This window comes from Brachypodium distachyon, chromosome 1, assembly GCF_000005505.3.
Source record: "Brachypodium distachyon strain Bd21 chromosome 1, Brachypodium_distachyon_v3.0, whole genome shotgun sequence".
Lineage (NCBI taxonomy): Eukaryota > Viridiplantae > Streptophyta > Magnoliopsida > Poales > Poaceae > Brachypodium > Brachypodium distachyon.
The window spans coordinates 34,518,613-34,659,111 of NC_016131.3; the positions used below are offsets into that span (position 1 = coordinate 34,518,613).

A 140,499-nucleotide genomic window follows, 5' to 3' on the forward strand; every position below is an offset into this window, starting at 1 on the left:
CTCTGCGCTCATTCTAACCGTGCTCGACTGCTCGTTTCAGCCCCAGAGTCCACAGAGCATCAGTGAGGAAAGTCAAACTATGTTCTGAGTTAGCGCATCCAACATTCCAACCAAAGGTGTGCGCCTGAGTCGATACAAGGATGCCTTCTTGTTCTAGTATACAGTACGGAGTATATCACCTCTCCACAAATTTGATCTCGCTTCACATATGGACACGTGACATTCCGGTGGGGTGAGCGTTTCGACTTTAGAGGGCCAATGGCTCGATGAATTTGACCAGAAGCTTGCCAACGACCCATGTGTACACCGGGTTTCGTTTCAGTCGTAGGAAGTAGAATGATGGAATTCTTGACCAAGGCGTTGACCGGTTCACCGGCACAAAGAGATGATCTAGCCTTCGTATTCCTCGCGTCGATGAGATCCGACCAGCTTGTAGAAATAAGGCTTCTTGGCGTGACGTTTTGTGATCCATTGAAATGTATTGACTTTTACCTTGCTCATTAACTTGCATGGTGTCCCTCCGCAGAAACATCTTTAATCAGTCTTATTTTCGAATTAACGTAGATACGTGGATCTTTTTCTGGAACGATGCCTTTCTACAGCTTGCGTAAGGGTAGTTCGTGTCATCGGCCCTTTTAGATTTTTTTTATAACCAAATGCTAAGCAGGGAATGCCCGTAACAGCCCATGACCCCCTTCTTCTGGCTTCCAGGCCAGTTTCTAGGTTACAGGCAGCTGAAGGCTAAAAGAAGAAAAATTTTCCCACGAGCTGACAGGAGAAGCACAATTCAAATCATGTGCAAAAAGAGATGCTACGAGAAACTGGTACGGGGCTTCTCAGCACGCTATCTATGAAGCTACCCCTGCGACGAACCAAAATTACGGGCAAAATGCCACCGTGTCCCCTTCGCAGGAAAAAACCCCCAAACCCGGTCCCGAGGGCCCCGACCTCCCCACACTCATCCCCTTCACCCGGAGCGCTAGGGTTCTTCGCGAGCTGCGACCCATCCTGCCATCCCCCGCCCCATCCCGTCGGTCTTCCCTCCATCCCGACCACCGGCCAACCCTCCCCCATCAGCCCTTGTCGCGCCGCCCTCCCCATCTCCTCCCTAACCGCCGCCGCCTCTCCAACTCATACCAGGAGCTCGGCGGCGGCGCTCTGCCTCCCAACGTCTAGGATCCGTCGTCGCGGCCTCACACCGTCCCAGATCCACCGCCCCCCACCCCCCAAGCCTTGGATCTGACGAGGCTTTCCCATCTTCCCCGCCCTAGAGCTCGTCCCCGGCAGCTGTCCGGCCATGAGGTCGTCGCCGCCCTCCACGTCTCCCCCGGACGCAGCTGCAAAGAGATGCATCTGCTAATGCCATTCCCTTCCCGTGACAATTCATTTTCTTTTCTCAATCCATATGCTCTCCGAGGTTGATTAATATTGTTGTATAGAGTGAAATATTCAGAATATTGTTGATTAATATTGTTGTATAGATTGGGTATAGAAGAATTTTTCAGAATAGTTGCATAGATACATTTTGTATATGTTATATGCCTTTTTTTTTAAAGGGGGAATTGCACCGGCCTCTGCATCAACCGATGCACACAACCAACATGTTATATGCCAAACAGAAGGAATGCAGTGAACTATTGTACTATGCTATGTGCAATTTTTTTGTTAGACTTGTGCAGAGTAAACAATGAGATCGTGTTTTTATTTCTATCTAGCACTTTATTTTTCTTAGAGTTCATCTTATCGACCAATTATGTGGTTAAATAGTGAAAATAATGATATTATGGAGTAAACATGAAATAATTGTAATCCAAGGGCATTATAGAGAGAAACACCTCTCGGCGTGCTGGTGGAGTTGTGGGTGCATAGCTCTACCCACCAGGATTCAAATACTGGTGCTCAAGATTATACTTTAGGGATTTCCCATACAGCCTTTCCCTAAAAAAAAGGGATTTCCCATCCAGTCTTTCCCTAAATATTTTTTTATCCATATTCTCCTCAGAAATTCGCAAATTTAGAAGCCAAAAACAAGGATTCAGTATTGTGGCAGCAACTTCCTCAGAATTCAGCTGAAGTTGCAACCGAAAAGAAGGGGGCCCATATCCTTTGTAGTCCAAACTTTCAAGCTTGTGTCGCAAGGTAGAAAGGACCAGATTAAACAACTTGCCGCGCCGCAGCACAAAATGTAATTGACGAAGGTTTATGGATGGCGATAGGTATCCGAGTCATATTTCACCTGATTAATGTGCGGGTATGGTAAAATTAAAATACACGTAAGTCCGTAATGGTAATGGTAATGGTTAATCTTCATACCCTCTAGCCAACAGGGCACGGGTTTGTTAATATGAAACCCAAACTGAAAACCCACGTCTCCTGACATGTCGGCTGAAATTGTCACTTTTTTTTAGCAGAACACCACAACTTTATTAGCTTAAGACATGAGTTTGGATACAAGTGATGTTTGGGTGTTAAGAAGCCACATACGACGCCCCAAAACTAAGGAAGACGCTACTTTTGACGGGTTGTGAGCATCCGAGTTGGATTCTCTCTTTTTATGACAAAGAATAACTTAGTCAAAAGCAGTTTTCGGCTTGGCGAACTCACAGGCAATGGCATTATAGTTGCACAAATTCACTTCAGAGATGTTCTTCACCGCGCCGAGACAGTCCAATGCAACATGGACGGCCCTCAGGTTCAGGTCACTTGCTAGGGAGAGGGCTTCACAGCAGGCGACAGCTTCGAGGGCCTTTGGCAACACAAGCCCATGAATTGTGACAGAAGAAGCTCCTAGATATACTCCTTTCTCATCTCTACAAATAGCTGCCACCGCTCCAGTCCTACCGGACCTTGACAATCCAGCATCAACATTTATCTTCGCCATGCCAGGAGTAGGTGGTATCCAACAAGCAGAATTGAAGAGCGACCAACAGTAGTATTAGAGCCTGGCTTCTTTCCCGGTGGTAACCGAAGATCGTCAAGGAAACACCTAATAAAGCCAATGGTGGAGAGCGGACTCTGAGATTCATCATCGTGAATGGCGCGCCATCTCGCCCACCAAATTGCCCAGAACGTGACCAAAACCTTTGTCAATTCATTGCTATTGGAGCTCTCAAATAAAGTTGCTAGCCAGAGATGAGCATCATGGGAAACACTAGCTATAACATGCTCAACAACATCATCATCTACCAGGGCCCAAACGCACATGGCCATTAATTGGGCAATGGATCAAGGCATGACGCCAATCATCTTCTGCTGCTTTGCAAATAGGGCACACCATGTTATCAGCCATGTCTCTTCTTCCTCACCTCCCTAGTAGCAATAGAGTTTCTCGCCATAGCCGTTGTGGATGAGCTTTCCACAACGCGGTGCGTTTTCTCCACCTCCGAGCTTGCTGGAACTTTATCCAATGAATCTTCCCTGCGTTTCTTCGTTTCCACGAGCACGCGATAGCAGGACCGTATGGAGAAGCAGCCATTATTGTCAAAATGCCATGCCCAATGATCCTGCTGGCGCATAGTGCCGAGAGGAATACTCCTTATAAGTTCAATGTGCATATAAAAAAAGTATTCGCTCAACACATCAAGGTTCCACGAGCAAGAATCGCTAACACTCAGGACGGACAAGATGATCATGAGGCAGCCAATTATCATGCCATATGCGAGTCTCATGACCTGTGCCAATTCTTCTAATGGCCCCCTTCTAGACAGCTTGTGCAAGTGCTTTTGGCCCCAGGAAGCTGTAAGCTGTTTAGAAGGGAAAGCTTCCGGCCGGCTTAATTCCAAAGCCCCATGGTTCTCCGGTTGGTACCAGGAAGCACCAAAATAGGTGCTTCCCGAGCTTCTCCGTAGTTCTCGTACCGATTCGACTAGTTCTATCCCGAAATTACGATGAAATTGCCCCTTTGGATTCCCGACCCCCAGCCTGTTCACTCGTCTCCACCGCGAAACACTCCCCTGCACCACGCCCCTCCCCTTCTTCCTCTAGATCCATGCCTCCAGCCCTCCAGGCCAATGTGTGCCCGCCAGCAAGCATCTTCGGTGAAGGTCCCGCCGGCCACCGCCCCGATCCCCTCCCTCCGGCCACCACCCATCCCGTCGCCTCTCTCCCCAAGGACCCCAAAGACTAGGTCGTCCCCATCACGGCGTGGAGCTGCTCATCCTCCTGCTCCGCATGCCCCCTCCGCCTACCGTCCAGCTTGCCGCCCCACTTCCCCGAAGATCCAGCGCGTGAAGCTCCTCCTCCTGTCCCAGATCTGTTGACAAGAAGCCCATCTTTGCCGCCGCCGGTGACTCCCACCTCCCTGTAGTCTGTAGATGAGCAGATTCTCTTTTGTCTTGAGAAATGGATGAACACTCTTCAGATGGTCACTTTGTTTTTGTTTTTCAGAGATGGGTTTGAGTAAAAGATTTGTATATGTTGACTATGAGTTTTCTGATGTGCAGCTGTACATGCAGCTTGTATCATAAAACACTTGCATTTTGTATTCCAAAAAGTTGTTGTTCAAGTTAAAGTGGAATATATTTTGTACCAGTGTGACGGTAAAGTAAAATATGCTTGAATTATTTGTTAAACAGGCTGCAAACTAGTCCAAGGGTATGATTGACTTTGCACCATTCAAAAAGAAAATAAGCTCAAGTATTGTAAGCTGTTTAGAACAGGAAACAAATTTTTTCAGAGCTTCTCCACACCAAAGCTGTTGTGAGCAGCTAAGCTTGAATCGGGTTATGCACAAGCCAAAGCTATCTAGAAGGGGGCCAATAAGTCCCTTCCTAACCACATTCTTCCCTTCAAAGATTGCCCACCATACTTGTGATGGGTTAATTTCTAGATCTGCATCGAGGAGGCGGCCTTCCGGAAAGTGCTTCGCTTTGAGCACCCGCGCACTCAAAGAGACATGATATTGCAGAAGCGAGCAACGAAAAAAAAAGCTCAAAGTCTCTGAAGCCAATCTTTGACAAATCCAAAACATTATGGCGACGCAGGCTGGGAGGGCAACGACGAAGGCCACGTCGATGGCACTCTGCCGCTTGAGGGAAATTACGGCTGTTGCCACCGCCCGTTTCTGTTTGAGTCCATGTCGATGGCACTATGCAGATGGAGGGAATTTACGGCCGTTGCCACCGCCCGTTACTGTTTGCTATTGTACTGCCCTTGTACTGCCGCCGTTTCGCCCTTCTTTTGTTCTTATCTCTTGCTTTCGTCTGCTTCTGGACACTGTGCGCATTCACCTCCTCTGCTTTCCAGTTTTCCCTCTTCGTTAGAGCATCCACAATTTTTAGCTTTTCTACCTCTATAGATGCATCTAACCATTAGAGGCAACCTCTAAGCATTGCAATCTCCTACCTCTAAGAATCTAAGATAGAAATGTCTTTTTTTTTGGAGGCAGCCTCTATGCTATAGAAGTCCAATAGAATAAGCAAGAAAAAAGATCATGTGAGAACATCATAGTACTTTGTACTGATACGTGAGGTCCATCTTAGATATGAAATTGCTTCTAAAGACTGCAGCATTTGGTGATAAAGTTAGAGACCAGAGATGGATCCCAGCTTAGAGGTACTGTTACCTCTAAAGACTGTGGATGCCCTTAGCTTCGCCTCCTCTGCTTTCCAGTTCTGTTCTTGGTGCTGGCTGGTTCATCAGGTGGAATCGGAGGATGGCAGGCATAGGATAGTTAGAACAAGTCCTTATGGAGTTTCGGCCTGGCCCAACATCAATCAAACCCTAGACTGGCCTAGACACTCCCCAGTGGCCCAGTCCCCACCCTCTGTTCACGTAAACCTCCCGAAAACCCCACCCACGATCCGCCCGCCGCCGCCCCAAACCCCCCTTCTCCCCGATTCGTGCACTCGGCCCTCCCCTAGCAGCGCTCCGCCGGAAGCAGCTCGCCGTCGCCTCGCCGCTGCCTGCGTCGGCACCACGCCTCGCAGCCTCCGTCGGCGCCGCGCCGCGCCGCCGCCTGCGTCTATGGTTGCGCCGCACAGCTGTACACCAGCCAGAGTAATAACTCATCACCCCTTCCCCTAAACCTCAGCTGAAACCTAAACCCTCCCCCATACGTCGGCGCCGCCGCTCACACCAACCTCAGAGCCGTCTTCTCCTCCACGGATCCACCTGGTCCGCCTCATACGGTTGGATTCTCGATACAACCGTTCTCCCATCTCTCCCTGCGCTCGCGGCGCTGCCATGGCACCGCACGGTGATAGGAAGAAGGGTAAGGCCCCGGCCCGCCCGAGCAAGCCGGAACTGCGGCCTAACCGCAAGGAATTCAAAAACCACCGAAATGAGGAGGTTGAGAAAGGGGGTGGTGGAAAGCAGCAGGAGCAGGAGCCGGAGCCGCATTCTGCAGCGCTCTTCACCGCCGACGACGACGGTGCCTTCCCGAGAGGTGAGTAACGGACGCGCGGTTTGGCCTGCTCTCCGTATGCCGGTTTCGTACTGACGTGGGTTTGGGACTTTCGGTGCGCAGGAGGACGCAGCCTCCTGAGCAGGGATGAGATGGCAGAGGCGCGCACGGAGGCAGATGCAGAGTTCGAGAAGGAGGAGAGAAGGGGGGCGAAGAAGAGGAAATCCAACATCTCTATAGGAATTGACGCTGATGATGATTTGGGGACCCTTTTCGGTGGTGCTACCACTGGGAAGCTCCCACGCTTTGCCAATCGCATTACCTTGAAGGTTTGACTTTTCGATACTGTTGCCCGTGACCGTCAGGTTGAAGAAATACCCTTTTTTATGATCACATGACAACATTGCTAATTAAATGTTGGGACATATAACCTGTCCAACTAGTTCATTTCTCTAACATTATTGGAGATATATGTGATCCAGTTTTGAGTTCCACACATGCCTTAACAGCTTTGAGCCTTTGGCATCATATGCTGAGTTCCACATTTTTTTTTGAGCGAATGCTGAGTTCCACATATTCCTTGCATCTTTGATTCTTTGACACCACATGCCGCTGCCTGCAGTGCGCTCCCAAATTATGTCGTGTAAATTTAAATGGCTGTTTCCAGAGATGAGTGTAAATTATAACTTGCATTTTGAAATGTCAAAGGCGCCTCACAATCATGAACTTCATTAATTCGATTCTTACTTGGCTGACGGCTGGTGCCTGTTAGATGCAACATCAAGTTGATTCAGAGCCAGATTTCCCTTTGTGTTTAATCTTCTAATCTTCTCCACAACTCAATTATCAAATGCAAGAGGATTCTTTAGCATATGGTCTCTTTAAGTGGTCAGCTTTGTTTTCTATCTGATCTGCATCAACAGAAGTAACTGGTTATGGGGTATTTATTCTCGGAACGATATTCTTGGATGGAGTGCTGCTGTTTTTGTGTAACGGCCATGTCAATCATTTTCCTTTGTTTTCTCAGAATATTTCACCAAATATGAAGCTTTGGGGTGTTGTAATTGAAGTTAACCAAAAAGATGTTATAGTAAGTCTACCTGGTGGAATGAGAGGGTTTGTTCGCAAAGACGAAGTGTCTGACCTTGCTCTGCACGGAAATCACAAGGTATTGGATATTTTGATTTTTTCCCTTTCAAGTTTGTGTAATTAGTATTCTGCCAATTATAATAATTCAATATTGTTTTTTGTCCAATATTGTCCAATTATAATAATTCAAACTGATGCTGATGTTGGTTTTAGCTATGCTATTTCACTGTAAACAAGTTCCTTCTTCTTGCAGGATAGTGAGAGCAGTATATGTGCTGAAGTTGTCCATGTTGGTCAGCTCGTACCTTGTGTAGTTCTACGAGTTGATGATGATAAGAAAGAAGGAAAAGTAAACAAACGGGTCTGGTTATCATTGAGGTTGACACTCATTTACAAGGGTCTTTCTCTTGATGGTATCCAGGATGGAATGGTATTTATATTCACCCTGGTTCTGTATACGCATGATATGATCTTAACTCTTAGCATGGAACCGCATGAATTACCTTGTCCGTTTTTGTTCTTGATATGTACAAGGTCATAACACACAACCATACTAGTCTTTAATTGGTGTACAACTCTAGCATAATGCAAAATTGATCAAAGTTTTGTACGTGTGCAATTGTTTTTATTTTATGTAAAATTCACACACATAAAACAACTTGTACCCAACACAGCTGAAAGCTTGTACCTGATCATGCAGATACATGTCAGAGCTTAGACCCACAGAGTCAAAATGGAAGGGAAAAGGGAAACATCCATTAAGAATACTGATAACATAAAAGAAAACTTACTGCCCTTCCATGTTTCCATTTTCTAGACGTAGTCAACATTTAAACAATCGCAAATTAATGCCACACCTCACCACCTACTCATACCCATCACCGTTACTCTTTCAGCGAGGAGAATTTGGTAAGCTTGTTTATGGTTTTTGTATCTATAAATGAAAGGGGCTGTTTCGCTGATAGCCAAAATTGGCACTGCAACTATGTAAATTTTAGTCAAGACATGAGATTTTGACTGGTCAGTCACATGGGTGTGAAAGCCAAACACTGGCAATGAACCGACAACATGTACAAAGAGTTGAACATTCTCTTGAGGTTTGAGCCTCCCTCCCTAAATTGGGCAATGTTGAAACCTGGCACCAATCTAAGCATCCCTGCAGCTGCATATAAAACTATGAGAAGTTTAATGGAACTATGGTTGGTAATCATCATTAAATCTTTCAGCTCACTGAGTCACCTTTACTCGATTTAGAGTCTGCTTAATTGGTACTACATCCGTTCCATAATTCTTGTCGAAATCTTACATGTATCTAGACACTTTCTAGAAATAGATACATCCATTTTTAAGCAAATTTGAGACAAGAATTATGGAACGGAGGGAGTAGTCGTTTATCTTGCCTACCCAGATTAAGGTGCTACTCACAGTAACTTTAACAGTATACATAATCTGCTCAATTGACTGTCCATTACCCACCCACCCTTTTTATAGTTCTTGCATACTTGATGATGGGTTAGATTCTGAATTAACTCTCGCATGTATGTTTCGCAGGTACTCACTGCCCAAGTGAAAAGCGTTGAGGACCATGGTTACATTCTTTATTTCGGAGTATCCACCTTTAGTGGATTTATGCCAAAATGTGACAAAGGTAGACATTGGCAATATCTTAATCAGAGTACAGTTCCAATTATATTTGTTCATAGATTTCACATGTCTAGGTAACTGCACACATTATGCCAGTTATTGTTCTATATTAGCAGTTTCACAGGTAACTTCTATTCCTTGGAGCAACTTAGTAGCTTACATAAATATAGTTTCGTAGTGCTTATAATGTCCATAGTCCAGTTTGCAAGACTCATTCTGTGGAAAAACACTGAGATATTGTTTTCTTTCCTCTTGTTATTTGGTGCACTTATCGGTAAACTTTTTATTGTGGGAAGTAGCCAAGAGTTAACCAACTGGCATTCTTTTGTAGAAACTGTGAAGATTGAGAGCGGACAACTCGTGCAATGTGTTGTGAAGGCAATCGATAAAGCTCGAGCTATTATTCACTTGAGTTGTGATGAAGACTTGCTCTCCAAATCCATCGTATGGTTAACTACTATTAGTCAAGGGCTCTTGACTTTATTCTGTTCTATGTCTGTGATGCAGTTAGTGATGATTTATAATGCTGCTTCTATGTAGATTAAAGATCTGAAAGGCCTTTCTATTGATCATCTAATTCCTGGCATGATGATGAATGCACGTGTTCATACAGTTCTTGAAAATGGAGTTATGCTGTCATTTCTTACTTATTTCACTGGAACCGTAAGTTCTTAGCACTTCAGCATTTGAACTTTGGCATGGTTTGGATTTTACTCAGATATTTCACATTGTTATCTTTTCCTTGTTATAGGCTGATATTTTTAATTTGTCAAACTCATTTCCCTCTGGTAATTGGAAAGATGATTACAGTAAGAATAAGAAGGTAATCATTTGTTCTTTCCTCTGCATTTGATAATTGTTATGACCATGGATCAATTCTGTTTAGCATGAGTGAGAGCAATGTTTGTACTGTTCAGGTTTATTTACTTATGCTGAGTTTGGCATCGAGGTTGATTATTATAATCCAGCTATTTTGACCAGCTTTTGCCAATTTTTTTTTGTTTGGCTAACAAACTTTTGCCTGCCTTCATGTTTATTTTCCCACACCAAATTATAGAATAAGTCCAGCACAGCACGGTTCAGTACCGAAAACTGAGCCTTAATATTAACTTGTTATGAATTCTCTTGTTACCACCTTTTTTGTCAGAGTTTTTGAAACCTGAACCGGACCCAAACTGTTTGCTAGTCAGTCCGTTATGATTTCTCTTAAAAGTTGCCAGACATTTGTTTCCTCAGATACTTAGTGTGGGATGTACCCACCTGTGCCCGGTTCTTTGTATAGGAAAGAAAGCCCCATGGATATCTCTCCTCTTTGTGTATCTTTTCTCGAGTGTTTAACTAAAGCAAATTACTCTTTAATGCTACAATAGTCAGGCAGCTCTCGGAGTACCATTTGTGTCGTGGCCTGTGCCTCACTTTTCTAATTCACACATTGATTCCACTATCATTTCTTTGATCTTATAAGTGAATTTTTCATTCTCTTTATGCTACAATTTACAGGTAAATGCCCGAATCTTATTCGTTGATCCGTCGACAAGAGCAGTTGGGCTTACATTGAACCAGCACTTACTTCGTTTTGAAGTACCCCCTGTTGTAAGTTTTCTGGTTTGATCTGACCATTTTCTTTTCGTACCTTTTTTGAATGTTTCCATTTATCCCATTCTTTTGTGATTGATGATACTTCCCCACGCAGAATGTTAAAGTTGGAGAAATCTATGAGAGATCTCGGGTTCTGAGGATGGATAAAAGGGCCGGTCTTTTTCTTGAAATACCTTCTCCAACTCCATCACCTGGATTTGTTAGTGTATGTGTTCTTTTCTTTTGGATATTTTTTGCCTGTTAGCATTAGAGAGCCCATCCATCTTTTGTTGCTTACAATCACTAATATTTTCATATTAAATTTCTCTAGATACATGATGTATCAGACAAGGATGTGAAGAAAGTTGAGAAGAAATTTAAGGAAGGCAGCATCACACGTGTCCGTGTACTTGGAGTGCGACATCTTGAAGGAGTTGCGCTAGGCACCCTAAAAGTAATTACATTTGGTTACTTGTTTTTTATTCTGTGTCTTGATTTACTTTTGATATCTAAATTCTTCACTTTTTGATGCGTAGCAATCCTTAGTATTTGACACTCCCTGGTCCATGTTACATCCTACTTTTGTTCTACACCTGATAGACTTTTGAACTTTTCTTACATCCTATACAGTTGTTGTCTAGCAACTGTGTTCCATAAAGGTCGATTGAGTTGTGAATGAGAGTTCATATGGTTAGAAAGATAATGTTAGTGTGTGGCGTCGCGTAAATGGACATGGCATGGACAGTCTACTCCTAAGTTGACTGAGATTTTCTTATGTCTAAGTCGATGATGCTAGCCGTCTGATCTAATTTTGATTCTCTCAAACCCTGTGCAAATCTCAACACGGAGACATTGGACGTGTCAGTGTGTCGACTTGGACATAAGAAAATCTATTTCCTGGCGACTTGGATTTAGCAAGACCATTACACCTGATTTATGGAATAAGATGGTAAAGTAGCTGGCATTAGTGGTAGCTGGTTTATACTTCTATAAAGGTAGCTTTGTTAGTAAACAAAGGTGTTGGATGAAGCGTGGAGGGTGTGATTTGATTGAATTGGTCTGTTTGTTACTTAGTTTCCATGACACTGTTTAGTATTTCTATTTCTGGTCATGAGTTACAGGTTGCTTCTTTTCTTAGTCTTAATTATTTTTTCATTGAACCCTTCTCAAATTGTTTGTGCTTTTGTTAGATTTGTAATTAACTAGTGGATACCCCGCGCGTTGCAGCGGGCCTCAAAAGCAATGCACTTGCCTTACGTGAAAGAAAAATGGATTGTAACAAAGCAAAATAAACAATATAGGAGGATTAAAACTCATGATATCATTGACTTAAGAGATAACTTAAATGTGTTTGTACGGCATACAAATTTGTTTATCTTCGGGACTAATTTCCCATGTAACTGAAAAGACAAAAATATTTAGGTTGAACTACATGTTGTTGCTCTGAGTTTCATAAGAATAACTTGGAGATGTGGCATCTAATTTTTCATATAACCTATGTTGACAAATGGGTGATCACACGGTATTTGGTTTGAGGTGCGAGCATGAGAAGACATGGTTTTAAAAGCACCAATGATGGTTTAGTATCCCTCATCTTTTGAATTACATCGGTACATTTATTATTAGCTTCTCATGCCGGAATGATGAGACATGAGAGTAGAGCAGACATGGTTGGTGAGTTTGGTAACGTCAGGGGTAAAATGTTATGATGAGAGTGCCTTGAGATAAAAAAAATTTATGTTTTTCTCGCACACAGAAGACATGCATGTTGAGCTTGCAAACATCAAAACGGATCTTAGTGAGACAATGATGACGTGGAAACTCTGTATGTTGAGTTTAGTGGGATCAACTTAATGATGTGGACACTTTGCATGTTGAGCTTGCAAACATTATTAAATGAATCTTAGTGGAAATCAACTTGATGACATAGCACTTTGCATGTTGAGCTTAGTGGGAATAAACTTGATGATTTGGACACTTTGCATGGAGCTTGCAAACATTAAATGACTCTTAGTGGGTATCAACTTTATAGATATTATAGATATGATGGCAATGTACGCTCATTCTTATTCTTCTTTACTTTACCGGGATTCTCATTCTTTTAGCATTTGAACTATTCTAGCTAAATTATTTGAAAGACATGCCAGTTGGTTCATCTTGTTTAATTTTGGCATGCAACTGACAAATTATTTCCTTGCTGGTATATACATGTACTTAATATCAAAGCATGCCAGCTAACCTGTCAAGCTGTCCTGTAAAATATATTTATTACCTTTTCTTCAACTAGCAAAAGATATTGTATCTGAGGATATCTGTGTTGTATTTTTTTGCAGGACAGTGCTTTTGAAGGTTCTGTTTTCACCCATGCTGATGTCAAACCAGGAATGGTAGTGAGAGCTAAGGTTGTTACTGTTGGGCCTTTGGAAGCAATCGTGCAGTTTGCAGGTGGTGTGAAAGCACTTTGCCCGCTTCGTCACATGTCTGAGTTAGATAATGTTGTAAAGCCACCGAAGAAATTTAAGGTGTTGTGTTTTTCTCCCTCTTAATTTCCGTTGTATCTATCATGAAGCTGCTATATGATTAAGCTGCATAACTTGTCCATGGCTACTTTTTTTTGTTGCTCTTCTGTAGGTTGGAGCTGAATTACTTTTCCGTGTTTTGGGTTGCAAATCCAAGAGAATAACAGTGACATACAAGAAATCGCTGGTACCTTAATTGTACTCTTACCCTTCAAAATCTAACATCCTGTGAATTATTGTACATTGAATAGAGCATGATGAAATATTGTCTTTCACATTTTTCCTCATTCTTGTATAAGCTAGAAGATTCCAAGATAGAAATCTTATAGTATGTTCTTTAGCAATACTTTAGTTGCCTCATCAGGAGCAGGGAGTCAAATAATAAAGTTATGGAGTACTTTCAGGTCAAATCAAAACTTGAAGTGTTGGCCTCATATGCTGATGCCAAGATTGGTTTAGTGACTCATGGATGGATTACTAAAATAGAAAAGCACGGTTGCTTTGTGAGATTTTACAACGGAGTTAAGGGTTTTGTGAGCAGGTTGGTCTCTGTTTTGTCTACACTCCTTACATGTGATGATTTTCATGGTGAAAGCATGCTCATTTCTTTGAAGTCTATATCTGTGTTGGGTTTAATAAAAAATCAGATTTAATCTCATTGGAGATTTCAGTGTCGTTTTTCTATGGATATATCATATATGGATCCGTAGGCACTATAGTTTTATTGAATATATGTATCTAACATATTTCCTAATTTTTACTAGATCTGAGCTTGGACTAGAGCCAGGTACTGAAGCTGGGAGTGTTTATCATGTTGGGCAAGTTGTCAAATGTAGAATTGTCAGTGTTGTCCCTGCTTCAATGAAACTAAATGTTAGTTTTGCAACATCTTCTAATAGGTGAGTGCTCCTTCTTGTTCTTTGTTCTTTGTGTGCTCTCTGACTCATGTCCCATAACTGGATAATTGGATTTGTCTTAGATAATGTTGATTTGTCTTGCAGTTCTTTAGGAATATGTAATTGTTGGTATTTTTGCCAGTATATTGTGATTAAAAATACTAGTCAAGGTCTTGCGATTGGATGGATTGAGTAACAAATAACTTTTCTTGGACTTGATATATGGTTGTTTAGTTTTCAATAACCTGGCAGGGCGACTGCTTTTCATTAAGAAATTTGAATTTGTAATTACGTACACATCGTCTGTAGATGTATTTATGAGCAGAACAAGTCCAAAAACACATCAGTCGAGCGAGAGATGTCACCCAATGAAGCACCGTTACGACTGGGTCAGCTGTGTCCACGTGCTGATACGACAGAATACAGGGATACCACGGGATACAGCGGGATGTGTATCCAAGTATACCCCTTTTCCAATTTAAACCAAATAAAAGAAATCAGGATACGGGCATACGGCAGGGATACTGGGTAGATATGGTTGGGATACAGGCAGGGAAGAAGATGAGAAAGGCGGCCACAGGCAAGGAAGAAATTCATGGTGGGAGGATAAGGAGCACGGCTGCTGGCGAGGAAGAACATCTGGGCAGGAGGAAGATAAGGGCTGTGGCCGGCGGCAATATAGAAGATCCGGGTGGGAAGGAAGACGTGGATGGCAGGCCAGTGGCCGACAACGAGCATGAAGATCCGGGCAGCTGTGCGGTTGTGGCTGTCATCTCGTCTCATGTTCTGCAGCTAGCTAGTGGAGCAAAGGGTGGCAGAGGGTGAATCAGGAAGCTTACTTGGTTTAGGGTTTTGTTTCGCCTTATAACTGAAGTCCATACTTTTTTGTGAGCATGTTTAATTCACTAAAGAGCACTGCTACGCGTACGATACAAAATTGCACGATTTGCTTACACTGCCTAGCAAAATTCCACCGTTGCACTTGGGCCTGGGCCTATGGGCTAAGCAGATTCAATAGATCACCTAGGCATCTTATGGAAATCGTACGACTATCATACACAGAGTAGTCCCGTTCACTCAATAATAGTCCCAGGTGTTGTATAAATACGCTTTCTTTGTTCTGAAGGGCATGTGTATTCTTAAATGATCTGCAACTGTTACAGCTCTTAGACCTTTGTTACATGAGTCAAAACATGATCATTTTGTGTTTACTGCATCTTCCTTTTTCTTCGTTTATCTTTAGCTAAGATCATTTCCAATACTTCCAGTCTCTTGTTGGCGACCACTGACACCTAGTAGCCGCTTTTTAACCGGAAAATGTCTTGGGCAGTTCCATGCCTGGTTTGTGAACCAGTACCTGTGTTTTTCTCAGGCAATTTTCCTATTGCTTTGTGTAGCTTAACAACTAAAGTTTCACTATTCTGCGTTTCATTTTTCTCATGCAGGATTATTCAAGCCGATACTGCGAAGGTGGGTACTATTGTCTCTGCTGTTGTGGAGCGGCTTACTCCTGCAGCTGTTGTTGTCAGTGTAAATGGCTTCTCCAAGGGATCTATACTTGACGAGCATTTGGCCGATCATCATGGTAAGTCCTCATTCGGAATACTCCATCCCCTTATGCTGCATGCAAAACAGACACAAGGTGTGGCCCACACGTCCACATGTCTTTTTTTGTTCATCTGTACATGTGCTGTTCAGTATGCCATTTACCTTTTTTCTTCTTAATTAGGCCAAGCTGCTCAGTTGAAGAATTTATTGAAGCCTGGCCATGAGTTCAACCAGCTTCTAGTTCTTGGTAAAGTCATTAAAATTCTAGCCTCTTATTAAATTCATATCGATCAATGGACAATTTTCCATCGTCCGTTCAGTTTGTGAGTACAGTGTACTAGTAATATGTATACTTGTATCTGAAGATTCTGAACCATGTTTTACTGTGGCACATGGCAGTAAACTATGCTGTTGTGCATAGTATGGCTTAGTCTGTGTATAATGTGTTTTTCATGCAACCGATTTGTCGTTTACTGATCCAGCATGTGCACTCTTGTTTTTTTTTGGTTGAATATTTCTTCAATTGAGTGATTATTGCCTTTCCCTTTTTGAATATCATGTTGTGCAGATACCGAAGGGCAAAATTTAATTCTTTCTGCTAAACAGTCACTTATCAACAGTGCAAATGACATTCCATCAGAGATATCGCAGATGCAAGCGGGAGCTGTAGTTCATGTACAATTCTTTATTTGTTTCAGTTAGATTTTTGATGAGCAAGTTTGTTGACATCTCTTTTACCTTAGGGTTATATTTGCAACATCATAGAAGCTGGTTGTTTTGTTCGCTTTCTTGGACATCTGACTGGTTTCTCTCCCAAGGATAAAGTAAGTATATTTTGGTTCAGTCGTTCACTTAATCTTAAAAGAAAGCTTAACCTTGCATGTCTTCATTCTGCCGTTCTCTCTCTTTATCTGAAAAGAGAAGCCTAATCATGTTTCCTAAAGGCAGTTGATATACCAATGGAAAAGCTTTCTGCTGCGTTCTTTGTTGGCCAATCAGTTCGAAGTCACATCCTCAACGTACGTATGATATACTGCTGTTGGTACTTGCATGTTTGAATACTGCGTGTTTGGATTGCTCTGAATTGTACATCATTTATTATAGGTAAATGCAGAATCTGCCCGATTGAAGCTTTCACTGCAACAGTCTGTGTGCTCTTCACCAGATTGTTCCTTTATGCAAGGATACTTTCTTCTGGATCAGAAGGTCATCATTTAAATATGTTTACTTTTTTGCTCCAAGTTAAACTGTTGAAGGGAACTTTTATCTTGTGGCTGGTAACACTGTGGTATATTGGGGGGCATTGATAATGGAAGCTTGATAAGACAGCAGTGTTGGTGAGGTCTGGGTGGAACTTGCAAGGTTACAAGGGTGTGTTTGTTGTAGCTCTGGCATAATCTGGACATTCAGCACTGTTGATTATGGAAATGTGGCCAATCGCTGATGGGGAACTGTAGACCGTTTGGATGCCCTAGAATTATCCCAGTCCCTGGTCCCCGCCCACCCCCCTGACTCCGGTCTCGGCCCCCATGAAAAATTCTGTAGCAGACGACAGCGGGCGATGTTTCTCCTCCTGGAGGCTAGAGGCAAATGATGACAGCCAGAATGCAGGTACTGGAGCTTGCAGGCAGACTATGGCAAGCCGCGTGCTGGTTGCTGGAGGTCACAGGGTTGCTGTGTTGGACAAGGAATGGTCCAATGGTTGATGGAAGCAACAGCAGCAGGAAGTTCAGGAGCAGGAGAGTAAAAGCAGATGAAGGATTGGGGTTTTGACATATTGTGGGCAGCGGCATCTGGAACCAGGCTTTGTTAGGGTTTTGGCCCAGTATATCCTATATACTGGTATATCTGGCCTACATGTCATATGCTTCGCTGGGCTTCATGGGTGGCGGGTATGTGGAATTATCGAGCAGGGACGGCCACGCAAGACCTGATGGGGATGACTTCTTTAACACGAGCATGTGGGGGATTAAATTTGTACCATTCCTATCCCCCACTAGAGGAAATCCCCGTCAGAAACCGGGGATTAGGGTCTGTCGTCATCCATCGTGATTCTCTAAATTTAGGCTTTTTTAGATGGAAATAACATCACAGCGATTCTATTCAAAATATCAAATATCTGAAAGTTTCTGATTTGTTCACTTTGTTTACTAGTTTTCACCTTTATGTTTCTGAGATATGGATTAGTCTCATTTCATAATATGTTTTAGTGTGTACTCTTATAATTGGTGTTACCTTGTTGATCTAGATTGCGGAAATGAAGTATTCAGGTAGCAGTACTTCTCATGATTGGAAGAAATCTCTTGGCATTGGCAGCTTGGTTAAGGGGGAGGTGGGAGCAGTAGAAGAATATGGTGTTATCCTTAACTTCAAAGACCATCCTGATGTTGTTGGCCTGATTGAACATCATCAACGTAAGTAACTCATTTTCTTCCTTTATGCCTTTAATTGGCGCATCATTGTTACTCGTTTCAAAAGTTCCATTCTCTTCTTCTGCAGTTGGTGGCAGTACTGTAAAAGTGGGTTCTTCTGTGAAGGGTCTTATTGTGGATTTATCTGATGGAGTTGTAAATTTATCCCTTAAGCCGGAACTAATTGGCAGTGTCAGCATGGATGGAAAAAAGAAGGTAATAGCAGCACCTTCTTCTAGATTTACGTGCCTCCTATATTTCCTGCCATCCTGCCCTCCCTATCTGTGGTGCTTGCTAGAGACTGCTCTAATGGCCTTTAGCATTGAGACTCTCGAAATTGCTGCCACCATTTGTTTCTGAACCTCAGTTTGTATGTTGTTTGATTTTACTTCACCAAATAAAATATCTGCATGGTTCTCAATTTGCCAGTCTTCAGTCTACCAATTTAATTTTTTTTACACCAACATTTTGTATCTTGGACTGGTTCTTTGGTTGCACTCCAGAAACGTCACAGAGCTGCGGTTTTGGACTTGGAGCTTCATGAAGAAGTGAATGCAGTTGTGGAGATAGTCAAAGAGAGCTATGTGGTGTGCAAATTACTCATTATATGACCAATTTCTTAATTGAATAAAAGGGTTACAAATTCTTATTGTTTATGTTTGATTCTATCCAGGTTCTTTCTGTCCCCGAGTATAATCATGCAATAGGTTTTGCACCATTGATGGATTACAACTCTCAGCTGCTTCCTCACCACCATTATGATAATGGGCAGCGGTAATCATGTGAATTTATTTGAGTTGTGTTGTGCTGTGTTGATTAATCAAAGCACTATACTTTGATATACCACAACAATATTCATAGCAGTATACCCTAATACAATACAGTATACTCCACCCCTACTATTTACATGATTTCCTAATACGATACAATTGCCTAAAGGACTCTGGATTTTAACATTTTTGGACTCCCTGCTCCACAACAGTAGGTTGACAATGCAACATAACATTGATAAGACAAGTCTGAGCCTCTCTTGAATTAAGCTTAGTTGAACTGTTCACACTATGTACTAAATATGTATTCCTCCGATCCTAAATTCTTGTCGTTGTTTTATTACAAATTTGAACTAAAACAACGGCAACAATTAGGATCTGAGGGAGTATATTAATATTCAATCCTATCAAGCTCAAGCTTGTCTCAGTAAGGTCCTAAAGCTCAAGTGTTGCATTGTTCCAAGCTCTAGCTGCTTGTTGAACCACAAGCTTCTTTTACACCGTGTTTTTATAATGTTGTGGTATTGTATCTGCATTGTTGTCATCATTGTTGATCTTTTATATGTTGATCCTTCTTTTGAATGAAAATCCCGTAGAAAGTTCTATAAATGCTTGGGCAGTCTGGGGTTCGTGATATAGTTTGGTAGTGTCGTGCTTGGAGTTTCATATTTTATATTGTCACAGTAGGAAATGCATCCAGTCTGATATAGATATATAGGAACATCTGCCATGTTTGCAGCTGAACAAGGCAGTTTCTTAGTGTATTACCGTAAATGATTTAGAGTTCAGTGCAAAGCAGCACAGTATGTTACACCAAACACAGACAGACTGTCAAGGCTATATCATTTTCTTAAGTAATATGATTGCCAATAGTTTTTGGAAAGTGGCCCTGTTATGTTGGAACTCATGCAGTTACAATTCCCAAATTCTGAGTAATATTCTTATTTTTCCTTTTGTGTTTTGTTGAAGCATTACTGTCGTTGTTGGAAGTATCCCAAGTTCTGACCCTTCTGGAAGACTTATCCTACTCCCGAAAACATCAGGGCAGGGTTCTGGTCTCTCTAGTTCTAGAAAAGCGAAGAAATTGTCCGACAAAGTTGGGTCACTTGTTGAAGCAGAGGTGCGACTAGCATTTTTTATGATTGGCCAGTCTTTGCTCTTTATTTGCAAACTTTGCTTATGCCTGTTGATCCTGTTTGGTCACAGGTTATCGATATCAAGCCACTTGAGCTTATTGTGAAATTTGGTGTCAATCATCATGGGAGGATTCATATTACCGAGGTATATACCGAACTTTTTATTTAGAGTGATTTCCATAAGTAAATTTTGGATCTGAGATTGGTTATATATTTCTTTCAGGTCCTTGAAGATGATTGCAGTGAGCATCCTTTTAGTAAACTCAGAATTGGGCAAAAGATCCATGCAAGAGTTGTTGCCCAAGCTGAACATTCAGCAAATAGCGGCAGAAAACTAAAATGGGAACTGTCTATTAGACCATCTGTGCTTCAAGGTATGCTGTACACAAAATCTTCGTTTGTGTATTCCATAATATATATCCATCTCTTATAGTTAACTGCTTCCGTTTAGTTTAACCATCATTATTTGTACTTTTGGTGCTTATGATTTGATATGACTTGTTTTCCTGATTTCTGTTTTTCTTCTTCTGCCTGACCATCTAACAGGAGAGTCCAAACAATTAAATGCCCTTGAAAACAAATCAAACCATTCAGTGAATGGAATTGTGCGTGCTTATGTCGTCAAGGTGGACAGGGAGTGGGTCTGGTTAACTGTATCAAGAAATGTTACGGCGCATTTATTTATTCTCGATAGTTCCGTTGAGCCCATTGAACTAAAAGAGTTCCAACAGCGGTACCGTGTCGGCCAAGCAGTGAAAGGATATATTATTGGGGTGAATAGAGAGAAAAAGTTGTTGAGGCTGAAAGCACTTGATAACCAAGCCATGCTCAAGAATATAGATGACACCCAAAAACCAATCTCTTCTATTGCTGAACATACAAAGGAAGGCGATATAATTGGTGGACGCATTCAAAAGATTCTACCTGGTGTTGGTGGGCTACTCATCCAGATTGGACCTCATCTTCATGGAAGGGTTCATTATACTGAAATTGTTGATTCGTGGGTACCAGAACCCCTTTCTGGATTCCATGAAGGTCAGTTCGTGAAGTGCAAGGTCCTGGCTGTAAGCCGCCCATCTGAAGGATCTGTCCGAGTAGAACTGTCACTTCGTTCATCTATCCTATGCACAAGTCATGACCCATCAAGAAAACTAGTTGATGATTCGTAAGTCATATCACTTGCAAAAGTATTGTTGATTCCGAAGAAACTATGGACAGTGATGTTTTAACTGTGGTAAATATGTTTATTTTTGTCGAAATTTATTGCTACACTGTATTTCAAACAGACCTTAAGTACAAATTAAATCTGGACAGCTACAACTGCCTTTCTGGCTGTGTTGGGGATTGCAAAATACTGACATCCGCAAAATCCGAAAAAAACACTGACCCAATCCCTCACATGAAATAGGCCTGTTAGAATTTTGAATGTTGTACACAAAGTATCATTATTTTAGTTGTCCTAAAAAATATTATGTCTACCACTTAATGCATGACATTTATTTTGTAGGGCAACTTGCACTACCCGGTTTGAGAACGTCAATGATCTGTCCCCTGGATCAGAGGTTAAGGTATTTTCTTCTCATTTTATGAGTGTTTACTTTCTGCCTGAAAATTTTGACTTGATGCAGTCTACTAGTAGGAGCCACAGCTCACCATTTTTGCAGTTTCTAAAAGAAACTTGTTTTGGTGTGAATGTTAGTGAATGTTAATGTTGTTACCTTCATACAACATTTCTATTATAAACTTTGGGCCTGGGGTGGTGTGTGTGTGTGCTATAAGATGTTATGTTATACCAGAGCTGAAATAATATTTTATGTTCTATCCAAGATACCTACCACCTTTTATGGTTTTAGAATTAAGGAAAATTACACGCCATGTTGTTGGCAGCAAGCATCGAGCACCGAAATGAGTAGAACTTGTTTCTACTGCAGTGTAGAAATGAAGTTAGTTTCTTGATTGCCTTGGCTGTTTTATATTTAGCCTTTTACCAATTTCTATAAATTTATTTTCTATGCGATGGAGTAACATGAGGTTTTATCCAATTACATATTTTCCCGTTGGAGCCTTTCCTACATTTATTTCTTTGAAGAAAAGAGTAACATGATGTCCTTTGTAGGGTTATGTGAAGAACGTGAATGCCAAAGGTTGTTTCATTATGCTTTCTCGAATGATCGAGGCTAGGATTATTTTGTCAAATTTGTCAGATGAGTATGTCGAAAATCCTCAGAAGGATTTCTCGGTTGGAATGCTTGTACACGGAAGGTTAGATCTTGCAATTCATAAATGGACATCAACTACAAACATTTTCTCTCATGTAATGGAAAATTCCTGCAGGGTCTTGTCTGCAGAACCACTATCAGGGAAAGTTGAAGTATCACTTAGGAAGGGCACAGGTAGCAAATCACAGAAGTCGGATGGCATTAGTTACAGTGATCTGCATGTTGGGGACATCATTGATGGTCAAGTTAAACGGGTTGAATCCTATGGATTATTTGTGACAATCCAGAGCAGTGAACTGGTATCCTTTTGTCCTCTTTAGATTCTGCAAGTGTTTTCATTAACTGGTATGTCATGTAGATCATCCCTTTGTAGGTGGGCTTGTGTCATGTATCAGAACTTTCTGATGAGCCAGTTCTTGATATTAACTCTTGCTACAAAGCTGGTGATATGGTTAAAGCCAAGATTTTGAAGGCAAGTTTTATTTATGGTCAGATTGGTCTTTTGCCACTTTATGTGTGTTAAAATTCCACTTCCTCTTCTCTACATTCAGATTGACGAGGAACGGCGCCGAGTGTCCCTTGGCATGAAGAAATCTTATTTTGTCTCTGGTCTGACTGATGGTATAAATGACGACGACGATGATGATGAAAGGGTTCCTATGGACATCAATCATGTCCCTGAGATGTCTAGTGATTTGAACAGCGCCTTAGTTGTTCCAGAGCCAGAACCCAGGGCTTCTGTGTTGCCACTTCAAGTCTCCTTGGATGAATATGAAGGTTCTGACCAAGATAGTGATGATAAAGGTCCTAAAATTGCTAATGGAACTGGATCAATTGTTCAAAAGAGCGATAAACGGTTGAAGGAGAAGGCGAGGAAACAAAGGTTTTCACACATTTTATTCTCCTTGTACCTTCAACAGTGGCATTAGACTCTTTACATCGTGTATATTTTTCAGGGAACTAGATATCAGTGCCTTGGAGGAAAGGGCTTTACAGAAAGATATACCAAAAACTCCAGATGAATTTGAGAAGTTGGTCCGGAGCTCTCCAAACAGTAGCTTTGTCTGGATAAACTATATGGCATTTTTGTTAGACCTTGCAGATGTTGAGAAAGCACGTTCAGTAGCTGAAAGGTACATCTGCTGTATATGGATCCTTGTTTTCTGCTAATTTTTTTAACTGGTGGTAGGAAGCTGTCACTTCAAAAGTTTCCATGAGAATTTCCATTCATATTAATCTCTTTAGCAAAGAGATCTGGATATTTTATATTGTCAAGTTCAAGCCTGTCGCACACAATCTTATCGTAATACAGTTGTCCCTTGTGTTTATTAGGGCTTTGAGAACAATAAACATGCGAGAAGAGGAGGAGAAACTCAATGTATGGGTAGCATACTTTAATCTTGAAAATGAATATGGTTGTCCACGGGAGGTGAGTTTAGATGACAGTATTAGGCTTCTCTCTGTTGTCCCGGTCAAGGATACTGATTTGTTGTATGTATACTAGGATGCTGTCAAGAAAATATTCCAGAGAGCCATGCAGTATTGTGATCCCAAAAAGGTGCACTTGGCTCTTCTTGGAATGTATGAGAGAACTGACCAGCACGAACTGGCAGATGAACTTTTCGATAGAATGACCAAAAGATTCAAGACTTCATGCAAGGTTAGTAGCTCAGTCTCCTGCTTATTTTAGGATCAAATTTCTGACTTACACTATGCAATTGTAGATCTGGTTGCGCCGCATTCAATTTTCTCTCAAGCAAGGCAGGGATGTTGAATACATCAAATCCATCATAAACCGTGCGCTTCTAAGTCTGCCACAGAGCAAGCGTATTAAATTTCTCTCACAGACTGCTATCCTGGAGTTCAAGTGTGGGGTGCCTGAGGAAGGGAGATCCAGATTTGAGCTTATCTTAAGGGAGTATCCAAAAAGAACAGATCTTTGGAGTGTTTACCTTGACCAAGTATGCAATTGTAAATTGTCACCCTTTTTCTGTTTATCGGTCACCTGATATAGTTTTATTGACAACAAGCATTATCTTTTGTAGGAAATTCGCCTTGGTGACACGGACGTTATACGGGCATTATTTGATAGAGTGACATGCCTTAGTCTTCCTCCAAAAAAGATGAAGGTTTGGCCCATTTGCCGTGTATTCTTACTACTACCTCCGATCCTAAATTGTTGTTGAAATATTACATGTATCTATACGCTTTTTAATAATAGATACATCCATATTTGGACATATTTGAGACAATAATTTAGGATCGGAGGGAGTAGTATATTAACAACAAATGCATGCATAAAATTCAGTCAGAGATATTGTTGTCACGTACACTCAGTCTCTGAGTGTACTTGATTCCAAAGTAGTAAACTCCATACTTCACCCATTTAATTGTTATTTATTTCTTTGTAGCTGAAATCGTATGGCTAACATGGCAGGGTTAGCTTGGTTAGTTGGGGTTGAGCTCAAACTTGTACCCTTACTCTTTATCTGTCCTCTTTCCCAGCATATCTCTGGCCTGTTCTCTTTTCCTGTGGGATATCCAGAATTAATGTTTAAACAGATCGTTACATTTTTACTGAGGATACCTGATATTTGCGATTCAGTATTACATGCCACCATTTTCAACAAGGGCTTTATTAGCGTTCCTTGTATTAATGCTGGTTTCTCTGTTCGATGCTCATCGTTTGCAGTTCTTGTTCAAGAAATACCTGGCATACGAGAAGTCTCAGGGCGACAGAGAAAGAATGGAGCTTGTGATGCAGAAGGCAACGGAGTATGCTAAGATTTCACAAGCCTAATGTACGATCTATGCACAAGTGTCTGCTGCTTCGCGATCACGGATGGTGATTCTGTGACTAGGTCTCTGGTCGAACTCACCTGAATTGCTGCTTGATGAGAGGACCACAATTTTGTTCGGTGTTAGTGTTAGCGGGGAAGAAACTTTGTAGAATACTCGTAAACTTTAGCTTGTATGCCTTGCGGCATGTCTTTGCCAATTTTTAGTGTTGTGTAAACCTGAGTCAGAAAGAACGTTTCTTGTTCTAGTGGAAATTTGCAAAGATGGTTCACTTTCCTTAGTTTTTTTTTTTCGAACTTATATCTACTAGTTATCTACTACCATGTGTCGAAAAACTGAGAACGGAGATCAGTGTGAGAAAACATGCAACTTAGTATTTTCACAGGGGCATAGCCCAAGTATATATACTACATGTGTGACAAATAAGCAGAAATTCAGTGTGAGAAAATGTGCAACTTGTTTCTCCACAGGGGCATAGACCAAATATATATTCTACCTGTGTGACAAATATGCAGAAATTATGTCTGTACATTTTTCCGTTCGGAAATAAGTGACGTGATCCAAAAGTCAGGACGGAAGTACATCTTTAGCACCTTTCTAAGCTTACGGTGGATCCACAACACCGAGTCAGGAGAGGCAGAAGCTGTGTTGGGCTTATTGACGAAATTTGCTAACTGAGCCTCGGAAGGCTCATATTGAGTACAAAGCACTTGATTCTGCACTGCACAGTATTTGTTTACTGAGTTCATGTTTCATAGGGCCCTAGGAACGTGAATTTTCAGCTCCTGCGACCCTTGGTGCACTAAATCTGGTTTGTCAGGAAAGGCCTGATCTTCACTTATAAGAGAGCGTTTTTGGCCCAGTATTGTGTAGCAAACAGTGACATACTGGGCCATTTTCTTGTACGGATATGTTCCGGGCAGATAAATTTCACGGGTTGGGTCAGCACCCCAGGCCCAATAGAAGCAAGCCCTACGGCCAATCCAGCAGCAATAACAGAAGCAGCATCAATTAATGGGTTCATGGTGAGTTCCTCGTGTCAAAAAAGAGAAATGGTTAAGGATACAATCAACCAAGAAATTCTTACTTCTAAGCTCTATTGGGGAGAAGTAACTAAAAAGTAGTTTCATACATTGGAGGTCCAATTGACGAAGGCCACTGATACTATTCTATGCGTTTTCTGGAGAGCAACAACGGAAATAAAATAGGTGAACCTGGATACATGATATGGGAGGGAAAGGATAGCTTTTCTTAACGGGGGTTAGTAAGAACTCTCTTATCCCACTTGGAAGGATACCATCCTTGTAACATAACTATCCATGACTGTTTTTGTCTCTAGCATGACCACTTGATAAAATGTGGAGGCAAGTAGGGAAAATGGCCGATACTACTGGAAGAATTCCTCTTTGGCTGATAGGTACGGTAACTGGTATTCCTGTGATTGGTTTAGTAGGTGTTTTCTTTTATGTAGTTCTTTCTACCACACTTTAGAGTCTTTTCTTTCTATTATATTAGCTTTGAATCTATATAGAATAGATTAGTGCATTGAAATAGTAGTCTAATTCAATTTCTTTTTTCATTGCATCCACTTAATTTCAATTAAGTCAAAATAAAAAAATCGAAGACAATTCTTGACCAAAGAATCCATGGAGGGAGAAAATAATAATATTAAGAATAGACTATATATAGTAAAAATGTATATAGTAAAATATAGTAAATGACAAAAGGCGAGACTCTACTAGTCTTCACTCTTGTGGTTTCCTCGGTTTCTGTTTTCTTATTCGGGATCTTGCTTTTCATGATTCTCATCTCTGCAACTCACGATTTCAGCGAGAGAACCAAATCCAAGTTGGCGAAGATCATGGAATTCATATTAATCATTGAAGAAATGAAAAAGGGATTAAATAAATAAAATCCAAGTCTTAAATGAAAGGATCCGGTTGGAATCTTGAAGTATGGTAGAAAGAACTACATATAGTTTTTTCTACAACACTTTAGAGTCTTTTCTTTCTATTATATTAGCTGTGAATCTATATAGAATAGATTGTCGAAGATAGAAGAGCCCAGATTCCAAATGAAGAAACGAATATATTTAACATTTCCATACGATTCGTGCTAATATTGGCATTCTCGGGTCCATGGAATGGAAGAGATAATGAAATTAACAAGGCCTTGAGCTTCTACTTTCGTTTAGAATTTAGGCATTATTTTCATGAAAAAGGCGTAGAAGTAGTTAGGGTTCTTCTTCTTCAATTTATCCCTGCGATTTATCCTCAATTTCATCACGTAGACCAAATCGATCCCCAAATTCCCCATTGGATCTCCACGGTCTTTACATTGGTATCAGAGCAGTCGATCTGCTGGTGGCGAATCGAATTGTGGAGGCTGGGAGGTTGGGATCTCTCGTAAAATCCCACCTTCTCACGGCGGCGGAGTTGTTCATCGTTCGGTGGCGGCGGCACTGTTCGCGTGCAGTTCTGTGACAGGTGATAGGTGCCGAATCCTCACAGATCTCAGTGGCAAACCCCTATTTCCTAACAGGATCCGTGCATATTGATGGTGATTCGGGCTACATCGAGGGCCTTGGGTTGGCGCTGCTGTAAAGTCCCCGAGTACTTTGAGTAGTCTATGTTAGCTTCTTTAGAATCATCTAGGTGTAGAACTACATGGTAGTGGTCTTTTCTGTGAATGGGATTTTGTTCGGGTACGGGGATTGAGAGAGAGAGAGAGAAGGAGGAGGAGGAGGAGGAGTACCTTCTCCTTGCGACGACGAACTTGAGGGTGCGGCCATGTCGACGGCGGCGAGCGACGGTGTGGGAGAGTTGGTGACGGCGGGGTCGGCGGTAGCTTCCCGTTACTCCTGCGCAAACCCTAGATCGGTAGGGGTGTTCGGTGGGGTGTGCGGCACTGCGACCAACCTTGTGTTGCGTGCCGCCGGCCCCCACCTCTTAATATAGCATAGTGTAACAGGGGCCCGCCAACCATATTGGGTTGGGCGCCCCCGATCAGGGCGCATTAGATCTAAGGGCCCGATGGGCGGTTGGGCCCACGCGGGTGGAGATGAGATCATCCTAACAGTCTACGGTGTTGAGTGCAGAATCGAGCTAAGGGGACGAGCAATTGGGCAATTGCTTGGACATCCTTGGTTTTGATGATGACGGGTCCTGATACCCGCACGAAGGCCCAGGTGGCGGTAGAAAAATCGGAAGCAAAGATGATGGATATTCGTTCTGATAGCCTGGACCTGAAGAGTTTGAAATTATAGGTGAATGCTATCCATTTAGAAATGTCGTCTTTACATCCATCTGAGGTAGTTCTAAATCAAAATGCACCACTAGTGCCATTATGATCCTGAAGGAATTCTTGCATGAGACTGGTGAAAATGTCTCATTGTAATATATTTCTTCTCTTTGTGTAAATCCTTTTGCTACGAGTCGTGCTTTGTATTTTTCTATATTCACTCTACAGTCATATATGGTTTTGTAGACCCATTTACAGTCTACCGTTTTGGCTCCTTTAGGAATTTCCTCTAAGTTCCAAACTTCGTTGGAACTCATCGATTTCATCTCATCTTCCATGGCCTCCAGCCACTTCGATGAGTGAGGGCTACTCATGGCTTGTTCATATGAAGTGGGATCATTCTCCATATGAACTCTTTCTGTATTATAAACTTTATAATCTTTAGGAATAGCTGATCTTTTAACTCTTTGAGACCTTCTAGAGGCCTCAATTTCTGGCACGTTCCGTGTCTCTACATGTGGCGCATCTTCAGGAGGTGGCTGCTGCAGTTCCCTTTCATGTGCAACAATGGGTTGAGTCGGCTCCTGACGGACAGGTTCCGGACTTTCACTCATTGTTGCCATGTGTGGAGTTGCAACAGGTGTGGCCACCACAATCTCAGGGATTGTTGGTGCGGCAACAACAGGTAGTGAAAAGAATGGCTCCTGAGTCATCGAATTAGGTGCATGCACCCTCTTCTCCTCAAGAACAACTTTTTGAGCTACCGTGCTCTCCCTCATCATTTCGTCCTCTAAGAAGACGGCATGTCTTGTTTCTACAAACTTTGTATATCTGTTTGGACAGTAGAAACGAAAACCTTTTGATCTTTCCGGATAGCCAGTGAAATTGCAACTTACTGTCTTGGTATCCAATTTGCAATATTTGGGTTAAACACTTTGGCCTCAGCAGAGCTCCCCCACACCCGCAGGTGTTGTAGAGAGGGCACTCTACCTGTCCATAGCTCGTACGGTGTTTTGGGCACCGACTTGCTTGTCACTCTATTGAGAATGTGAATGGCGGTTTTTAATGCCTCCATCCACAATTCCAATGGTAAGGTGGAATAACTCATTATACTGCGCACCATGTCCATAAGAGTACGGTTACGCCTTTCACCTACTCCATTTTGCTGAGGCTCGCCCGGCATTGAATATTGGGCAACTATTCCAGTCTCCTGTAGGAACCTTGCAAAAGGTCCAGGGACTTGGCCGTATGGGGTGTTCCGACCGTAGTACTCCCGCCCCCACGGTCGGATCTTACTATCTTTATCTTTTTATGATGCTAATTTTCAATTTCAGCCTTGAATATTTTAAATTTATCCAACGCTTCTGATCTTCTTTTTATTGGATAAATATAACCATAATGGGAGTAGTCGTCTGTGAATGTTATGAACGAATCATAACCATCCATGCTTTTCACAGGAAATGGTCCACAACGTTAGTGTGAATAATTTCTAGTGTGCTGGTGCTTCGTGTTGCACCCTTTTTGATTTCCTTTACATACTTTCCTTTAACGCAATCTATGCATTGCTCTATGTCTGAGAACTCTAATGGAGGAAGAATTTCGGTTTTAACAAGTCTTTCTATCCGCCCCTCGAAATATGGCCTAAACGACAGTGCCTTGATTGAAGTTCTTTTTCTTGTTATCCTTCACATAGTTCAGTGAACCACCATATGAGGATTTAATTCTGTCCTGTTCTTGCACACACATGGCTATTGTTTTTTCAATATCCCACCGCTCTGGCTGCATGTTGTAGTTGACAACAAATGTGTCAAACTCTTTTGGCAGCGAAGCCATAACCAGATGAACAAGCATTGCAGGCTTGATCTCTAGATCAGCATCCATGGGTTTCAGCTTAGCTGCCATGTTGCTCATCCCGAGGATATGCTCTATTATGCCATGTCCTCCTCCAGTGTACTTTTCTTTCACCAGTTGCTTTTGCAGCTGGGTAGCATATATGTTTGAAGAGCCAGTGAACTGGCTCTTTATCTTTTCAAGATATTCCCCTACGGAAGCACACTCTGCAATTGAGCCCACAATAGCGTGCTCAATTGTGTTTTTTATGAAAGCCATGATCTTTTCTTTTCTACCATCAAAGCCGCGCCGCCGTTCCTTCTCCTCCCCCGCCTCCCTTTTGTTCCTTTTTATCCTTTTTCTCTTTACTTTCCCGGCGAACTAACCGGCATGGAGGGCGTGGTGTAGCTTTTCGCGGCGGCGGCCTTGGCCTCTTGCCGGCGCACGCGTGCACCCGAAGGTGCGCGCGTCGCCGTCAAGCGGTCAACGGCGCCAATGTTTTCCCGGCGTGGACCCACCTTGACGACGACCGGCGGCGCCGAGGTGACGGCGACCGGTGGCAGCCGCAGGCACCACCACACGGGTAAGGTCTTCTTTTCTCTTTTAGGGTTAGGGTTTGCCTTTTTTGATTTCTTTCTTTTTTTTCTTTCTTTTTCTATCCCGACGGATCTACGATTCTAACCTTGCTGTGATACCAATGTTAGAACTATGGGAACAACTAGATGTAGATCGGTACGGGTAGATAGCCTTACTGTGATACGGCATGGCATTCGGGTATGGGGCTAGAGAGAGAGAGAGAGAGAAGAATAGAGGGATGTGTACCTTCGCCTTGGGACGACGAGGAGCTTGATGGAGCGGCCATGTCGACAGCGAAGGCGAGCGGCGGCAGCGGCGAGCTTCTTGTCGCTTCTGAGCAGAACCCTAGATCAGTAGGGGTTGTCGGTGGGTGGTTTTGGCTACGCAGTTGAACCTCGTAACTCGTGCCCCGGCCCTCTCACTTCTTTATATTGCGCAGCGCGACAGGGGCCCGCCAACCATAGTGGGTTGGGCGCCCCCGATCTGGGCACGTTAGATCTAGGGCCCGGTGGGCCGTTGGGCCCACACGGTGGAGATCACCCTAACAGCCTGGACTTGCCCAAAGGCATTTTGGTGATTACTAAGAATGGTACATCTATCACTTTTGTGGATTATACTAACCATCAAAGTGATTTTTCATCTCTGCTGCTAAATTGTCCAAGTACCTGAAAAAGGGAGCAATCGGTATGTTCTGCAAATTAGAGACATGTCTGAAATAGAGGAGAAGCCAGTTCCTTGTATCGTTCCTAATAATCAGTCCCTATACGGATGTATTTCAGGCACATGATGGACTTCCTCCATCCATGGCTTGTGATCATCACATCCCTCTTGTCTCTGGAGCTTTCACCTCCTAATTTACGGCCTTATAGAGTGCCCCATTATCAAGAAGGCAGCCATGGAAGAGATTATCAAGGACATGCTTACCAAAGAGGAAATATGGCCTAGCCTCAGCCCATTTTCTTCCCTAGTTGTTATGATTAGAAAGAGAGACGACAGTTGGCGTCTCTGTGTGGATTACAGACAGCTTAATAATCTTACTATTAAAAACAAATTCCCAATGACAGTCATTGAAGATTTATTAGATGAGTTACATGGGGCCACTGTATTCACTAAATTGGATTTACGATCAGGGTATCCTCAGATAAGGATGTTTTCTGATGACATACCTAAAACGGATTTCAAAACTCATTTCTGATCTGCATGAGACAGACATCCACCAGCCTCAGATGGAGAAGATCCACATTTCTCGTGAAGGCACTGACATATGGCTTAAACACTTTAGGCCATCAGATAAGCACACTCACACTGTGACAATTCCAGGCCCATGGATTGACTTTTTTACTGCTATACTTGCATCACCAGATAACTTTGACTAGGCTAGGAAGGTGCTTATGTTCAACATGTGGAGTACTTTTGCTGCTTCCAATGATTTCTCTAGGCCATTTGTCCTTCCTGACACTTGTCCATCTAAGATGGCCCCTGTCTGTAAGCTTGCTACCAGGGCAATTGAAGCAAGTCAGGGATTCTCCACGCCCTAGGCCCCTAAGGGCTCTGTTTTGCATGGATGAGGGGCTCCACATGTCTTCTTCTGCTGCCAGAGTCAAGAGAGCAAGGAAACCTCCTTTGGTTATCACTGAAGTTAGGAGAAGTCCTAGATGGGCTGACAAATATGGTGGATATAAACACAAGACCTGCAATAATAAGCACTGTCTTGCTTGTGCTGCTCAAACCCCTAAAATCAACCATAAGATTGTCAGAAGTCTCAGTGAGAGATTTGGATTAGTTGCAGGAGAGTTCTCTTCAAATGCAGCAGATCCAAGCAATAAGATCAAGAAGAAAAATGATGATGTCACACCAACTAAGAAGCAGAAGAAGAAGTGATGATGCTGCTGGCAAGAAGTGTTTGCAAACTTGTCATATTTGTAGTTATTTTGTGTGCTCCTATAAATGTAATAAGCAGTCTTATTTGTTCTTTGAACACTCATGCACTCCTCCTAAGGATTACTCCTCTGAAACTTTTATATGGTCATGTGATGTAACATTTACTATTTTGCATCATTTGTCATTCTCTTCTCCATGGTTTTCCAATGAGTTGCAAAAGATTGAAATTTTTTGTCCTGAAACATCAAGGGGCTGAATGGGAAGGATAAATGGACACAATTGAGAAAGAAAATTGAGGAAAGTGGTTGCTCCATCATGTGCATGCAGGAAACTAAAAGAATGGATATCGACTCGGCATTCATCCAGAATTTTTGCTCTAGAAGATTTAACAAGTTCCTATTCCTGCCATCTATTGGTCGTTCGGGTGGCCTCTTGATCATTTGGATTGGCTCTGCATACGATGGCATCCTTACATTCAGCAACGAGTTCTCTCTCACTGCTGAATTCACCTGTCTCACCTCTCATAAACAATGGCTCCTTACCAACATATATGGTCTCTGTCAGGAGGAGACAAGAGCTGATTTTCTTGATTGGCTTCATGATATTGACATGCCTGAAGACAGGAACTGGTTGGTCACAGGGGATTTCAACACACTGAGATCACCTGATGACAGGAATAGGCCAGGTGGCAACATTAATGATATGCTCAAATTCAATGAAATCATTAGTCAACTTAGATGGATTGAACTGTCACTAAAAGGTCGTAAGTACACTTGGAGCAATATGCAAGATTCACCTCTTCTGGAAAAACTTGACTGGTGCTTCACTTCTCTCAGCCGGACTATCAACTTTCCTAACACCGAGACAACTCCACTGGCCAAGCCCATCTCAGACCACATCCCCTATGTTATTAACATTGCCACTGATATTCCCAAGGCCCAAGATTTTAGATTTGAAAATCACTGGATGAATCGACAAGGCTTCCTTGACATGGTCAAAGATACTTGGCAGAGCAACATTCCTATTTTTCAAGTTGATAGAAGAATTGCAGCCAAGCTTAAAAAACTCAGGGGTCACATGAAAAAGTGGCTGAAAATTAAAGGTGACATGGATTCTGCTATTGAGGATCTCAATGCACTCATCCTTTTGCTAGATGGTATTGAAGACACAACCAGAAAATAATCTCAGAAAGGAGGTGAAAATTAAACTTTAATCAAAATGCATATTGGAGACAAAGAGGCAAGATTAAATGGGTAAAGTTGGGTGATGAAAACTCCAAGTTCTTCCATTCACTGGCAACTATCCAACACAGGAAAAATAAAATTGCATGTCTAAAGAGAGAGGATGATTCACTTGTTTATGATCATGACACCAAAGCTAATATGTTTTGGCTTGCATTCAAGGATAGGTTGGGAACATCTCAAGAATAGAATTTATGCCTCCCTGACCAGGAATTACTCCACAACAACACTAATCTGTCAGACTTAGAAGTACCCTTCACTAGTGAGGAAATTGATGAAGTTGTCAAAAACCTCCCCACAAACAAGTCTCCTGGTCCTGATGGTTTCAACACTGACTTCATTAAGAAATGCTGGCCCATCATCAAGGAGGATTTTTATGAACTGTGCCACCAATTCCATGATGGGGAGCTCAATCTTACCTGCATAAATACCTGCTACATTGCACTCATTCCAAAAATTGATTCTGCAGACAAAGTCAATGATTTCATACCATTTCACTCCTAAACTGCACTTTGAAAATCCTGACCAAACTGCTGGCCAACAGACTTCAGGCAGTCATTATGCAGCTGATCCATCATAATCAGTATGGGTTCATCAAGACTAGAACCATACAAGATTGCCTTGTTTGGGCTTTTGAATATATTCATGCCTGCCACAAGTCCAAACAAGAAATTGTCCTCCTTAAATTGGACTTTGAAAAGGCATTTGATAAAGTTGAATATAAGGCCATCATTCAAATTATGCAAGCCATGGGTTTTGGAGACAAATGGTGTCAATGGATTAGCGAAATTGTTCACTCTGCTACATCACAGATTCTTCTTAATGGAGTTCCTGGTAAACTGATCCATTGCAAGAGAGGGGTTAGGCAGGGTGACCCCCTCTCACCACTTCTTTTTGTCATTGTGGCTGACTTCCTCCAAACCACTCTTAATGATGCCCTGTACAGAGGTATGATTGAAAGGACAATTGACAGTGCTGCTTGCCCTGATTTTTCCATAATCCAATATGCTGATGACACCCTGATTATCATGAAAGCTGAAGATGCACAACTTCAAACTCTTTAGAATCTTCTACAACAATTTCATGACACCACTGGCTTGAGGGTCAATTACCAGAAATCCAACTTGATCCCATTGAACATGTCCAATGAGAGAGGACTTCATTTTGCAGATCTCCTCGGCTGTCAGCTTGGCACACTTCCATTTACATATCTGGGGCTTCCATTGGGTAATATCAGGCCAAAAATTATTGACTTCATGCCCATGATCAAGAGAATTGAAAACAGACTGATGTGGTTCTCTAGTATGCTCTCATATGGTGGAAAGCTTCAACTGGTCAACTCTGTCCTTTCTGCACTCCCCACATTTGAGATGAGTACTTTTGTCCTCCCCAAAGGAGTTATCACCCAGATTGATAAGTACAGAAGACATTGTCTCTGGCGTGGGCAAGATCTCACTAAGAAGACCCCCCCCCCCGCTCTGGCTGCCTAGGAAATGATCTGCAGACCCAAAACTGAAGGTGGACTTGGAATCATTAACCTTGAGCTTCGGAACCAAGCCCTCATTCTGAAGAACCTTCACAAATTCTACAATAAAGTCAACTTACCATGGGTTCATCTGGTATGGGAACAACACTATGTCCAAACTCAGCCCCCTCATTGTAATCCTGATGCCTCTTTCTGGTGGAGAGACACAATTAAACTTTTGCAAACATTTAAAGACTTGATCATTTGCCACTCATAGCAAGGCAATACCATCCTCTTCTGGCAAGACACATGGCTTGAACACCCGTTAGCTAAAACTTGGCCACAGCTTTACTCCTTTGCCATTGAGCAGAACATTTCCCTCCACAATATGGTCCAATGCCCTGACCCAACCATGCAATTTCACCTGCCATTATCAGTTGTTGCACATTCCCAGTTCCAGGATCTGTTACACCTATTGGAAGACATTGTCAGAACAGAAGAACATGATATTTGGACATTCCCATGGTCTTCTCCTGGATACTCTGCATCTAGAATCTATAAGAAACTAGTCATGCACATTGACATCCCTACCACTATCACATGGATCTGGTCATCCTGTTGTCAGCTTAAGCACAAAGTGTTCATGTGGCTCCTCATGGTTGACAGACTCAATACCTGAGCAATGCTGCACAAGAAAAACTTCCACCTCCAGTCTTACTCATGTGTTCTTTGCAACAGAAACACTATGGAGACCAGGGATCATCTCTTCTTCCACTGCCCATTTGCCATGACTTGCTGAAGATACATTTGCCCCAATTACACCCCTGGACAATCTGTCCATGAGCATATTGCAGCCAGGAAACAAGAGCTTCACGTGCCTTTTCACATGAAAATCATAACTGCGGCAGCATGGAGTATCTGGAGGATTCGCAACGATTGTATCTTCAACGGGATTACCCCATCACTTTACAGATGCAGAAGTCTATTTAAGGAAGAGCTCAATTTGGTTTTCCATAGAGACAAAAGAAAGAACTACCATGCTTTTCAATCATGGATTGATAACTTTAGATAGTACATTTTCATGTAATTTTATCTACCTGTACATATTCTCATTAATAAAATTACAGCAGTAGGTCTTATGACCTAAAGCTTTCCGTGTAAAAAAAAAACTCATTTGGGTCATTATGAATACACTGTCATGCCCTTTGGCTTGACCAACGTCCCAACTACATTTCAGAATCTAATGAACACCATATTTGCTCAACATATTGGTCATTTTATCCTTGTGTTTTTTGATGATATATTTATCTACAGCAAAAACATGAAGAAGCATCAGAATCACTTGAGAACTACTTTGGAGATACTCTGGAATCACTCCTTATCAGTTAAGATGAGCAAATGCACCTTTGCTACACCTCTGGTTTCTTATTTGGGACATATCACTTCTGCAGGAGTCTCTACTGATCCTAGCAAAATGAAGGATGTTCTTAACTGGAAAGCTCCTCAAAATGTCTCTAAGTTGAGAGGATTTTTGGGGCTGACCGGCTATTATAGACGATTTGTTCACAACTACGGTAAAATCTGTAAGCCTTTGTTTGATATCCTCAAGAAAGACAATTTCAAATGGGGTGAAGCACAAGAACAAGCTTTTCAGCATCTGAAAACTGCTATGACCACTTGTCCTATTTTGGCACTGCCTATTTTTCCCAACCATTTACAATTGAAGCTGATGCTTCTGGTTATGATATTAGGGCAGTACTTATGCAAAACAGAAGGCCATTATCTTTCTAGAGCAAAACTATTGGCCCTAAAGCCATGGCTCAGTCCACTTATGTTAAAGAAGCTATGGCTATCCTCGAGGCATTAAAAAAGTGGAGACACTACATTTTGGGCAACAAATTGATTACCAAAACAGACCAAGAAAGCCTCAAATATATTACCCCCCAGAAATTGACTGAAGGTATTCAACACAAACTTCTCCTTAACTTGCTAGAGTATGACTATGTGATTGAGTACAATAAAGACGGAGAAAATGTCGTCGCTGATGCACTATCAAGAAAAAATAACCCTCCTCACTTATCTTGTTCTGCTATAACTGCTGTTCAACCTGATTGGTTGCAAAATATCAAGCACAATTATATTGGTGATCCTGACAGCTCGGTCATTCTGAATAAACTCGCTCAAGATGTTTCTTCTGATGCTCAGTTCAAGTTAAATACAAGAACATGTTATACGTTGGACGCAGCACTTCACTCAGACACAACTTGATTCAATCTTTTCATGCCTCAGCATTGGGTGGGCAATGGTGAGCAACTTAAAACGCCATTTAACAAGAACTAATAACCACCTAGTTTTAATCTCAAGGTCCTGCAAGGACGTCTTGGTTCGTCATTCTAGAAAATAGAAATAGAAAAAAATGTAGGAGTTTTGAATTTTCGACTAAAGCTGATTGATTGCACCATAACAAAAACAAATAAATATTTTTAAGAGGTGGGCTAGTGAAAACTTTCCTATTACGAAATCAGCACAAATAAATCTAAAGAAAAAACTAATATGTGATACAAACCTACAAATCAAACACGGTACCTGTAAAAAAACCTACAAATCAAATAACTCAAATAGAAACAAATCTTACGAAATCCAATTCTCCTAAATTCACATGAAAATCCTTTTAGTCAAAGAGCTCCTAAGTTTGTTCAGTCCATGGTCCCACATAATTAACTCTGTTTTCTTCTTGCAGTTTCGTCCTTACTTGACTACCACTCCCCAGAAACAAAATTAAAAACTTATCCTTTTAACCATATATCAAACATTTGATGAAGAATCTTCAACGGTTTAAAAAAGCGACACACCTCAAGAACATTAGGACAACCTTAGTCAACCACCACACAAAAAAAGAAGTCTGCAGACTGCAGGTTGAGACACAGCTCGTTAATAAATAAAACATCCTGCTCCCGGCCATGTCATTAGATTAACCATGGCTAACAACATCGCCCATTTCATTAACTAGAACGCGTCTATTCTAATCTCTTACAAGCAACCATGTTTTCACAACGTCACCTAAACATGAGACATGAACCCAGGCCGGGGGGTGCCGCCAAGTGGCGAAAGATCATGCATCCACGACCTGCTTCTTTAATGCAGTCCTAATATGTTAGACTAATGCTAGTTATCTTTTTTCAACTAAACACACGGTAGTGGTAAACTAATGCAGTGCAGGAAGCGGGGACCTTGTACAATTTCTTCTTGGAGAGCATATTAGTTTGGGTCTACTTTTCCAAGAAAATGGAATAACAAGTATAGCGCCAGTATAACCGTTAGTCCATAATCACTTGCAGCGAGGACATCAATCGAAAAAAAGAAGTATTTGAAGCATGTTTTTCTCCCGCCATATTTTTTGTTGACCCGTTTTCTCCTGCCATGTCAGATAGCCTTGGGGCAGACGGTACAACTTTGTACTAATTTAAGACACTTTTTATGAATCGGAGGGAGTATAAATTTGTCGGGAGTAGCACAACTTTAATGCAAATTGCAACAAATTCCTTTATATTGGTACCTAGGGCAGTGATTAGTTAGCCCATGGGAGACGAAGATGCCAGGATACCCTTCACTAATGCGTGCAGATGTGTGATTAAAAAATGAGCAGTTCATGTCGTATGACAGTTTGGGTATGTACGCCATGTAGCATGGGCTTGCGTGTGTTTGGGTTTTGATTAAGTGGTAACTATGATTGAGCAAAGCCCACAACTCGATGGTTTCGAAAAAAAACGCCGCTCGAAGTAACCACTGTCTCCGTCCAAACACTACTAGCAATATTATAGCTCTCCTTTGACCAAGACTTTATATTTTGAATTTTTTTTATTAATATACATTTATATGACATTTTTTTCCTTTATTTAATAAGGGAAACATTTTGTTTCTTTCTACTGCATTGAAATAATACCACGGCCCCTTCATCCACCAAAGTAATATAAAAGAGTCAAGTGAAGAAAAAACCCAATGATACAACATAATCTAGCTACTCCATGTTTGAACATAAATTTCTTGGCAAATGGGAACTATTTGTAGCTGCCGACCACCCACCATCATGTTTTGTTTGTCCTTCGGCCGCTGAAGCATCGACCATAACTTCTTCTTTTTTGAACTGATGGACCATAACTTCTACGAAGTGGTACACAAAAAGATCATAACCCGCAAAGAATTGATGTTTTTTTTTGTCAAAACCAATATTGTTGTGACTTAACCAGGTTAACCCTAGCCCCAACTAAAATTTCGGCTGCCAATGCTCCCGTTAACCCCCAACAATCAGTTGATGAACATATTATCCATCCACTAGTTTATCAAACATAAAGAACTTCGGATCATTATTTCCCTCCTGCAAATATAGGAGTACACCTAATATGACTACTCAAGAAAAGGAGGTCTAGGCGCTCTTGTATACATGAAACCCCCGAACCAAAAGAAAACCACTTTCTTTGAATTATTGCATACCATCTTATGGACAAGAGAATGAAACGACGTTGCTATTTCTAAGACGACTAAGAAATAACTATCGAAATCAATGCTAACAACCGTTTGATTCAATCTTATGGACAAGATGATTGCGGTTGTCGGCTGAGAAAGTCGACTCAGAAATAGACGCTCACAGAATGAAAATGAAATACAAAAAGACTGAACATAACAAAGACACGAACAAACTGCAAATAACAGTTGAGGGACTAAATCGGAAAGGGATTTTCGTTTTTCCACGTACTGCACGGGTAATCCCTTTGTCTGGACAGAGCAAAGGAGCGTGAAAAAAATGAACCCGCGTTGCTGTCGTCGCGCGGCCTGCAAACAAAAGGCGGATTTCGTCAACCAGGGCAGAGAACAAACATGCCAGCCACTACGACCACATCAAAACATCGAAGTAAGCTACGGGATTCAGCATCTACGCCCCTATGCACTCTTAGAAAACTCAGCCTCCCGCTAACCCTCCCGCCATTACAGACATGCGCGCCACGACACTGTCAGGAACCCCAACAGCTCAGCTAGCGCCTTAAATTCAAACACCACCTCCTGCCCCAAAAGTTCAGACCGAAAAGAAAGCAGAGCTTCACGACACGAATCAGTTCGTTAATGGAGCTCCATTTCCAGCACCCGCAGCCGCAGGAATGCCAGCAGCCGGCGAAAGGGGTGAGAAGGAGTAGCAGCAGCACTAGCAGCAGTAGCAGCAAGTGCAAGTTCGTGGGGGTGAGGCAGAGGCCGTCGGGGAGGTGGGTGGCGGAGATCAAGGACACGACGCACAAGATCCGGGTGTGGCTCGGCACTTTCGAGACCGCCGAGGACGCCGCGCGCGCGTACGACGAGGCCGCGTGCCTCCTCCGGGGCTCCAACACCCGCACCAACTTCGCCGTCGCCTCTTCCCCGGCCCCGGCGTCCCCGCAGCAGCCGGACTCGCCGCTCGCGTCCCGGATCCGCACGCTCCTCACCCACAAGAAGCTCAAGAAGCACCACACCGCGCCGCGGTCTCCCGTCGCCTTCACTCCTCCGTATGCTGGGAACCGTAATGCCAGCGCTGGCAACAGCAACGGCGGCAGCGCGAGCTCGAGCATCAGCTTCGCCGTGAGCGGCAATGGGGTCGACCTCGCTCGTCACGCACCCAACCCCTGTAGCCACCAGCGCGTAGCCGAGGAATCCTACAGGACGTGCCAACTGATCAACCATTTCGACCATCCGCCATCATGGGCGGCAGCTCTCAACCCCGCCGCCCCGCCGGTCGCCGGCAGTAATGCTCATTGCCCGGAGATGCCCCAAGGAAGGATGAAGGCCGAGAAGCAAGAAGGCTCCGCGTCTGCGTCTCCCGATGGTGCTGCCGCCATGAGTACTGGGTTCGCCAGGGCGCAGCAGCAGGTCGACGGCTTCGACATCGGGAACGATCCCTGCGACTCCCTGTGGGATCTGCCACCGATCTGTCAGTTGTCATGCAGGTCTCTGATGTACTAGATGATGAAATCTGAAGATTTCACGCTTTTTGGGGGTCCATTTTCTGCTACCAGGAGCCAATTCCGTACAGAAAGATTGTATGAGGAATGATGGCCAGCAAGCAGAGTAAATGTGACGGCTGGTTGTGTCAATCTTGGGTCTAGATGAGATGAGTGGATTTTTTAGCTGTTGCTCTGTTTCTTTCATCTCTATTGGTTTAGGGATATAACTTCCTTTGTTCTAAACAAAAGATCTCTCATGGAGGTGCAATAGAGCTGTATCGCACAACACTAATGTAATTTTTGTGGTGGGTAATTCTGAGGTTTCCAAATGGTGAAGCGCATGTTATTGTGATTTGGAAGGCTAATGAAGATGATTGATTGACTGAAACCAAAAATTCACCAGTCAAACAAACAATGGTTCCTTTGATGATCAATTCAGCGAATTTATAACAACGGAATTGCTAGATCTCAGTCGGCTGAGAAATCCAATTTCTTAGTCGACGAGATTAATTAGCGTCGTTAGCTGAGATTAAAATTAGAGTCGTTTGCTTAGCTGGGCTCTCTGCGTGGAGACGTGCGACTTGATGGTGCCATGGTGGGCTGGCGCATGATGATTTTGTTTTTCCCATTATCTTGATTTGTTTTATGGGCTGGTTTTATTCTATGTTTGGGCTTTTTTATTTTTGTTGTGTGGGCTCTTGTAAGGGTTGTGTCTTTTTGTTTCTTTCATTTGTTTTAATAAAAAGTAAATTACACTTTTTTTTGCAGGAAACTAAATTACAATAGTTCTATTATTAAATTTGCAGAACATATATTTAAAATTTAGGTAGCAACAAGACTCCATTAGACTATAATTGTATAAAATATGGTTTGCTAATTCTCAGTCGGTCGAGAAATTCTTACAAGTATAATTTTGTTTATTTTTTAATCTCGACAGCAGTAAAGTGTAATCTTATGTGCTGTGTTTTGCAACCGCAACTTAGCCGTAGTAATTATAAGTTTAAATTTTCATGTTACCTTTTTAAAAAAATATTACAAGTGCAATCCGGTCAAAAATAATTTACAAGTGAAATTTTGTTCTTTTTTCTTCCTAACCGTAATCAGCTGTCAAGTGTAATTTTGCATGCTAATTTTTTGCAACCGCAACCTAGCTTTACTAGTTATAAGTGAAATGTTTGCACTTATTTTGTCATAATTACAAGCGAAATTTGTGTGCTTATCTTTTGCAGCCGCAACTTAGTGTTTATTCATAATTACAAGTGAAATTTTGTGCTAGTTTTTTGCAGCTGCAACTTACTTTTAATGATAATAGGTGTAATTTTGTACTTTATATTTTTACAAAAGAGTGACGAACCTGGTGTAATTTTGCTAATCACAACCCTACAAGCAGTTCGAGCATCGGAGCTTCTATATCCCTAGTGCAATCGTCGGGGCAAAGAAGAACCTAAGGTTTGGGAACTTCTCCCCCTCTAAATGGAGAGTGACGAACCTGCCCAGGAGGCAGAACAGAACCAGGAGGACAAGCAGAGGTCGGATGAACATACCCTGACAGACCCACTTGCTGCTGAGATGGGCAGGGTTGCCGAGGCCGTCAGTCAGCTGAAGGTGGCGGAGCTTAAGGAACAGGAAGGAGACATGTTGCAGCCCGCGATCCAAGGGAAGGAACATCTGAAAGGCAATGAAGTGACCCTGAAGAAGAAGAAGAAACTGAAAGCAGGCCGCACTCGCCAGGTCGCGGGAGCAAACCAGAACGTCGAAGGGGAGCGAACCAGTGAGGCTCTGAAGAAGGGAGAACTGCAGAAGATGGTGGGATCCCTCGCAAAGGCAAGGTAGCTCGTGCTGGGGAAGAGAGGAGAAAGAGAGAGGAACAAGGGGGAGGGAGACCAACCGAAAGAGGAGAATCAGAACAAGAAGCCCAAGGAAAGGAGAACAAGACGGACAATCAGCACAAGGAGGCAACCAACCCAGGGGCCGCTGGTCAACTGACAGGCGTGGAAGATCACGCCTGTCAGAAGCCATGACGATATTAGCCTGGAACTACCGGGGGATTGGCCAACCCCGGACAGTTCAGGAGCTTGTTAGGCTTGTGCATTCCCATCGCCCGAAGTTAGTTTTTCTCAGTGAGACTAGACAGCGGCGGGATGTCGTAGAGAATCTTAGGTGGCGTCTCGGCCTTAAGAATGTGATTTCCTTCCCGGGTGTTGGGAAGGGAGGGGGCCTAGCACTGTTCTAGGAGGAAGGGATAGAGGTTGAGTTACTTAAGATGAATAATGTAGGCCTTGATATTACGACCTAGCTGGGGTCCCAGACACTCGTGCAAAGTGCGTTGAAAGGTCAAGCCCGCGTTCTTCAGCCCGAAACACATGCATGTATAACAGTAGAAGCCAACCGGGGTGATAAACATTGTTTTCTCCTCATCTTCGAATGCCATCTTAATCTGATGATAGCCGTAGAAGGCATCCAGAAAGCATAAAGACTCACAATCTGCTGTGGAATCTACTATTTGATCAATTCGGGGTACAGCGAAGGGGTTCTTAGGGCATGCACGATCAAGATCAGTAAAATCTACACACATGTGTAATATATTCCCAGCCTTAAGGACTACAACAAGATTTGCTAACAAAGTAGGGTACAACACTTCCTGATCGCCCCGGCATTCTTGAGCTTCTCCACTTCTTGCTGGATCAAGTCCTTGCGTTCTTGTGCTTGCCGGTGAACCTTCTGCTTGATGGGCCGCGCGTCTGGACTCACCTCCAGCCGATGCTCGATCACCTCCCTGGGGACTCCGGGAAGGTCTGACGGCTCCCAAGCGAACACGTCAGAATTTCGCTGAAGGAAGGCGATGACGGCACTTTCCTATTTGTCGTCGAGGCTCGCACCGATGGAAACGGTGCTCGCCTCGTTGCCGGCATGCAGGTGCACCTTCTTGACCCTGGCACTCTCCTCCTTTAGTTTCATGCCCTTGCTGACACGCGGGCTGGAGGTGGTGCGGCCCCCGGCATCCTGCCCGGGAGCGGCTCGCGCCTTCATCTGTGTGGGTTGCTCGCCCGCAAGTGGATCCTCGTTCCCGGCAACGTCGTAGTCACCGGAATCTGCCACTGCGGAGGTCTTTACGACCTCGCCCACGCACAAAGCAGCGTCCTTCAGGTCGCACTTGATGGAGAGTACACCGTATGTTGACGACATTTTCATCACGCCATAGGCGCAATGCGTTGCCGCCATGAACTTGATCAACACCGGCCGACCAATAATCCCGTTGTACAGCAACGGGGTGTGAGCCACATCGAAGACAACATGCTCAGTCCGAAACGCTTCCCGGGACCCGAAAGTCACCGGGAGCGTGATTCGCACCATGGGTTGCACCACTCCGGGGTTGATCCCTCGGAACGGGTCGGTGGGCTTCATCTGCTCAAGAGGCAGCTGAAGCTTTTCCAACAACTTGGTGGACAGGAGGTTGAGGCTTGCCCCGTTGTCCACCAAAACCATGGTCACCGTCACATTATTTACGATCGGTGACACCACGAGGGGTAGTACCCCTGATCCCAAGGGACGAATCGGGTGATCGTCCGAGTTGAAGGTGATCGGCACATGCGACCACCTCAACGGCTGTTGTGCCTCCATGCTGGGGAGGAGGGCGCACACCTCAAGAGTGAGCCGCTTCACGGCAGCGTGAGACATGAGAGCGTACGCTGCCCCGTGGATGCAGGCGACGTCGCAGGGCTCCTGGAAGCCGGGCTCGTCGGCATCATCGCTGCAGTCATACTCACGCCGTTCGGCGCGAGGCTTGTCGCGTCCCCGGGGAGGCCGGTCCTTGCCGACGCGGGCTTGATCGCGACCCCCCCCCCCGGGTTCTCCCTTGTCACCGCTACTGGCCGCGCCCCGGCCCGCTTCGTTGCGGGGTTTGTTCGGGCAGTCTCGAGAGAGGTACTCGATATCCCCGCAGTTGAAGCAGGCCCCGGCAGTACGACGCTCCTCGTGGCGCTGCTCGCGCTTCTCCTTGATGGTCTGGAGTGTGCGGCAGTCCTGTGTGTGGTGGGTGGCGTTGGTGTGGATGGGGCCGCGCGCGGCCGCCGCCGGCTTGCTACCCGATGCTCCCGCCGACGCCGCCTTCTTGGTTGGCCTCTGGGGAGCCCCCGGTTCCGCGGCAAGCACTTGCTTCCCGCCGTGTTTCCGGGAACCCTTCTTCCCGGAGCCCTTGGGTGGGTTCGCCGCCGCTTTGGCGGCAAGCTCAGGCGCTAGGCGCCCTTCCTCGGCCATCGTGCATTTGTGCGCGAGAGCGTAGAGATCCCTGGTAGTCTGGATCCGGTGCGTGGTCAGCTTCTCATGCATCTTCAGGTCGAGGACATTGATGGCGTACGTGTTGATGATGGCGGCCGCTTCCGCCTCTAGGATGGAGCAGGAGATGTTCTAGAACCTGTTGGTCAAATCCTGCAACGTCTCTCCTGGCTTTTGCACCACCGTGTGCAGCTCCGTCATGGTTCCTGGGCGCTTGTAGCCATCCTAGAACACGTTCACAAACTGCTCGCGCAGGTTAGCCCAGGAGGCAATGGACCCGGCGGGCAGGTTGAGCAACCAAGTCCTCGCTGATCCTTTCAGGACCATCAGGAACCAGTTGGCTCTGACCTTGTCGTCGGCACCGATAGCATGCGTGCCCAACGTGTAGGTCAGGAGAAAGTCCTTGGGGTTCACGGTCCCGTCGTACGTTCCGAGCGTTGGCACTCGGAACTTTCGGGGCCATGTCACCCGGCGCAGCTCGTGGGAGAACACGGCGCAGCCATCATCGGCACCCATGGGAGCGTCTTCCTGCTTCTCTGGATGCTGGTGCTCTCTCTCGCGCCGGTGCCGGCGCTGCAAGCGCTGGCGGAGATCCTCTTGCTGGCGGGCGTTCAGGACGCCTCGCGCGTCACCTTGCGTGACGGCCAGTGACGAGTCCGTGTAGTCCTCGGGGTCCTCGTCGTCTTGTCCTCCCGAGGGTGGAGGATGCTCTCCATGTCTCGAGGCGCGGGGTGCATCTCTGTGTCCCGGGTCCTGTCCCCGGCCTGAACTAGCCGGGCCGCCCTCACCTAGCGACTGTTGGGCAGCGAGCGCGAGGAGCGCGTCCAACTCCGCACTCCATACGTTGTGCGCTGGCGTGCCCTGCGGCAGCTCATAGCGCACCATGACACGCGCGGCGATGATGGCTTCCGCCGGGGTCTGAGCGGGAGGCTGCCGGTTCTCTGACCTTCTGCCGTCCGCCCGGTCACCCGGTGCCCTCGGTTGAGAGGGCCGAGATCCCATTGGCGTCGAACCCGTGAGCGAACTCACTGGCTGGCACGTGCGACGTTGAGGTGCCGCAGGCCCTCTTGGACGATTGTCCATCGACGCCCGAGGAGGTGGCGGTGGCAGCTGCGGTTGCTGACGTTGAGGGGACCACTGGTCCCCTTGTCCTTGCGACGCACGCGCAACGTCATGGGATCGAGTGCGCATGGCCAGCGTGTCGCGCAAGTCGACCCAGGGCTTGTCTGCCTTCTTGGGTGGCATGGCGAGCTGATGTAAGCGATGTCGTTGGTGAAGAAGCTAATGACGCCGGCGGTCACCCGAAGTTCTTTGCACGCCCCCCTACCTGGCACGCCAGATGTCGGAGCACGGGTCTCCGGCACCGGGGATGCTGGACACCCCCTTGTTGTTCGGTGAGGGGCGAGGCGAGTGCTCTGGCGATCGCCGTCGTGACGAAAGACACGAAGTGTAGACAATCGGATTTACCCAAGTTCGGGCCACCCGGAGGTGTAACACCCTACGCCCCGCCTTTTGTATATTCACGAATTAGTGTGCTCTTATGGATTGCCCGGGGGGTTCCCGGGTAGGCTATTTGTCCTTCTAAGGGATTCTGCTACAAGTGGATCCAATACTACTTGTTACTGACCAAGGTTCGAACCCTTTGACCGGTGGCATTGGTCCTCCTTTTATAGGCAAGGGGATACCACAGGTGCCGATGCATGCAACGTGACACGTTAGCTATACGCGTGTCATTGCCGCAAAACTTACCCTACTGTTGATCCACGCTGGGCGCCATGCAGCGCCCGAGCCACTGTACACGGTAAATAAAATGGACTTATAGGGTAGCCGCTCTAGTCTTGCTGAGCAATACTAGCCCTGCCGATGTGACTCCTGTTAGTGCATTAAATGCACCGCGTCCGCTGTCTCGTCCTGTCTTCACTGTTTGACGGGTCCCACCTGCATGCCCGAGCGCGGGTTGCTAGGATCCCCTTCCCTGCAAGCGCACCCAGCCCGTTGACGGGGCAGTATGCCTTCCTCTTCCCGGGACCAGAGTTCCCGGGTACCCACCGAAGTGGGCACTTCTCTTGTTCCAACTCTTGGCTTTGCCTTTGCCAATAACCGTCTCTTTGGGGCGGGCTCCCTAGGCTTATCCTTCCCGGGAGGCCAACCTGGTGGGGCTTCGTCATTTGCAACCCACGCGTCACGTATCAGTGGGACCACGTGGGCCACTGGTACGACAGTATCTGGGACTATCGATTCCGGAGGACGTATGAAGGATGGAAATTCAAAACGATAAAGGAGAAGATCCAAAAATGTTTGAGTGACTGGACGGAAAAATACCTCTCATGCGCCAGAAAAGAGGTATCGATCAAATCTGTCATCCAAGCTATTCCCACTTACAGTATGAGCGTTTTCAAGTTTTCTGCGGGCCTTTGTGAGGATCTCGAGAAAATGACCCGGAATTTTTGGTGGGGTGATGAGGAAAGTACGAAGAAAGTCCACTTACTTGCTTGGGATAAACTGCTCAGACCCAAAAATCAGGGCGGGATGGGTTTTAAAGATCTCAGAATTTTCAATCAGGCGTGCTGGCCGACAGGCGTGGAGGCTCATTGTTCACCCTGAAAGCCTACCCAGGTTCCGAAAGCTAAGTATTACCCTAATGGAAACCTCCTTGGCACAGCCTTCATCCAAAATGCTTCTTCGGGTTGGCAAGGATTTATGCATGGCCTAGAATTGTTAAAGGAGGGGGCCATTTGGAGAATTGGAGATGGATCAAAAGTGCGCCTTTGGAGGGATAACTGGGTGCCACGAGGAAATCTCAAAGTCACAGGCAGAACGGGCCGTAATAGATTCAGATGGGTTTCAGACCTCATCAAGACCGACACTCAAGAATGGGATGAGATTAAGGTGCGGGAGACGCTGATGCACCATGACGCCGAGCTGGTTCTTAGTATCCCCCTGGTCAGTAGAATGAAAAAAGACTTTGTGGCCTGGCACTACGAGAAATCTAGAAACTTTACGGTGCGCAGTGCTTACCGGCTCGGTCTCGCAAAGAGCCAACCCACGTAGGACCGAGCACAAGGAAGCAACAGGCTGGATGGGGATCGAGCTCTCTGGGATATTCTTTGGCAGATCAAAGTCCCACCGAAAATCAGAAACTTTGCCTGGAAGTTGGCCACTGAGTCTCTTGTGGTGCAGGTTAACCGCCACAAGCGGGATAAGCGCATCAGGTCCACCTGTGGCATCTGTGGTGTGGAAGACGAGGATGGATACCACGCTGTCATGAACTGCACAAAAGCCAGGGCTCTGCGGCAAGAGATGCGCCTACACTGGGAACTTCCCGCGGAAGAAAATCTCACTAACATTGGCTGTGATTGGGATATTGTTCGCTTGAGTCAGATGCCAGCAAGGCAGCGGGCCTTCATGCTGTTCATCTGGTGGAGGGCGTGGCAACTCCGGAACGATATCATCTTAAAGAAGGCTGATGGCTCCATTAGTCAATCCACGGCTTTCATCATCAATTATGAAGCAACTCACAATAGTGACATGGTGAGCTCGGCTATGGAGGATAGTAAAGGAAAAGCTATCGTTGTGGGCTCGGTCAACCTGTTGGTGGCTCAACCGGCCCTCGTACATGTCCCATGGAATCCACCGGATGCGGGATGGCTAAAGCTCAATGTTGATGCAAGCTTCTCAGACACTGATGGCAGCGCTACTTGGGGTGGCATTCTCCGGGGTCACTGAGGGAGGGCTATGTTCGCTGGTTATGGCCCTTTGCGGAAGTGCTTGGAGGCAGGAGCAGCTGAAGCCTTTGAATGCTTGGCGGGCGTTCGGATGGCAATTGCCTTCGCGGACAGGCCGTATTGGCCACCGATTGCGTCCGTGTGGTGCAGGGCCTCAATTCGAAGTTGGAGGACTTGTCCAATCTTGCGCCAGTCCTCCTTGAGATCAAGCTTGTTTGGATCCTTTGCTCAGGTAATTGTGAGAAAGGAGGCCAGAAAGGCTAATGCCGTTGCCCACGAGCTTGCCCGGTTAAGTAGAATTAAGCGTAATCCAGACTTATATCTGGGGCCTGTCCCGGACAATATCTTGGCTTTTGCCTAGATGATTGTAAGCACCTTTCGTTTGGTTGAATGAAGTGTTCTTACCCAAAAGAAAGATATTTTTACAAAAGAATTTTCGGCATTTCGAAGGTCAACGTTTTTTGGTTCGGTTTTGGGTTGAACTGACCAAGTTGTGTACTAAAGATTTCAACTGGATGTTTTAATATATAATCGCTACTTATGTTTGCACATTTCAAAACACTCAAACTAGCACTTACTATTTTTTGAGCAACCTGATTTGCGCAAATGTGCTGTCATTATTAATCCCTTCAATCCATAAAAAGTGTCGCCCATTTTGTACTAAGTTAGTACAAATTTTGTACTAAGTGGGCGACACTTTTTATGGATCGGAGAGAGTAAAAATAATTTTATCATGTTTTATTTTTTATATACTTGTATATAAGGCGTTGGAATAACTTTTTGTAAATTTGTCAATTTTTTATTTAAATCAAAATTCAAGCTTTTTTAGCACCATGTAAACAATATTTGTGTACGAATGCATATGAGCTGCACCTAAGACCTTTTTATTGTGATCTGAAATTAATCCGCAGACCCTACACCCTAGCTACCAGCCTGCTTTTCCTTGAGACAAAAAGATAAAAAAAAAACCCAATACGGTACTACAGTACCAAGCACAGGACACAAAGATTGCATTGCATGGTCAACTGAGAAATAAAACTTCTCAGGCAACTGAGCTAGAGTTGGTCCCTTATAACAAAAGAGAGAAAACATGTTCTGAAACAAAAGGGAAAGATGACAAATGAAGGACAATACTTAGGCTAAGGCTACGATGTTCTCTGGTTAGTCTTATGGAGTGTTTGTTTCATGGGATCAAGAAGGATGGGAGATGGCCATCCTTGTGCTTGTTTCCTGGGAATGGATGCCTCATTTTTTCGTCGACGAATACAACCAGGATGGCAATTGGCGGTGAAGGTGAAGGTGGCGGGTCGAGGAGGTGGCACGGGTGGCCAGAGGCACGGAAGATGAAGAGGGCGGTGCATTTCCGATGCGGTGGTGGACAGTGGCGCCGAGATGACGCGTGGCAGTGTTGGGAACCCAATGGAGGCATATCATATCTCTTGAACATCTTTAGTTGCCTTGCACTCTGTCATTTTGATGTGCTAGCTTTGCAGATACATGAATGGATATTAGAATATTAAAAAGGTCGCTAAAAACTTTGTGGTGGCAAACAAAGCTGGAGCTGATAAGCAAGAGCTGGGACCATGGATGAACCAAAGGTTAGATAATTAATTACAAATTAATGTATGCAGCTATCATATGACCAAATGGTAATAAGTGGTCGCCTCTGTGCTCTCATCAGTTGGTCAGCTGCAAAAAATGACTTTGTTTTTAGGATTAGCCATGATGCATGCCTTTTGGTCTTTTTTTCAAAGTTAAACCGTAATAGTTGCGCGGGGAAGCGGCGGTAGAGCTAGTACGCTGGTGAGTTTGAGAAAAGGGGAAAGAGAAATAGTGGAGCTCAGGCACGGCGCTAAACGATGAGACTCCTGGCTGCCGAAGCCTCGTCATGTTCTGACGATAGTGGATACGGCACATGCACGCCCACATAAAATGAAGCGATGAGAGCTCATCTAGAAGAAATATTTCCCTAAATGGGATCGCTCCATCCAGAATATCCATCTCAACAAAAAAAGGATGCCTCTTGTCCCTAGATGAACATCTCCCATCTTTTTTGATCCCATGAAACAAACACCCCCTTAGGGCCCCCTTAGGGCGTATTTGCTTCCCTGCAGGACCACCGCTCGGACCGCAGCTGGGCTGCAAATTAAGTCTGCAGACCACTGATTGGTTTCCGCTGCAGCTCGGCGACGAAGCAGCGAATAGGTGGGCCGTGGGCGCTGAAAGAGGAGGAGAGAAGGTGGGCGGCGCGCGGATGTCGTGTCGCCAGACAGAGAGTTGAGGATGACGAGAGGAGGGGCGCTGGGATAGGAGATGGGGCGCAGCAGCGAGATGAGGGCGGTGCGCGGCCGTCGAGCGGCGAGATGAGGGGCCGCAGGTGTCGGCGGAGAGATGGGGTGCGGCGGGCTCCGGTAGGAGGAGCGCGGACGGTGGGCGGCCGACGGACGGCGAGCGGAGAGCGAACGCGAAGAGTCGAGCCTGCACGAGAAAAACGGAGCATTTGGGCGCACTGGTGATGCAGGCTCTGAGGCCTTATTTTGCATCTAGGCTACAACTGGCTCGTGCGGTCAGCGCAACCGAACAACATGAAATTTGCATCGCGTGTGTGAGCATGGTGCGCTCAGCCCAAACAAACTAAGGGTCATCTAGGCTACAACTGCCTCGTGCGCTCAGCCCAACCGAACAACATGAAATTTGCATCGCGTGTGTGAGCATGGTGCGTTCAGCCCAAACAAACGCACCCTTAGTGTACGGCGTCTAGACTACAACCCAACCACACACACCTTCACGGTGCGCACACCCTCGCAATTCACAACATACTAATTACTATAAAAGACTCATCATCTAGGCATAATTCCCAACCCATTCTATGATAATATTGTTTTCATTCCTTCACAAAATAACATAGAAACAAACACATTTGATTCTTATAACTAGATCGATCCATATGCTCTAAATGGATAAGAGAGGTATGGATTTTCCGCTCAGTTTTAATTTTTTTCTTTTCTTTCTGTTTGGACAAGAAGATTTTTGACTAAGACTGGGTTTGATTCTACTTTCCTATTTCTCAAAAACAACTTCTCTCATCAGCTATTTCGTGTTGCCCCCCCTGAAATATCACTTTTCGGGTCAAATACCCCCCAGCTTTTGCTATGGGGCTGGCAGGTTCACTCCTTGCCATGAATAGGGCTGGCTCCTTCCCCGAGATAGATAGAAGCCAAGCCCACTACGCGGTGCGAACTCCTAAAGAAGAGAATGAACTTACTCTTTCACATCTCATCACCGATGGCATGGGCAGACCCAGGAAAAAACTCAAGAGGGGGCAAAAATATATGCCATATATTCTGATGTGCATCAGCTAAGAAGGCAAGCATCCATAGAAACTAAATTATATGCATTATCCATACAAAAAGATGTTTTATAGTGATATGAAGAAAATACCTTGTTCCGAAGTTGCAAAAGATAACATCGACACATCTTTCTAAGTTCTAACAAGCTAGCCTATAACCCGCGAGAAGAAAAAGATGTTTAATTTTTAAATCGAGGTCACAATTACATGAGGAAAAGAGCATTTGCACATTACCTTTCGTTTCATCCACGAACCTCATGAAAACGTTTAACTATCACTCCATTGGGAATTCTGTCCAGCAACTCTTTTCTACAAAGAAAATAAGGCTATGGCTTATGGTTCATAAAGTCATCGCTGATTTTGTTACCGAGAGCATTTTTGACTATCTTCATAGCTGAGAAGCACCTCTCAACGGTTGCATTGCCAACGGGCAGAGTTAGTGCTAGCTTTACAAGTCGGTAACTAAAGGATAAGAAGTATGCTTCTTTGTAGTCACCATCAGTTCAGCCAGACCCACAATATTTTCCAAGCTAGAAAACCTTGTATCATGGGTTACATTATCCAAGTAGAGATGAAGTTCATGCTCAAGAATCGTCAAATCGTTGAAGTCATCAGGATAAAACTAAGCAAATTTCAGCAACTTCTCATCATTGAAGTGACAAAAGTGACCAGTTGGACTCAAAGCATGCATACAACAAAGCAACTTAGAATTTGTATCATTGAATCTGCCATTTAACTCTTCTACCAACATGTCTAGGACAACAAAGAAACAATCAATCCGATAATGATGCTCTTGCTAATACCAGTCCTTTGCCTTCTCTTCTTTGGATTCACATAATCACTTCCCATGTCCATCACTGAGATGTCATATTTCTCACAAAAAGAACATACTTTGCTCAGAGATCATTCCAACCTTGCTCACACCTAAAATTTTGTAGCTCTCTCTTTGTAGATTCCACATCTAACATGGCATTGACAATGTCAATATCCTTTCTCTAAAATATTTTTGATGGCCCATTTGTCAAAGCAAATATAATCGTCATCATGTGTAGATAGAATGGAGTCAAATGATTGAAAATATTTCAAAATTCCACGGGCTTGACGTTTCTTAATAGGATCTGAACTATCTTCCTCAACATATTCCAGCACTTTAACCACCGAAGGGAACATCTTTGACAAACCTACCAAAGTTCTGTAGTGAGAATTCCATCTAGTATCTCCCGGCCTTTGAAGAGAAAGCTCTTGATTTAGTCCACTTCCTGTAGCAATCTCTCCCTTACCGGTTGCTTTCCTTCTTCTTGATGATTCTCTCTAAGTTTATCCTTTCTCTTGCAATGATCCAACAACATTTCAGTTGCTTTCCTTCTTCTTGATGATTCTCTCTAAGTTTATCCTTTCTCTTGCAATGATCCAACAACATTCATTGTAAATGATATCATCAATAAAATCTCCAACATCAATTATTTTCTTTGCAATAGCCACGACAACCAAGTTAAGCTTGTGAGCAAAACAATGTACATAATAGCTGAACTGTTCTCTCTCATAATTTTGACTTGCAAACCATTAAACTCACCGGCCATGTTGATTACTCCATCATAACCTTGTCCTCTCACTTATTTTAGACTTAAACCAAACTCGGCAATGATAAGATCAATTTCAGATTTCAGAATAGCTGTTGTCTCCTCCACATGAACAACACCAACAAACCTCTCTTTTGTCACTCCACATTTACTCGCATATCTTAAAACCACTGCCATCTGTTCTTTGTCAGAAACATCCCAACACTCATCAACCAATAAACTGAAGACATCAGTGCAAATTTCTTGCAAAATTTCTTTTGCAAAACAATCATTGATGCTTTTCTGAATTTTCAGAGACAACATTTGATTATTCTATGGGGCATTTTTAATGCCTTGGCTACCATCGTTCTGACTAATAGTATACTCCATCAGCTGCCTATAATTTCCTTTATTTACTGACTCTTCAGATTGACGAGACTAACTGACTAAGAAATTGCAGGCAAGGCGATTGCAGGAGTTGGGGAAATTCCTGATCATACTGTCTGAACTCTGAAGAACAGAAGAAAACCCCAGAATTGGGGGCTCCAGAATTGGGGGATGGCTCGCGGGTCGCGGCGTCCCTGCGTGCGGCCAGGGAGCAAACACCTGCCCTTGTATGGCTTGCTAGGAACACGGACGGTCGAAGCACCGGAGCCACGGAGGGCCAGGCGCAGGCGCGGCGAGGGTGGGTGGCATCGGTAGTGCGATGGAGCCTGGAATGATTGAGTACTCAGAACGATAGATTCCTTCGGTGTGAAGCTTCGTTGAGTGTGGTGCGTGGTAATGTGTTTTCAACATGGGCCCGGGGGGCAATTGATGGGCTGGAGTGGGGGCAAATGGTTGGGCTGGAGGGGAGGCATTTGTCTTATTCCTTGGGCCTATAAAAAGGGCCGGAAAAACGAGTGGGAGCAGGTGCTCCCATGGGCTTCAATGTGGGTCCGCCCATGACCGATGGGCTAGTGGATCCACCACTGACAGTCATCATTGACGTGCCTTATCAAGACACGTCACTGATGACTACCTATAGCCTGTCATGATGAGTCATTATTAATTGATCCTTAAGAAACCCGTCTGCGAGGACTTATTGTGCCACAATCGAGTAGCACGGACCTAACAAGCCCCTCATAGGACCCGTGAGTGGTGATGGGTCACTGCTGACGGGCCTTCCGTAAAAACCGTCAACGGTAACTCAATGTGCCACCCTTAGGTGACCGACCGAATCACCATTGACGGGTCGCTATCAAGACCCATCACCAGTGACCTCTCATCCTTTACCTTTCTAGTTAGTGACCCATCAGTTGTGACTTTCTGCCACTTAGCCAGTGTCACCTTTGATGGGTTAAGTGCAGAGGCGGAGCTAGCGCTTTCTCAAAGCGCTAGTACATGATTATAGTCTACTGACCATAAGTAACACATATTTAGAAACAAATCATGGATATAAGAGCTAATGTTGACAAAGACAAATTCACAACTATCTCGATTACATCACAACGGTAGTTATACATAAACAAACGCAAGCTATAAGCAGTAAGATTATAGTTGCCTTTCCTCCCTTAGCGGAACTAGGGTTGATGATTTTCTGATTTGGAATTCAGGTTTTGACTTTAACAGAGGAATAGGAATGGAACAGTCAACAAAGGGACTGGGGAATATTACCCACAAAAAAGAGGGGTTGGGGAATCAAACAAAGAGGAAGACCGAGTTGGGATGAGAATGGCTCATGGCTCCCTGCGGACTATAGAACCAGGCCCATGGTAGAGCTAGACAGAGGATCATTAGAATCAGGCCCATGATGGAATAGTTCTTGGCTTGGTTAAAACCTGCGATGCAACTATGTGTGAGTATGCACATCACACGTCGTTGTTTCAATCCAGGTGTTTGGGAAGGCTTAAAAGGTCTAATCATCCGAAAACCCTCTTTGTGCTTGTCTGCGCAGGCCTATTACCACCTCCTTATCCCCTCCCCCCCCCTCTCTCTCTCTCTATGTCTCCCCCTCCTCCGGCACGTTGACCCCTTGCTCTTTTTCCGTCACTGACACCCTCCTCTGCTCGTGTCGTAGCATGCCTCTCTTCGCGCCACCGAGCACCATCTGTAAGTCTTCAAAACAAAACTTTGAAACTAATATAAATGAGTTGAAAAAATAAAAGCACTAAATTGAAAATTTAAAAAAAAAATCAAAAGTTAATAAACTCAAAGTCAAGAGAATAAAAATAAAAAGTATGACAAAAAGAGCAAAACAAAAAAGAAGCCTAGCGTCTACACTCTTCTTACACTAACTTTGCAGCCCCTTTCAAAACAAAACAAAAACTTTGCAGCCACACATACCAAAAAAGGAAAAATATATCCTAATCCAGTCCAGAACCATAGCCAGCCTACGGACAGTTTGGCCTCTTATATAGAACTGAAATCTGTGGATGCAAGACTGCCTTAAAAAATCTTACGCAAGACCTACGGTTAACTAACGTATGCAACAACGAAAAATCAAATTATTTTCTCGCGAAAAAGAAAGAAGGCGACACATTTGGTCAGACTTAATAAGTTTCAAACCAAATCTAAAAGCCTGCAGATGCTTCCGTGGTATACTTGGCAATTCTACATGTGTGTTCATATGGGGTACCAGACGATCGATCTGATTGGACATACATGGACCATTCCACCGAGGTCCAGTCGTTCAGATAGCGCTAGGCGCTAGCCATCTATTTTTGACCGGCCGATAACTAAAGTTTGACTCTGGCGTGCCAATCAACTATCGCCACGTCAGCAACTATTCGGAAAGTTGACCATGACTGTTCTTGCAGACAGCGGGTGGATGTGGATTGCGGACAATATTTTCTTCCTAGTGAAGTCGGACTCGGACGTGGGCTATATGTACAGCTCCATGCCATGCAACTATGCACAGCGTACCGGAATCGTATAGCAAAAGGCACCAGGCCAGTTCATTTCACGAACGCGGGCAGCTGAAATGGCCTCGTTGCCACGTTCCTTAGCGCCCGTGCTCTTCTTTGCCGTCCTATCCTTGTACGCATCCGTCCCATCCGCAGCTTCCTCCGATGGCTTCCTCGACTGCCTGTCCGCAGCCATACCCAAGCAGCTCTTGTACACGCAGAGCTCTCCTTCCTTCACGTCGGTCCTGGTGTCCTCCATCCGGAACCCCAAATTCTCGACTCCCGGAACCGTGAGGCCCCTCTGCATCGTCACCCCGACGAATGCCTCCCACGTCCAGGCCACCGTCGTCTGCGGCCGCCGGCACGATGTGCGCATCCGCGTGCGCAGCGGCGGGCATGACTACGAGGGCCTCTCGTACCGGTCCGAGCGCCCCGAGGTGTTCGCCGTGGTCGACATGGCGGACTTCCGCTCCGTGCGCGTCGACAAAGCAGCGGCCACGGCGTGGGTGGACTCCGGCGCCACCATAGGGGAGCTGTACTACGCCATCGGGAAAGCCAGCAAGCAGCTGGCGTTCTCTGCCGGCCTGTGCCCGACGATCGGCGTCGGCGGCCATTTCAGCGGCGGCGGCTTCGGCATGCTGCTGCGCAAGTACGGAGCCGCCATCGACAGCGTCCTGGACGCCACGCTTGTCGATGCCAACGGGAGACTCCTCGACAGGGACTCCATGGGGAGCGACCTCTTCTGGGCCATCCGCGGAGGCGGCAGCCTCAGCTTCGGCATCGTGCTGTCGTGGAAGGTGAAGCTCGTGCCAGTCCCGGCCACGGTGACCATGTTCAGCGTCCCCAAGCCCGTGGACCAGGGCGCCGTGGACATCCTCACTAGATGGCAAGACGTCGCCCCGGCTCTCCCCGAAGATCTATTCATAAGGGTGCTCGTCCAGAAAGAGGTCGCCAACTTCCAGTCCATGTTCCTGGGCACCTGCGACGCGCTCCTGCCGTTGATGCGCAGCCGCTTCCCGGAGCTCGGCATGAACCGGTCGCACTGCAAGGAGATGACATGGATCCAGTCCGTGCCTTACATCTACCTGGGCAGCAGCGCCACCGTGGAGGACATCCTGAACCGAACCGCCTCCACGAGCAGCTTCAACAAGGCTACGTCGGATTACGTCCTTCAGGCCATCCCCAAGGATGCGTGGACTAAGATCTTCGCCTGGCTAGCGATGCCGAACGCCGGGCTCATGATCCTGGACCCTTATGGCGCCAAGATCAGCAGCTTCCCCGAGTGGGTGACGCCGTTCCCGCACCGCGACGGCGTGCTGTACAACATCCAGTACATGAATTTCTGGTCGGCCACCACCAATGGAGGTGGATCGAACCAAGCAAGGTGGCTCAAGGACTTTTATGCGTTCATGGAACCGTACGTCAGCAAGAACCCAAGGCAGGCGTACGTGAACTACAGGGACCTTGACCTCGGCAAGAATGTCATTGTAGGCAACGTCTCGAGCTATCAGGCCGGTATGGTTTGGGGAGAGAAATATTACAAGGGTAACTTCAAGAGGCTGGCAATGGTCAAGGGCACGGTGGATCCGGAAGATTATTTCAGGAACGAGCAGAGCATCCCTCCACTCGTGGCGAGCCAGTGACGAGGATATGCTGTGTGGTCACTCATCTTCATGTTTAGATGGCTGGTGGTCTTTTCCCGTCTATTTTTGTTTACATTGTGTTATATGTTAGCGCAGGCAAGATAAAGCTTACAAAACATCTGCTCGATGTAACAAAATATCCAATTTGACAAACTATATTGTGGTCATCGTCAATTTTGTACACCACCGTCCAGTCCAACTCCCGCTGGTAACAAATAAACCGAGATGGCTTTTTCAGTGGTGACCCCTGACCACCAAAACACTTGGTCCACGCGTCATCTCTCCATGGGTGGAAATATGATTGATTTTTTTTCCTGTAAAGATACGCTATTATACATCTCCAGATTTGTTATTTTTGCACAGACCACAAACAATGTATCTTTACAAGAAAATGTATATATATGTAGTATACATCTATACTAACACTACAAAAAAAATTCGGATTTCTTTGAAACTGATTTTCATGAAGTTTGAACTATAGAGACCACTGGATCCCGGGAGCTAAAAATCCAAATGAATTATATTATTAGGAATTTAGCACAAAGGTAAGACAAATCCGATTGCAAGCAAGTGAAAGTACATATCCTAATAGGTTTTTATTCATTTTAAAACCGATAGTAGGCTTTACCGTAATATACCTGATAACCTATCATCCAATATGCTGATGACACACTTATAATCATGAAGGCTGATTTCCTCCGGATCAAATGCATCAAGGACATCCTTATTAGATTCCACAAGACTACATGTTTGAAAGTTAACTTTCACAAATCAAACATGATACCTCTCGATATGGATCAGACGCATGCACAGGTTCTTACTGAATATCTTGGATGCCAGATTGGTACTTTACCTTTCACCTACTTGGGCCTTCCTCTGGGTGTCCTTCCTAAAATTCAAGACTTCTTCCCTCTTATCAAGAGAAATGAGAACAGACTTGCATGCTTTTCGAGTATGCTGTCATATGGGGGAAAGCTTCAACTGGTCAATGCAGTCCTCTCAGCTCTGCCATCATTTCATATGAGCATTTTCCTTCTCCCTAAAGGTGTCATTGAACAGATCGATAAATTCAGGCACCACTGCCTTTGGCGTGGACATGATCAAACAAAAAAAAACCACTTGTTGCCTGGGAAATGGTTTGATGCCCCAAGGATGAAGGAGGTATTGGAGTCATTAGCATCAGCCATCAGAACAAGGCACTTCTGATGAAAAATCTTCACAAGTTCTTCAACAGATGTGACATCTCCTGGGTTAACTTTGTTTGAGAAAACCATTACCACTCAGGTCTGCCACCCCAAAAGCAAGCCTCTGCTTCATTCTGGTGGAATGACATAGTTAAACTTATTGATCTCTATAAGCATTTTTCTATTTGCAATGTGAAGAATGGGGCTTCTACGCTTTTATGGAAGGACAACTGGCAGAACAATTCTCTCGAAAATCAGTGACCACAACTGTTCTCCTTTGCCTCTGACAAAGATGTCACAGTCCTCCAATTCATTCAGAGTGAAAACAAGGAAAATTTCTTTCATCTCACACTTTCAGTGGAGGCACACCAGCAATTTACTCAGCTTATGGGCATCATTGAAAATCTTCAACCCTCTGCTGAGCATGACTCCTGGACATATATCCGGGATAAAGATATTTTCATTCCTGCTGAAGCATACAGGTCCCAGATTAATCACCTGGAACTGTCTGAGGATTTTGGGTGGCTTTGGGCTTCATGTTGTCAGCTGAAGCACAAATTCTTTTTTTAAATGCTCCTTCTCAACTGTCTCAACCAGTGCCATGCTGGTCAAATGGAACTTGCACCTTCCTTCATATGAATGTGTCTTATGTGGCGAGGCATTACTTGAGACTAGAGATCATCTCTTCTTTCATTGCCCTTTCGCCAAGGCCTTCTGGAATTACCTCTGCCCAGGCTTCTCTCCGAAGCAGAATGTCCGTACGAATGTGAGCCTATTAAAGACATAGCTCAAGGTACCCTTCTATATGGAGATCATTATACTGGCTTCATGGAGTATTTGGAGGATCAGAAATGATTTTATTTTCAACATGAAGACTCCAAGCCTCTTCAGATGCAGACAGATTTTCAAAGAATAACTTAATCTTGTATTTCATAGGGCAAAAAGAAAAGACTCTGCTGCTTTTTCCACTTGGCTGGCGAATTTCAGATAGTTTTGTAATCTATATTCCTGTACAGTTTTTAATCAATATATGACTGTAGGCATTTTTGTCTACAGTTTTTCACCTAGAAAAAAAACTATTACCTAATGTTATGGTTTGATGTTGTCGTACTTGTCTGAATTGTGATACTTTGGACGCTTGGTATTACACTTTGCTTACTACAAACAGGAAAATACTTTGAATACTGTCTAGTATTATGCACTTAGATAAATATTGTGTTCATGTTGTCTACACATGATGAAAATAAAATTATATAATCTTCTTCTGCATATTTATCTTCGTATCCAAATTCGCTCCGTTTTCACTCCCAATCCGTAGTCTGGTGTAATCTACATCCGAATCCGCATCTTCTTATTACCCGTTTCATTCCGAATCCAACAAAAGAATATGGGGATCCCAAGAATATGATAAAGCCAATGAAAAGGATATTATCCAACTCGACCCGATTCGTTTGCATCCCTACAAGCGGAGTTATGGGTGTCGTGTTATGGCCTTGATTGGTTGGTTTAGTATGTGTGTGATCTCTTACTTAAAGGCGTTGCTTTGGAAGAATGACGATTTAGTCATAGGTGTTGTTTCCCCGTTAATGGCAACTCCATGCACTTATCTTTTTGAGTTGATATTTTGGTCCTGTTGTGTCGCATCTTCCTTCATAAAGTTTGGTTCTGTGTACCCGATGAAAAAAAAAGTTTGGTTCTGTGTACCTGAGGGTGTAAAGGCCGGGAGGGGAGGTAACCTTCCTACTAGAAAAACGCATGCACGCAACAAAGATCCTGAAAACTTCATGGGCCCCGTTTTCTCCGTTCCAATGAACACTAGTGCGTACTTAGTGGTTCAAAATTCAGGTTCAAACGCTCCTGCAGTATCGCTCCTCAAAGAAAGGCAGCAGTACTACAATCCTTGCGGTTTTCGCTCGGGGCAAAAGCATGGCGATGCGCGAATATGCGATGCCCGATCGTCACATGCAAAAACGGAGACTTGACTTGGCTAAACATTACAGATATAGGCGTGCTCAGCAATGGATCCGCAGTTGTAGGGTCCGGAGAGACGAGAGGTGCACACTCCACTCCAGGCTCGAGGCCCCTCTTATATAAGCTCATGGCTTGTCCTCACTAGCCACGACAACATACGCCGATCGAGGACATTGGAAGCTAAGTAAGTTAGCTACAATGGCGAGATCCAGGGCGTTCGCGCTAGTGCTCCTCTTCTGTGCCTTGTCGTCCTCTTGCCACGTCGCCTTTTCCTACCCACCGGTGCTGGCGCCCAAGGAAGATTTCCTGGCTTGCCTCGTCAAGGAGATCCCGCCACGCCTCCTCTACGCCAAGAGCTCCCCTGCCTACCCCACCGTCCTGAGCGCCACCATCAGGAACTCGAGGTGGTCGTCTCCCCAGAATGTGAAGCCTCTGTACATCGTCACCCCCACCAACGTCTCCCACATCCAGTCCGCCGTGGTCTGCGGCCGGCGCCACGGCGTCCGCATCCGCGTGCGCAGCGGCGGGCACGACTACGAGGGCCTCTCGTACCGGTCCGAGCGCGCCGAGTCGTTCGCCGTGGTCGACCTCAACATGATGCGGGCGGTCAGCGTCGACGCCAATGCCCGCACGGCGTGGGTCGAGTCCGGCGCGCAGATCGGCGAGCTCTACTACGCCATCTCCAAGGCCAGTCCCAGCCTGGCGTTCCCGGCCGGCGTGTGCCCCAGCATCGGCGTTGGCGGCCACTTCAGCGGGGGCGGCTTCGGCATGCTGCTGCGCAAGTTCGGCATCGCCGCCGAGAACGTCCTCGACGCCAAGCTGGTCGACGCCAATGGCAAGCTGCACGACAGAAAATCCATGGGCGAGGACCACTTCTGGGCCATCAGGGGCGGCGGGGGCGAGAGCTTCGGCATCGTGGTCGGATGGGAGGTGAAGCTCTTGCCGGTGCCTCCGGTCGTGACCGTGTTCAAGGTCTCCAAGACACTCAAAGACGGCGCCATAGACATCGTCAACAAATGGCAAACGGTCGCGCCGGCTCTTCCCGGCGACCTCATGATCCGCATCTTGGCTATGGCGCAGCAAGCCACGTTCGAGGGGATGTACCTCGGCACTTGCAACAACCTCCTTCCGCTCATTACCAGCAAATTTCCGGAGCTTGGCTTCAACCGCGGGCAATGCAACGAGATGCCCTGGGCCCAGACCATCCCATTCATCCACCTCGGCAATAGAGACCTGGGGGATCTCACCAACCGGAACAACAACTTCAAGCCATTCGCCGAATACAAGTCGGACTACGTCTACCAGCCAATCCCCAAGAACGTGTGGGAGCAGATCTTCGGCTGGCTCACCAAGCCGGGTGCGGGGATCATGATCATGGATCCCTACGGCGCCACCATCAGCGCTACCCCAGAAACGGCCACGCCGTTCCCTCACCGGAAGGGCGTGCTCTTCAACATCCAGTACGTCAACTACTGGTTCGCCGAGGGGGCTGGCGCCGCGCCTTTGCAGTGGAGCAAGGACATGTACAAGTTCATGGAGCCGTATGTGAGCAAGAACCCCAGGCAGGCATACGCCAACTACAGGGACATCGACCTCGGCAGGAACGAGGTGGTGAACGACGTCTCCACCTACAGCAGCGGCAAGGTCTGGGGCGAGAAGTACTTCAAAGGTAACTTCCAGAGGCTCGCCATGATCAAAGGCAAGGTGGATCCTGAGGACTACTTCAGGAACGAGCAGAGCATCCCGCCATTGCTCACCAAGTACTGATGATCATCGATCGTCCGGTTCATGGAGAGCGATCGGCGAGACAGGATTGAGGAATTAATTTAGATGGTTCCTGCATTGCATACGCGTTCTGCGATGCTTTTGCATGAAGATTTTTTAGTGCGGGGTTGGCATTTTCCATGGCCAACTAATAAGGATTAATTGATCCAAGTATTAATTGTTTTCTAGGCCTGTTTGTGGGCTTTTTTTTTCATTTGAGATTTGTGTAGTGAGAAGGCAGTTGGGCCTTTTACCAATGAACCCACTTAGTCTTTTTTTGTTTGTTTTTTCCTCTAGTTTCTTTTTGTTGCTATGTCTTATTTATGCGTAGAATCAACCAAATCATACTTAAATACTCCCTCCGTCCCATATTAAGTGACTCAAATTTGTCTAAATATGGAATGTATCTATACTCAAAAAGCGTCTAGATACGTTTAATATTTCGTCACTGTTACAAAAATAGAGATTAAATTAGAAACGAGAGACACGAATTTTAACATGGAAATCTTTGCGGGAAAATCCATAGACGCCCGAAGGCGCAACTTTATCTGTGCCCATGCTTTGCCACGGAATTGCCAATAGAAAAGTACACTTGAAAACAATATGATAGTCTTGATGATAATCTTTCCTGAATTTGAACAATGAACCTAGACACATGGAGACCGGAGAGGAAATACGGTGGCAGAGACTATGGAAGGAAGGGTTATGGCTTGATGCTCCAACACTAAGGGAGTAGTAGTTCTTTAGTCTAATTTATTTATAACGGGTAGTAATTTGTTTTATCGAAATATTGCACGGGTATTTACCTATTCTTTCTGAGTATTCAAAAAAGGTGAACCAAGATGAGGGTTTATATTACTCCCTCCATCCTAGGTAGTAATCCACGTCAGTTAATTTAAAACGGAGTGAATAGTAAACTGCAATGTAAGGTACCCATGTCAGAGTGAAAAAGGACAAGACAGCTGATTGCAAAACATTAGTTGAGCAAAGCTCCATATCGCCGTTTTTCTTGCCATCAAAATAGTACTACAGAAGTAGCTGACGATTTTATATACTTGCAAAGTGGGTACTCACTTTGTGAACGCAAAAACATATATAGTCGCAAATGGACATTTCACCTTGCTGTAAGTACAAGACTTTTTTTAAACCATTTTCCTCTAGCATGTGAGCTTTCTATTCCAGCTAAAAAACCTTATCCTTGTTTGCAAGTTAAGAAATTTCGTAGACACAGGGACGTTGTTGCTCTGAGCTCACACAAAACGAATCAGATTCAGAGAACCCAGTAGAAATTGCACAATTAAATATCAAGAAATCTTTTTGCCAACTGTAAAATATGTATTTTCCATGAGAGAAAACCAAGTGTACCGTTGTTAAATAAGCAACGATAAATACTGGAGATCACACAATCCAAGTCTCATATATTTCTTCAGACCGCGCACTGTCTTCCCCTGGTATTATGAAGGTTAATAAAATTATTAGTACATGAACACAATTCTACCATATATACAATGATACCAACTTGTTTGAATCTCTCTCAAGGATAATAAATTATTATGAGTGATAAGATAATCAAGCTAACTGAAGCAACATACCAATATCTGATTTAAAATTACTATTTTGGAAGAAATCAATGGCTCAAAGTGATAATCATTATTTTAGCAGAAAATTACCCTTTTCATTCACATCTATATCCTTCTTCAGATTTCACCGAACACCTTGTTGGCATAAACAAGTTTGCAACAGGCCATTAATCGCACCTGCATGTTTCAGTAGTTAGTACTGAGTGAAGCAGAGAAGCCTGCCCAATCGATCCATTTCCCGGAGTGGACACAATCATCACTCACGGTGAACGAACAGGTTTTGTGAAATTGAGTGTATACAGATGCGAGATGAAGAGAGATGCCACCAATGATTTCGGTTTGTTTACCAGTTACTCAGCATGCTACACAGCGCCCAGCGGCCCAACTTAACGTCACCTAGCCTCGGACAGCGCAGCGTCCCCTCATTTCTCTGCCGACGCCGCCACGTCCACCCAGGCACCCACGCCCAGTGCCTACGACGCCCACGTACGCCGCCACGCCCAGTCCCTCGCGACTCCCGTACGCCCTCAACGTCGACGACCGGAGCCCGCCGCCCTCGACGCGGCGCGAGAAAGCGAGCAACGGAGCACGTTCGCGCCGGCCGCTCGCTGCCCTCGACGGCGGGAGAATCCGAGCAACGGAGGACGCACCACCGGCCACCGGCGGCCCACGACCTCAGCCATCGTCTGCTTCTAACCAAAATTTCGGTTCAAAACAGAATGACCATCCCTGGATGGGAGATGGCCTACGGCGGTGCTGCACGGCAGATTTGAATTTTGCACATATCGGAGCCAGCAGAAAGGGGATTGGGGGAGGCCGGAGGGTGGCAGGCGCAGGAGACACGACCGCTTGGGATGCTCGGTGCCGCTTTCCTGCAAGGTCCCGCCCGTCAGAGTGAGAGAGAAGTGGACTCACTGTCACCAACCGAGAACTTTACAAGTAGGAAAGGCGTCTTATTTATGCTTAGAATCAACCAAATCATACTTAAATACTCCCTCCGTTCCATATCAAGTGACTCAAGTTACGAAAATAGAGATTAAACTAGAAACGAGAGACACGGATTTTAACATGGAAATCCTTGTGGGAAAATCCACGGACGCCCGAAGGCGCAACTTTACTATGTTGGAGTATTACATGCACAAGATGACATGCCGTCTTTACACATGGGGTATATATAATTGCGATAAACATGAGTCCTAATGACAAGAAAAACGAGTTCAAGTCGTATACGTTAGTACCAACGCAAAGCCAAACCTATCTTTCTATGTCTAGCAAGAGTTGGTAACGGATTCTGATCACATTTCAACAATCTACACCTGGAGCCCAATCCCTTCTAGTAGTCGAAGAAAGTAAACATCTCCAAACAAATTAGCATAAACAGTCCATAAGACTAGTGAGTAATACCAACAAAGCCTGAGCAAAGTTCAAACTTATTGACATGAACTGGCTTTGCCATCATATCAGCTGGATTATCATGTGTACTAATCTTGCTGACTTTAACATTACCTTCAGCAATGACACCTCAAATAAAGTGATATCTCACATCAATGTGCTTTGCTCTCTCATGAAACATTTGATCCTTTGTCAGGTAAATAGCAATTTGACTATCACAAAATATTATAGTGCAAGACGCACTTCCACAAAGCTCAGTAAATAAACCTCTTAACCAAACAATTTCTTTGCAAGCTTCTGAAATAGCCATATACTCGGCTTCTGTGGTGGACAAGGCAACCGTAGCTTGAAAACTTACTTTCCAACTAACGGCACATCCTCCAATGGTGAACATATAACCGGTAAGAGATCTCCTCTTATCTAAATCACTAGCAAATTTTGAATCCACATATCCAACAAGCCCATCTCTAGATTTTCCAAAATCTGAATCCCCATTTCAGGATTCCACAATTTATAGCCTTTCACACAAGGCTTAAAACCAAGGAAAATGCACTTGACAGCTCTAAGCTCCAATTTACCATTATTAACATGAGCATAAGCAATGCAACCAAATACTTTGAAATCTGAATAATCCGTTGGAGAACCAGACCATAAGTCAATGGGAGTTTTCTTTCCAATAGCTAGGTTGGGTGACCGATTGATTAAGTGGCAAGTAGTGGAAGCGGTTTCTGCCAAAAACTTCTAGATAATCCAGAACTTGACAACATGCAACGTACCTTCTTCATGATGTTTCTATTCATGCGTTTGGCCACACCATTTTGTTGAGGGGTACCTGGGACAATGTAGTGTCTAAAAATTCCCTCTGACTTGCACAATGCTTCCAATTCTCCAGAACAAAATTCCAAGCCATTATCTGTACGCAGCTTCTTGATATGCTAACCAGTCTGTCTTTCAATCATAATCTTCCACTCCATAAATGTATTGAATACATCTAATTTGTGCTTCAATAAATATGCCCAAATTAACTCCTCTCGAGTAGTCATCAATGATGGTCAACATATAACTTGCAACTCCAGGTGAAGGAACGCAGGACTCACCCCACAAATCTGAGTGAACGTACTCCAATATGTCTTTGCTAGAATGAGTTCTTGCGCCAAACTTCACCCTAGTTTGCTTGCCAAAGACACAATGTTCACAAAATTTCATCTTGTCGATGCATTGACCATCAAGTAAGCCTATTTTGCATAGCTCCATCATTCCAGTTTCACTCATATGGCCAAGACGCATATGCCAAAGACTAGTAGCATCCGAGTCGGATAATTTAGGTGAAACAACTGTATCATTACCAGTAATTGTCGTACCTCGGAGGTGGTAAATATTTGCAGTCTTCATATCACCTTTCATCACAACAGGAGAACTTTTTGTGACCTTGATGATCCCATCTCCACCTGAATACTTGTACTCAGTACTCAAAGAGATAAGATTTTTCTTCAAACTTGGAATGTGGCGAACATCCGATAAGTTCTGATAGTGCCATCAAACATCTTGATTTAAATGGTGCCATTTGGGAATGCTAGGGTGAATCAACTTCACGTACACAAAACTACCAGATTGAACCCACCAAATAGCCTACAAACCCATCGGTGAAGGTTAGCGAAAACCAAATTTCGAGCAAAGGGATTCTGCCAGTTTTCATACTAGGGAGGCAGAACCGGGGCCGGTAGTACCGCCCCAGTGCTAGAGGGTAGCAAAACGCTACTGGACTCGTGCTGCAATGGCACGGTACTGGTGCAGTACTACCGCCGGGTCTGATGGTAGTACCGCCTGGTCGAGCGGTAGTACCGCTAAGTGCAAAAAATGCACATAACGGACATAAATCAGGGACTCCTGTAAAAAGGGGTCTTCGTCTCCAACGGTTCGAACCCCTGATCCCATTGTTCTTCACCATTTCGAAGTTTCAAATCTCGAGATCTCTCTCCCTAGTGCATCCCCCAAGTCAATACTTTGAGAAAGGGTTGAGAAGAGCTCGATCTAGGGTTTCACCAAATCAAAAGTTGATTCCCCTCGTTTATTTTGGTGGATTTTGTTACTCTTGGGATTTTGGAATCTCTAGCCGAAAGGTGTCTCCTCAAGGCCACCAATCTTGTGAGATGGTACTTGTGGATTCGGGAAGGAGCCTCCAATTGAGTTGTGGAGTCATGCCCTTGTCCTTGTTTGTAAAGGTTTGGCTTTCGCCTTCAAGAAAGCCATTAGTGGAGCTCACATCACCTTTTTCGTGTCGTGAGAGGAGAATAGAGTGAACCTTTGTGGAGCCTCTACCTTTGTGGTAGAGCACTCTTCCAAACGTAGACGTACACCTTCCGAAATGGTTGAACTCCGGGATACATCTTCGTCTCCCGTGTGGTATCTTCTTACCCTTTGCTTACTTGTCCTTACTTAATTGTCTATCCTTGCTTCGGCTATTGCACTTCATATTAGGGTTGCATTCACTTTAGAGAATTTAGTAAGCCCTATGATTAAGTGTTTGTATCTTTCAAGAAAAGAAAAAGAAAAAAAATTCAAATTTGCTAGTCGCCTATTCAACCCCCCTCTAGTCGACCATATCGATCTTTCAGATATGGACACACCATTAGATATTGGCATAATAAACGGAGTAAATTTCAAGGAACCACTGTTTTGGGGCAGTCGTCGCACTAACTTCCAGTTTTTTCTAATTTGCCAATGAAATCATACATTTTTGGTCAGAGTGTCTCAACTAGCCCAAAATGCAAGTTTAAGCATGTCTGACGGGATTCCTTACGGGTGGCCCTCACCTGTCAGGTGGACCAAGGAGAGGAGAAGTACCATTTAGTATGTTGGCCATTATCTGCCAACCTAAAGATCAAGGGGGGCCATGCGAGTGGATCTTTCTGTTAAAAATATTTGCTATCTAGGAAAATGTTTTGGAGACTAGAAACACCCTTATATCAGCATTTGCCCTGTTACTTTTTATTGTTTTTTGTTTTGACAAACACTCTTCTTTCGGTGTCCCTTTGCAAAGGCATGTTGGTGATACACTTGCCCTGCATTTACCCCTAAGAATGACATTAACTCCAACTTTGGTGCTATCACATTGAAATAGCACATATGGTCTCATGGAGCATTTGGAAAATTCGAAATGATTTCATTTTCCGGGATATTTTACCCAACCTCTACAAATGCAGGAAAATCTTTAAAGATGAGCTTAAAATATTGTACCCAATTATTCACTGAAACAAAATAATCTAGAAAATACATGAAATATTCTAATTACGCAAAGTAGCAAGTGGCAAGTAGCAACTAGAGGCGTGCAGCCCGTAGAACATCAAGAAAATGAACACTACTAGGTTTTGTACACAACCTCGTACTATTCGTACTGTTGAAAATACCCCCTCACCCACTCAAAAGATGGTTTTCGCACACCGGTAGATTTTGACCGAGTACTAGCATTTTTTTTACTCCAGAAAATTCTTGAAAATGGAGAAAATCATAAATCATGCTCTTAGCCTACTGTTTAAATTTCAGCTTCATTGTGCAAACGGTTAATAAAAGAATGACATATTTTGTTTGAGGCTCAAATTTTGAATTAATAAAAGTTCCCAATATTTTTTGAAAAAAATACAAAAAAATCATAAATGTAGCTGTTAGGCTATTAAAATTTGAGCGATTGATGAGAAATGTGGCAGTCAAATCTGCCACGGATGCGAAAATCTCCTTTTACCTACATGCAATTTACACGGTATTAATAGTTGAAATTTGTGTTCTAACCGGTATTGAAGTTCAAGGGGATAATTTAAACTCAATGGTTCATTTAGGATTATAATATGGACTTGTCTCCTTTGACAGTTGACACAAACAGAACACTTGAGCTCTGTTTTGGCTTCAGAGATCTGAAGAATTGTGTCGTATATGCTGAGGCATCTTAGTATTCTCCCGTTGCAGCCCATTTCCAACTGATGGTGGCCGCGCGGCTACGGTCGAGGCTAATATCATGCAGAAGCTGCCATATCGGCGTTTCGTACTGAATCGCAATTGGACAAAATGCATTTGTTGCTTCCGGTAAAAGAAATAGCCCTCCAGCTCGTGTTCTCCGCCATCGACTTGTTAGTTTCAGTTCTGAATTTGTCATCATAGCGGTGTTGTGGGTGATCGTGACTGACTCACACACTCACACACTATCTGGTTCAAACTTGATTATTCGTCGGGAAGATCATTGTTTGGCAGTTTCATGAAAATATTTGGATAAGCTCAGTATGTAACGCTTAACGAAACCAGCCGAATCAAAGATGTAACAGTCGATACAACCAAAAGCAGGCACGTACTTAGTAGTGCGCTCCTAGAAGCTTTATTTGTGCCGATCTACATTAAAATCTTTTAATGATCGACATTCTCCTGCCTTCTCAGTCAGTCCTCAACCAACCAAGGTACACGCCATGGTCACAGCTCAGAGCGTCGTACTTGCACTGCTCGCCGTTTTCCTAGCCATTTCCACGGTCGCGCCCACGCCGACCAACACCACCGGGTTTGTAAACTGCCTGGTCTTCCACCTTCCCCCGGGGATTATCTACACGCAAGGGTCCAGCTCCTACCCTTCCGTCCTCGAGTACTCTATCAAGAACCTCCGGTTCGTCACGCCGGGTACCCCGACGCCCTTGGTCATCATCAAGGCCACCAACACCTCCCACGTCCAGGCCTCCGTCCGCTGCGGCGCGCGGCACGGCGTCCGCGTGCGCCCTCGCAGCGGCGGCCATGACTACGAGGGCCTCTCCTACCGTTCGCTCGACGCGGCTCGCCGTTTCGCCATCGTCGACCTCGCGGCGCTGCGCGCGATCCGCGTCGACGTCCGGAGCGAGACGGCCTTGGTCGGATCAGGAGCCACGCTGGGGGAGCTTTACTACGGCATCGCCAACAAGAGCGCGCGCCTCGGGTTCCCCGCGGGCATCGGCCCCACGGTTGGCGTCGGCGGGCACCTCAGCGGGGGCGGCTTCGGCCTGATGCTACGGAAGCACGGGCTTGCCGCGGACCACGTCGTGGACGCCGTCATGGTGGACGCCGAGGGGAGGATTCTCGACAGGGCAGCCATGGGGGAGGACGCCTTCTGGGCCATCCGAGGCGGCGGAGGCGGGAGCTTCGGCGTCGTGGTGTCCTGGAAGCTCCAGCTCGTGCGCGTCCCGGCGACGGTCACGGTGTTCACCGTGCACCGGCCAAGAAACCGATCAGCCAGCGATCTCCTCACCAAATGGCAACAGATAGCACACGGCGCCTTACCCCGAGACATGATCCTCCGAGTCGTCGTGCAGAACCAAGACGCGCAGTTCGAGTCCCTCTACCTCGGCAGATGCAGGGGCCTCCTCGCGACGATGGCCAAGACGTTCCCGGAGCTCGGGGTGACACGGCAGGACTGTATCGAGATGAGCTGGATCGAGTCGGTGCTCTACTTCGCGTTCTACGGCACGGGGAAGCCGTTGGAGCTGCTCCTGGACAGAGGAAGCAAGCCGGACCGGTACTTCAAGGCCAAGTCGGACTTCATGCACGATCCCATCCCAAAGAACGTGTGGGAGAGCACGTGGGAGTGGTTCCTCAAGGACGGGGCCGGGCTTCTCATCCTTGATCCCTACGGCGGCAGGATGGGCGCAGTCGCGCCGTCAGCGACGCCGTTCCCGCACCGCCGGGCACTCTACAACCTTCAGTACTACGGTTCCTGGTTTGATAACGGGACAGAGGCGTCGGAGAAACACATGGGCTGGATCAGGGGGCTGCACCGGGAGATGGAGCCATACGTGTCCAGGAACCCGAGGGGCGCGTACGTGAATTACAAGGACCTGGACCTCGGCGTGAACGACTCTGGCGGCGACAGCGGCGGAGGGACGAGCTATGAGAAGGCAAGAGGTTGGGGGGAGTCGTACTTCAAGGAGAACTTTGAGAGACTCGCGATGGTGAAGGCCATGGTGGATCCCAGTGACTTCTTCAGGAACGAACAGAGCATTCCTCCTCTTCCGTAGTAGACAGCATTCCCCGCTCCAATCACAAGGTGGCACTGCCGTGACGCCGATTGTTTTTTTTTACTTGAAAGGGAAAGTCTACGTAGTGTGTATGCTTGCAGGGTCCATTTGTGAAAATATGGATATTGCATGCATTACAAAAACCTAATTGCTTGAAAGTGCTTATGCACTTATTGGAGGACACAGTTGCACATGCTTCCAACCCGTTCGTTTTCTCCTAAACCATGCGCACCGTCTGATTAGTTTAGGACATCCTCGTCCCTTCGGTGCCACATCCTGAAGCCCCATGCGGCCGCCTCCCATTCCCAAATCCCCATTCTCTTCTCTGTTTTCCTCAAGTCCAACGCTCGTGCTGAGTTCTCTTGGCAGCAGCGATTCCGGCCGCACGATGGAGAGCAGAGGTGCAGCAGAAGAGGTGGGTGGTCGTCAGGCAAGATAGGTGGTGACGGGGAGGTGATTCGTGAGTCAAATCGGGCGATACTGGCGGCGCGGAGTAACCCGCGATTTCGTCGCTGCGCGGCTCCACCAGCGAGTTGATAGGGAGGGGGACGTTGGGGCTTCTGCATGTCGCGGGGCGTGGTGCTGCAGGCCACGAGAAGTTGATTCGTGACTCGAATCGGGGCACAGAGGCTCCTTGGTGAGTCCTGTCGCGTGCGATTTGCTGGAGGTGGGGTTTGCAGGAGCGGCACGGAGCGGCTCTGCGGGGGCGGTGGAGTAAGCGTCGGACGGGAGAAGCTGTCAGCTCATCGTCGAATTCGCCATGGGGGAGCGAGCTCCACCAGGCAGTCAATTAGGGGCCGCGGGGGCTTCTGCATGTCGAGCAAGGTGGGGGGTCGCGGAGGGGTTTCGCGTGTTGAATCGAGGCTGCAGGCCACATCGCGCATTGCCGACGAATGAGCACGACGAGCACATCGAGCCTCTACTGTTGCATCAAGTTTTCACGGTTAGTTCCTTTTCACATCCTCCCCCAAATCCCCTGATCGATCCTACTTTTTCCTGTCGATTTTTGGGGATTCAGGTTTGCGCCATGATTCGATTCGCTATGCTTTGCATCAGACTAGGTTAATTTGATGAGGGATAAGTAATTTTTGCATCTAAAATTGCTTGCTATTTTTAGCTTTTTCATGGGGGTGCTGTGCAGGTTTGCATGCAAATGTAGCCGAATTATAGCTGTTGCAATTCTTCGTGGCGAGGACTGTGCGTTTGTCCGTGTGTTTAGTATGTTGCTTCCTTCAGTAATTGCCCTACCACAAGCATATTCCTATTTTAGTTTGTTGCTTATTTTGTGAGAATGCCACTTTCCTTTCAGTAATCACGTGGTGAGTGAACCTTCGAGTGTAACCTATGTCATCGTTGGTTCGTTTTTTTGCTAAACTCCGGCTGTGTAGATGTATGTGTCTGCCAACATTTTTGGAGCCACTGTATTGTTTTTGGTCCATACAGCAGTCACTTTTGGAGTCCGAAAAATGGGCCTAATTAGGTGGCTCATCTTTTTGCGTTGCAGATATCATGAATGCAATCGATGATGAAGCATATGGGGGAGCAGCTGAAGAAAATAAATCTGGGGATTTAATTCTTCGCCGCAGTAGACGAAAATCACATTGGGGTAAAAGGTTTGTTGTCTGAAAATGTAGGAGGAATTGATCCACGGGTTCACAACATGCAGCAGGTGTGGTTTTTGCTCCCCCAATAGTCGCCCCCGCTAATCATCGCTTTTTTCACATGTTTTCTAGGATGCTTCATTGCCCGCCTGCTCCGAGAATACTGAGATCCAGATTAGGCACCCTACTAAGATGCAACGTAGGCGCCCCGGAGGCACATGGGAAGACGGTGATCCCCATCTTTTCATTTTCTTGACTCAATCCATGTATGCACTGGGTTTTTAATATACTCGCTCATACCATGCTCTATAGTTGCCACGTATCAATATAGGTTATTTTTTACCTAGCCTTTTATTAATTAGTTGCTTATGTATATGTTTAGATCTACCTATTTTAGTCGCAGTTTTCTAACAATATGCTTGACCATGCCCAGGTCTGAAGTTGCTTTTTAACTTAGCTTGGGTAGTTTGATTTTAATTATTAGCCGCTCACACACGGTCTTATAGTCGCTTCCTTCGTTTTAATATAGGTGGCAGTAAGCTAACAAAGGGGCATATCTCTACAAATATAGTTGCTTTTTTAATGCAACTTTGTGTTTTAGATTACTTCTTAGGACTTTTCTTAATTAGTTGCTTATACATATGTTTAGCTTTATCTTTGCCGCTTTTTCCTCTCAATATACCTGCTCACACACACTCACATTCTGAAGTGCTTTTTAACTTAGGTAATGTAGCTGCTTCTCATTATTTAGTCACTCACGCAACGCCTCATAGTTGCTTCTTTTTAATATAGGTGGCAGCAAGCAATATAGGGGGGCATGCCACAGCTAATATAGTTGTTTTTTATAATGCAACTTCATGTTCTAGGTTACTTCCTAGGACCTTTTCTTGATTAGTTGCTTATGCATATGTTTAGCTTTATCATTGTCACTTTTTTCTTTCTCAATATATCTGCAAACACCCCCTTCCTGCCCTGAAGTTGCCTTTTAACTTAGGTGATGTAGGTGCTTTTAATTAATCAGTTTCTCACACAATTTCTTATAGTTGATTCTCTTTGTCCCTCTTTCTTTTGTCAATATGCTTGACCTAACCACGCCACATATGTGAAATTAGTTTCTTGTTTTTTTTTTCCTTTTTTCTTGCTTTATCCATTGGTGTAATTTTCCTACTTGCTCAGACTTGACATATATAGCTGCTTAAATATACATGATTCATCAAGCTAATACACATGCTTTGGGGCATGATGCAGCAACCTAATACACAATTAGTCACTGATCTATATATTCAGAATTCATTTAGTAAGTGCAACTTTATTTTAGGTTAGTATATTTTTTCTGGAACCTTTTGCTAAGTAGTCACTTATCTATATATTCAGATTTAGGATGTCACTTTTACTTGTCAATATAATCATCCACACCTGATGTACAGTTGCTTTTTTAAAACTTAGCTATATAGTTGCTTTTTAATTTATTAGTTGCTTTAGAAATTCTCATATTTGTTTAGACTTATGTTTGTCGTTCTTTCATGTTTTCTTTTATCCATTGCGACACAACTGATTTGATAGTTGCGTTTCTTTTTTAGAAACACAAGGTTCGTAAAGACAGGGCCTTACCTGCTATGCTCTTCAAACTCAAGGATGCGGATGACAATGTGAAGCAATAGTAGGTACACTACAAGGAGACAGAAGCTTTTTGCCTACATGAACATGAGCTTGGCAAGTTTCAGGATGCGGCACTACAGTGTTCTCAAGGATGTGTTGTTTCTTTTTCAAGCTGGTGAATCGTGTTTGTGTTTCCCTTGGGAAATGAACCAGGAGGGGTACTCCATGGGAGTATGCAAGTAGGTAATACCTGCTTACATTGTCTCAATAGAGTTGCATAAATATTGTTGCCTACAACCTGATATATAGTTGCCTACACTAAATGTGCACTACTTGCTTAATTTTTGTGTGGTTAGTAACGTACGACAACCTGCAAATTACATCTTTTTTGTGTTGCTTTGTTTCTTCAACCAGGTGCTTTTGCCAGGGATTTGTATAGATGACGGAAGCAATGGAAGGAAAAATAGAAGATTGACTTACAGGGAAGCAAAATAAAAGATTGACTAACAGATTCAAGCAGTGTTCAATGTTTTGACCTTTTTGCCTAAGAGAAAGTAGTTAGAGACAAAACAATCATCTCATGTGGCTGCAGCATGTGTTTTTGTGACAGTCTATGTAACGTACTGCTTGTATCCGTTAGTTTCTGGCTAATGATTTGTTTGGAAGTGACAGTTTGGAGTTGCTTTTGGTTTGTTTATAGCTGACAATTTTGATTACCCTAGTGTTGAAAATAGTTGCTTTTGGTTTGTTTATAGTGACAATTTAGAGGGAGCTTTTTTGCTTTGCCTTTTGCCATTTTTGCTTGCCTGAACTTAGAGCTTGCCAACTTTACAGCCTGGTGCTGTGCGAGTCAAGAATCCGGAGGAGGCCGTGCGGGTGATAGACGCCTGGGGAGAGGGGACAACAATTTTCTATTTTAGGAAAGGACAAAATTAACTTACCATATATAGGTGTGCACTCTAGGTAGCCTAATAGTGCACGAACACCCTCTAGTGCTGTCCTTACAAAAAATAGATAAAAATATTGGTCCCTTTACGAGTCTCTACTACTCCCTACGTCTTTTTAAAGATGTTATAACTTTATTCTAAATTAAATGATTTAAAATTTTACCAAGATTAAAGAAAAACATAGTATAACATAAAATAAGGAAAATATAGTAGTATCTCGCTTAGTACCTAACACACCATACGTTAAAACCATCTCGTGAAAATCGTACAACAGGCCAGCGGGTTTTTAGGGGTGGACAGCTAATGTTAACGGCATCTCCAATAGTTTGTGCTTTGACTTATGGGTTAAAATGTCCATGTCATTAACCAACAACACACAATATAAATACTCAATAGATCACATTTAAGTTGTCAAATGCGAGGCAAGAGAATTACATGTTTGCCCTTTCATCTCATCTTGGAGCCTTTGCATGCATTGCATTAATCCACACACTACCTTACTCTTTTTCTATTTCATATTTATCACGTCATCAAAAAATAATTCTACACGACATATTTGCCAACAACTATTAGAGATAATCTGAAGAATCCGACTAGTGAGCTCCAGTTATTTTGGTTTAATTCGGGTAGTTAATATGGTTTTTGGTAAATATGATTTTTATATTTCAGAAAATACGGTTTCATATAAAAATACGGTTCGGTTCGGTAATAACCATCAATTTCCATTTTATTTTGATAATAACCGAACTAGCTAAAGTTGCCGTGATTTTTTTAGCAGCACATCATTTGAACATTTCCTTTTTATGGAGCCAGTAACTAAACCACAAATACTACCTATCATTTCACAAAGAGAACAAAAGGTTATATTCCATTATTACATACTATGCATGTCTTTTTAGAGAACTATAACAAGGCTAACATAAAGCAATTTCCTATACCATGGAGCCAACGAGCAAACAAATTCGAGATGTAAGTTGATGGTAGTAGATTAAAAGTCACAAAGACAACTCTCCACACAAAGCGTGCCATAGGATATTCGAAAAATAGGTGATGAATAGTTTCGTCTTGATCACAAAATACACATCTTTTGCAACCATGTCAATTTTTTTTAGCCAAGTTATCCTTAGTGAGCACAAGCCCTCGACACAGGAGCCATGCAAATTTTTTTAATCTTGAGAGGCATCTTAAGTTTCCAAATAATTTTATGGCGAAACTGACAATCAGTATTAATCATAAATTGATCAAAAGATTTCACAGAATACGACCCCGAAGAAGACAACACCAGGAAAATGAATCTGCTTGGTCAACAAGTTGAACTGTAGCAAGCTTTGCACACAGCTCCTGTCGGACTAATAATCTCGCCCCAACAATATTCCTCCCAAAGACAATATTCAGAGACACATACGTCATCACCTCTGCAACAGAAGCTTGGCAATTTAACGCAATCCTATAAAGAGAGGGGAACTAATTCTTGAGAGGAGGCGTGTCAAACGAAATATGAGGAAAGAAAAAATGTATCACTCTCAACAAATCCTTTCAAAAAGAGGAGTAAGAAGCTCTCAACTCCACCCGCCGAGAGTGAACAGGGTGTTGAGGTAGGGCTTGGGAGGTGGGCTCGGCCAGGCCCACCTCGGGCTGAGCCTGATGTTTTTTCCGTTTTTTGTTGGTTTAACCGAGTTATTTCGATTTTAAGAAGTACTTTCGATTGGTCCAAAATCCAGAATTTTCAGTTGTGGTTAGGTTTTCTCGGTTCCGATTGGGTTACGCCCCGCTGACTAGTGACTCAAATGGAGCAGAAACGAATTCGACTCGGCTTCTAGAGAGTCCCACTGAGCAGAACAAGTGCGACACTTACAACCAGGTCCCACGCGCACCAGGACATGAGATCACCCGCGTACGCACGGCACGAACAGACTCCACGAGACCACGAGGCTCCCCAAGAACAGCACAGCGGCACGCCACGGAGTGTCGAGTGACACACTGACACAGCAGCAGCAGAACAGAAGGCACCGCACCGCGCCGCTTCCCCAGTATCCAAGCCATCTTGGCTTCCCTTAAGGCCCTTAACTCTCTTCTCTACCGACAAACGCCAAGCTCTCACGCGGTCACGCCACGCGCCCCGATCAGCGCCGGTCGGGTGCGGTGCAGCTAGCACGGCATGGCGATGCCTCGAGCCACCGCAGCGATCTGCAGGCAACGGCGGGCCGGCGCCTCCTACCTCCAGCTGCCAGTGGCGAGGTCCATGGCTTCGTGGTTCGGTCACGTGGAGACGGCCGCCAAGGACCCCATCCTCGGCGTCACCGAGGCCTTCCTCGCCGACCCTTCGCCCGACAAAGTGAACGTCGGCGTCGTACGTATCGCTCCGCCTTCTTCCTCTCCCGTCCTCTCTTAATTCTTGCTGTGCTCTCGATCAAACAGCCGGTGATCTGATCAAAGTAGGGGTTGTTTCCGGATTGTGTATCTCAGGGTGCGTATCGAGACGACAACGGGAAGCCCGTCGTGCTACAGTGCGTGCGCGAGGCGGAGCGGCGCATCGCCGGGAACATGAACATGTGAGATCACGCCGCTGTCCACCTTTCCCCTGTCTCTGTCTCTGCGTGTCTATCTCTCTTCTTCATTTTCCATTAATGCGGTTGTGGGAGCACTTTTTTGGTCCCGGGAAATCAACGAGATGAACGGACGTGGACGCAAGCTTTTATGCATGATGCCCTCATTGCTGTGAAATCTTGTGATAGATAGATCATGTGCGAATTGAACTTTTTTTGTGGGACATTCTTCTTCATCGAGGCGTATGGTTATCTGTCAATTTCTCCATCAAGAGATCCAGCGTTGCTGCTTTATTAATAGGACCACGACGCACCTTCAGCTGAGTCTAATACACGACACACCTTTTGGAGTTTTCAGTATACTGTATACGGAGTGTCTATTTTTCAGTCGCCTAAAAAATAGTTATTTCTCAGTCGACAATCGTAGCCATCAAAATGAGAATTTTCTTATTCACCGGACCTACATTAATCCTACACGAATCTCAATGATTGAATCAAAATATTGTTATCATCGACTAAGAAATAGCAAAACCGATACGGTTTATCGTGCCGTAACTGTTTTTCAGATATTCCTTTACTGGGTACCCGCAAAAAAATGTTTTTTCTTACTGGGGTTTGCTGGTAAAAAAAAAGGTTTCTTCCTGATTTCGAAGTGTGCTAGGTAGTGCAGTTAAAAATACTAGCATGGTATTACAAATTGAAAAATGGAGTTCACTGGCACTCTTGTTCTCTGGGACACGGAAGCAGTTCTAGTATATATGAGCGATTTATTATTGACTATGATTAGCATAAGTTCTTCTATCTCTAACTGGTGGAATTTGCAAAACAGGGAGTACCTTCCGATGGGAGGAAGTGTGAACATGATTGAGGAATCACTGAGGCTCGCTTATGGGGAAGATTCTGAGTTCATCAAAGATAAGAGGATTGCGGCAGTGCAGACTCTTTCAGGGACTGGTGCATGTCGCCTGTTTGCAGATTTTCAGAAAAGATTCTTGCCGGATTCACATATCTACATACCTACCCCTACATGGGCCAAGTGAGTAGGATCTATTACTTTAGCGTTTGCACATTCCATGCATGCTGCCATTCCGTGAACCTGTGGCACAAAATTTTCTGATACATTTGTCCCATAGGTTACAAAAATAAAATAAAATTCAGAGGCCCAATTGAGTGCTGTGCACTTGTTTAGCAAATGTTTTAACTGTACTTTTAGCATGTCTTGTCAGCGCGCTTCAAGCTAACTTTTCATGAACTTCTTCAGCCATCACAACATTTGGAGGGATGCCCAGGTACCACAAAGAACATTTGCCTATTACCATCCAGAGTCAAGAGGACTGGACTTTGCAGGCCTGATGAATGATATCAAGGTAAACTTTACAGGCCATGAACATAATATCTTTACCAAGACACTGTATTTCGTCTTGGACTGATGCATCATACATAGACTGTATAGTTGGATGTGAACCGGTCAACCTTCTATGCTTATTCAAATCATGCTTGCTGACAAATATACATTTATTGTCATTAATTTGTGTACACAATATTCTGCCAATTTTCGTCTGGATTTCTATCTTGTTGATAGTTTATCTACGACTAAATCTGATAGATGTTTCTGTTTCACATGCCAGAATGCTCCAGATGGTTCCTTCTTTCTGCTTCATGCTTGCGCTCACAATCCCACTGGGGTAGATCCTTCAGAGGAACAATGGAGGGAGATTTCGTATCAGTTCAAGGTACATAGACAATGAGATAAATGGGAGGAACTTTCCGCATGTTTGCTTTTACAATGACATGCTTTCTAGGTGAAGAACCATTTCCCCTTCTTCGACATGGCATACCAAGGATTTGCCAGTGGTGACCCAGAGAGAGATGCCAAGGCAATTCGGATCTTTCTTGGAAATGGACACCAAATTGGATGCGCACAGTCATATGCAAAAAACATGGGACTTTATGGACAAAGAGCAGGTTGCCTCAGGTACTTTATTTTCCTTTTAATATCCTTACTAGCCATCGACTGCCTCTGAACAGGCTTGCACGCTACAGAACACAAAAATAGATCAAATTTCTTACTAGTTAATTCTTAATAATTACTACTGAAAGATTATTTTTAACAAACTTTTCATACATAAGCTCGTATTGAGAACATTTAATACTTTCTCTTGGTCACTAGCGGAGCAAAATATTATGTTCATTCAGTTAATCATTATATATATGATTTTTTCCGATGTGTTAGTTACATGTCAGCGTTTCCAGTTGCGTTGGGCAGATCCATAATTTTATCTTCTTACGCATTCTTTCACCAAAGTTTTGTAGTGCTTTTGTCAATGTCATAACAATGTATAAGATTCATATTTTGGATTAGTTCACACATCATATTATAATATCTATGCCCTAACTTGACATGTCGTTGTTCGGCATGTGACCTGACCGATCTACTTAACTACAATTCATACACATATATTCTACCCATAAATCAAGAGTATTTGAACTATTTCTACAGTATTCTCTGTGACGATGAGATGCAAGCAGTTGCTGTGAAGAGCCAATTACAACAGATTGCCAGACCTATGTACAGCAACCCTCCCGTTCATGGTGCAGTAATTGTTTCCACCATCCTTGGTGATCCGGCACTGAAAAGCTTATGGCTGAAAGAGGTCAAGGTAAACTACAGACCTGACTTACTGAATACCTTCGAAGTAGAAAAAATTGTTGAATCTTTTGATAGTTACCAATATTGGTGGGGTTTATTAATGATCTTTTTACTCTTATTTGTTATCTCAGGTTATGGCCGATCGCATCATTGGAATGCGGAATTCACTTAAAGAGAGCCTTGAAAAGTTGGGTTCACCATTATCATGGGAACATATCACTAATCAGGTAAATACTAAAACACCCATCAGGACTTTTATGAATTTCATTTGGGCTCTCCTTGGATTGTTGTATTTTTTTTTTGGGAAGTGCTGGTATTTATTTCAACTCCCGTCAAAAGTGAACTAAATACATTCAAAGCAGGTCCCTAGGATATGGTAGATCATGAAAGAATGCCCTCTCTATTGAAAAGATAATTAGTTCCAGAAAAATCGTAATGCATGGGTTGAATATATATCTTCAAATATCGCTCTGGACTCTGGAGTACATGTCTGTTTTGCTCCCTCCGAATATATAATCCACATTCGAACATACTTGTCTTTTTTTTGAAGAAAAATTGTAGGACAGAGTCCGACAGTAAATATTTGCAAAAAAGAAATATATGAACAGGTAAACACAAAAAGGAGGACACAAAAGGGGGCCAATCCGACTTTGAGACCATCTCAGTTGTTCCGGTGCTGACAAATTTTGTTCCTGAAACAGCACTTACAATAATGGTTGATCCCATTTTATCCTTTACTTTGCACAGTTCCTCAAACAGCACTTTATTTTGCCCTATTCGACTATGTTGCTTAGAGATGCCAGGCTAGACTATTGCATAATGGTTGCATGACATTGGATCTCTCATTTTCTTCAAACAATTGTAACGATTTGTTTTGTAAATGAAATCTGAGATCTACTCTAATTTAGTCAAAAATAAATAAACATACCTTACAGTAATTTGGCCTTACTTTTACTCTATGCTGTGTATGTGGCCCTTAATTTTCAAGTATATCCTTTTCTGGGTTTCTTAGCATGCCATTCCATTGGCAATTATCAACAACTGTAATATAAAAGGAAGTATTTACTTTGGTGGACAGATTGGCATGTTTTGCTACAGTGGGATGACACCTGAACAAGTTGATCGTTTAACAAATGAATTCCACATATACATGACTCGTAATGGGAGGATAAGGTAAAAATATTTTACAAATTTCTTTTCTACAATTCTGATGTTATAATAATACATCCCTCTGCATTTGATGGGTGACGTGAGCCTGACTGTATTGATGTTTCCTCCTTCAGCATGGCTGGCGTAACAACAGGCAATGTTACCTATTTGGCTAACGCTATTCATGAGGTCACCAAGTCAAATTAAGATCCCCTTTTTCCTGCCGAAATAAGTTTCAGGTGGCTTGTAATTAATCTGTTTTAAACAAATTTTCTGACCATGACAATGTCAGATGGTGAAATAAATCTGTCCCATATGGCCATATGCTATGAACTATGGGCATCTAAATATTGATTTGTTTTATTGGAATGTATTTTTTTTGGAAAAAGGAGGATATGCTATGAACTATGGCCTCTGCATCGGTTGATGCGCACAACCATATACTCCTTCTGATCTATAATAAGTGTCAAGGATTTAATATAACTTTGTACTAAATCTCTAACACTTATTATGGATTGGAGGGAGTATTATTAAATATCAGGCAAAGCCCGGCAATATTATTACTGGAGAGAGAGAAAGGAGCAACTTTATTTTAGAGAATTAGACGGATGATGTATCATGTAGCAGCTAATGTCATAAGCACAGGTCGGTTACATTTTTGTATACACAGGAGAGGATTGCTCAGTCAGCTTACATTTTGAGAATACCAACAGTAATTATACTTCATGTGGCACATAAATAAATGTATGCACAACAAAAGGATCATGCCCAATCTAAACCGAACAAGTAGTAGTAGTCAAGAATTTAGGATGTCTCGATCATGAAAAATAATTCAATCTAATCACCATAGATTGCCCTGTTCCAAATTAACACGGGATATACATGCCAATGGTGTCTTCTTGTCCCTCAAGATCGTGTGCTTTTTACCCGCAAAAAAAAAGATCGTGTGCTTTTAATTGGAAAATAAAATAAAAGTGAGAGAATACAGAGAAAGCTCCAGAAAAATGACGTTCTTGTCGCCGCAAATCCCTGTCACGCACATCGATGAAAGAACCCATGCATATGCCTTATCCACGTACGTCACCTAGCTAGCTAGACAAAGCTATATATGGAGCACAGCCTGTAATGTCTCCGAATCTTTTTTAGAGCTACATTACGTGCACTCGTGTTACTTTTCGGTTAACAAAGTGCTTATCCGAACTGACCCATGCTGTTACGCTATTCGTTGGACGATTGAAATCCATTTAAGCGGTGACTGGGAGACGCACGCTTCATTCCTACTTCCCACAATTGTACGAAAGTTATCGATTTTTAACATGTGCATGCATGCATGGGCCGCGCACTGCGAAATTGTATTAGTTTGTATATTTTTGTATTATCTTCAATATGCCTCTTCCCATCTTAATGGGCAGCAGCGGCGGCAAGATCTCACGACGTCAGTCGCGCTCATCTCGTGGTGCATCTGGAAGCAGCGGACACAGGGTGGTTTTTGATGGAGAAACGGTCTCCGCAAGCAAGATTCTACAGGCAATTGAGACGGAGGGAGCTTGCTGGAGATGTGCTAAACTATTTAAAGGCAATATGTTCAATCTTGTTAGGGAAAATTCGGTTGAGTGGCGTGATACTGGCAAATTTTATGGTTGGCCCTAGGGCTTCCAGCTGCCTTGCCGCAAAACTCCTATAATCGATGATATGCCTTGCTTAGGCATATTCTAGAAAAAAAAAATTCCAGCTCCATCTGAACCACATCCCTGGAGTTCTAAGTAACGTACTGTTTCGTGTTGGATTGGTACCTTTCAAAAGGGGCTGAGCTGATTCAGTTGCAGTAATAGCGTCATTTGGTCCATTTCGAGGTCCGTTTGTGTACTTCATCTAGTCCATGTATGCATACCTATACCCGTTACGTGCACAGCCACATGTCTACATGTCTGCGTGTGCATAATATTCTGACTAGAAATACATGAACCAGCACATGCAATAATTCAGATCAGCTCGGGCCTCAGGCTTGGGGAGTAGCATCGCTCCAAGCCGGGGGCCATGCGCCCATGCGTGCTTCGGGTCGGAACAGATTACCAGTCAACCAAATCAAGCCGCAATGATGAGAGTTCGGTCAAGAAATTTGTATTCCCCGCATGAAGGTGCAGTCACTCCGCGTCCATGAACTCGAGCAGACCAAGCACGTAGGAGTAGTATAAATTGGATGCCACCTTATGCATCTGGTCTTATATATCCAACTCACTCACACAAGAGTTGTGCAGTACGTGTGTGCTCTCCGATCTCATAACAATGGCCATCTTCACCAAATCGGCCTTGTTTGGCTTTGCCGTCGTCTTCTCTGTTTTCACCGGCGCGGCCAATGCGCAGCTCTCTCCCAACTTCTACTCCACGTCTTGCCCCAACCTTGGTACCATCGTGCGGTCGGGGATGGCATCGGCCGTGCAGACGGAGAAGCGGATGGGCGCTTCCATCCTTCGTCTCTTCTTCCACGACTGCTTCGTGAATGTAAGCACGCAGACCGTCCTGGTTCCTCTGTTCCTCATGCACTACTCAATATTTGCTTTATTTGCTGAATTTCTGCGTGCTGGGTACTGATCGGTTTATCTGATATCGGCAGGGATGTGACGGTTCCATCTTGCTCGACGACACGCCGACCTTCACCGGCGAGAAGAACGCCGGACCAAACGCCAACTCGGCGCGCGGGTTCGAAGTGATCGACGCCATCAAGAAGCAGGTCGAGGCGTCGTGCAAGGCCACCGTGTCCTGCGCCGACATCCTCGCGCTCGCCGCCCGCGACGGAGTCAGCCTGGTTAGTCAACGCTGACCCGCACAATATATACTACAGTACCACCGTAGTACTTTTGACTAGTCATGGCTGACTCGGCTTGTACTGTTCCATGCGTGCAGCTTGGAGGTCCGACGTGGAGCGTGCCGCTGGGGCGCAAGGACTCGCGCACGGCGAGCCAGAGCGCGGCCAACGCGAACCTGCCGGGGCCCGGGTCCAGCCTCGCCACGCTCATCTCCATGTTCGGCAGCAAGAACCTCTCGCCGCGGGACATGACGGCGCTCTCCGGCGCGCACACCGTCGGGCAGGCCCGGTGCACCACCTTCCGCAGCCGCATCTACACGGAGCGCAACATCAACGGCACCTTCGCGGCGCTGCGGCAGCGGACGTGCCCGCGGACGGGCGGGGACAGCGCCCTCGCGCCGTTCGACGTCCAGACCGCCGACGGGTTCGACAACGCCTACTACCAGAACCTGGTCGCCCAGCGCGGGCTGCTGCACTCGGACCAGGAGCTCTTCAACGGCGGCTCGCAGGACGCGCTGGTGAGGCAGTACAGCAACAGCCCGGTCCAGTTCTCGGCTGACTTCGTGTCGGCCATGCTCAAGATGGGCGGCCTGCTGCCGTCGTCCGGGACGCCGACGGAGGTCAGGCTCAAATGCAGTAAAGCCAACTAAGGATAAATGGAGTTAATTTTCAAGCGAGGTATCTGATGATATATGCAAGTAAAATTGATCAATGCCTTGGAAACCCAGGTATTGGTCACCTATACGTGTAAACAACACGAAATATATACTACACACTCGCTTGATTACGGTGCTCTCGGCCGGTATATGTATCATGGTTAATTCTACGGATTGTTGGTAAGGACATGATGTCACCTTCTGGATACATAAATAGATTATGATGTTTAGCAACGTTTGCTAATTAAGCTAGATGGACAGTAGTAGCACACCCTCGCATCCCTTCGTGACATTATCACTAGATTTTCAAAGTTTTATTTTTTTTATGTTTTATAGGGTGGTTAAAATCTAAAAAGTTGTGAATATCAATTATTTAAGGGCCCACTATATTTTTCACTGGATTGGCTCTATATTTTTATGAAAATTTGGAGAGGATCAAAACTTGCAGGGTCATTGGATGGAAATTTAAACAATGATGCTTCATACTAGCTGTTGCTATTTACTCCCTCCGATCCATAAATAGTGTCGCCCATTTTGTGTATAGATATTTTTTAGTTTCTTAGTCATTTCTATACTGCATTATTCATGTATGACATACTTAAGGATAATTAATAGTGACTAATTAAGGATGCATAATCCTAGATCCTGACGTAAAGGCACTCGCAGGTCCATATTTTTATTGTCTGAAATGTAAAGCAGAAGACTTATCAAGCCATCTCACACATTTTCCCAATGTGGATTGCAATTTTTTAGTGACGTGAATCTAAGAACTTTTATTAAGACAAGTCCCAAAATATTGAAAAGAAATAGAAACACAATGCATACGTAAACCCTCACAAAAAAGGCGGAGACAAGGGATATGTGCCACGACCCGGGGCTTGTTTTTTTTTTCTTTGGTACATCATGATAGGCGTGATATGAGGGTAACTGCTTCGGATAGGCGTGACTTGGCGACGGGTATTATCCTCGTATGGTGGTCAATCTAGAAGCACAAGGACGCAATTGTCTTCGAGTGGGGCTAGACCAGATTGAGGTCTTGAGCATTCTACATAGGATTGAGATGGAGGGTAGACTTGTGGCAAACGGGTCTTTTCAAAGGCCAGGGGGATGGTAGCTTAGTGGGCAGTACGCGGAGTAGGCGTGAGTGATTGTATAATTCGCACGCCCTAGCGGCGTTTTAACTGCTCTGCAGTCTCTCTTCTTCAATAGATGATACATCCACTTGGATGTATTTTAGAAAAAAATATATTTTTTGATTCCCCTACTGCTCACAAACTCGCATGTCCACTCACCTCTATAAGCACCTCTGAAAGATTGCGCCGGCAAATCCCAAGTGATTCGGTGTTGAAGGCTACATCACTTGATACTGAGAGAATATCACCCGTTAATATATTATGGTAAATCCAGATAAATGTGAGTCAAGTCTAATATTTTAACTCGGGTGGGCTGTTTCATTTGTCGTGAGATAAATGGAACTGGGGCGTGGCCCTATTGATCTAAAAAAAATACTCAGTTCAGGTGAGGTCCAATTTGTAACGCTCGATGGTGAATGTTCATCGTCGAGACCCAATTTGTAATTAACACTCGTTTCCTCAGGCGAGTATTCCCTGGAAAACAAGTTTCAGGTGAGGTTAAGTCGTTGAAAACGCACATACTGGTGGTTGCAACTGTTGCTATCCAGGTTTCCACATTTCTGCATGCAACTAGCTTCAAACTCGGCAGTGCCCCTCCCGGTTACCTATGTACACGCGCACATGCCGACCAAAGCTGAAGTAGACCAGGTCTAGTCTTCCCTAATCAGGCGGCGCCAGTAGTTGGAGGAGCACCGAGATCGTACAGTAAAACGAAGTGGGCCTGCCGGCCGGTTTGCCCCTCTGCGGTGCAGTTGCAGCATCATCAGGTTGGTGCTATATCGAGTTGTGGAGCAGCAAGGACGCACTCGCACGGCGGCACATGCATAGATACCGGTGGAACGGAGAAGCGTGCCTAGCCGGCCCCACCCCCCTTGGGACATGCGACAGATGCCACAAGCGACCAAGCGGTCGATACGGGCGAAGAAAAGCTGATCGATCGAAGGGCACCCACCCGACTCGATCACGTACTACTGTCGCGCGCGGGCAAAACGCCGCCAAGAGTCAAGACGCCGCTTTTTATCATGTTCCGAACCTTCGCACAGCACGCAAAGACGCAAACAAAGCGAGGGCAAAGCGATTATGCGCTCCCGGTCGCGATCTCCCTTTGTTCCCCAAAAGCACGGACGTACCGACCCAACCGGATTAGCGGCTGGATTGGATGCCACACGAACGGTGGTGCGCCGCGCACAACCCCAGCCTCGACGCTACCCATGCACTCTCGTCAACCAACCAATCACCCAGTGCGCCTTACACGAAGTGCGTTTGGATTTAGAGTGTACAAAGACGACCAGCAGGCGATGGAGGCATCGAGCGCTATAAATACACGGTTCCTTAGTATTGTCTCTCTTGTCTCACCTGGCTCGATCGGACCGATTGCAAATTACTAGTAGTTGTCGTGGATGCTACTGTACGACTGTGTGTGCTCTGTCCTGTAGTATCTGAGCTTGAGATATGGGCTTCTTGTTAGCTAGGTGCATTATCGGCGCTGCTACTCTCCTATGTGTGCTTCCTCCTTGTCAGGCCAAGTTCACAAGCAAGTTCTACGGCAAGACATGCCCAAATCTGGGAGCCATCGTGCGGTCGGTGATGGCGCCGGCCGTCGCCAAAGAGCCGCGGATGGGCGCATCGATCATCCGGCTCTTCTTCCATGACTGCTTCGTGAACGTGAGTCCATCGGTAGAATTTGCTCTTGCCTGGCTTGCTAGCTTCCTGAGCTTACATACAGCGCCATCCGTATGTATGTTTGCAATTGCACAGGGATGTGACGGGTCGATCCTCCTGGACGACACGCCGACGTTCACCGGCGAGAAGAACGCCGGCGCCAACGTCAACTCCGTCCGCGGGTACGAGGTGATCGACGCCATCAAGACACAGGTCGAAACGGCCTGCAAGGCCACGGTGTCCTGCGCCGACATCATCGCATTGGCATCTCGCGACGCCGTAAACTTGGTGAGTGCACGCTCGTCGGACCCGGTAAGAATGGTAATTAAAAGGACCTAAGCTTGCGACGTCTTACTGACGCGCCAATGTGCATAGCAGGTCGGTGGCCCGACGTGGAACGTGCAGCTGGGCAGGAAGGACTCGCGGACGGCGAGCCAGAGCGCGGCCAACGCCAACCTCCCGGGCCCAGGCTCCAGCGCCGCGTCGCTCGTCTCGGCGTTCGCGGCAAAGGGGCTCTCCGCGCGGGAGATGACGGCGCTGTCCGGGGCGCACACTGTGGGGCGCGCGCGCTGCGTCCTCTTCCGCGGCCGCATCTACAGCGATCCCAACATCAACGCCACCTTCGCGGCGGCGCGGCAGCAGACGTGCCCGCAGGCTGGCGGGGACGGCAACTTGGCGCCGTTCGACGACCAGACGCCTGACGCGTTCGACAACGCCTACTATAAGAACCTGATGGCGCAGCGCGGGCTGCTGCACTCTGATCAGGAGCTCTTCAACGGCGGGCCGCAGGACGCGCTGGTGAGGAAGTACAGCGGCAATGCCGGCATCTTCGCCGGCGACTTCGCTAAGGCCATGGTCAAGATGGGTGGGCTCATGCCGGTGGCCGGAACGCCGACGGAGGTCAGGCTGAATTGCAGGAAGGTGAACTAATTAAGTATGGTTACGTTATTGCGTGCTTGTGGCTAATTAAGATCACAAACTGAGCAGTCTAAACTCTGAACTATGAGAATGTGACTGAGACGAGCCCGCAGAATGTGACTATTAGCCACTCAATGCTCCACCTCATGCTGTATCTTAATATGCCACGTAAGCAAAAGTCTGATGTGGCATCATATTTAATGAAAAAAGAGAGTTGCATGATATCTTAATCTAGATACAACTCTTAACATTAAACCCAAGAAATTTCATAACTTCTCTCTCACAAAACATAAATAAATGAGAGCTTGTTTAGATACAACACTAAGATAAAGACCATTGTGAGTTGTACCTAAATATGTATTTAATGCATACTCCCTCCACTCCACAAAGAATGGTACGCACGCATTTCAAGATTTTATTTTGACCAACAATTAGACTAATGATTTGAGTTTTGTGGTTTGCAAAAATTATATTATTGGATTTGTATTTCAAAAACCTTTCCAACGATATAAAATTTGTAACATATAATTTACATACAATTGGTCTAATCATTAATGGTCAAAGTTTCACCTCGGAAAACATGAGCGCCATTCTTTGTGAAAAGGAGGGGGTATGATACAATTTAAGATACGATGCATTGGAAGTGCCATTATATGCTCTTCATTTAGCACGCCCTGATAATCATTAATCATGGTACGGAAAACACTTGTATTTAGTTTAACTCTTTTAGAAGTTCAACTAATTAAATCCAACCCTCTCACTAAAAGAACAACAAGTCAACAATCCAATTAGACCGTTAAGGCTTTATTTGTTCTTCGTTTTTATATATTGGACGTGTTTGTCTCGGTCACAGATTTCCCATCTAATGATACTCAAAGCGTCCGTGAGGATTTGTTGCTCATCTAATATCTAATTAAAGTAGCAGAAATTTTATGGTGTAGATTGTTTCAAAGTTATCGTACGGTTAAGAATAAATCAAACCTATCGCTTCAAGACAAAGATCAATCGGAGCTAGTTCAAAAGAAAAAGAGTAAATTTTAGAAAACCACACATATATATTGGGACAGTTTTCTCACGTAGGCACCACTTGTTCTAACCCGGAAAACCACAGTTCTACGGTCAGTATGTACCAATGAGCCCAAACTAACGAGTAAAGACTGTTTGACAGTTTTTCTTACAGTTGGGCACACTTGTAAGACGACATGTCCGACCCGTTACCCCGTTATGTCCGTCCATCTTTTTCTTGCTCTCCGGCGAAGCTCCCCTCGCCCATCCAGGCCACCTCGTGCGGCCCCTCTTCCCGAATAGCGCTCCGCGGGACTGTTACGTCCTGCTGCATGAGCCATCATCTTCCCGAGCTCCGACAAGGCGCCGCCGAGCTCGAATCATGCCTCGTCAGCGAGCCCCGGACTTGCCCACGAGCGGCGTCGCCGCCGCCTGCCCCTGAGCTCCCGGAGCCATTGGTGGAGACAACATCTTCCAAGGGTGTGGTTACCAGGCTAACGGGTCGGGTCGGGTTCGTCCGACGTGTCATCTAACATGTGGGACTGACTTCTAATTAAAACTGTCAACTGGCTGAATCACATCATTACGAGCCCATTGTTATATTGTGACTGGAAATCTGTGATTTTTCGTGAGAAGACTGCTCCAATATTTGTGATTTTGTCGAATTTACTCAAAGAAAAAAGATGATCGTCAGAGGTCTCTTGGATTGTTGTAAGACAATCTGAGTATCTGACCTCACACAGGGTTGAAATTTCCTAATGGTCTGTGCTCATTTCGATATCGGATACGATCGCACACACTGGACACAAGGTTTGTTTTTCCAATTGTGTGCAATTAGAGTATCTCCAATATAGTGTAAAATAGGTTACTAGGAAACGGTTTTAGGACACCGGTTTTTGGACTTTAGGGCACTCAAACTTGTCTCGCTTCACCACGGTGGCAAACATATACCCCATCTGTTCCAAAATGTAGGGCTTATGATTTATTTTGACTGTCAAACCTTAAAGTTTGACCAAGTTTTGTAGCAAAAATTAAAATATCAACATTTACCATGTCAAATCAAAAGATTATGTAAATATATTTCACAATGAATCTAAATATCTTCATGTGATATTGTATATGTGAAAAAGTTAGAGAGCCAACTGACGTGGCTATGACTAACCACGTACTCGACTCAAGTATACCCGGTACAGCTCAGCTGCGGGCCCACAAAGAAGCCTACTACGACTCCAGTCGTCTACTTGCCAAGTCTTGCGATTCAAAACAAGGAAGATTAATTAGAGTATATTCCCTCATTGTAACCGACTTGGACTTTACCTTAGATCTGGGTTCCTGCATATATAAAGGACCAAGAGGGGGAGCCAAGAGGACACCCAACTTAGATATAAGTCGCCTAGACGCACTCATCAACTTTGTGCATCTAGACTCTGCGGCACCCCATTGTAATCGACTCAGCAATACAGATCCGACAAGCAGGACATAGGGGTATTACCTCATCGAGGGCCCTGAACCTGGGTAAATCGTGTCCCCTATGTCCTTGTTAGCCGACGAGTTCGCCAACACACACTCGAAATCTTTCCTTGATACAAGTCCATCAATATTGCCGAAGTCACATCTTCGTCATTGGCGCCATCTGTGGGAATCTTTTTTTTTTCTTCCTACAACTTTTATTAGCATCCCTAGGTCACAATTGTTTTAATTTCACTCGTGTACTTCGGTACTCAATAAAGCTTCCAATATTCTCTACACAGAGGTCTCTTATTTGCTTTTTGGGCTCGCCACCTACTCGAGGGCTTTGCCCAAGCTTGCTATAACATCTCATCGCAAGCCAAACGATGCAAAGCTCAATTTGCAGCTATCGTCCACTCAAAAGGATGGACCCAAGGAGTACTTGTCTTGGACGCACTCGACACTCGGGGGCTGCGTCCAATCGACTCCAATGCTTGTCTTGGACGCACCCGACACTCGGGGGTTCGCTCAAATCGATTCAAATACTTGTCTTGGATGCACCCGACACCGGGGGCTGCGTCCAATCGACTCTAATGCTTGCATGGGATGCACCCGACACCCGGAAGCTGCGTACAGTTAGCAAGTAAACGAAGTAATAATCCTGCAAGTAAAGCTCACTTGGGTCCACGCCCGACTACTCGTAGTCGATCCCGGACCCGGGGGCTACTCCCACCGGACCAGCGCACCCGGTAGATATTACTCGCGTTCCGGCACTTCTCAGATTCAAGGGAGGATAAAGGATCTCAGAATCACTCCCACCGGGAGTTGCCAGGTTTAAATTTATATTCAGACGCAACTATAGTTATACAAAAAGCTCTTTCAACAAAAACGCCCTCAGTTAAGATACAATCCTCGAGTACATAACTTGAGTCCGGTCACCACTTCAAACAGTCGTCACCAGACTCGGGGGCTACTCCCACCAGGAGCGCTGGTCGCGCACCCGATATAATCTATTTTACTACTATTTACTATGGACTCGGCAATCGACGCTGTCAAGCTATAAGGTCTTCTTCCTTCCAGTAACGCCAGCCGATGATCCTCGCCGCCAGCACGTAAACAGCCTTGAAATGAGGTCGCATGTCGATTTCATTGTCAGGGTCACCAGGAAGCTTCGAGATTCGGCTGAGATCGAGTCGAGGGTGCTGGATCCGCACAAACGCCAACGCTATGTTCGCCCCCCGGACCAGCTGACGGTACCATCAGCTCCCGAAAGATGTTGTCTTGCCCAAGCTTTCGGGTCAGCTTGCTCAGCTCTTGGGGCACCTCCTCCAAGGGCCAGAATGCCTGATGAATCGCCTTCAAAGTCTCTAAGTGAGAATCGAAGAAGCTTCTGTTCTGGTCTATGCGGTCTCGCAAAAGCATTAGTTCATGACCCCTTGCTCGGTTAGACCAGAACGATGATCGATCGATCGTTTGGCGAGCATTCAGGGCATTGCTTACCCGATCTTGCTCAGCTCGCGGGTCGGTCTGCACATCTGCAAACAACTCATGTTTGTAAAGCACAAGTCAAAAAGAAGAATAACCAAGCAAAAAGGAGGCAGCGGCTCACTCAGCCCACGAAGCTCCTCGAAGATAAACTCTTCGCGGGCGGCAGCCGCCTTTAGCTTGGTCTTGGCAATCTGCAACTCGCTCACGGCTCTCCGACTCTGCATCGTTGAGTCTTTGGCCTGAGTTTCGGCTTCTTGGAGGTGTCGACGAAAGAACTCTATTTCGCTTCGAGTCTTGTCTAGGGAAGGAACCTCCTTAGGAGCCATCGACTCCGCGGTTTTCGAAGGGTGCATCTTAGCCGAGACCTCAGCACTCGTGATATTCGACTCGGATGTCGCAACTTTCTCGGCGCCTACTTCAACTATCGGAGTCACGGGCTCTTTCTGCCGCTGCAAAGGAGAAATTCCCTGTTAGTCCCGAGAAGGATTTAAAGACATCAATCCTAACTAGAAGCAAGGAGTCCGACTCGTATCAGTACAAAGGAACATAGATGTTTCTTTATTAAAAATGCTCACATTCGAGCAAGGATAACACAAAAAGAAAAAAAGAATTACAAAGAAGGCAGGAGAAAGCCTAAGAAGTCTAAACTTCAAGCTCAGCCCACCTCCTGGCTCGGCGCAGGAGTCGACGATGGTGGAGCCGCTTCTCCCTTAGCGGCCATATTCCCCAGCTGAGCCGACAGCTGGGTCACCAGTTCTTCCCCAAGCTGGAAGTAAGGCGTCAAGGCCACCTCCTCCCCGCTGGGTAACAACGGAGGGCCTGAAACCACCTTCCGTAGCATGTCCTCGCCGACGCCGTGTGCTAGTGCTAACACGAACATCGACTCCGCACCGGAATTGGTCTAGACCCGGCTGAATTCGTTAGCGACTCCGGCACCTGCTCGTCAGGAAACATCTTCCCGAACAAGCTTGCTGAATGCCAGTCGCCGCTCCCGAGCTGACGCTTGCCACAATGTAAATCACCTTATCGAGTGAATTCTCACTCGAGGTCAAAATACCCGACAAGGAAAGCAGGCCTGCAAAAGAGCCAAAGCATTAACAATGTATCCAAACGAATGGAATCAACTACGATACTCTTACCTGCAAGAGGACCGACAACTTCTTGGAGTCGGACAGCTCTCGTCTTCTCCGTCTCGGCCTCCTTGGCGAGAAGGGCGTCCGAGGCTTCTTGGGCGAGGCATTTTTCAGCCTCCATCTTCTTTGCTGACTCCCTGGCCAGATCAGCAAGCTTCTTCTCCAAACTCTTGGACTGAAGCTCGACGGCATCTTTGAGGGAGTTAGCCTGAGAAAGGAGATCTAGACAACAAACAGTAAGAGACAATAGTTTTTTGACTCAAATAAAGATTGGGTTGGAGGTATTACCTTGAGCAGACCTCAGCTCTTGTTGGCTTTGCTCCAAGTCTCGACGAAGCTGATCTCGCTCAGCCGTCGCCTCCTCATAGCGATCAACAAACTCCGTTATGGAGCGGATGATCGACTGTAACCGTGATTGCATCAGCAACCGACTCAACTCCCACTGGAAATGTAAAATTCTTTAACAAAAGAAATTTACTTGACAAAAGAATTCGAAACTTACGTGGCAAGCTGGAGTCGAGGGAGCCGTTTCGGCTCCGCTGCTCTCCAAGCGAGTCGACAAGTGGGGCAACCCTTCGAGTTGATGCTCCTCACTCGCCGAAGAAGACACCTCAGGCATTGCTACTTGAGGCTCAACCGTCTCAATGACGATTGAGGGACCCGAAGCTTTCGGATCCGACCCAGTGGGCTCAATAGCCTGGGTCGTTGGTTGGTCACCCGAGACCACAGAGCTGACAAAGGAAATTCTCTAGTTTAGTAATCAGATTGCATTATTTGAAGAACTTGCACAATGGCCCGCACACATGTGTGGGCAACATCTTAGTGATTTCCATAATAAATATCTGTATTGACACTTGATTTGCTGAAATTATTTGGACATGTTTTAGCATTTTGCTTGCTTGAGCAATATATTTCCCTACCTTCTATTTGTAACACATCGTGAAGGTTTTAATTCGTAGTAGCAATTAAACATATGTATACTTGTCAGTGTTTATATTGACCAATTTAAGATGGAAAACATACAATACGAACTAACCAATAAGAATGGTGATTTATGATCTTGAAAAGAAAATAGTGTTTGCCAAACCATTAATTGGATGCAAAAATTGTAGTTCATGATATGTTTTTACATACAGAAAAGAATGCCCCCTTCAGTCAAAATGTTTGCTATTACGTACGATATGTCATTAGTGAAGACGTGAAAGTAAAATTTATCACAATGGATTCTATGTGTTCTTTACAAAATTCTGAATATTTTTGTGAAATTAGTTAATGATGATACGCCAGATGTTTGGTGAACTATAGTCTACCATTATCCAACATAAGAAATGTTTCAGAAGAACAATACTGATAAGCTAGATAATATAAAATGAGGTACCTACTGTTTTTGTGTCAATAAATATTGATTTGCTAGATAATATATCCTTCTTCGAAGATGCAAGGCAAAATTTAATGAATCACCAATGCCTGATGAGATCCACACAAATATCTTGACCAGAAACCTATGTTACCCTGATTGTAACTTGAGTGCCCATAATTTCTTTGTTAACTTTAAAACAACTGCGGCCTACCATTTGTCATCTATAAAATGATCAAAATTCAAGATCAATATTAATCCATAAACCTGTTAATTTGTGTCATGAAAGAGGACAAAAAAGATGGATGCTCCCACTTGTTTATCGATTTTTTGTGGTCTCTCCTGTTACTCATCCTCTAGGGATTTGATCACATATCTTCCTTTTGTTGTCGAGATGTAGCTCCACTGTCGCTTAATTAGCAAACCATTCATAGAAAAATCTCTTGCTTAGTGGATGCAAATTAAGAAAGACATTTCTTAGTGATGCTGGATAGGAGGTACATAGGGTATCCAGTTTCCATCAGTTGGGTTCAAAATGGAAGTACAATAACAGCGAGAGAAAATTAGAGGTTCGGGTTTATATAAATTAGAGATGATGTTGAATTGAATGTTTATCTTCAGTTTGCGCAAGAAAGTTTTTGGTACATGCAATATTAAAAAAAAAAGAAATATTCTAGGGAAGATGAACTTGCAACAAATAATGCAAAACATACCAAGAAAAACTAATCGACAACTCTAAATGCACAACAATCTCTTTTGCGAAAGAAAATGGTTTTCAGAACCAAGGTAACATGCTAGGCATTAGGTATTGTTGGACTTATGTCCTTGCTCTCCAGTTGGACGGTTGACACTGAAATGAATTATTTGCAATCATTTCTGATGAAGCTCGTGATATATTACCTTAGGCACAAGACGGATAATGAATATGGACAAATGTACCATCGGTAAATAAAAATATATAGCTACAAATTTGATGTTTGACCAAGTATTTTGATTCAAGATGCAAATTTTCAGAATTTCCAAATCGACACAGCAACGTTGAAATCATCTTTTGCCTTCCCAAGGAACTGGAAAGCAAAAAATGCATGATCTTCAAGTCAGATGCGAAAACCATGGTTACACTTTGTCATGAATGTAAACAAAAACAATTTTGTGTCTAACTCATGAACAAATCTAGACAACGTGTTAAGACCCACAACATGGTTGAATAAAAATAATGTATAATCCACAAATTAATAGCTTATTAAAGAACCTTTTCTATTATAATTCCATTACATGGACAACCATAAACGCTTAAAAGAGATATTACCAACCATTTGATAGACATGAGGTTACTCCTATCATGTTTTTTACATAATATTTAAGAATCTTGGTACGGGGAGCACATAATTAGTTGCAGTGTATGAAAAAAACCAAATTGAACCCCAAGACATATGGATTATGTCATTTTCAATGCTATTACGGGAAAAAGAGTCCTTCCTCTTTTCAGCAAGCTGCTGAGATATATTGAATAAAAAGTTTTGTGAAAAAAACTTTGCCAATTTCGTCAAACAAAGCATGAACTGTGGTATAGAACATACATACAACTTCATTGCTCTTCTCCGTGCTCAAAGAGGCGCACAATAAAAAAATGCCATTTGTGAAAATTATTTTTAGAGTGCTCCTATATTTGACGGCTATCAGGTAGGAAAGGATTGTACCTAAACCACATGATAAACAAAAAAGACAGTATAATACAACAATGCTAAAGGGTGAGCTCACGACTATTACAACTTTCAGGTATGTGTAACTGTAGTACAAAACCAATTAATGAGCCAACCGTCGATTAAGGCTGGCAGCCTGAAACACATACATCATGGCCGGTGGAATCATTCAAGGTTGGAATAGTCTCTTAAAAAATGTCTTTACATCGTGGAATAGATTAAGATATAAAATAAATTGAGTGTACTTCCCTGAAAAATAATGGAGATAGCATTGTACCGTCACACTGACACTGTTGGATGACTTCACAAAAATATTTATTATATAAAAGGAAAAGACTGGCAATGTTTAGACATCTTCAACGATACCACGGAACATAAAAGAGAAGCTTTTGAACCATGCATAAATACTAAAATTCTAGAATTAGTTAAATGTTGCTTGCATTAATTGCTTGATTATTGATTGTTTAATAGTAGCAGGGTTAGCCACCATGCGACAGAAAATCACTATTGACATGATCATAAAGATACCTACACAATTTATTTCAGAGATACTTGCATGCAATTTATATCACACAAAAAGGATAGTGGGAAATAGTGAGTGTGAATATTCAAGTACCAATTTGATATCATGTACATGAGTGTCTTGCGCTGGTGCTAATATATTTCCAAAAAGTCGATAAAAGCCCGGTATTGTAGAAAGCATAGCAGAGAACTAAAACAATTACCTCATATTCATCTGCCATGATGGATGCAGTGGACCTCCTATAGTCGTTAAGCAGTTGTACTATCACATCATCGCCCACTGTATTATCATTCGAAGATACCAAAGCTACGAAAGATCCAAACAAAAAACATTGTATAGGCAGATAAATCATTATAAATAATCAATAGTTACGACCACAATCACATGAAATCCTTCACCTGTCTGCACTTATGTAGATATCACAATCTGTTCTGAAAAAAGCAGGCAAGAGAAAACTAAATCATTATAGACGACCAGGTAGCATAATTTTATTTACAACTATAAACCATGTGAATAATTATGGTGTTTATTACATCTGTGTTCCATTCTCAGCTAGCTTATATTCTATGGAGCAGTTGGGACAAAATTCGAATATGATAACATAGTAATTCAAAACATGCATGACTAAATAGGAATCACTTGAAAGAAGAAAATGGAAAATATGGCTTATAAGTAACCTTGTTGCCATAACTCCTAGGCTGATTTCAGAACAAAAGTTTTCTTAACAAATTGAAGATGCCTTTTGACTACAATAAAGGAAGTGCACAAATTAAACCTTCCCTGTTTTATTTGGAGATCCATAACTCGGAGGCTGATTTCAGAACAAAAGTTTACAATAAAGGAAGTGCACAAATTAAACCTTCCCTGTTTTATTTGGAGATCTTTTGGTAGCCATGACTATAAGCAATGAAGAGAAGGGATGGTGAACTGCAATGAACACAATTGACAGTGAACTGTGTATATAACAAAACAAAATATAGATGAAACTGATATTGCAATGCTTACTCTGAACCTTAATCTCTTCTTTCTCTGCTTGAAAGAAGACCAAAATCACGCCAGAGCACCAGGTAGATGGCTGGCTTGAATTGTTGATTGGTGATTTCATTATCAGAAACTGCTAATATCACGCATCAACCAAAACTAACTCTACAGAAACACATGTAACAATCCACGGGTCACAGCTTGAGACCAAGTTTTGCTACCACAACCATAGGAAAAAGTCTACCTTCAAACTGCTCATATGTATGAGGGAGAAGATCACAGCAAAGGACTGCGAGGTCGAACAATTGGGTAGGGAACGACGAGGGCGGATGAAGGTGTGGTCTGCATCGATCTGAACAGAACCAACGCGAGCAGGGGGGCATGAGAGGCGTTTAAATTGGCGGTGGGGAGGAAGATGGTGGGGAGGAAGAAAGGAAGCAGGGGTTCAGGGCCAGAACTCTGAGTCAGGGAGGGCGACAAAGGGGCTGAAGGGCAAAGCTTTGAGTCAGAAAGCCGTCTAGGGTGGCGAACGGGAGGGCGTCTCTTTGGAGGCAGGGAAGGGGAAGACTGTGGTGCCACCGGAGGTTACACGGGATTCCACTTCCCTGGCACGGTTGGCCGGACGCCCGGAAGGCAGAAGGCGAGGAGGATGGTGGCGACCTGTGATCTTGATGGGCGTTGGGATCAAGCCATGCATCAAGGAGAGGAGGATGGCGGCAATTGTGCATCTTCGGGAGGTAGGGAAGGAGAAGAGGTGAGGCCCGAGGGGCACACCGTAGGTCCTATCGAAGATCTCAGCCATCCGTTTTCTTCTAATTAATGTAACTAACGGTCTGATCTCTAGCCTCTCTATCTTTTTTGTGATTGCTCCGTTATGTACTTTTAGTATATAAGATAATTTTTGGGATTTTCTAACCTCTCTATCTTTTTTGTGGTTGCTCCGTCATGTACTTTTAGTATATAATATAATAGACTATTGCACGAAGAATCACCTACCTGGTCTGGGTGACTCGGCCAAGAAGGTCCAATCGTCGGATAGGCGCTGGCCCGCCTGTCTTGGTCTTTTTGGCTGAAAGAGGAGGAGACGAGGTCGCAGCGGGTGGACCTTCGACACCCATCGACTGATCATCAGACTTCGGATTCGACTCCCTGCTGCGATTCCTCCTCGTCTCCAGGGCAACTTCTTCAGTCTCGGAGTCGCTAGCCTGTTCCAGCGACTCCGAGAACTCGTCAGCCAGCTCTTCCTCCCCAGCTGGAGGAGGTTGACTCAAAGGACCTTCGAGTCCCTGCAACTAGCAAACTGGTCAGTAGCTTACAAATACAAGCTCAAAACAGCAGAAATGTAAATTACCTGTTCCCCGGCCTGTCAGGGCCATAAGGGACTACTGGCGAGTCGATCTTGCACGGAGTCCCATTGGTCAGGGTTGTCAACCTTCGCACCCGCGACTCCAATTCGTTCAAAGATAGTTCTTCCGCGTTCACCCGAGTGGGATCCCCGGGTCCTTCGAAAGACCACATTGGGTGAACGCGAGCCTGCAGCGGCTGGATCCTCATCCTGAGGAATAGAGCTATCAGGTGAACACATGTCAGCCCCTGTCCTATAAGGGAGTGCATCCTAGCCATCAGGGAGGCCGCCTCAGACTCCTCTACAGGTGTTAGTTCATGGCTCCATGCCGTCTTCTTTGCCTTCTTCTTGATTGAGAAGGCAGGAAGACCCGGATCGGCACCCGAGGCGTCAGCCTGGACATAGAACCACTTCGACCTCCAGCCTTGCACAGATTCGCGCTGCTGGAGGGAGAAGCATTTGGCGTCGGGCCTCACCTGGAAATTGACGCTCCCAACGGCGTCCGCCTTTTGGCCTTTGATAAGATCCGCTTCCAGAGCCCCCAATGTGGGCTCACCCCCAAGAAGCATTCGCATAGCCTGATGAAGCACGCAACGTGCAGATAGGAGTTGGGAGGCAGATCGTGAAGCTGCGGCCCATATGCTAACATCATAGCACGAAAAAAGGCGTGAAGGGGAAAAGAAATCCCCCGCAGCACGTAGTGAAGGAAGACAATCCGCTCACCTAGCAGAGGTCGCGGGTACTCCTCCTTTGCCGGGAAGCGAACCCCGTCAGGGCCTCCCGGCTGCAAGCCCTCATCCTAGAGTTCCAGGATCTTGACGCGATGATCAGGCATGCCGGGCCAAGGTATGGCTCCTTTGCCGGCATCTCCTTTGCCGGCATCAGTCTTCGAACCTGCGGCCTTGGTCTTGCCCATCTTCGGATGGTGTGAGATTCTTGGTCGCTGAAGAAACTCGCGAAAAGGTTTTGGCTGTGGAGGCAGAGAGCTTGAGCGCTTGAACGGGGTTCGCAAGGAAGAAGAAGGGTAAAAGTCATTCCCTTTCCACCCTCCCCTATATATAGGCTGAATCCTGGCGAAGAATCCGGGCCGCAAGATCCTTATCTTGGCCACGTGTCCCACATCGATCGGGATGTGAAGCGGTGAAAACAGAAACGGCCACCCATGTTTCGCGCGCAAGAATCAATGAAATCATTAGTTATGTCGTATTTACTGCGCAAAGTGTGATCGTTTTCCCACTGACGCACGCCAACAGTGTGCCTAGCTGTCAGGCTAGTCTGTGTACCTGGTCACATCGGTTGACCCAACGGCTCTTCACCTCCAACAGGTACTTCATCAATGACGAAGTCTGACTCAAATATCATGACTCGAAGCTATCTTTCATATAGGGTGGTGGAGTTTACCATAAAAATGTTGAGACTTGTATCGAGTCTCGATTATGAATACTATGACTCTCATTCGAGTCGCTAACTAACCGACTGTTATATTGGTTAAAAACTTCATACAGTCAGCTATTTTCTGCTCTTTATTTACAACAGTAAAAACAGGGTAATGACCCTGACACAAAACAATCGATTTCATATAGTCAACTCAATTGAGTCGCATCAGCTGCGTTCACCTCAGTTGTTTATGCTCATTTGCATAACAGTAAGCCTCTTGGATTTCGTCCAAAGAGCCTGGAGCAGCACCAGCTGCGCTGCTCTAGTAAACCCATGCTCATTGCATGAAGATAAGCCTCATGGATCATTTAATCAAGCCTGAAACCGTACCAGTTGCGTTATTTCAGCAAAACCCATGCTCATTGCGTGAAGATAAGACCCGAAGGTTCTTTGTCGGGCCTGAAATCGTACCAGCTACGTTATTCCAGTCGAATCCATACTCAATGTATGAAGGTAAGTCCTAAAAATTAGGCCTGGATATGCATCGACTGCATCTCTCCAGTAATAATTCTCACTCAAGGGTCGCTCCCTACAACCATGTTCATTACATGAAGGTAAGACCCGTAGGCTTCCTATAGGGCTTGGAACGTGCCAGCTGCATATTTCTAGTATACATAATCTTGACAAACGAGTCGAGTACTTAAAAAACTGGAATTCGATTCTATAAGACCCCAGCAGGCTAAGTCGAAATTCGCCAGTTGCCAGGTTCGAGTCCGGGGACTCGAATGCTGATGAAAGCTAGTGTTGTATTCGCCCTAGAACGATTAACTGGACTCGACTTCTCGAGTATCTGGACACATTAAGCATATATCCCATGACTCCTACTCATCGCGTTGATCTGCTATCAAAATCATATTGTGAAATTACTTAATAGTCAAACACTAAAGCATCAGCTCAGACATTCTCTGAGTCAAAATACTTCTCATTCGAAGTACAAGTTGATAAAATGCCAAAGTTTACAGCACTATGCAACTGGCTCAACAGCAAAATGAGTTCATTCTTTACGGGAAAAGTCCCTAGTCAAGTCTTCGACTCAACTAGTCACTTGGGGGCTACTGACGTGGTTATGACTAACCATGTACTCGACTCAAGTATATCCGGTACAGCTCAGCTGGGGGCCCACAAGGAAGCCTACTACGACTCCAGGAGTCTACTTGCCAAATCTTACTGACTCAAAACAAGAAAGATTAATTAGAATATATTCTCTCATTGTAACCGACTTGGACTCTACCTTAGACCTGGGTTCTTGCATATATAAAAGACCAGGAGGGGAGCCAAGAGGACACCCAACTTAGACAAGTTGCCTAGACGCACTCATCAACTATGTGCATCTACACTCTGCGGCACCCCATTGTAATCGACTCAGCAATACAGATTCGACAAGCAGGACGTAGGGGTATTACCTCATCGAGGGCCCTGAACCTGGGTAAATTGTGTCCCCTGTGTTCTTGTTAGCCGACGATTTCGCCAACACACACTCGAAATCTTTCCTTGATACAAGTCCATCAATATGGATATTGTCGAAGTCACATCTTCGTCACCAACAAAAGTTATGCGCCTTATATTTTGGAGCAGAGGGAGTATGAAACAAATAACATCAAACTCATTTCAGATGAATCCAAAACAAATAAAACACAAATAGTACTTAATGCTTTTGATCGAAACAAATAGTACTTAATTGTTGCATAAAAGACGAATAATTCCTAAATTCTTACACAAATAGTTCATCAAGTAGCGCACAAATCAACACATACACACAAAATTCATCACATACAACATGAAAAATATAGATGAAACTAGCGGTTTTGTTGGCCTAACCATGACCACCACTCCTTGATGAGTTCTTTTTGAAGATCGTCGTGCACATCGAAGGAGGTCACGACTGCTGCCAGTTGCTCATCGTTGTGCGAACGGTCGCGCGACACCTCCTTGATCGCTAGATCGAAGCTCAAGGGCAACGTGGGCCCGGAGATGACCGGTGGTGCGGTGGCGGTGGGCTAGGATCGGTCGACATAGGCTCGCCGGCGGATCTCAATTCACCTCGGCGGCAGGGCGGGGGGGGGGGGGCATCCGGAGTTGTGGGAAGGAGCGCGTGAGGCCGGGGAACGACGGAGGAGCGGCGTCGGAGCGATTCGAGGCAGTTTGGTCATCGGTGGCGTCCGGGGTTGAAATTTCTACATGACAATCGGGTGTGCGCACAGCTGCATTTTGTTTTGGTCAGCCGTTCGGTGCCCCAAATATGCAGCACAAGAGGTGAAAATTTGAGGCTGCCTGAAAAAAGTTTGCAACACCATATTGGGATAGAGCATCTGTCGGAGCAATTTTTTTGGCTTTTGTTCCCTAAAATCAGTATCTTTTCTCTACTATAACCGCTTTTACCTTAATTAAACGGTTAATTTAAAGAAAACAAACACAGTAGCAAAGCTAGCAAATCTGTGCCCGTAAGTTTCACTGACACAGCTATTTAGAACTGACAACCGTACCAAACACCCAGCTCATTAGGCATCAGCGGCAGTGAAAATGTACTATATTGCGAGCAGGCAATTGGGATCAGGGCTACAAGAAGATCATGCCTTGATTAGCAGGATTTGCAGACTTGATCGATCAGCTTGTCTCGGAAGATGAGCAGAGTTGGGCTTCCGGCTCCAAAACTCGTGGTGCCAACCACTCTTCATGCCCAAGTTGCAATTTACAAACATATTTTCACGAATATGCGCGAACCAAACCATCGTGCTCTGCATCGATCTGATCTAGCGAAACACTACAGTCCAACCTTAATCTGCCCACCGTCACCTTCTCGTGTGCAGATTAGTCAACCAATCCAGCGCGCGTTCAGGCGTTCGTTCCCGATTTTTCTTCCCGGGCGCGCAGCGGGCCACCTTTGCCTCCATGCAAGCACGAGCAAGCCGGCAAGAGAGACGCACTATATATACGCGCCAACGTCCCGCTTGCCTTCTCATCAACCAGCAGACAACAGTCTAGCTAGTGCTACTGCCTTTCACTCCATCGTTCTTGTGAGATCTAGCTGGTAGCTATGGCCAATGCAGTAACGTGCTTGCTCATGGCTGCCGTCGTGTTGGCCCCGCTTTTCGCTGGCGCTGCAGGTGGGAAGCTGTCAACGAGGTTCTACGACAGGAAGTGCCCGAACTTGCAGAGCATTGTGCGGTTAGCGATGGTGGAGGCCGTCGCGGCCGAGCCGCGGATGGGCGCATCTATCCTCCGGATGTTCTTCCACGACTGCTTCGTCAATGTGAGACGCAGGTGTCATTTTTTCGTTTGCAATTAGTGTATCGATCTCTGTATACTTGAAAGATTTCTGCTTGCTCTTGTATCGATGTAACGTTTGTGTTGGATTAAATTTTTTATTCCGTGCAGGGCTGCGACGCGTCGATCTTGCTTGACGACACCGCGGACTTGACCGGCGAGAAGAATGCCGGACCGAACGCTAACTCGGTGCGCGGGTACGAGGTCATCGACGCAATCAAGGCCCAGGTCGAGGCTTCTTGCAGCGCCACGGTCTCCTGCGCTGACATCGTCGCTCTTGCCGCACGGGACGGCGTTAACCTGGTACAGATAGAACCATTTAATCCATGCGGCGTTGCGCCAATGTAAATTGTAATGCAACATTTTTGGAACTTACTGATTGGTGTTGAGAATGAACTGCAGCTGGGAGGGCCGACGTGGACGGTGCAGCTGGGCCGGCGCGACGCGCGGAACGCGAGCCAGAGCGCGGCTAACTCCAATCTCCCGAGTCCAGGGTCCAGCCTCGCAACGCTCATCACCGTATTCGGCAACAAGGGGCTCTCGGCGCGGGACATGACGGCGCTGTCCGGCGCGCACACGATCGGGCAGGCCCGGTGCACCACCTTCCGCGACCGTATCTACAACGACGCCAACATCAACGGCTCCTTCGCGGCGCTCCGGCAGCAGACGTGCCCCCAGGCGTCCGGGACCGGCGGCGACGGCACGCTCGCGCCCATCGACGTGACGTCCCCGGACGTGTTCGACAACTACTACTACCAGAACCTGATGAGCAAGCAGGGCCTGTTCCACTCGGACCAGGAGCTCTTCAACGGCGGGTCGCAGGACGCGCTCGTGAGGAGGTACAGCGGCAATGGCGCCATGTTCGCGGCTGACTTTGCGAAGGCGATGGTCAGGATGGGGGGACTCATGCCGTCGGCGGACACGCCCACGGAAGTCAGGTTGGACTGCAAGAAGGTCAATTAAGGTCAACTGGGCAATGAATCGAATCTGTGCTGAACAAGTCTAGTACTGTACTATTATTTCATCGAACACGAGATTTTCCAACGGTCAAAATGGCTGTTTGCCGATCCATATCCTTCCTGCAACTAATACTCTAATACTCTGTCTCATATGTCCGTTTTCCATTTTGTTACTATTGGCAGTCAATTGTGCCGGAAACATTTTTAATCATCTTAATGTTCTAACTAAATATGCGTATTATTTATTATTTATACGATAATGTCGCAGGAACAGATGAGTAATCAACCCAGATATACATAGAAACGTTGAACTAATTAATCTTACGACCCCTAGAAGTACGATGTTCGTAATTGACTTTATATTAAAATATATATGGAACTAAATATTAGACCGCGTGTGGTGTGGTTGATCAACTTTTGCATTAGACTGATTGATTTTTGTATGTTATATAACTTACTATAGGTAATTGAAGTTCAGACACCTATTGACCGCTGGCCTTTACCTAAGATATTTGATCATATGTCACGTACATCACATTTGTAACAAAATTCAAATTCAAACGTGAAATTGATGGATTGGTTGTTTGCATGGCTAATCGTGATAGTTAATTATGTTAGTAGGTTGAATGTCCGTGATAGTAATCATAAAGCTTTTACTTGATTGCTTTATCGATACTCGGATTAAAGTTTAAATCATTTGAGCTAACTATTTGTTTTCTACGGTACTTTATAGCAATATTACATAAAAAATTGTTTGTTTCGCTAGCCGACCATTAGCTCGTACATGATGTTAAATTAGTAGTCAGAGTAAAATTTGAGACCACACATGCAATGTAACTCAGATTTTTCTTAGCAATAACAAAATGGTATATATAGAGTAATAATTTTCAAATACTATCAGTAACTCATTTTTGCAAAATTATAGATTGTGAGGACTCGTATAGGTCCTGTGTATCCCACAATTATCTTACTAACATTATATTGGTATGCAGAGTTATATTTTTCCAAACACCATCAATAACTCGTCTTTGAAAAATTCATGAATAAAAAGAAGAGAAAATAAAGCTGAGAGGTCATAACATATTCATTGCCCAACGGTGTTTGCATTTTTTGTTTGGCACCATAAACAAAAAGTATTGTGCTACAACTAACTATAATATTTGGTCTATGTAGGTCTTAAAATACTTTGATGTCTTATTGATAATCCATCAAATATCATCCTCATTAAATCTTGACCGTTAAATATCAAACATAATAGTTTATATATAATTCAGATGATCATGTGGATTAACGTGGTGTTTTCTCTCTACAATCTCGTATTGTTCTTTTATTATATAATGATTTACATAATTCGGATGACATGAGTCAGAGTAGTTGATATTACCTAATTAAAGTTCAGAACACATATGAATCTCTGGTCTTTCTCTCATACAAATAATTACACGTTATAACCCATCCGTACACAAAACTAAAGTTCATATGAGAAAACTGACAAATCAATTTGTTTGCATTGATAGATCATGCGTACGTCAAAAGTGTTTGCTTCGTAGCAAATCATTTATTCATATTTGATGTTAATTAGTAGCTGGTCTTGAAATTAGGGACGCATGTTGACATGTAGAGTTATAAATCTTCAAATACACGTTAATATCTTATTCTTGAAAAAAATATAGATATAGATTATGACTAATAGACTTAATTTATTATTTAATATTTACATGACCTGTGAAGAAAAACAATTTGAAATGTCGTCGTGTAACAGAGTATGTTATTTGTCACCATAAGAAACAAATTTAACTTAATTACCACCGATTATAACATATTGGGCCTATTTGGGCCTGAAATCATTTTAATGTTTATTATAGCACATCAGATATACCTCTAGTTATCGCTAACTCGACAAACTGAGGTTACTTGGGCTTGAAACCACTTTAATGTTTAGAGATAGCCCATCAAACATACCCCCTCATTAAATCTGAGCTGCTAGATGTAAGATCCAACAGCCAGAATAATTAGGGTGATGTGGATCACCGTTTTTCGTGACCTGAAAGAATGAAAAATAATGTTGAAATGTCATCGTGTAACAAAGTATGTTACGTTTGGCACCATACAAAACAAATTTAACTTAATTACCACCGATTATAACATGTTGGGCCTATTTGGGCCTGAAATCATTTTAATGTCTATCATAGCCCATCAGATGTAGCTTTTATTATCGCTAATTCTACAAAATGGGCCTACTTGGCATGAAACCGCTTTAATGTTTAGAGATAGCCTATTAAACATACCCCCTCATTAAATCTGAACCGTTCGATGTAAGATCCAACGTCCAGAATAATTGAGGTGGTGTGGATCAATGTGGAGCCTCCCCTCGGTACCCCTCGTATTGCTTTCAGTATATAATAGACTATTATTTCATATTTTCATAACCTGTGAAGAAAAAATTGAAAAATAATGTTGAAATCTCATCGTGTAACAGAGTATGTTACGTTTGGCACCATAAAAAACAAATTTAACTTAGCTACCACCGATTATTACATATTGCGCCTATTTGGGCCTGAAATCATTTTAATATTTATTATAGCCCATCAGATATACCTCTAATTATCGCTAATTCTAGAAACTGGTCTTACTTGGGCCTCAAACCACTTTAATGTTTAAAAATTGCCCATCAAACATACCCCCTCATTAAATTTGAACTGTTAGATGAAGATCCAATGGGCAGAAAAACTTAGGTGATGTGGATCAACGTGGAGCCTCACTCGGTATCCCTCATATTTATTGCTTTTAGTATATGACTAGTACAGTGCCTGTGTGTTGCCACGCCCTCTTAAACATGTGCACATGAAAATTCACGTTTATAAAAAACAACAACATAAATTTGGAATTTAGTCGAAATGAACGGAACAATGGGTATTAATCAAAGTGTCATTTTCTTCTTGAGTGTACGTCAAGCGTGGCATGTGTGTTGTCTGCACATATGATGTTCTATTCACCACTTATATTTAATCAAAAGTTTTTATTACGGACCTAGCATTAAGGGGTGACTTCGACAATGCCCATATCGGAGGGCTTGTATCAAAGAAAACTAAGCGTGTGTGTTGGCGAACCCGTCGGCTGACAAGCAAGGGGAGGCAAAGATTTACCCAGGTTCGGGGCCCTTGATGAGGTAGTACCTACTTCCTGCTCGTCGGAGATCGTATTGATCGGATTAGAGAGATTGTCGTAGAGGCTACGGTACTCATATTGGATCTGGTGAGTGCGTCTGGGGCGGCTTTTCCTCCTTGGTTTCCCTCCTAGTCCTTTATATATGCAGGAGGCTAGGTCTCAGGTGGATCCAAGTCAGTTACAACAGAGAGATAAACCTTATTTTAACTTCCTAATCTTGAGTCGCAAGATTAGACATTTGGACTCCTGATATTGTAGTAGGCTTCTACATGGGCCCCCAGCTGGGCCGTAATGGGTATTATTAAGGTGAGGACCCGATTTGTCATAACAACGTCAGCCGTGGCGAGGGCACAGCGAGACCTTGTCTTCGGTTTCTCCGTTTCTGGCATCCCAACCTAGCGGGATGCAGGCTGAGATGCATGTCGGGGAGAGATCTGAGAAAGGAGACGCAAAATTGCAGAATAGCCCAAATTTTGCAAAATAAACTCAGTCCCGTCCGGAATTTGCACCATGGGTTGAATTAACAAAAAACTGAGGGGCCAAGTTGCAAAGTTCACCGACGGACGACGACCAAGGAAGCATTGCTGCTTTTATTATTAGGTAGAGATAGAGATAGATTGTAATGATACTGTCGTACTAGTGGCCCACGGGGTCCCACTGATACGGGACGCGTGGGTCGCCAGTGACGAAGCCCCGTCAGGAAGGCCTCCCAGGAAGCGACGAGTCCGGGAGGTCTGCCTTGAGGAGGCGGCCTTTGGTGAAGTTAAAGCTGAGGGCCGAGTACAAGATGCCCCCGGGGACCCCGGTCCGGGGAAGCTGAAGGAATGCCTCCCGGCAACCAGCTGAGTGCGCTAGCCGGGAAGGTGCACCCCAGCAACCCGCACTCAGGCATGCAGGCGGGACCCACAGAACAGTGAAGACAGGACAAGACGGCGGGCGCAGTGCATTTAATGCACCGACAGGAGTCTTATCGGTGGGCCTAGGCTTGCTAAGCAAGGCTAGGGTGACTATCCTACGAACCGTTTTTTCTACCGTGTACAGTAGACAGCGCGCTGCATGGCGCCCAGCGTAGATCAACCAAAGTGTATCTCGTGTAGCCGTGACACGCGTCCGGGAAACGTGTCGTGCTGCATGCTTAGCCACCTATGGTATCCTCTTGTCTATAAAAGCAGGACCAATGCCACCGGTCAAAGGGTTCCAACCCCAGTTATTAGAACTTAGCACAACGTTCACCTAAGTAGCCAACCCGGGAACTCCCTGGGTGATCTGAACGCACTCAAACTTGTGAATACAACAAAAAGCAGGACGTAGGGTATTACACCTCCGGGTGGCCCGAACCTGGGTAAACTCTTATGTCTACACTTCGTGTCTATCGCCACGCCGGCGATCGCTGGAGCGATCACCTCGCTCCACCGAACTTAAAAGGGGGTGCTCGGCATCCCCGGTGCCGGAGACCGTGCTCCGACATCTGGCGTGCCAGGTAGGGGGGGCGTGCAGAGAGCTTTGGGTGACCGCCGGCGTCATCATCATCAACACTGGCTTCTTCATCTACGACGTCTTCAACAGCTAGTTCGCCATGCCGCCCAAGAAGGCAGACGAACCCCGGGTTAACTTGCGCGACACTCTCGCCATGCGCACTCGGTCCCATGATGCTGCGCGCGCGTCCCAAGCACAAGGGGACCAGGGGTCCCCTCCACGGCAGCAGCAGCAGTCGCAGCTGCCGCCTCCACCTCCTCGACCGTTGGCAAACAACCGGCTGAGGGGGCCTGCGCCTCCCAGCGCCGGAGCCAGCCGCGTGAGCGGCCACAACGCCACGCGCGCCAGCCAGCGAGTCCACTCGCAGGTCGAAGACGCGCAGCGCCAGCTGCGCCATGAGCACAGTGTGTCACGAGCGACGCCGACGGAGTCTCGCCCCACACATCCGAGGGCACCGGGTGATAGGGTGGAGGGCAGCCGGTCGGAGAATCGGCAGCCTCCCGCCCAGACCCCGGTGGCAGCCTTTATAGCCGCGCGTGTCATGGTGCGCTACGAGCCACCGCAAGGCACGCCGGCGCATGAAGCATGAAGGGCGGAGCTAGATGCGCTCTTCGCACTCGCCGCCCAGCCGCCGCAAGGCGAGCGCGCTCCGGCTAGTTTAGGCCGGGGGCAGAACCCAGGACACGGAGACGCGCCCCGCGTCTCGGGATATGGAGAACACCCTCCCACGCCGGGAAGGCAAGGAGGCGAGGATCCCGTGGGGTCCTCGGATTCATCACTGACCGTTACACGGGATGACGCATGAGGCATCCTGAGCGCCGGCGCCGGTGTGAAGCAGACCGCCCGCGCCTAGTGGAGCAGGAGGATGCTGCCATGGGCGCCGAGGACGGCTGTGCCGCGTTTACTCGCGAGCTGCGCCGGGTGACATGGCCCCGCAAGTTCCGAGCGCCGACGCTCAGGACGTACGACGGGACCGTTAATCCCAAGGATTTCCTCCTGACCTACACGTTGGGCATGCACGCCATTGGTGCCGACGACAAGGTCAGGGCCAACTTGTTCCCGATGGTCTTGAAAGGATCAACGGGACCGGCCTCCCCAGGGACGCGACAAGCCTCGTGCTGAGCAGCGCGAGGATGTCTACAGCGACGCTGACGAGCCTGGCTTCCAGGAGCCTCGCGACGTCGCCTGCATCCACGGGGGAGCATATGCTCTCACGTCTCACGTTGCCGTGAAGCGGCTCACGTGTGAGGTCTGCGCCCTCCTCCCCAGCGTGGAGGCGCAGCAGCCGTTGAGGTGGTCGCATGTGCCGATCACCTTCAACTCGGACGATCATCCAATCCTTCCCTTGGGTTCAGGGGTGCTCCCCCTCGTGGTGTCGTCGATCATGAACAATGTGATGGTGACCAAGGTACTGGCGGACAGCGAGGCAAGCCTCAACTTGCTGTCCGCCAAGCTGGTGGAGAAGCATCAGCTGCCCCTGGAGCAGATGAAGCCCACCGACCCGTTCCGGGGGATCAACCCCGGAGTGGTGCAGCCCATGGGGCGAATCACGCTCCCAGTGACCTTCGCTTCCCGGGAAGCGTTCCGGACTGAGCACATAATTTTCGATGTGGCTCACACCCTGTTGCCGTACAACGGGATCATTCGTCGGCCAGCGCTGATCAAGTTCATGGCGGCAACGCATTGCGCCTATGGCGTGATGAAGATGCCGTCAACTTACGGCATTCTCTCCATCAAGTGGGACCTATAGGATGCTGCTTGGTGTGTGGACGAGGCCGTGAAGACCTCCGCAGTGGCGGATCCCGGCGACTACGACGTGGCCGGGAACGAGGATCCACTTGCGGATGAACAACCCGCACAGAAGAAGGCGTGAGCCACTCGCAGGCAGGATGCCAGGGGCAGCTCCAGCTCCAGCCCGCGCGTAAGCAAGGGCACGAAGATGAAGGAGGAGGGCACCAAGATCAAGAAGGTGCCCCTGCATGCCGGCAACGAGGCACGCACTGTCTCCATCGGTGCAAGCCTCGACGACAAATAGGAAAGCGCCCTCGTCGCCTTCCTCCGGGAGAACTCTGACATGTTCGCTTGGGAGCAGTCAGATCTTCCCGGAGTCCCTAGGGAAGTGATCGAGCATCGGATGGCGGTGCGGCTAGACGCGCGGCCCGTCAAGCAAAAGGTTCGCCGGCAAGCACAAGAACGCAAGGACATCATCCAGCAGGAAGTGGAGAAGCTCAAGAACGCCAGGGCAATCAGGGAAGTGTTGTACCCTACTTGGTTAGCAAACCCTGTTGTAGTCCCTAAAGCTGGAAATAAATTGCGCATGTGTGTAGATTTTACTGATCTTAACCCTGCATGTCCTAAGGACCCTTTCCCTGTACCCCGTATCGATCAAATAGTAGATTCTACAGCAGGTTGTGAGTGTTTGTGCTTTCTAGATGCTTTCTCCGGCTACCATCAAATCAAGATGGCAGTCCAAGACGAGGAGAAAAGAGCGTTTATCACCCCGGTTGGCTGCTACTGTTACACGTGCATGCCTTTCGGGTCGAAGAACGCGGGCTCGACATTTTAGCGCGCCTTGCACGAGTGTCTGGGACCCTAGCTAGGCCGGAACATCGAGGCCTACATGGACGATATCGTAGGGACTCGCTCGTCAGCGACCTGCAGGAGACGTTTGACAACCTCTGAAGGATCAGGCACAAGCTTAACCCCGAGAAGTGCACGTTCGGTGTGGACTCGGGACACTTGCTGCGCTTCTTGGTCTCTCACAGGGGAATCGAAGCCAACCCACAGAAGATCGAGGCGATCGAGAAAATGGAGGCACCCCGCAAGGTTAGAGACATCCAGCGCCTCAACGGGTGCGTTGCGGCGCTTGGGCGTTTCGTCTCGAGGCTGGGCGAGTGAGCCCTGCCTTTCTTCAAGGTGATGAAGAAGAAGGGTCCAATCAATTGGACCCCCAAGGCGGAAGCGGCGTTCTAGGACTTGAAGAGGTACCTGAAGTCGCCGCCGGTTCTCGTCGCCCCCAAGCCGGGCGAGCCGTTGCTGCTGTACCTAGCAGCGACGGACCAGGTAGTGAGCTCCGTGCTCGTTGCCGAGAGGGAAGAGCAAGTCCCGGGGGCTGAGACGGAAGGGCCGGGGGCTCCCGGCGAGCCTAAGGAACCCCCGGCTACCTCCTCTGCCCCTGGACCCGAGGGGCAGCCCACGCAGGCTGCCCCCCGCAAGCGGCTAGTGCAGTATCCCGTGTACTTCGTTAGCACGGTGCTGCGCGATGCCCGGGTACGGTACCCGCAGGTCCAGAAGCTTCTGCTTGGGATCCTACTCGCTTCAAGGAAGCCGCGCCATTACTTTCAGGCGCACGGCATCACGGTGGTGTCGGGGTTCTGCTTGGAGAGGGCCCTCACCAACCGTGAAGCCACCGGAAGGGTGGCGGAGTGGAGAATCGAGCTGGCGGAGTTCGGGTTGCATTTCGCAAACACCAAGAGCATCAAGAGCACCGCTCTCGCTGACTTCATCACGGAGTGGACATCGACAAGCATAGAGGAAGAAGAGCCGGAAGCGAGCCTTCCCGGCAGATTGGACGAAGGGTACTGGGTCATGTACTTCGACGGCACCTTCTGCTTGCAGGGCGCCGGTGCCGGAGTGGTGATCGAGTCGCCCACTAGAGACCAGCTCAAGTTTGTGATACAGCTCGACTTCGCCAACTCCACCAACAACGCGGCAGAGTACGAGGGACTACTTACCGGGCCACGCGCGGCAATCGCCCTCGACATCAAGCGCTTGGTTGTTCGCGGAAACTCCCAACTCGTGATCAACCAGGTAAACAAGGACTACGGCTGCCCCCAGATGGTAGCGTACGTGGAGGAAGTGCGAAAATGGGAGTCCAAGTTCAAAGGACTTCGATTTGAGCACGTAAAGCGCAAGGACAACTTTGTTGCGGATGAACTGTCCAAGTGGGCAGCGGAACGCAGCAAGGTGCCTCCTGGGGTGTTCGTGCAGAGGCTATCGAAGCCCTCTGTCAACCCCAAGACAGTTGCCGGGGAAGCCCCTCCGGCAACTCAAGGTGACCCTGCAGCTGTAGGGGACTATGCCGCCAAGTTGGTGGCATATACTAGCCGGGAGCCACCACCCTGGGGGACAGATATTATTCGCTACCTCAGGGATGGGACCCTCCCGGAAGAAGATGTTGCCGCGGAGCGAGTAGCCCGGCAAGCTAAGATTTATGCCCTGGTGGACGGAGAACTCTACCGGAGGCATCCTAACGAAGTCATGCTCCTCTGCGTGCCCCAAGAGGAAGGGCGTGCATTGCTGGAAGATATACATCGAGGCACATGCTCACACCATGTGGCCTCCAGGGCACTAGCTGGGAAAGCGTTCCGGCATGGCTTCTACTGGCTGACAGCACTAGCCGATGCCGAACAATTAGTCAAGACCTGTGAAGCATGCCAGTTTCACGTCAAGAAGAGCAACCAACCAGTGCAAGCCCTGCAAGTCATCCCGTCCTCGTGGCCGTTCGCGGTATGGGGCCTGGGCATCGTCGGCAAGCTGCCGAGAGCAGTTGGCGGCTACGTGTACTTGCTCGTGGCCATCGACAAGTTCTCGAAGTGGATAGAGGTGGAGCCTATCCGAGCCGTCACGGCGCAGCCTTTTCGCATTCCTCGACGAGCGGCACAGGGGCAGCGGCTCTTCTACAACGATGAGTCGTGTGAGTATCTTGTGTCACTCTTATTTTTTCCTCAAGGACTTGTTTTTATTGATCCTTGCTTTCTTGTCTTAACGTATCGCCTGATGGGCACTTACAAGCCTTATGTAGACGTGGCCTCGTTGGCGTTTATGATCCCTCGAAGTTTCGTAGGGAAGAGGCTGATTGGACGCTGATGGTCTCCTTTGGGAGCGGCAAGGATTGCCCTTGAAGGTTCTTCTTAAGCGTAGAAACGCCAGACCTTGTTGCCGTTCTAGGCATGGACAAGATCTTGCCCTTTCATGCACCATTTTCCAATATTGCGGTGATGAGGTATGGTCCTTCCCATTTAGGGTCGAGTTTGCGCTGGAGCTTTGGGTTGACATTTTTTTTCAGCACGAGATCTCCTTGGGAGAAGGCTCGTTCCCGCACTCTTGGGTTGTAGAAGCGTGCGGCGCTTTGCTCGTAAACGGCGTGCCTCATGAGGGCTTTGTCACGAGCTTCTTCCACAAGATCGATGGCTGTTTTGTGGTGCTCTTCGTTTTCGATGAAGGCCATTGGAGTGGCTTCTTGGAGCCTTTCGACCCGAGGTGAGCGGAACTCGACCTCGGCGGGAAGAACTGCTTCGGCTCCATACACCAAAGAGAATGGTGTTCGGCCCGTGGAATAGCTTACGGAGGTGCGTATGCCCCAAACCACGCTAGCGAGTTCATCTCCCCATGCTCCCCTTACTTTGCTAACCGTGTTCTCTACCCTTCGGCGGAGTCCTTGGAGAATTAGTCCATTTGCCCTTCCGCAGGCGCCGTTGCTCTTTGGGTAAGCAACGGATGCGAAGTGCAGTTTGATCTCAAGGCATTCGCAGAATTTGATGAATTCCGCACAGTCAAACTGTTTGACCATTGTCCACGGTTAGCTCTCGTGGGACGCTATATCGGCATATGATATTCTCCCAGAAAAAAATTTGAACGGCCTGTGACGTGATCTTGCCGAGCGGCGCTGCCTCTATCCATTTGGAGAAGTAATCAATCGTCGCCACGAGATACTTGCAGCCCCCGTTGCATGCGGGGAAAGGCCCGAGAAGGTCCATTCCCCAGCGTGCAAATGGCCATGTTATCGGGATATTCTTCAGGGAAGTCACGGGCGCATGGATTGACTTAGCCATTTTCTGGCAAGCTTCGCATTTCCGCAATATGGTGATTGCGTCTTGCACCATGGTGGGCCAATAGAATCCCTGTCGTAAGGCTTTCGCCGCGGTGGCTCTTGGCGCGAGATGCTGGCCGCATATTCCTGAATGGATTTCCAAGAGGAGCTCGGCTCCCCGGTCAGGAGTGATGCACTTAAGCAATGCGGCCGCCCCTTTCTTGTATAGGATGCCGTCGAGGAGGACGTCATCTTGGCTTTTGCGAGCAGAGTTTTGGTGCTCGGGCCTTCTGCTTCTTCGTCCACCTCGCCTTTCAAGGCGCGGATAATCGGTGTCATCCAAGAGGGTGGAGAGTTGATGACCATGCTGGTCTTTGAAGCTTCGTCAAGGGCGTCGGCTTCTTCCTTTATGGATGGGGTGTGAATCACTTTGAAGAATGCGTTGGGTGGCAGCGATTCTTTGGAACCGGCTGTTCGGGCTAACCTGTTGGCCAGGTGATTTTCTCGTCGGGGAATGCGTCGCGCATCCATACCCAGGAAATACCGTTCCATCTTACGAACTTCTTCGATATATTTCTTCATCCTTTCATCAAGGCATTGATATGACTTGTCCATTTGGTTTATCACCATTTGGGAGTCTCCTTTGATGAGAAGGCGTCGGACTCCCATGGCCTTGGCCAGTCGAAGTCCGAGAAGTAGCGCCTCATACTCTGCCACATTGTTGGTGGCGTTGAAGTCCGGGTGGGCGGCGTACTCCAGAATTTTTCCTTCGGGGCTGATGAGTATGACTCCGGCCTCGCCGCCGTCGAGGCGATTGGAGCCATCGAACCGCATTATCCAATGTGGTTCGGGGGGCTTGGTTTTGGATGTGATTTCTTCGGGTGGGGCTAGTGGAGCATGCCACTCGGCCACAAAGTCAGCCAGGACTTGGGATTTTCTGGCCTTTCTCGCCGTGAGCTCTAGCGAGAAAGGGGCCAATTCCGTTGCCCACTTGGCGATTCTTCCGGTGGCTTCCTTATTGCCGAAGACTTCCTTGAGTGGGAAAGTGGTTGGCACCATGACGGTATGGCCCATGAAGTAATTACGGAGTTTTCGAGAGGCCATGAGGAGCGCGTAAGCGATCTTCTCGATCTGGGTGTATCGACCCTTCGCTCCTCCCAAGACTTCGCTCACGTAATATACCGGGCGTTGTGACCCGTCTTCCTCCTTCACGAGTGCTGCGCTTACGGCGACCGGGGTCGCGGCAAGGTACAGGAGCAAGGGCTCCCCCTGCTTTGGGCTCGTGAGAAGCGGAGGGGTCGACAAATAGGTCTTGAGTTCTTCGAAGGCCCTTTGAGCTTCGTTGGTCCACTCAAAGTTGTCGAGGCTTATGAAGGCTTTGAAAAAAGGAAGACCCTTCTCGGCCGATCGGGCGACGAATCGTCCCAAGGCCGCCATTCTTCCTGCTAGGCGCTGCACATCTTTGATGGAGCGAGGAGGCTCCATTTCCATGATGGTCCGGATTTTCTCCGGGTTAGCCTCGATCCCTCGTTGAGAGACAAGGAAGCCCAGGAGTTTTCCTCCTCGAACTCCGAATGCGCACTTCTCCGGATTGAGCTTTACGCCGTACTTGCGGAGATTGTCGAAGGTTTCTTGCAGGTCCTTGGGATGAGTTCCTGTAATTTGACTTTTGATGACGGCGTCATGCACGTATACTTCGGCGTTTCTCCCCAATTGTTCTTTGAGGATGAGGCTGACGAGTCGTTGGAAGGTCGCGCCGGCGTTCCTCAATCCAAAGGGCATTCTGCGATAGCAGAAGGTGCCAACGGGAGTGATGAAGCCGGTCTTTTCCTCGTCTTCCTTGGCCATGTGGACTTGGTGATATCCCGAATAGGCGTCCAAGAAGCTCAACCTCTCGCATCCCGCCGTGGAGTCGACCAGTTGGTCGATTCGAGGGAGCGGGTAGTCATCCTTGGGGCATGCCTTGTTCAGGTCGGTGAAGTCGATACACATTGGCCACTTGTCGTTGGCCTTTTTCACCAAGACAGGATTGGCTAGCCACTCGGGATGCCAAACTTCTCGGATAAGCCCGGCGTCGGAGAGTTTAGCGATTTCTTGTTTGATGACTTCGCTTCGCTCGGTGGAGAGTTTTCGAAGCTTCTGCTTCACGGGAGCTTTGTCGGATCTCACGGCGAGGCGATGTTCCATGACATCACGCGGGACTCCTCCCATTTCGGAAGGTGACCAAGTGAAGAGGTCGGAATTCTTCCGGAGTAGGCCGACAAGTTCTTCCTCGAGTTTACTCGGGATGTCGGCTCCAATCTTCACCGTGCGCGTGGCGTCATCTTGGGAGATGCGTACTTTCTTGAGTTCTCCCTCGGGGAGAGGCTTGGGGATGTAGCGCTCCTGAGAATTGGTTTCGGATGCTCCCGTGCTCGAAAGCAAGTTAATACTCTTGGATGATTCTCCCTTTTCGGCACACTTGGTCTCGTGGCGGTAAAGTGTCTTCCTGTCGGAAGATTGCTCGCCGCAGACCGTTATCACGCCTTTCGGGCCTGGGATCTTCATGCACAAGAAATTGTGGTGGATGGCAGCGCAAAGACGGTTTAGCGTCGTCCTCCCGAGGAAGGCGTTGAAGGAGGCCTCCATATCCACCACGTCTAAGCGTACGAGCTCGGTTTGATGATTTGTGGCATCTCCGAAGCTCGTGAGGAGCTCAATTTGTCCGAGCGGCTGAATGGACTTCCCTGGTACGAAACCCGTGAGGGGATAAAGGGATGGTTGAAGCGAGCCGTTCTTGTATCCCCCCTGTGGCTCCATCAGCTTCTTTAATGTGCTCAAATATAGGATGTCAGCGGAGCTTCCGCCATCCACAAGAATCTTCTTGAGCTGACAGTTGGCGATGATCGCCGTCACAAAGAGGGCGTCGTCATGTGGGAAGCGTATCCCCTTAGCATCTTCTTCGGTGAAGGCAATTGGCACGCTCGCCCACTTAGGTGGTGGTGTCGCGGTGAAGGTTCCCACGACATTGAGTTTGCGAGCGTACTCCTTGCGTTGTCGCTTTGATCCTCGTCCCGTTGCGGAGCCCCCAAGTATCACTCCTACGTGATGTGCTGGTTCCTGGAATGGGAGGTTGTCTTCCTTGGGTGCTGGGTCAGCGACAAGGACGTTGGCGGGGCGCGGAGCCTCGGCTGTCTTCTCATCCTTGCGCTGGGCTTGCATTTGTGCCTAGAACTCTTCGCGGGCTGCGATGAGCGTGTTGCACTCTTCGGTGCTATGGCTTGCCGAGTTGTGGATGAGGCACCTTTCATCCACCCCCTCGGTCAGACGAGGTGGTTTCTTGGCTTGCCAAGTCTTTTGAGGTGGTGCTTGCCCTTCGACGGCGAAGATTTTCCGGACTTGGTCACCGGTGCCCTTTTCCCCCCCACCTCCTCTTCTTCTTGGAAGACGAAGCGGGTGCAGGAGGTTTGTCGGACGAGGGAGTTCCTTCGGGAGCGGTGCGTGGCGCGTCCTTCTTGGTGATGTCCCTGTTTTCGTCCCGGGCGTATTCTTGCAAGATTCGATAAAGCTCTTCGGTCGTCTTCGGTGGGTTACGACTTAGGGCCCGATTCACTTTTCCTTGGAGAAGACCTTGCATGCATGCGTCGATCATGGTGGTCGACGGCAGGTTGGCCATTTGGCTTCGCAACTTCGCAAAGTGATGGAAGAAGCTTCGGAGGGATTCCCCCGGCTTTTGTTTCACGGCGTATAGCTCGTGAGCCTACAAGGGCTCCTTAAAGTTTCCTTGAAAGTTGGCGATGAAGACCTCTTGGAGGCGTTCCCATGAGTGCACGGAGTTCCTCCGCAGGTTGTAAAACCTAGTTTGCGCCATTCCGGTGAGCGCGAGCGGAAAGAGGTTGCACATCTCGACGGGACCTCCCCCGGCAGCCCGTATGGCGGTGGAGTAGACATCCAGGAATTGAAGAGGATTTGACTCCCCGTCGTACGGCCGTATCGTGTGCGGCTTGAACCTTGGCGGAAAAGGCACGTCTTGGATCTCCCGAGTGAGCGGGTTGCAAGTCGGCCGATTCTTTTGGTTCCTTCGATGGCGAGGTCCTCCCTCGTCGCTAGAGGGGTCGCTTGGAGAATGATCTCGATGTTTTCTTGGAGGGTCAGAGCGTCGACGGGAATTCCTTTCACCGTCGGCACGGGCTCCGGATTCCGCCACTTGCTCGTTTCCATGCACGCTAGGGTCTCGTTCCTCGCGAGGCGCAGCTTGAGGTGGTACCTGGTGGGCCCCTTGTTCGACCCCGGCGGGGGGAGCAAGGGGTGTTTGCGGGGCATTCACAAAGCGAGGTTGATGTTGAGGGTGTGCGATTTGGAGAGCACCTTGCGACGGAAGCCCCTAATAAGGATGATACCAAGGAGCTCCTTGGGCGATCGCGGCGAGCGCCAGTGGAGGTAATCCCGGGTTGAAGGGGTCGTAGGCCGGGACTCCTTGGTTTTCTGGCGCGGATCCTCCCGACGCCACATGGTTTCCTCTTGTAGGTTCCGAGGGCAGGGTTACCACCGGTTGTAGGGAAGGTGGCGCGAAGCCCATCGAGCGAGGCATGTCGAGTTCCGTATCCCCTGTGGGGGCGGCAACCGTAGGCAGCTCGCCGATCCTTGCCACTACGTTGGTAAGTGTCGAGGGACCGCCTACGACGGTTTCGAGCACCTCGGTTCCTTCCGAGACGGCCGGTAGTGGAGGGGTGACCGCGACTTCCGTCGGGGCGACCATGCTTGCGGCGGCGTCCAGAATGGTGATGTTTCCTTCTTCCTCGGGAGTCCCCGAGGCTCTTGCTTTATTCGTTTGCAACCGTGTAGACTTCGCGGCAAATTGGGGACCCGATGAAGTAGGCTTCGTCGGGGCCATTAGATCTTCAATTGCGGCGAGGGTTCCCACGGTCGGCGCCACTGTTGTTGTTCTCGACAACAATTAGAGTAAGGGGTGCCAATGCTCGATGGCACAAATGCGGGTATAAATGTAGAGCGTGTATGCCGGCCTTATAGCGAAGGTCGCCGTACACTTGGACAAGTTGACACGTCGATATTTTTTGAACACGTCAAGGGGTGCGACTTAATCCTATGTTAGGAAAGGCTTCGAGGGGGTTGTTAGCCAAGGGCTTGGGCCGAGCGGATCTTCCCAAGACACCTTTTGGCGAGAGGTTCGTCGGGGCCGCCTCGTACTTGGACCGAACGCGTCTTTCCAAGTATCGAGGTTAGGATACCCTTGGAACTCAAACCCAACCCTTCACCTTCGAGTCCGGGCCGAACGCGTCTTCCCGGATCTCGAAACTAGAGCTCTTTGCAAGAGGCTCCAGCCCTCTCCCCTTGAGTTTATTCAAGTAGAGAGTGAATGATACATGCCCCCGTGGGAGCGTATTTATAACCTAGGGGTCCATGACAAAAGATCATGGCTACCCTTGAGGGAGAGAGAAAAGTGGGGGCAAAGTGATAAAAGTAGTACTTTTGGTCCATAACTTTTGTGTGCACCATGGGGGAAAAGAGGGGCTTGGTCCATGTCCACGATGCACTAAGGGCCTCCTCCTCATACCTTTTTTGCCTCCACTCTAGCTCATTTGACCCTTTGACCATGGCATGAGTGGTTTGACTAGTTTGACTAATCTTCTTTTGCCACGTGGGACTGACCGTGCCACGTAGGCGTCTTGACTTGTGTTTGCGAAATGTTGACTTGGTCGTCGCCACGTAGGATTTACGACCCGGCTCATATAAGGGTTTTATTTTAATACAACATATATCAATATGTATAACTTTAAATTAGTTTTACTAGATATATTTTCGTAGTATACTTACTTTATATAGTAGATAATTTTTTCCGTAAATTTGATCCTTTTTTTAGGGGAATAAATTTGATCGGTTAATTCTATTGACTTAGCACAAAGTCAAAAACAGTTGGAGTAGCAAAGAATTCATAATCCAATTTTCTTAGAAGTAAATAAATTTATTTATGACACATGCTTGCACATACTGATAACGCAAAGGTGATGTGCCAATCAGGGTTTTTGTTACCGAGCAGTAATATTTTTGGTTACCGCCCGATAACGGCGTCCCTCCTGGCACGGTAAATGTATTTACAGAGCAAAATAAAATATTTGAATTCAAAAGCTCGGTAAGGAGTGTAAAGGTTTTTATCATTTTTAAGTCACCAAGTGCTGCAGTTGTATACCGCCCTGTCCGTGTAGGTCGCGACTTCACGCGATTTTTTTTGAAACCAATAAAATGAAGACGTTGAAAGAGCGAAACCTAGGACTTATTTGGTGGTCACGGGATAAAGGAACAAACCATTGCGGTAGATTTTAAATGTCCTCTTTGGATCACGGGAACTTTGGAGTAAAAATACAAGATTCTTGTCCTAAGGATTAACTCCAATATATACATGCCCTTTGGATCGTAGTATTGCTACCAAAGGACTTTGTCTGGGCGCCCTCCACTGGGAGATAGATAGATTTCATTTTTATTATTAATCTGAAAATGTGAAAAATCAAGTATGTCCTTTTCTGGTACTCCGTTTTCTCCGTGTGGAGTATTAGGTATGGTAAAATGTGTCATTAATTAAGTACCATCTAATCTCAAAATTAGTGTGTTTTTCTCGTCTAGCATCCAAACATTTCTTTCAACCGGCTCCTGTGTGTTTTATTTGTGTATTCAACAGGCCATGCATTTCAATCCCAGTTTTTCATATCCTATGTTTTTGAATCATTTGATCAAAGAAGCCTAACTATTTTATGTTGGACAAATCTAAATTCTATTACTCCATTAGATACTACTCCCGTCCCATATACAGAGGATGCACTAGGCAGATATGGATTTTCCGTCCTCGGAAGCCTCTAGAATTTCTCCTTAATTTGCACCAAGCACGCCATAGCAAAATCACATTCTCAGCCACCGTACGTACGCGGCGAATTGACATTCCGGTCAAGCTTTCCAGCGGAGTGAGTGTCTCCGACTGCGATATGACGCGACGCGGAGCCATTGATTGTGTGATCCAGTGGATTAAACTCAGGCATGCCATGCCCGTATGCCACTCCCTCCTGAGTCCTGTCTGCTGTCCTGTGTTCCTCCTCCCTACTTACAACATCCCTGCAATTAATTAACACATTCCTCCCGTTCTCCATTACAATCACACCGACCAGCAGTCCGCAGTCCGCAGTCCATTGCTCACCGGAACGAACCACGCTAGCATCCGCAATTCCGCATCTTGTTTGTCCACGATTTGTCGTCGGCAATGAGTCTACTCGCCCCTGTTTTGTTGCTCCTCCTCGCCTGCAACTTCGCTGCGGCCCAAGAATTCACCTACTCTGGATTCGGCGGTGGGGGCGGAGGCGGTAACCCGAACCTCACGCTGAACGGCGTCACGGAGCTCCGCCCGGACGGCATCCTGCGCCTCACCAACGACACCTCCCGCCTCATGGGCCACGCCTTCTACCCGTCCCCGCTCCGCCTGCTCACCCCGTCCGTCTCCGGTTCCGGCAACCGCACCAACGGTTACACAGCGTCGTCCTTCTCGACGGCGTTCGCGTTCGCCATCGTGCCCGAGTACCCCAGGCTGGGCGGCCACGGGTTCGCTTTCGTGGCGGCCGCTGACCGGTGCCTCCCCGGCGCGCTGCCCAGCCAGTACCTGGGCCTGCTCAGCGCCGCCGACCTCGGGAACGCCACCAACCACGTCTTCGCCGTGGAGTTCGACACCGTGAAGGACTTTGAGTTCGGGGACATCGACGACAACCACGTGGCCGTCGACCTCAACAGCCTCGTCTCCAACGCCTCCGCCCCCGCTGCCCCCATCAACCTCAAATCCGGCGACACCGTGCTCGCCTGGGTCGACTACGACGGCGACGCGAAGCTCCTCAACGTCTCCATCGCCACGACCTCGGACGGCGGCAAGAAACCGTCGGCGCCGCTCATCTCCTTCCGCGTCGATCTGGCCGGCATCTTCCGGGAGCAGATGTATGTCGGCTTCTCAGCGTCCACGGGGCTCCTTGCGAGCTCCCACTACCTCATGGGATGGAGCTTCAAGCTGGGCGCGGCCGGCGCCGCGCCCCCGCTCGACGTGTCGTCCCTCCCGCGGCTTCCGCGGCCCAGCACCGCTGACGACGGCAGGAACAAGACGACGGTGGTCCTCGCGTCGGTGTTCTCGGCGTTCGTGGCGCTGGTGGCGCTGGCCGCTGCCGGCGCCTACGCGGCGTACCGCTTCAAGAACCGCGACGTGATCGAGCCGTGGGAGCTCGACTACGGCCCGCACCGGTTCAAGTACCCCGAGCTGAAGCGCGCCACCCGTGGCTTCCGCGACCGCGAACTCCTCGGCTCGGGCGGCTTCGGCAAGGTGTACCGCGGCGTGCTCCAGGGAAACAACAACGCTGGCAACGTGGTGGCCGTGAAGCGGGTGTCCCACGAGTCCCGGCAGGGGCTCCGTGAGTTCGTGGCGGAGATCGCGTCCATCGGCAGGCTCCGGCACCGCAACCTGGTGCAGCTCCAGGGCTGGTGCCGCCGCCGCGGGGACCTCCTCCTCGTCTACGACTTCATGCCCAACGGCAGCCTCGACATGCACCTCTTCGGCGACGGCCTCCGGGCGGCGCGGCTCACGTGGGCCCTGCGGTACAAGATCCTCCGCAACGTGGCGTCGGCGCTGCTGTACCTGCACGAGGAGTGGGAGCACGTGGTGCTCCACCGCGACGTCAAGGCCAGCAACGTGCTGCTGGACGGCGACATGGCGGGCCGGCTCGGGGATTTCGGGCTGGCCAAGCTGTACGAGCACGGGGCCAACCCGGGCACGACACGGGTGGTGGGCACGCTCGGGTACCTGGCGCCGGAGCTGACGAGGACGGGGAAGGCCACCACGGCTGCCGACGTGTTCGCGTTCGGGGCGCTCGTGCTGGAGGTGGTGGCGGGCCGTCGGCCCATCGAACCGCGGGAGGAGCTCGTGCTGTCGGACTGGGCCTGGGAGCGGTACGCGGCCGGGGAAGAGGAGAAGGTGGTGGATGCTAGGCTCGATGGGGCGTTCGACGCCGAGGAGGCTGCCGTGGCCGTGAAGGTGGGGCTTTGGTGCTCGCACCCGGTGCCGGCGGCCCGGCCCACGATGAGGGAGGTGGCGAGGTACCTCGACGGCGGGGACGCGGCCGAGGTGCCGCCGCCGCCGCCGCCACCTCCGCTCCCGCCGGTGCGCTCAGGCGGGGTGGGGTATGACGACTTCGTGTACTCGTTCCCGTCGTCGTCGTTCGAGCGGGCGCCGGTTGAGCCGCACTCGCAGACATCGGTGGCCACGTTCCCGTTCTCGTCGCTGTCCATGCGGTCGTCGCACGTCAGCGTATGACTTCCACTCCTTTGATGTTCCACTGGTAAATTGAGCTGCTTGCTGCCAGGCAGCATGGCACCATGTCTGTTGCTTTCCAATCTCTGGGCCGACACAAGTCGGGCTCACGAGGGGAAACTAATTCACAGGAAGATTCCCGTTGACCTGTTCAACGTTTGAGGACGGACAGAAGTCCAAATTGACGAGCTGATGGGCCGAGGAATGATGATCCAAGCCGATAAAATTGACTTCCAAATCAGTCATCCACCGGGTCCTTCAGAAAGAAACAGTTAAAAAAAGGTCTTTCTAACTAGCAGACAGCCTGGTTTTTTGTTTGAAAACAGGAGTCTGTTTTAAAAGGAAAACCAGGCGCCTCGTCGTCAAAAAAGCATGCACATATTTGTAAGTCATGCGTCATGAAACTAATGGGCAGACACAGAAGGACATTTTTTGTGTTTTTCCCTCCAGATTATTGGTACAGAGAGCAAACCATGCCCCTCGTATTGCCCTTTGTTCTCAACCTTCTGGACGCCTGTACCTATCTATTGTTTGTGTGTTGCTAATTTGATAACTATGAAACCTAAGACTACGCATAAAGTAGTAGGAAAGAAGACTAAGCCAAAATCGAATTCAAATTTGTCAAAAAAAAAAGAGAGCATTGGAAGAGATTATGATGATCTACAAACACATGATAACAGGCAATTGCAATTTGAATTTGTCGTACCAATGGCACCCGGAGTACCACCGTTACTTAACGCATAGGTCGCCTCACTTGCCCCCAGCGAGGGTAGCACCCTGGGCAGCACCGCCCGAGCTGCCCAGGAAGTCATCGGCCCGGTAGAACTAACCGGGCTGCGGGGGTCACCCCGTAAGGCAACAAGAGAATCTCTGTCAGGGCGCCCCTCGGGAAGGTCACTTGCCGGGAGAGCGCTCCCTGGCACAGGCACTTACCACAGGGTCGGTACCCAGCAGGGAGGGCATTGACCCCACGTGGCCGCCCGACAGGCTCCCCGCGAGCACGGTTGGTCAGGGCGTGGAGTATGGCACAAGCAACCATTAAATGTTCCGACAGGAAGCTGATTCCCTGTCAACTCAGCCCTCGCAGCCCACAATCCAAAGCACGTACTGTCCCAGGTACAGTGCTTTCTGCCATGCATGCACGCCAGCGCGGCGAGGGGAAGCTGCCTAGGGTTTTTGCTCGACACTTGTCCCCCATGCACCGAGACACCGGTGGTATCCCCTTGAGTATAAAAGGAGGACCAACACCAATGGTCAAGGGGTTGGGTTCTTTCTAAATTTATCCCAGAAACAGCAAGTAGCCACTTAGCAGAAAAAGGGAGAGCGCCCGGGGACTCCCCCGGCAATCTGTAAAGCACTTGTTATTGGCTAATACAAACTTAGAAGCAGGACGTAGGGTTTTACAACTCAGGGTGGCCCGAACTGTCGCCCCAGTGGCACCCGGGGTACCACCGTTGCTTAATGCGTGGGTCGCCTCACTTGCCCCCGGCGAGGGCAGCACCCTGGGCAGCACCGCCCGAGCTGCCTAGCAGGACTTGCCGGACTGCGAGGGCCACCCCGTAAGGCAACAAGAGAATCTCTGCCAGGGCGCCCCCCGGGAAGGTCACTTGCCGGGAGAGCGCTCCCTGGCATAGGCACTTACCACAAGGTCGGTACCCAGCAGTCAGGGCATTGACGCCACGTGGCCGCCTGGCAGGCTCCCCGCGAGTAGGGCTGGTCAGGGCGTGGAGTATGGCACAAGCAATCATTAAATGCTCTGACAGGAGGGTGGTTCCCTGTCAAGTCAGCCCACAGTGAGTGGCTCTCGGTGAATCCAAGGCACGTACCACCCCCGGTACAGTGCTTTGTGCCATGCATGCACGCCAGCGCAACGAGGGGAAGCTGCCTAGGGTCTTTGCTCGACACTTGTCCCCCATGCACCGAGGCACCTGTGGTATCCTCTTGAGTATAAAAGGAGGACCAACGCCAATGGTTAAGGGGTTGGGTTCTTTCTAGTTTTAGCCTAGAAATACAAGTAGCCACTTAGCAGAAAAGGGGAGAGCGCTCGGGAACTCCCCGGCAATCTGTAAAGCACTTGTTCATTGGCTAATACAAACTCACAAGCAGGACGTAGGGTTTTACACCTCAGGGTGGCCTGAACCTGGGTAAACGGACTTGTGCTTCTTTGGGCTTGACATTGGCCTCGCCGGCGCTCGCCGGAGCGATCCCCAACGCCCACTGCCGAACCTGAAAGGGGGTGCCTAGCATCCCCGGTGTCTAAGCCTCGGGCTACGACATCTGGCGCGCCAGGTAGGGGGGCATGTGGAGAGCTCGCCGGAGACCGCCGGTGCCGTCGTCTACAGCTACGTCAGCTTCGTCTTCTCCGATGACAGAACCCGTCGCTATCCCTTCCAAGCGGGCTGGCGACTCTCGGATCGACCTGCGTGGTGCCCCAGTGGCGCACACGCGATCACACATCGTGCAGCCCACGTCGCAGCGCCAGGAGAACCCTGAGCCCTCCCAGGTGCAGTAGCAGTCGCAGCTGCCACCTCCGCCTCCTCGGCTTTTGGCGGACAAACGACTGAGGGGGCTAGCGGCTCCCAGCACCGGAGCCAGTCGCGCCAGCGGCCATGACGCCGCTCGCGCCAGCCTGTGAGTCCACCCGCGGGCCGAAGACACGCAGCGGCAGCTGCGCCAAGAGCACAGCGCGTCACGTGCGACGTCAACGGAATCCCGCCCCACTCACCCGAGGGTGCCGGGGGACAGAGCGGAGGGCAGCCGGTCAAAGAATAGGCAGCCTCCCGCCCAAACCCCGGCAGAGGCCGTCATAGCCGCGCGTGTCATGGTGCGCTACGAGGCACCGCAAGGCACGCCGGCGCATCAGGCATGGAGTGCGGAGCTGGACACGCTCCTTGCGCTCGCCGCCCAGCAGCCGCAAGGCGAAGGCGCCCCGGCTGGTTCAGGCCGAGGGCAGAACCCGGGACGCGGAGACGCGCCCCGCGCCTCGGGTCAGGGAGAAAACCCTCCCCCGTAGGGAGGGCAAGGAGGCGAGGATCCTGAGGGGTCCTCGGATTCGTCACCGACCGTTACGCGAGGTGATGCGCGGGCCGTCCTGAACGCCCGCCAGCAAGAAGACCTCCGCCACAGCTTGGAGCGCCGGCACCGACGTGAGGCAGAACGCCAACGCCCAGAGGAGCAGGAGGATGCTCCCATGGGCGCCAAGGACGGCTGCACTGCGTTCACCCGTGAGCTGCGTCGGGTGACATGGCCCCGCAAGTTCCGAGCACTGGCGTGTGGAACGTACGACGGGACCGTGAACCCCAAGGATTTTCTCCTGACCTACACGTTGGGGATGCATGCCATCGGCACCGACGACAAGGTCAGGGCCAACTGGTTCCTGATGGTCCTCAAAGGATCAGCGAGGACCTGGCTGCTCAACCTGCCCGCCGGATCCATAGCCTCCTGGGCTGACCTGCGCGAGCAGTTTGTGAGCGTGTTCCAGGGCAGCTACAAGCGCCCGGGAACCATGGCGGAGCTGCACACCATTGTGCAGAAGCCAGGGGAGACGTTGCGGAGCTTCGTCAACCGCTTCTTCAGTCTCTCCTACTCCATTCCTGAGGCGGAGGCTGCCGCCATCATCAATACCTTCGCCATCAACGTCCGTGACCCCAAGATGCGTGAGTCCCACTGAGGGCTCGCAGAGGAAGGGCTTCCGGAAGCGCAGCGGGAAGCAAGTGCTTGCCGCGGAACCGGGGCCTGCCACGAGGCCTGCGAAGAAGGCCTCACCCGCTGGCGGGTCTGGTGGCAAGCCGGGCGACGCGCCCCGTTGTCCCCTCCATGCCAACGCCACCCATGACGCGCAGGATGGTCGCATTCTGCAAGGCATCAAGCAGAGGGCGACGAGCCAGGCTTCCAGGAGCCTCGCGGCGTCGCCTGCATCTATGGGGGAGCTTACGCCCTCGCATCCCATAGCGCAGTGAAGCGCCTCACCCGGAAGGTGTGTGCGCTGTTGCCGGACATGGAGCTGCAGCAGCCGCTGAAGTGGCCGCACGTGCCGATCACTTTCAGCCCCGACGATCACCCAGCCCAGCACTTGGGGTCAGGGGTTTTGCCCTTTGTGGTCTCACCGATCATCAACAACATGACGGTGACCAAGGTGCTGGTGGACAACGGAGCGGGGTTAAACCTCCTGTCCGCCAGGTTGGTGGAGAAGCTCCAGCTGCCGCTGGAGCAGATGAAGCCCACCGACCCGTTCCGGGGGGTGAACCCCGGGATCGTGCGCCCCCTGGGGCGCATCACGCTGCCGGTTACCTTCGGGTCCCGGGAGGCATTTAGAACTGAGCACATCGTGTTTGATGTGGCTCACACCCCGTTGCCGTACAACGGGATCCTTGGTCGGCCAGCGCTGATCAAGTTCATGGCGGTAACCCATTGTGCCTACGGCATGATGAAGATGCCGTCCACTTACGGAGTCCTCTCCATCAAGTGCGATCTCAAGGACGCGGCTAGGTGTGTTGGTTAGGTCGTCAGGGCCGCCGCCGTAGCCGATTTCGGTGACGAAGGCGTCGCCGGAAGCGAAGGCTCGCTACCGGGCGACTGCCCCGCAGTGAAGAAGGCTCGTGTTACCCCGCAGCAGCTTGCCGGGGGAAGCAGAAGCTCGAGCTCGCGCCCCGGCAAGGGCCAGAAGCTCAAGCAGGAGGCCGTGAAGGTGAAGAAGGTGCCCCTCCTGGCCGGCAACGAGGAGCGCACCGTCACCATCGGTGCGAACCTCGATGCCAAATAGGAAAGCGCCCTCATCACTTTCCTCCGGGAGAACGCCGACGTGTTCGCTTGGGAACCGTCGGATCTTCCCGAAGTCCCTAGGAAGGTGATTGAGCATCGACTTGCGGTGCGTCCAGACGCCCGCCCCGTCAAGCAGAAGATCCGCCAGCAAGCACAGGAGCGCAAAGACTTCATCAAGCAAGAAGTGGACAAGCTGAAGGCTGCGGGGGCTATCAGGAAAGTACTGTACACCACTTGGTTAGCAAATCCAGCTGTAGTGCCCAAGGGGGAGAATAAATTACGCATGTGTGTAGACTTTACTGATCTTAATCGTGCATGTCCAAAAGACCCTTTCCCTGTATCTCGCATTGATCAAATAGTAGATTCCACTGCCAGTTGCGATTTGTTGTGCTTTTTGGATGCTTTTTCTGGATACCATCAGATCAAGATGGCAGTCCAGGACGAGGAAAAAACGGCGTTCATCACGCCGGTTGGCTGCTACTGCTACACGTGCATGCCTTTCGGGTTGAAGAACGCGGGCTCAACATTCTAGCGTGCATTGCGCGAGTGTTTGGGACCCCAGCTAGGCCGAAACGTTGAGGCCTACATGGATGATATCATCATCAAGTCAAAGCGCGAGGACTCTCTTATTGATGACTTGCGGGAGACGTTTGATAATCTCCGCAGGATTAAGCTCATGTTGAACCCTGAGAAATGCATTTTTGGTGTAGACTCGGGGCAGCTTCTGGGCGTTTTGGTTTTCACACAGGGTGATTCAGGCCAACCCAAAGAAGATAGAAGCTATCGAGAAGATGGAGGCTCCCCACAGGGTGAAGGACGTCCAGCGCCTCAACGGCTCTGTAGCCGCGCCGGGGCGTTTCATTTCAAGGCGGGGTGAACGCGCCTTCCTTTCTTCAAGGTAATGAGGAAGAAGGGCCCAATTGATTGGACCCCCGAGGCTGAGGCGGCGTTCCTGGACCTGAAGCGGTACCTGAAGTCACTGCAGACCCTCGTCGCCCCCAAGCTGGGCGAGCTGCTGCTGCTCTACCTAGCGGCGACTGACCAAGTGGTCAGCTTGGTGCTTGTTGCCGAGAGAGAAGAAGATCTCCCGGGGGCTGAGCTTACGGGGCCGAGGGCTGAGTCAGCCCCGGCAACCGCCTCGGGCCCGGGAACCGCCCTCGAGCCGGCGGCGTCGACATCACGCAAGCGGCTCGTGCAGCACCCTGTGTACTTCGTCAGCACGATGCTGCGCGACGCCCACGTGCGGTACCCGCAAGTACAGAAGCTCTTGCTGGGGATTCTGCATGCATCACGCAAGCTGCGCCATTACTTCCAGGCGCACCGCATCACGATGGTGTCCGGGTTCTGCCTCGAGCGGGCCCTCACCAACCGTGAAGCCACCGGGAGGGTGGCCGAGTGGAGGATGGAGTTGTCCGAGTTTAATCTGCACTTTACGAATACCAAGAGTATTAAGAGTGCCGCTCTGGCAGATTTCGTTGCAGAGTGGACCTCGACGGGCAGAGAAGAGGAGCCGGAGACCAGCCTGCTCAGCAAGCTGGACAAAGGCCACTGGATCATGTACTTCGACGGCGCGTTCAGCCTGCAGGGGGCTGGCGCCGGAGTCATCATCGAGTCACCCACGGGCGACCAGTTGAAATTCGCTATCCAACTCGATTTCCCCAACTCCACCAACAACACGGCTGAGTACGAGGGGTTGCTCGCCGAGTTGCAGGCGGCGATCGCCCTCGAGATCAAGCGCCTGGTTGTTTGTGGGGATTCCCAACCTGTGATCAACCAGGTTAACAAGGACTACGACTGCCCGCAGATGGCAGCGTACGTGGATGAAGTCCGCAAGCTAGAATGCAAGTTCAAGGGTTTGCGATTCGAGCCCATCAAGCGCAAGGACAACTTCGTGGCTGATCCAAGTGGGCAGCAGAGCGCCGGAAAGTCCCGACAGGAGTGTTCTGGCACAGGCAGACTGTGCCTTCAGTCACTCCCAAGCCGGCTGTCAGGGAAGCCCTCCCGGCAACCGAAGGAAACCCCGCAACAGCGGGGGTCCATGCCGCCGATGTGGCGGCATGCATGAGTAGGGAAACCCCTCCTTGGGCGGTGAACATCGCCCGCTACCTCAAGGGGGAGGCCCTCCCTGAAGACGACGTTGCCGCGGAGCGCGTAGCCCAGCAAGCCAAGATGTACGCTCTGCTAGACAGAGATCTCTACCGGAGGCGTGCATATGGAGTAAAGCTCCTCTGCGTGCCCCAAGACGAAGGGCGCGCACTTCTGGAAGACATACACCGAGGTACATGCTCGCACCATGTGGCCTCCCGTGCTCTCGCCGGCAAGGCTTTTCGGCACGGCTTCTACTGGTCTACAGCGCTAGCCGATGCTGAGCAACTAGTCAAGACGTGCGAGGCGTGCCAGTTCCATGCAAAGAAGAGTAATCAGCCGGCACAAGCCCTGCAAGTCATTCCATCCTCCTGGTCGTTCGCGGTCTGGGGGCTGGACATCGTCGACAAGTTGCCGAGAGTGGTTGGCGGCTACGAGTATTTACTCGTGGCCATCGACAAGTTCTCAAAGTGGGTAGAAGTGGAACTAGTGCGGAAGGTGACCGCTCAGGCAGCCATCAAATTCTTCAAGAGCATTGTGTGCCGGTTTGGTGTGCCTAACGGCATCATCACCGATAATGGCACACAATTTACGAGCGCCGTGTTCCAAGCCTACTGCGTGGGCATGGGCACCAAGATCCACTTCGCCTCTGTTGCTCACCTGAGGAGCAACGGACAGGCGGAGCGAGCCAACGCAGAGGTGCTGCGGGGGCTCAAGACGAGAACCTTTGACAAGCTCAAAGGCCACGGGAAGCACCGAGTCGAATAACTCCAGCCCGTGCTGTGGTCGATCAGGACCACACGTAGTCGGGCAACGGGTGAAACTCCTTTCGCCCTTATCTACGGGGCAGAAGCGGTGCTGCCCCTCGAGCTCAAGCATGGATCCCCTCGAGTACACGCGTACGGCAAGCATAGCCAATACGAGCAGAGGGTTGACGATCTTAACTTCATCGAAGAACTTCGATGCCGGGCTGCTGTACGAGCTACACGCTATCAGCAGGGGCTCCGCCATTATCATGACAGACGGGTCTGTACCCAGGAGCTCGAGGTCGGAGACCTTGTCCTGCACCGGATACAAGGAACGAAGGCCGGGAACATGTTGGTTCTGAAATGGGAGGGCCCCTTCCGGGTAGTGCAGGTGACCAGGCCGGGGGCTGTCTGGCTGGAAACCGAAGGAGGCTTATCGGTGCAAAACAACTGGAATCTTGAGCACTTGCACAAGTTCTACCCGTGAAGCGGCGGAGCCTGACCCACGGGTGATGCTGCTGCAGCATTCCTCTCGAACTAGTGTAGCCGGGCAACCCCCGACTGTAATCCTCTAGTTTCTGTGAATAAACATAAGTGTTTTCCTCTGAATTTCAAGTTGATTCGTTTATTGCGTGTTTTTTCTTCTGTCTCCTGCTCTAGGTGCACAGAAGTCTCTTTCCATCCTTGGCTGTGAGCAGGGGGCTGCCGGAGCCACGAAAACAAAAATCCCGTTGCCGGATCACTCCGGCACGGGATCGTGCCGTTGCCGGTTCCCTGCAACGCGCACCACGCAGCAGCTGTGTCTTGGGAGTAGGAGAGTGCTCACACCCAAGTTTGGTATCGACCCTTCTGTGCCCGGGGACTGGGAGGCAGGAGGGCTATCTGTGCTGTACCTTTTTTCGTGCATCTCGAAATTTTTTGCAGCATGTCTGGCTTGGTAAGGATCTGACGTGCAGGATAAGGTTAGGGGTCAGACACACTGTGATACTCGTGGAGTGCTCACGGGCTGTGTCTTCTAGCGGGCAGCCACTGGTGCATGGCGACCGCATCAAGGTTCTTACCGCAGGAGGGCGTTGCCACGGGTGCCGTGGAGGCTCGGCGCGCGCGGTGGCAGGATTCTTCGCCGTGCTAACAAAAGGGCATGGTGGCCACGGAGCAACTCAGGGCAAAGCTAAGGAGATGGCTACAAAGGCGAGGGAGGCCTCAGAGACACGGTGGTGGTGCATGCAATCCGTGCTTAGTGCCGATGGGTGCACTGCCGCCGTGCCCTTGCCGCATCCCTCCAGCAGGCGGTTCCAAGGCGAGGGTTGCCACAGAGACGCTGTGGGGGTGCATGCCATTAGTGCTCAGCGCCGATGGGTGCATGGCCACAGCGTCCTTGCCGCGCCCCTCCAGCAGGCGTTCCAAGTGCAGAACTGATACGTTCAACATGAGAACAGACAGCTAAGGCCATTATCGTAGGCGCCTAGCTTTCTAATACTCAACGTTGCCTCGTTGGTGTGGGTCGGGTCTGGCGTGTGGCTGGAGTGTTAGAAGGACGTTTGCGGGGGGAGTGCGCTCCTCATGTGGCTTGCGGGTCCGTCCCGTAGGTGCGTGCTTGGGAGTAGCTAACCTGCAAGCGGGGTGGCTCGCCGCTGCTACTTGGCCCCAGGTTGGCACCGCGGGTCCGTCCCGGGTCCCTGGTCTGGTTAAGTGGGTAGCGTGCGAGTCCCCGGCAACACAAAGTGCGACACACGAGGGTTGGAGGATCCACCCCGCGAGTCAATTCCAGGAGCAAGTACCGAGTAGAACCAGAAAACGAAATTTCTAGAAGTAGCAAATGATTACATGGACTAATAGAACCATAATTGTTCAACGGCGCTAAGCGCCACTTGCAGGAAGCAAAATGAATACAAAGCTTGCAGGGGACTAAGACGGCTGGTTGCCGGGGGCTTCCGCTGGGGGCTCCGGCTTCCTCTGCATCCGCTCCACCACTTCTTCGACGAACCTGCTTACCGCCCTGGTGTGGGAGGGGCCGTCTTCGTTGTCCGACCACGCGTCCAGCAGCATCCCGAAGGGGAAGTCGGGGTGGTGGTAGTGCACCCGGGTGAGGATCGTCTCGGCGATCTCCCTAGCGCACGACGCTATCTCCCCGTCGAAGAACTTGGAGATCCACACGTCTAGCGCCCCGAGCTTCCCCACCATGTCGGAGAAGAACGGAATCAGGGTGCTGACGTCCGTACCGTCCACCTTCGTGGCTTGCAGCTCATACCTCGGTAGCAGCTCGTGTACGGCCTGTGCGATCTCATGCAGCCTCTCGGTCTCCCTCCACCGCTGCTCTGCCAACTTGTCGTGGTTTCCGCGCGCCAACGCCACCACATGCTTGGCCTTGCGGAGTAGATCCGTGATCCGCACGATCTCCTTGGCCTTGCCCACGTTGTCCTCGCCCATCTTCACGAGCTCACCCCGAGCGGTGGACAATTCGGACTCGAGATGGGCGCTCCTCTCCTTGGCGGAGTTGAGCTCCTTCTCCTGCCGTGCCAACGCCGCTGTCGCGTCCTCTGTGGCCTTGGCCTGCTCCTCCAGCTTCGTGCGCAGCGCCTGGAGCTAGGAGGAGTAGGTGCTGACCAGCTCGCTCTTCTCGTTCAGGCGAGCCTGAGCTGTTGCGAGCACCTTCTCGTGCTCCTTGTTGGCCTTCTCCCGCGCCGCGGCCAGCGAGTCTAGTACTTGCTGGTGCTCAGCGCGTTGGGCCTCTAGTTGCCGGTGGAGCTCTGCCTCGGGGACGACTGGCGTTGCGGCCTCGTCCCTGGCCTGCCGAGCCAGGCGGGTCTCCTCCCTTAGCCGGGAGAGCTCCTGCCGCTCCCTTTCGACTTCCTGCCGCACTTTGCCCAGCTGACCCTTCGCAAGCTCGTGGTGCTCCCTCACCTTGTTGAACGAGGTGACGAACGCCAATTGCTGCTCCTTGATGGCGTTGAGGAACTGGTGACCCTGATCGTAAATACTTGGGTCCCAGGTGATTGGGTCCCAAGTCGCCCCGGCAAGAATGCCGAGGTCCGGGCTGGAAGTAGCGGCGGACGAGGACGAGACCCTCGCTGCCATGGTCTGGCCGGGGGGAGCATAATCTCCTTGCAGGGGAGCCGCCTGCTGCTCCCCAACCACGTCTTCCCCCAGACCCGCGCCAGTGGGTTGCGGGTCTGGTGGGGGGGCCACGCCCCCGGCAGGAGTCAGCTCCTGCTGAGGGGCTGCGGGGTCCGCGCCTCTGGCCTGCGGGGCCGGGGATGCGCCGTCGAGCCCCACTCATCCACCACCGTTGTATCTGGGGCGGCGGGGCTTGGCACGGGAGCCTCCTCCGGCTCGTCCCTCAGCTCTGCATCCTCGACGTCAGAGGTGAGGTCGATCACGGTGTCGTCCGCCCCCGTGGTGGGCACACAGGGACCCGCGACAAGGGCAGAGTGAGTATCCCAAGCTAAGATGGGGTACCCCATGACGAGTGCAAGGGAGTTCTGGGTGATTACCTTGCGGGGTCGTCGTGCTTGTGGGGGGAGGCTTGTCCCCCTCTGACCCGGCTTCTGCTGCCGAACTATCCCCAGCAAGCTGGGTCTTGCCTGCAAGCCAAGATAAACACACGGTTAAGGATCAGCGTGCAAAAGGAGCGTGTCCAATGGAATCAGGAGAGGGGACCGTACCTGCTACGGGCTCCTCCTCCCCTGGGACCGGGTCGGCGGCGGGCGTAGTGGCGGCGTCGCTGACCCGCGTACTGGCACTGGCCCGGGGCGCGGCTTCTTACTAGGCGCGGCGGGTGCAGGGTCGGTTCTCCCCGTCTTGCCGGCTCCGGCGGGAGCGCTGTCCTTGCAAGGTGTCAATGGAGAAACAAAGGAATCAAGCCAAGCTCAAACTCGTAGATAGAAGGGGGAGGATCAGCTTACCTTGGGGAATTGAGCCTGAGCGAGTAACCTGTGAAGATTCCCCGCTTTGCCGTGCCGCGGACCCTCGTGGAGTTGCCGCCGCCCCAGTTGCCACGGCAACCGCCGGGGCGCCCGCAGCTGTTGAAGAGGAAGCTGCAGCAGCCGGCGCCCTCGGTCGCCGCACTAGCGGCACGTCGTTCTCGTCATCCGCCTCCGCCTCGGGGAGGACTGTCCTGGCCCCGGCAACGCCGCCGGCCTCGTCGCCGGAGGACTCGCCGCCGGGCTAGCTGGAATCCGATCCCCCCTCGCTCTCCTCGGCCACTTGCTTCCCACGGGCTGCGGGTGGCGGAGGCTTCGGGGCTGGGACCGTGGACCGGACATCAGCCCCCACTCGTTGCAGGGTGGGTAGCTGCCGATGATGTCGTGGAGGCCCGCGACGCCGGCGTGAAGGGATGGAGCCCCCGGGAGCAGCTCCGCGAATGGAACGTCCTCGCCGGTGATTCCCTTCACCCACTCCTGGATCACCTCCGGTGCCACACGCACGCTATCTAGCCGCGTGGAGTCGCCGAGCCCCGTGTACATCCACGCGGGGCGGGACCGCAGCTGCAGCGGCGCGATGCGCCGGCTGATATAGGTGCGCGCCACATCCAGATCGGTGAGCCCCGCTAGCCACAGGGCCTTGATCTTCCTGATGATGGGAAGGAGCTCCGCGTCCCGGCTGTAGCGGTCCCGCCAGCTGCCGCTACTCATCGACAGCTCAGTGGGCACGTGAGTGAACTCGTCGGGCTCATCCACGCGAACCCAACACCAGCTCCCGCGCCACTCCTTCTCGATCTTCTTCTCGCTCCGCACGATGAACTCCGACTTCATCTTGTCGCGGGCGCGGAACGAGACCCTCGACGACATCGCTCCTGACTGCTCGACGCGCGGGTAGAAGTAATGGCGGAACAATGCCACCGATGGCATCACCCCAACAAACCCCTCACACAGAAATTGGAAGACGGTTAGAAGGAAGAGGGAAGTGGGGTGGAGCTGTGCGACCTTAAGCTGGTACACCGTCATGAGAGCATGGACGAAGAGGGAGTACGGAGGTACGAACCCAGCAAGGATGAAGCGGCCGAACATCCGGAAGTCGTTGTCTTGGTGGTTGCCGCTGGCGGGGAAGAAGAGCGTCTCGCCGTACTCGTTGAACGAGGTGGCGACAACGTGCCGGAGCTTGTCGACCCCTTCGCCGTTGTAGCCGGGCTTGAAGAAGGCCCGTGTGGCCCTCATCTCCCGGTTCCTCTGGTCCTTCTCCGACAAGGGCTTCTTGGAGGCTTTCTCGTCCTTGTCGACCGCAGAGCTTTTGGAACCCTTCCCTCTTTTGGGAGCCGTCGGCGCCATGAAGAATGTGGGCGGTGGTTAGCAGGATTCAGGGGCGCAAGGAGGAATGGGGGCGAAGAAGAGGGACTGGGGGGCTAAGTGTTTGCTCCTCAGCGCAGCGGTGGGGTTTTATAGCACCCCAGCGCTGAGCAACGGTCGCATCCGCACCCTACAGGTGCTGGGGATAACTACGCTTAAAGAAGGGGAATGCGGAACGTGGCCTTAACCACCCGCGTTTAAGGGGAGGTTAGGGCGGAAATCTCGCCCCCACAACTCTGCCCGTAACGGCGGAGTCCTTGGACTAACGCATAAACGGGAACCTGAAACGACTCGGGACCCACGCGTCGGATAAGGGCGTAGCCCGGCAACCGACCAAGGGTGAGTTCGCCCGGGAGCAGGCGTTGCCGGCCCACGCCCAGGGGCTACTGTCGCACCAGTGGCATCCGGGGTACCACCGTTGCCTCATTTGCCCCCGGCGAGGGCAGCACCCTGGGCAGCACCGCCCGAGCTGCCCGGGAAGTCATCGGCCCGGCAGGACTAGCCGGGCTACGGGGGTCTCCCATAAGGCAACAAGAGAATCTCCGTCAGGGCGCCCCCCGAGAAGGTCACTTGCCGAGAGAGCGCTCCCTGGCGCAGGCACTTCCACAGGGTCGGTACCCAGCTGGCAGCGCACTGACGCCACATGGCCGCCTGGCAGGCTCTCCGCGAGCAGGGTTGGTCAGGGCGTGGAGTATGTCACAAGCAATCATTAAATGCTCCGACAGGAGGGTGATTCCCTGTCAAGTTAGCCCACGGTGAGTGGCTCTCATTAAATCCAAGGCACATACCGTCCCAGGTACAGTGCTTTGTGCCATGCATGCACGCCAGCGCACTGACGCCACATGGCCGCCTGGCAGGCTCCCCGCGAGCAGGGCTGGTCAGGGCGTGGAGTATGTCACAAGCAATCATTAAATGCTCTGACAGGAGGGTGGTTCCCTGTCAAGTCAGCCCACAGTGAGTGGCTCTCGGTGAATCCAAGGCACGTACCACCCCCGGTACAGTGCTTTGTGCCATGCATGCACGCCAGCGCAG

At 47.7% G+C, this 140,499-nt stretch overlaps 10 protein-coding genes and 1 long non-coding RNA gene across 16 annotated transcripts; 9 read left to right on the forward strand and 2 right to left on the reverse strand.

Moving 5' to 3' along the window:
* The first annotated feature begins 5,816 nt into the window (after window positions 1–5,816).
* LOC100825699 (rRNA biogenesis protein RRP5) lies at window positions 5,817–25,232 on the forward strand. 2 transcript variants are annotated; one of them, XM_010229323.3, is made up of 40 exons: window positions 5,821–6,385; window positions 6,467–6,672; window positions 7,371–7,511; window positions 7,686–7,862; window positions 8,984–9,080; window positions 9,408–9,520; window positions 9,617–9,739; window positions 9,828–9,899; window positions 10,577–10,669; window positions 10,770–10,880; window positions 10,986–11,108; window positions 12,988–13,176; window positions 13,286–13,360; window positions 13,578–13,714; window positions 13,938–14,072; window positions 15,515–15,654; window positions 15,799–15,864; window positions 16,186–16,292; window positions 16,361–16,441; window positions 16,562–16,636; window positions 16,722–16,823; window positions 17,866–18,031; window positions 18,117–18,244; window positions 18,532–18,615; window positions 18,702–18,802; window positions 19,768–19,918; window positions 20,005–20,079; window positions 20,158–20,308; window positions 20,481–21,099; window positions 21,442–21,502; window positions 22,051–22,196; window positions 22,269–22,452; window positions 22,527–22,625; window positions 22,705–23,036; window positions 23,110–23,286; window positions 23,486–23,582; window positions 23,658–23,813; window positions 23,878–24,114; window positions 24,199–24,282; window positions 24,846–25,232. In XM_010229323.3, exons 1-40 carry the CDS (start codon window positions 6,184–6,186, stop codon window positions 24,951–24,953), a joined length of 5,721 nt encoding a protein of 1,906 aa, XP_010227625.1. In that variant the 5' UTR covers window positions 5,821–6,183; the 3' UTR covers window positions 24,954–25,232. The 2 variants fall into 2 exon arrangements, 1 of the variants encoding a protein (XP_010227625.1); XR_002961726.1 differs by lacking the exons at window positions 23,878–24,114; window positions 24,199–24,282; window positions 24,846–25,232 and having other exon boundaries at window positions 5,817–6,385; window positions 23,466–23,582; window positions 23,658–23,710.
* A 15,041-nt stretch (window positions 25,233–40,273) lies between these two features.
* LOC112269970 (ethylene-responsive transcription factor RAP2-11-like) lies at window positions 40,274–41,209 on the forward strand. The gene has a single exon (XM_024457545.1). The coding sequence runs from the start codon at window positions 40,304–40,306 to the stop codon at window positions 41,168–41,170; it is 867 nt and encodes a 288-aa protein (XP_024313313.1). The 5' UTR covers window positions 40,274–40,303; the 3' UTR covers window positions 41,171–41,209.
* Window positions 41,210–56,934: 15,725 nt separating this feature from the next.
* Window positions 56,935–58,827, forward strand: LOC100826011 (berberine bridge enzyme-like 27). The gene has a single exon (XM_003563731.4). It carries the CDS (start codon window positions 57,022–57,024, stop codon window positions 58,585–58,587), a length of 1,566 nt encoding a protein of 521 aa, XP_003563779.1. The 5' UTR covers window positions 56,935–57,021; the 3' UTR covers window positions 58,588–58,827.
* A 3,070-nt stretch (window positions 58,828–61,897) lies between these two features.
* LOC100826323 (berberine bridge enzyme-like 27) lies at window positions 61,898–63,861 on the forward strand. The gene has a single exon (XM_003563732.3). The coding sequence runs from the start codon at window positions 61,941–61,943 to the stop codon at window positions 63,507–63,509; it is 1,569 nt and encodes a 522-aa protein (XP_003563780.1). The 5' UTR covers window positions 61,898–61,940; the 3' UTR covers window positions 63,510–63,861.
* Window positions 63,862–64,795: 934 nt separating this feature from the next.
* LOC112270000 lies at window positions 64,796–66,031 on the reverse strand. The gene is made up of 3 exons (XR_002962275.1): window positions 65,434–66,031; window positions 65,177–65,263; window positions 64,796–64,954 (listed from the first exon to the last, which is right to left on the reverse strand). It is a non-coding gene; the product is annotated as an uncharacterized LOC112270000 (long non-coding RNA).
* A 4,880-nt stretch (window positions 66,032–70,911) lies between these two features.
* On the forward strand, window positions 70,912–72,632 carry LOC100841593 (berberine bridge enzyme-like 22). The gene has a single exon (XM_003560627.2). It carries the CDS (start codon window positions 70,930–70,932, stop codon window positions 72,496–72,498), a length of 1,569 nt encoding a protein of 522 aa, XP_003560675.1. The 5' UTR covers window positions 70,912–70,929; the 3' UTR covers window positions 72,499–72,632.
* Window positions 72,633–78,592: 5,960 nt separating this feature from the next.
* Window positions 78,593–83,395, forward strand: LOC100826634 (aspartate aminotransferase, mitochondrial). The gene is made up of 10 exons (XM_003563733.4): window positions 78,593–78,995; window positions 79,112–79,197; window positions 80,021–80,227; window positions 80,453–80,558; window positions 80,820–80,924; window positions 80,994–81,166; window positions 81,692–81,851; window positions 81,973–82,068; window positions 82,920–83,014; window positions 83,125–83,395. Exons 1-10 carry the CDS (start codon window positions 78,804–78,806, stop codon window positions 83,195–83,197), a joined length of 1,293 nt encoding a protein of 430 aa, XP_003563781.1. The 5' UTR covers window positions 78,593–78,803; the 3' UTR covers window positions 83,198–83,395.
* A 1,812-nt stretch (window positions 83,396–85,207) lies between these two features.
* Window positions 85,208–90,395, forward strand: LOC106865437 (peroxidase P7). 2 transcript variants are annotated; one of them, XM_014897663.2, is made up of 6 exons: window positions 85,208–85,492; window positions 85,605–85,796; window positions 85,895–86,432; window positions 89,036–89,250; window positions 89,344–89,535; window positions 89,623–90,395. In XM_014897663.2, exons 1-6 carry the CDS (start codon window positions 85,277–85,279, stop codon window positions 90,175–90,177), a joined length of 1,908 nt encoding a protein of 635 aa, XP_014753149.2. In that variant the 5' UTR covers window positions 85,208–85,276; the 3' UTR covers window positions 90,178–90,395. The 2 variants fall into 2 exon arrangements, with proteins under 2 accessions (XP_014753149.2, XP_014753150.1); XM_014897664.2 differs by lacking the exons at window positions 85,208–85,492; window positions 85,605–85,796; window positions 85,895–86,432 and having other exon boundaries at window positions 88,917–89,250; window positions 89,626–90,395.
* Window positions 90,396–93,558: 3,163 nt separating this feature from the next.
* On the reverse strand, window positions 93,559–100,562 carry LOC104581541. 4 transcript variants are annotated; one of them, XM_024458057.1, is made up of 10 exons: window positions 100,049–100,562; window positions 99,829–99,969; window positions 99,222–99,750; window positions 99,026–99,129; window positions 95,743–95,971; window positions 95,529–95,643; window positions 95,247–95,462; window positions 94,772–95,182; window positions 94,229–94,556; window positions 93,559–94,154 (listed from the first exon to the last, which is right to left on the reverse strand). In XM_024458057.1, the coding sequence occupies exons 8-10, from the start codon at window positions 94,985–94,987 to the stop codon at window positions 93,778–93,780; spliced, it is 921 nt and encodes a 306-aa protein (XP_024313825.1). In that variant the 5' UTR covers window positions 94,988–95,182; window positions 95,247–95,462; window positions 95,529–95,643; window positions 95,743–95,971; window positions 99,026–99,129; window positions 99,222–99,750; window positions 99,829–99,969; window positions 100,049–100,562; the 3' UTR covers window positions 93,559–93,777. The 4 variants fall into 4 exon arrangements, with proteins under 4 accessions (XP_024313825.1, XP_024313826.1, XP_024313828.1 ...); XM_024458058.1 differs by having other exon boundaries at window positions 99,026–99,750; window positions 99,836–99,969; XM_024458060.1 differs by lacking the exons at window positions 93,559–94,154; window positions 94,229–94,556 and having other exon boundaries at window positions 94,643–95,182; window positions 100,049–100,558.
* Window positions 100,563–105,533: 4,971 nt separating this feature from the next.
* Window positions 105,534–106,982, forward strand: LOC106865910 (peroxidase P7). The gene is made up of 3 exons (XM_014897666.2): window positions 105,534–105,836; window positions 105,962–106,153; window positions 106,253–106,982. Exons 1-3 carry the CDS (start codon window positions 105,621–105,623, stop codon window positions 106,811–106,813), a joined length of 969 nt encoding a protein of 322 aa, XP_014753152.1. The 5' UTR covers window positions 105,534–105,620; the 3' UTR covers window positions 106,814–106,982.
* Window positions 106,983–124,043: 17,061 nt separating this feature from the next.
* On the forward strand, window positions 124,044–127,143 carry LOC100827558 (L-type lectin-domain containing receptor kinase S.4). The gene has a single exon (XM_003563735.4). The coding sequence runs from the start codon at window positions 124,512–124,514 to the stop codon at window positions 126,591–126,593; it is 2,082 nt and encodes a 693-aa protein (XP_003563783.1). The 5' UTR covers window positions 124,044–124,511; the 3' UTR covers window positions 126,594–127,143.
* Window positions 127,144–140,499: the final 13,356 nt, after the last annotated feature.

Excerpts from the sequence above, each read along its gene's own strand:
- LOC100825699 (XM_010229323.3), top strand. The coding sequence starts at position 6,184 with ATGGCACCGCACGGTGATAGGAAGAAGGGTAAGGCCCCGGCCCGCCCG. Across the intron at positions 9,521-9,616 it reads ACTTGCTCTCCAAATCCATC|ATTAAAGATCTGAAAGGCCT; the intron begins GTATGGTTAACT and ends GCTTCTATGTAG. Across the intron at positions 10,670-10,769 it reads GTTTTGAAGTACCCCCTGTT|AATGTTAAAGTTGGAGAAAT; the intron begins GTAAGTTTTCTG and ends TTCCCCACGCAG.
- LOC112269970 (XM_024457545.1), top strand. The coding sequence starts at position 40,304 with ATGGAGCTCCATTTCCAGCACCCGCAGCCGCAGGAATGCCAGCAGCCG.
- LOC100826011 (XM_003563731.4), top strand. The coding sequence starts at position 57,022 with ATGGCCTCGTTGCCACGTTCCTTAGCGCCCGTGCTCTTCTTTGCCGTC.
- LOC100826323 (XM_003563732.3), top strand. The coding sequence starts at position 61,941 with ATGGCGAGATCCAGGGCGTTCGCGCTAGTGCTCCTCTTCTGTGCCTTG.
- LOC100841593 (XM_003560627.2), top strand. The coding sequence starts at position 70,930 with ATGGTCACAGCTCAGAGCGTCGTACTTGCACTGCTCGCCGTTTTCCTA.
- LOC100826634 (XM_003563733.4), top strand. The coding sequence starts at position 78,804 with ATGGCGATGCCTCGAGCCACCGCAGCGATCTGCAGGCAACGGCGGGCC. Across the intron at positions 78,996-79,111 it reads ACAAAGTGAACGTCGGCGTC|GGTGCGTATCGAGACGACAA; the intron begins GTACGTATCGCT and ends TGTGTATCTCAG. Across the intron at positions 79,198-80,020 it reads ATCGCCGGGAACATGAACAT|GGAGTACCTTCCGATGGGAG; the intron begins GTGAGATCACGC and ends TTTGCAAAACAG.
- LOC106865437 (XM_014897663.2), top strand. The coding sequence starts at position 85,277 with ATGGCCATCTTCACCAAATCGGCCTTGTTTGGCTTTGCCGTCGTCTTC. Across the intron at positions 85,797-85,894 it reads CCCGCGACGGAGTCAGCCTG|CTTGGAGGTCCGACGTGGAG; the intron begins GTTAGTCAACGC and ends CCATGCGTGCAG. Across the intron at positions 86,433-89,035 it reads GGAGGTCAGGCTCAAATGCA|ATATGGGCTTCTTGTTAGCT; the intron begins GTAAAGCCAACT and ends TCTGAGCTTGAG.
- LOC104581541 (XM_024458058.1), bottom strand. The coding sequence starts at position 94,987 with ATGTTCGTGTTAGCACTAGCACACGGCGTCGGCGAGGACATGCTACGG. Across the intron at positions 94,557-94,771 it reads CTCCTGCGCCGAGCCAGGAG|CGGCAGAAAGAGCCCGTGAC; the intron begins GTGGGCTGAGCT and ends TCTCCTTTGCAG. Across the intron at positions 94,155-94,228 it reads CGAGGAGCTTCGTGGGCTGA|ATGTGCAGACCGACCCGCGA; the intron begins GTGAGCCGCTGC and ends AGTTGTTTGCAG.
- LOC106865910 (XM_014897666.2), top strand. The coding sequence starts at position 105,621 with ATGGCCAATGCAGTAACGTGCTTGCTCATGGCTGCCGTCGTGTTGGCC. Across the intron at positions 105,837-105,961 it reads TCCACGACTGCTTCGTCAAT|GGCTGCGACGCGTCGATCTT; the intron begins GTGAGACGCAGG and ends TATTCCGTGCAG. Across the intron at positions 106,154-106,252 it reads CACGGGACGGCGTTAACCTG|CTGGGAGGGCCGACGTGGAC; the intron begins GTACAGATAGAA and ends AATGAACTGCAG.
- LOC100827558 (XM_003563735.4), top strand. The coding sequence starts at position 124,512 with ATGAGTCTACTCGCCCCTGTTTTGTTGCTCCTCCTCGCCTGCAACTTC.